Raw genomic sequence first — 138218 nt, 5'->3', positions numbered from 1 at the left:
CTGTCGTTTCCAGAGCTGTCTCCTTGAACGCTAATGACCCACTGCTTTGAAATGGCACAGCATCCTCACTAGATAGCACAGCCCCTCCTAGAGATGTGGCAATCTCACGGTAGCTTCCTCCTGTCCCATTGTGCCAAAGAACATCTCCCTTACCTGGCTGGTTGTTTCCGAAGGGAAGGGGGCTTAATTTGTGGTGAGGGAAAATGCCTGTTTTGTAATAGAGCCACCTGCCCCGCCCCCAGGCTCTAGGAGAGGGCGTGCTACTTTGTAATGTGGCCTGACTGTTTGTGTTTCTGGAGTTTAGGGAAAGACTGCTCCTAATTAAAGGCGTAAATGCTTTAATCCCTGGCCTGGGGGCTTCCCATGGCGTACTAACCCTGTTAGGAAGGAAGCGGATTGTAATCCCTTTAATAGAAGCCTGGAGGAATCAGGGCTTCTTGACTTGGGAGAATTTCCTCCTGTGATCTAACAATACTAACAAACTGAATTTGCATTGAAATTTGGGGGCCAGGCTCTCCCTTCAGGGTACAGGACCTGAAATGTGATTTACACTAAGAAGGGTTTTGGGGGCATTGTGCAGTAATAATTAAAGCCCTACTGTATACATACTAGACCCGGAATGAAGAAGCTAAATGTACATCACCCCCTTTGCTTTTCACAGTCAACCTGTAAGTGTGTGTTTGGACAAGTGTTTTGTCAACGAAGAGGTGGTTATTCTCACTGGAGGAGGGAGGGGAGGACTGCAGAACAAAAGATGTTCCTAGGAGCCTTGGTTGTTCCCATGATCCTGGTTATTGGATTCTGTCCACATAGTCTCCCTGCTCCCCCCCCCCCCCAGCTTTTTGCAATCTTTTAAATATTGTTTAATTTAGCACAACCAGGCTTCTGCAGTACTATTGGTTACTAAATTTTTATTTAATACGTCTTACCCTACACTACACAATGTGTCCCCACACACATCCACGGTGAAGTATGGGGAAGCAGAGGTGGGAGGACCCTTGAGGTCAGGATCAAGTTGCACAATTACAGGGAAAGCTATACAAAGCAAAACAAGACAAAGTTTACATTCCAGCTTATTTCCCTTCCCTTACAAATGTAGAAAACATATGTTTGCATGTTAGTAAAGGAAATACTTGAGAGGTATATAACTCTAGATGGTGGTGGTGCAAGTCTTTAATCCCAGCAAATGGAAGGCAGGGGCAGGTGGATGTCTGTGAGTTGGAGACCAGCTTGGTCTGTAGAGTGAATTCCAGGATAGCCAGGGCTACAAAGAGAAACCCTGTCTCTAAAACACAAGAGAGAGAGAGAGAGAGAGAGAGAGAGAGAGAGAGAAGTGAGGACTGTGGAGATGGCTCAGTTAGTTGGTACAGTATGTATGTATGTATGTATGTATGTATGTATTTATTTATTTATTTGGTGTCAGGAGTGGGATTCGAACCCACGCCTCCAGGTACAGTATTTACTACACTAGCATGAGGACCTGAGTTCAGATCCCCCCACCCACATGGCAGAACATATCTGCACTCTCAATGCTGTGGACGGAGAGAGGAGGATCCCTCCAGCTCACTGGCCAACTAGTCTACCTGTTATGAAACTGCATGAGGGGGACCCTAGTGGGGGAGCCCAAGATGGGTGAGGCACAAAGATGGCCAGGGAGATAGAACTTAAGTAGAAAGCTTTATTGGGGGAAGGGAAGGGAGAGAGGGGAAGAAGAGAGAGGAGAGAAAGGAAAGAGAGAGAGAGAGAGAGAGAGAGAGAGAGAGAGAGAGAGAGAAGGCAGGAAAAGTCCTGCATGCCCCTTCAGAAGAGCATCAGGAAGGAGAGAGTTGGAGTAGCAGAGCTTGTCTCTTAAAGGGACCTTTGCACCTGCAGAGTGGCATAGCAGCCATAGGACCCTGGACTGGCTAGGATAATGCCTGAATCCTAGCACTACCCAAATTAGGTGACATCCTGTCTCCAAAGCTAAGGTGGGAAGTGATGCACACATATGCACACACACACACACACACACACACACACACGTACACACAGATACATAAATACCACACATACACAAAGGAGCATGTTGTATTGTATTGTAAAAAGTTAAATTTAGGATGATGTGAAAATCTGGGTTGTAGTCTGTGGTGAGGAAGACTGGACTGGGAACAACACAGGATTTCAGTCTCCAGCAAAGGACTCTCTGGAGTAAAGTTACCCAATATTCAGGCTGCTCTGTCAAGTGCCAAGTAAAGAAATAAACTTACGTTCTGTCTCTATGCACTTGGCAATCTCATTTGCCTTTTTGTGACTAGTTTTTGAACTGAGATTAATGCTTTCAAGTTTCATCCCCTGTAGCATGGGTCAGAACTTTCTGAGTCATAGGCGCAGTGAGTCTGCACCACATTTGGGTGAGCCAGTCAACTGCTGGTGGCCTTTTAGGCATCATTTATTCTGCTGCTCTGGGAGTGGCATCCATTGTCTCTGATTCCCTGCTTTTAATTCCTTTTGATTTATGACTAGAAGTGAAATTTCCAGATCACATGGTTCTTTTCTGCGTTTTTGTTTTGTTTTGCTTTGTTTTTGTTCGTTTGTTTTTAGAGACGGGGTTTCTCTGTGTATAATACTGGCTATTTTGGAACTTGCTCTGTAGACCAGATTGGCCTCAAACTCACAGAGATCCACCTGCCTCTTCCTTCTGAGTGCTGGGATTAAAGGCATGCACCACCACCACTCGGCCTCCATGTGCTTTTTAAACATTTATTTATATTTCCATGTGCATGTGGTGGTCAGAGGGCAACTTTCAGGAGTTGGTTCTCTCTCTACACCTTGTAAATGCCAGGTTCAAACACAGGTAGTACCACTTGGTGGCAAGAATCTTTCCCGGCTGAGCCAGCCATCTTGTAGGCCCCTGTGCTTAACTTTTGAGAAACTTCCAACCTATTTTCACTAGATAAACCATTTTACATCACCACCAACAGCGTATGAGAGCTTTACTCTCTGAATCCTCAGAAATACTTGGTACTTTCTGCTTTGGGTTGTTTGTTTTTCTGAGAATACTTTTGTTTGATAACTATATATACTCTAAGGTAGGGATATCTTTTTTATATTTATATATTTGTTTGTTTATTATGTATACAGTATTCTTCCTACAGGCCTCATTACAGATGGTTGTGAGCCACCCTGTGGTTGCTGGGAATTGAACTCAGGACCTTTGGAAGAGCAGGCAATGCTCTTAACCGCTGAGCCATCTCTCCAGCCCCCGGGTTGTTTGTTTTTTATTGATTGATTGATGATTATTTTCAGGACAGGGTTTCTCTGTGTAGCTTTTTGGAGCCTGACCTGAAACTCGCTTTGGTCTAAGTTGCTCTGTAGACCAAGCTGGCCTCGAACTCACAGAGAATCCGTCTGCCTCTGCCTCCCAAGTGCTGGGATTAAAGGCCTGTGTCACCACCTACAGCTGGTTGGTTGTTTTTAAATAGCCTTACTAATATTTGCAAAAGAGAGTAAGACAAAGGCTGATGTCATCAACCAATTACTTCTCCTTGCAATAGCCTGATCTGTAGAGTATTGAAAAGCATCTCCCCTCCAGTACCATCCAATCAGGTTTATTCTGGCCCAGTGGGTCCAGATGTACTGAGACTCCAGAAGTGGTAAGCCAGGGACAGGGGAACTGACATTCAAGAGGGGTGGCTGGCTACCCATGTCACAATGACCGGGGCCAATGACCAAAGCAGGTTTAATTGTGTAGGTCAGGGCTGATCTCAGGGGCGGGTGTGTCAGTGAGACAGTGCCAACGGGACTCTCCATACAGCAGGGACACCTGGGGTTGGAAGGACAGGAACACTGAGTCTTGTCAAAAGGTAAGGTAGACTCTGAACTAAAAGAGACCCTCTCCCAGGGTAGAAGCTGTCTGCATTCAGGAAGGCGGAAACGTGGAGCATCAGCTCAGGTCTGTCTGGCCAGTAGCTGGCCAGGTCACAAATGCCTGATCAGCTTGGAGCTCTGGTCAGAGAGTTGCTGCGGGTGAAATGCAGGAGTGGTTGCTGGGGATGTGCTCAGTTGGTGGCTTATCTAGTATACATGGGGCTCTAAGTTTGGTTCCTAGCACCACATGAACCAGGCATGGTGGTGCACTCTTGCTTTTTGGTTTCTTCTTTCCTTCCTTTTTTCTTTCTTTCTTTCTTTCTTTCTTTCTTCCTTTCTTTGTCTTTGAGATAAGGTCTCTCTATGTAGCCCTAGCCCTGGCTGGACTATAACTCACTATGTAGACCAGGCTAGTCTTGGACACCCAGAGATCCACCTGCCTCTGCCTCCTGTGTACTGAGACTAAAGGTGTGTGGTATATACTTGTAATACCTGGAACTTGAGGTTGACATAGGAAGATCAGGAGTTTGAGGTAATTCTCAACTACACAGAGGTTTGAGGCCAACCTGGGCTGCATGAAACCCTGTCAGAAAGGTGTGAGAGACAGAGAGAGAAAAACAGACAGACAGGCAGAGACACAGACAGACAGAGACACTGAAACACAGAAACCCACAACATGGCTTCCCTTAAGACTTCAGGACTGGGCACAAGGATTGGACCTTCATGCTTATCCTTCACGTGCGAATGCCTCACAACTTTCTTCACCTTGGACATCCTGCTTTTGACCTGGGGAGCTGGAGCCCCAGGCCTGGGCTTTGCCTCCTCCGGGTAGGATGGCGGGATGGTAGGTTCACACTGGATGGAAAGATCCCACTCTGTGTGTGTCTTTGCAACACAGAATCAGTGATTAATGTGTTAGAAGCTCAGAACGGCCATGCTGGGAGATTCACAGCCTGGGGATTGGTGGATGCTGTAAAGTCATGGCTTTTGTTCTTTCATAAACTGGTTATCAAACTTGTCTTGCTGTTTGATGAAACTTTTGGCGAGGCAGAGCTGATATTTTGAGTGAATTCTAATTCCTCTGAATCCTGCATTATAGCCCCTTTGTCACAGGGCACCATACACCCATCCCTAGGGCCTCCACTGGCTCCAGGGAATATGTAAGGCAGAATCTTAGGGAAGGTGGAGAGGGATGGACTAAGGGGACCCGAGCAGTCCTGCCTGCTTGCATAGCTGTGGAAATAGTGGGATACTGCCCCTGCTTGAAGCAGAGCAGGGCTAACTGATATGTCTTTCTAGGTCCTTGGCCATGGCACGTGTGGTGAATCCCAAAAAGGTGAGCAATGTAGGTTTTTGTCCCCTCTAACATGTTGGAGGGGGGCCGCTTGTTTCATTCCTGGCCACTTAGTCCCCAAATAATCACACAGAAACCATATTATTTAAATCACTGCTTGGCCCATTAGCTCTAACTTCTTATTGGCTAACTCTTACATATTAGTTTAACCCATCTCCATTAATCTGTGTATCGCCACGTGGCAGTGGCTTACCTGGTGAAGTTCCCAGCGTCTGTCTCTGGCTGCCGTTTCTCTCTGACTCCGCCCTTCTTTCTCCCAGCATTCTGTTTCGTTTTCCCTGCCTAGCTCTGTCCCCTATAGCTCTGCTATAGGCCCAAAGCCGTTCCTAAATTAATCAATGTATTCACAACATACAGAGGGGGAACCCCACATCACTCAAACTCACAGAGATCCACCTGTTTCCACTTCCTCAATTAAATCACCACACTTGGCTAAATTCTTTTTGTTTACCTTAAGAAGAAAGATTTGCTTACTTTTATTTATTTATTTTTTTGTGTGTATGTGTTTTGCATTTATCCATGTGTATGTGTGTGCCTGGCACTCACAGAAGCCAGAAGGCGGCATTGAATATCCTGGAACTGAAGTTATGTCTGGCTGTGAGCCTCTATATGGGTGCTGGGAACTGAACCCAGGTTCTCTACAAGATCAGCAAGTGCTCTTAACAGCTGACCCATCTTTCCGTCACAGTTTGCTCGTTCTTTGGTGGTTTTTGTTCTTTTTGTTTTGTTTGTTTTTGTTTTTGAGACAAGGTCTCTTTCCTTAGTCCTGGCTGTCTTGGAACTCACTCTGTAGATTAGGCTGGCCTTGAACTCACAGAGATCACTTGCCTCTGTCTCCCAAATGCTGGGATTAGAGGTGTGCACCACCACGCCTGACTAGCAGCCAGTGTCTTCTGTGGTCCCTGTGCCTTGTAATCTTGAACTTCCTGCTTCTACCTCCCAAGTGCTGTTTTATAAGTGTGTACCACCATACCCAGCTACTTCATTAAATTATTTTTTTAGGATTTATTTGTGTGTGTGTGTGTGTGTGTGCAGATGCCCTCAGAGGTCAGATTGTGATCTCCTGGAGGAACACCTGCCAGGCATATTACTGAAGCAGAGGGGAAAGGAGGAAGGTTTTTGTTTTTGAAAGCTGGGGCATTAGGAGGTGGGAGTCTGACTGGGGAAAGTGACATTTGATCTGGGTCTTAGAATATGCATAGAAGTTTGCCCACTGGCAAAGAGAACAGTTTTGTTTTTATCAGGCAGCAAGCATGTGTCAGGCTCCTGTGACCATGGAAGGATGCCAGGCCCCAAAGCTGGCAGTTATTTTATAGCCAATGAATCTTGAAAGAGCTTTAGGCTGTAGAACGACAGGGCCAGGCTCTTGTTTCATTTTCTCTCTTCTAGAACTACGTGGACCTAGACATATACCAAAGTTCGTACATGGTCGACTATAAGCCCTTCGGAAAGCACAAATACTCCAGTGTCACACCACAAGAGGTAGGGAGAGTTGCAGGTCTCTTATCCAATCTATGATTCCTTGGGATGATCTTTATTATTTTATTTTGTATGTGTTTCCCCTGATGTGTGTGTGTGCGTGCTACAAGCATACAGTGTCTTAAGAAGTCAGAAGAAAGTGTTGGACCCTCTGGAACCAGAATGCTGGATGATTGTGAGCCACCAAGCCAGTGCTGGCAACTGAACCCTGGTCCTCAACAGGTGCAACAAATGCTCTTAACCACTGAACCATTTCTCCAGGCCCATGATTTTTACTTTAGTGTGGACATTGTGGCTTTTAAAATAGCCAGTGGCAGGGGACTTCACTTAGAGGTTTTGCACATTTGTATATGTGTACACATGCATGCATGTGATATGCCAAAATATATAGCACACGTAAAACTGGAAGCATTATACATTTATAGTTTAAATATAAACTATATTTATATATAATATATAATACTACTGAGAGACTCAGCAGGTAGAGGTACTTGCCACCAAGCCTGAGTTCAATTCCTAGAACCCACATGGTAGAGGCAGTGAACTAACTCTCACAGTTGTTTTCTGAATTCCACATATACCATGGCATGTGTGTATGCCTCCACATAGACCGTGGTGTGTATACATGCATATGCAATAAATAATTAAATGCAGCAAAAATTTAACACTGATAGAACCAGCACTAACGTACCCATTATTAACCAGCTTAAGCATGGCATATGTAAAAGCACTCCTTTGCTTACTTCCATATTCTGAATGTTAGCTTAATGTGTTTGTAGAATTCCTTTAATTTTTCATGTTGTTTATTTTGAAATAAGGTCTCATGTGGTCTAACCTTAAGCTTGCTATATAGCCAAGGGTGCACTTGAACTTGAATTTCTGATACTTCTGCTTCCTCCTCTTGAGTACTGGGAAGACAGGCATGTGCACAAGATAGCACGGGGTGCTGGGGACTGAACTCAGAATGGCAGGCACTCTATCAATGAGCTATACACCAGACCTAGCCCCCTCCTCTTTCTCTTCTCTTCTGCCTCTCCTATTCTTTCCTTTTAAAGATGGAATTAATTGAGCTGGGGAGATTACTCACTTGGTAAACTATTCTCTGTACAAGTACGAGGATCTGAGTTTGATCCCTAAAATCCACTTAAAAAGCCAGGCAGAGTAGTGTGTGCTTATAATCCCAGTCCTAGGGAGGCTGAGACAAGCAGATCCCTGGAGCTCATTGGTTATGTAGTCTACCCAGATGGTGGCTGGTCCCTGAGAAACAACATATGAGGTTGATCTCTGGCTTCCACATGTGCTCGTACAGATGTGTATACAACCCCACCCCATCCCTGTGTGTCTCAAGAGTGCACGTGCATGCACACACACACACACACACACACACACACACACAAATAAAATGTACTATGTAGTGAAAACCGATTCATGTGTAGTTGGCCTGCATACATATATGTGCATCATATGTATGCCTGGATTCTACGAAGGCCAGAGGAGGGCGTCAGAACTTTTGGTATTGTAGTTAACTATTTTTAAGCTGCCATGTAAGTACTGGGAACCAAACTTCAACCCTTTGCAAGAGCAGCAAGTGCTAATAACCAGTGAGCCATCTCTCCAGTCCCATATTCATGCGAATTATTCATACCCTTCTGTAGCTTTCCCTCTTGCTAAGCATCATGGGTATCACTTATTCTCTGTGTAGTTTTACGCTTTACAAACTCTTCACGATGTGGGTGTCCTTTCCCTTTGGGGACATTTGGGCTGTTTTTGCCCCACTTGGATGTTTCTGTGAAGAGGAAGCGCATCCTAACGTGCCAGAGCTTCTCCTGCCAGAAGTGGGGTTGCTAATTCTCAAGTGTCAGGGCAATGCAGTTTCCCCTAAAAGCTTACTCTGGTTCATACCATTCCTAGTGGTGGGTGGCCATGGTGACACCGCTGTCTTGCACAGCTTGAAAGGTCTCACAAATTTGGTGAGTATGGAATCATATGGTGTGCAGCCATAATTTTCTTTTTGTTTTGATTTTTGAGACAAGGTTTTGTGGTTACTGGCTTTATAGCCCAGGCTGGCCTAGAATTCAGAGTTCCACCTGCTTCTACCTCCCAAGTGCTGGGATTAGAAGTGTGTGCCCCATTGCCTGCCTTTTTCCTTTTTAAATTTTATATTTATGTCTGTATTGTGTGAAGTACATGTGTGCTAGGATGCCCACACAATATATACCCAGGCAATATATGTCCGTGCATTCCTAAAGTCCACAGAGGCCACAGGAGTGTCAGATCCTTGGGAACTGGAGTTAGAGATGGTTGTGAGCCACCGCATGGGTTCTGGGAATGGCGCCTCGGTTGTTTGCAAGAGCAGCCGGTGCTCTCGCTAGTCAAGTCTTCTCTCCAGCCCTGAACTTCACATTTTTTTTATAGCAGTGTGCATTTTGTCTGGCGTGCTTTGAGGGACACTGCCGTGGTGGCCTTTCTCAGTCTTCTCTTTGTTTCTACAGCAGGCCAAGCTTGACACTCAGCTCCGGAACAAAGAGTTTTACCGGCCCATGCCCAACCCCAACCCCAAGTTGGAAGATGGGTACCCCGCCTTCAAAAGACCCTACATGACTGCAAAAGACTTGGGAGTCCCTGGCTTCTTCCCACCACAGAAACGGGCAACCCCTGTGAAGGATGAGGGCAGGTTCACCAGCACCTGCCGTTTTGCATACCCAGCTTCCCTGGCTCTGTATCTGGCCCAGTATGAGCCCTACTTGCTTCACCAGAGGACAGACTTCCCGTGCCTCATGGAGCCTGAGCGGCAGCCTGCTCCGGAACTGGGCAAAGGCTACCTTCTACTCCCTGGCTGTCCCTGTTTTTCTCAGCAGAGAGTCAAGGTCCCCATCTTGAATAGGTGGGGCCCCTTGATGCCATTTTACCAGTAGAAGTGTGATACACCTGTTATTTCAATGCATGAAGAAATTCCATGCCGGGGCTCACAGAGAAGGCACCAAAAAATAAATCCGGGAAGATATTCCTTATGACGAGCGGTGGTGTGTCGTCATAATAACCCCAGTGCAGGGGGAGGGAGGGAAGGGAATTAGGAGGGGAAAATCAGTGTGTGTGTGTGTGTGCTCAACTGGAATTAATGTCATTTTTATTTTTTATAGTTCTTTGGGGGTGTGTATGTCGAATGCATGTATATGTGTGGGGGCGTTGGCACCTGAATGCTACGGTACACAGGTGGAGGTCAGAGGACAATCTCAGGTGTCAGTTTGTTGCTTGTTACTGCTTACCCTAGGCTGGCTGGTCACGAGCTTCTAGGGTACACATGTGTCCTGTCCCTGCTTCCCATTTGGTCGTGGAAGCGCTGGGATCAAAGATGTGCTATTGCACCTGGCTTCACATGGGTTCTGGGGATTCAAACTCGTGCTTGAGCCATCTCCCCAGCCCATCCTTTTTTTTTTTTTTTTTTAGTGGGAGTGGGTTTTTTTCTTTCCTTTTTAAAAAATTTATTTTGGTGGAGGGCAGGGACAGAAGGGCTGTACACTGTGTGTTTGTGGAGGTCAGAAAACAATTTGTTTTGTTATTTTGTTTTTTTTTGGTTTTTCAAGACAGGGTTTCTCTGTGGCTTTGGAGCCTGTCCTGGAACTAGCTCTTGTAGACCAGGCTGGTCTCGAACTCACAGAGATCCACCTGCCTCTGCCTCCCGAGTGCTGGGATTAAAGGCGTGCACCACCACTGCCTGGCCAAAGGACAATTTGTGAGAGTCAGGTCTCTGCGGCCATTACAGGAGCCCTGGGGGGAGGCTTTGAACTCAGGTTCTCAGGCTTGGCAGCAAGTGCCCTTACCTGCTGAGCATCTCACTGGCCCTTGGTGATGAGTTTTGAAACAGGGTCTCATTCTATAGTCCAGCTGGCCTTGAATCTTATGGGATGTTCCATTTTAGCTTTCCACACTCTGGAATGACAGGCAGGAGACACTAGGTCATATTCTTTTACACTGAAGTCTTTCTTCTAATGAATTGAGCTCCCCTTCTGTCCTATGCCACAGGTTTAACAATCTCTAAGTGCAATTACGTGAGGATTGCACTTTTTTTTTATTAATTTTACATATCAATCCCAGTTCTCCCTCTCTGTCCTCATCCCACCCCCATCCACCTTCCACTCACCTCATTCCCATCTGCTCCTCAGGGAGGGTATGGCCTCTTGGAGTTAACAAAGAACGTCCCATCATTGCATTGAGGCCTCCCCACTGTGTCTAGGCTGAGCAAGGTATCTCTCCATAGGAAATGGGATCCAAAAAGCCAGTGCATGTACTAGGGATAGATCCTGGACCCACGGCCAGTGGCCTCATAAACTACCCAAGCCACCTAGGCTCACACGTTTAACTGGGACCATGGAAGTCAACTTGCAATTAGCTGAAAAGAGCCACAGAAGCAGCCCTGCTGTGAAGTCCTACTGTTTTAGGCATTTTCTAACAGATATGATTAGAATGTCTTTCTAGAGCGCTTGGGTGCTGGATATTGACTTCCGAGGACGTAGGACGCTGGTATTTGGAAGTGAGGTGTTTGGGAGATAATTAGAATTGGAGGAGGTAATGAGGAAGGGTGACCATAATGATTTTGTGTCTTTATTATTTTGATATGTGAATGGATGTTTTGCTTGCTTATCTGTGGACCGTGTGCATACCTGGTTCCCTCAGAGGCCATAAAAGCATGTCAGATCCTGGAGTTACAGATGGTTGTGAACCTTCATGTGGGTGCTGAGAATCAAACTTGAGTCCTCTGGAAGAGCAGCCAGGGATCCATCAATAACCACTGAACCATCTTTCCAGCCACATTTGTTGCAGAAGAAGAAAAAGAAGAAGGAAGAAGAGGAAAAGAAGAAGAGAAGAATGAAGGAAAAGGGGAGGAGGATAAGAAGAAGAAAGAAGAAGAAATAGCCAGGCAATGGTGGCATATGCCTTTAATTCCAGCGCTCAGGAGACAGAGACAGGAGGATCTCTGTGACTTTGAGGCTAGCTTGGTCTATAAAGCATGTTCCAGGACAGCCCCCAAAGCAACTAAAAAAAGAAGAGGAGGAGGAGCAAGAGGAGGAGGAGCAAGAGGAGTACAGAGAGACCTGAGCTGGCACCCTTCCCCCTGTCCCCACAGAATGCCCTCCACCATGCTATCACAAACCATACAGGCTGTCATTCCTTGTCACGTTTTCGCCCTGGGAGAGCTGCCATGACAGTAGCAGTATACACAGATGACAATTAGTGTTCAACAGGTTGGCCCATCAGACACATGATTCCCTGGCAGGGAGCCCTTGGAAAAGCTGTGGGGTCACTAGCTGTGCAAACCAATTGCTCCTGTTTGTAACTTCTCTGACTCACTAAGAACTTCATTTCTTCCCTAAGAACAGCTTTGGGTGTGTTCCCACTAGTGTGTTTATCTCACGCATACACTTCATCTAGTGGGCACACATATAGCTATGGATGATCTAGAGGATGATTCGGTTTGTTATATAATACCGATGAACAGAAATAATACGAGGATATTTTTCATAACTCAAACTGACATAGATTTCTCAGCTACTAAAGTAGCCTTTTACACATTTAGCCAAGACCTCAGCAGAGTGCAAGCAGGCTGATTGCCCCTACAGACATCATCTGGTTACCCCTGGAGACTAAAACACAAGGCCATGCTCCCAGGTGTTGCTTTGTTGTTTGAAACAATCTTAGTCAGCACGTAGTCCCAGTCTCAGGCTCAAGGTCCAGCTAACCGTTATTAAGTCATTTTCTGTCTGGGAACTCTCACTAACTTAGATCTACGTGCACAGGTGATTGTGGCAATCCTAGCCTGAGAGAAACTACGTGACTTAACGTACGTTTGCAGTTTGGGTAGAGCCCTGTAAAACAACCTATAATTGTCTAGACTTTGTAAGAAGAGAGAGAGCAGGGAAGAGAAGGCAGACGCAGCAGAGGGCAGAGATGCAGGGAGGCAGAGAGCGAAGGGCAAGAGGCAGCAGAGCAGAGAAAGAGGAGTCGGGGCGGCAGAGGGGAGCAGAGGTGCTGGGAGAAGACGGCCGTGGGAGACTGGAGTGGGAGAGATGAAGAAGCAGCAGGAGAGAAGGAGTGAGTGACTGATGGAGAAGTACGTGTGTGTGGATGGGCGGGAGAAAGAGCTGTGTGAAAGCTGCTGCACAGAGGAGCTGTGCCTAGGAATTATGGGAAGTACCGAATGGTAAGAGGGTATGAAAATGAGATGGATAGCGTGGCTGGGTGGAGATTTGAGCTGTGTGGGGACAGGGAAAATGAGCTGTATAGAAAAGAGCTATAGAGGAGAAACGGATGCAAAAGGAAGACGGGTAGTTATGTGAGAAGAGATATAACTGAGTAATGAAACATGTAACGGGGCAGGAGAGAAACGTTTGCACGTAATGAGAGATTGTCAAGACAACAGGACTAAGTTAAAGGAAAGGAGAAGGTTACCATCACTTTCCTAAGTGAGTTTGCCCCCCCCCCCCGCCCCACCTTTTTAGGTTACCAGCAGAAAGCGTGTTTCCTTATTTACCCCTCAGATAGAAAAGTAGCCCCGCCTCATTCATGGATTTTCTTTGCATATCCTAGTGCTGACGGGGCTGGTCCCACTGTAGACAGCAATAGGGAAGGACCCTCGCTGAGGACCCAAACAGCTGCAGAAACAGGGCTGGACTTGGAGGTAAGGCCAACAGTCCTTGAATATGAATATTCCTCAAGCTTTACCAAGTATAGCCACGGGTACTAACTTTCTTCGTGCTTATTTTCCCCCAGGCTTGGGAGTTTTCATGCCCATTTCATAGAAAGGACAAGGGACCAAGTAGCTGCACAGGGATTCAGGCTTCGGTGGCGGCAAGGCTTCTGGTGACCATTAACACACCCTGTCCACGGTGAGCACTTCTGAGAGTGCCTGCCTAAGGAGGACCCCTGGGCTCCTTGAGAAAATGTGGACACCGGGTCCAGATGGACACTGTAGGGTCTGGAGCCGTTTGTGGGGCTCATGTGTGTATCTAGTTCAGAGGAGGCTGAGTGGCTGGCGCTGTATGGAAGAAGGAGCAGAATTAGGCACTGTACTCCTAGGAAAAGGGAACAGCAGTCAAGCTCTCCTGGAGACAAATATAATGGTGTGATGGGCTGGATGAATAGATATGGGTTTGGAGGTCTGTGTGGAAATATGTGAGACCATTCAGGTGGAGCCGCATTCCAGAATGTGCCCATTAATCTCCAAATGTGTGTGTAATCTAAATTATATATATATACATATATAGTATATATGTAATGTATACACACATTTTCTCATTATTTTGGTGGAGAGGTTGTACACAGACACACACACACACACACACACACTATATGTATGTGTGGTGATTTGAAAGAAAATGACCCCCAAAGGGAGTGGCACTATTAGGAAATGTGGCCTTATTGGAGTAGGTATTGGAGGAAGTGTGCCACTGTGGAGGTGGGCTTTGAGGTCTCACACATGCTCAAAATACTGCCCAGTGTCTCAGACTACTTCCTGTTGCCTACAAGATGTAGGACTCTCAGATCCTTCGCCAGTACCATGTCTGCTTACATACAGTCATGTCCTACCATGATGATAATGGACTGAACCTCTGAACTGTAACCCAGCTACCCCAATTAAATGTTTTCTTCTAGGGGGCTGGAGAGATGGCTCAGAGGTTAAGAGCATTGCATGCTCTTCCAAAGGTCCTGAGTTCAATTCCCAGCAACCACATGGTGGCTCATAACCATCTGGCCTGCAGGCATACACACACAGACAGAATGTTGTATACATAATAAATAAATAAATATTTTAAAAAAATTAAAAAAAAAGCAAAATGTTTTCTTCTATAAGAGTTGCCATGGTTATTGGTCTCTTCAATAAAGATAGAAACCCAAAGAAGGTATGTATATTTCACTTATGGTACCTAAGAAGTCAAACTCCCCAGGTGATGGGGCCGCACCCTTTAATCCCAGCATTTGGGACGCAGAGGAAGGTGAATTTCTGTGAGTTCGAGGCCAGACTGGTTTACAGAGCAAGTTCCATAGCCACTGGGAAACCCTGTCTTGGGAAAAAAAAAAAAAAAGAGGTCAAACTCAGGGCTGAGAAATGGCACACTGACTCTTCTACAGGATCCAAGTTCAAGTCCTAGCACCCACAGGGTGACTCACAACCATCTCTAACTCCAGTTCCAGGGGATCTAATAATTTCTTCTAGCCTCCAATGGCACTGTGTGCATGTGGTGAACAGATATACATGCAGTCAAAATCATAAATCAATCTAAAGAAGAGTCAGTTTCACAGAAAATATGAAGGCTACCATGTGTTGAGGGAGGGAAGAATTGTTAGCATTCAGGCATTTACACTGGCTCGCTCTCAGGGTCCTGAGAGAATATGTCCTCAAATGCAACCTCTCCCTGTGCGCAAGAGCTATATCCCCGCATAAAAGTTAAGCCCCTCCCACCCCTCATTCTCTCTCTCCTCCACTCACTGCCCCCAGGGACCATCTCTTCATCAACCCCCACCCCCAATAAACCTTCCACTTGAGTTCTGTTGCATGTTGTGACTTTCCTTCCCTTCCTCTGCCCATTAAACTACGACATTGGTGCCAAGACTGGCAGGCTCTCCTGGTGGTGGCTTCTGCCCACAGACAGTCTGAGGCATGCCGGGATCCTGTTCCCAGTCTACCTGCAACAGGCTCACTTTCCACCTAACGGATCGATGGGTCCTCCACGCAACACATTTATGATTGGAAAGTTTCCCTTCTTCCTGTGGTGTAAACACTTCCCTAAATCCCCAGGATTAGCAGTTGAGCATCCGGCACCGCGCGGTGCTCTGGTATTCTTGGAGGCAGAGGAATCCCCAACCATAGCCTTATAAGGCTATGGTTGATCCTCTTCGCCGATACTCACCTTTGGCCATTTTCCAAAATGGAGTGAGGCTTACTCTCTCTTGAGCGTGGTTTCTCGCCTTTTGGTCCCGCCCACAAGGCCTGATATCAGGCAATGACATCTCTTTCAGAGCCCTCATTTCTTCTGTGATGACTTACTGAACAGCTTGTGCCTACTCAGCCCTTGGCTTCTATTCTTTGCATGATGACTTACTGAGTAGTTTGTGCCTACTCAATCCAACCCTTCCTGGATTCCTGGGAAGCTAGGAATTTTAGGCCTTTGGATTTTATTTCTCTGCCTCACTCATGGGAACTGCATCTTCCAACATACCTCCAAGCTCCCCTCTGGGATGTCTCTTGGAAAAACCTTAGACATCTATACTTAGCATAGACTTAAGGGATTCTAAGTTTATCTGCCTTTGCAGTCAAGTCTGACCCCAATAACCCTTAGATCAAAGTGGCCACTTACCAGCAACCTGGATCCCAATATTATACAGGACCTTTGCAACTTTTGCCAGAGATTGGGTAAGAGGAAGGAAGTGCCCTTATATCCAAACTTTCTCTTACCTTAGCTCCAAAACTTCCCTCTGTCCTTCCTGTCCCCCCACTTCCAGCTATGAAGTCTGGGCTAGAGGAACCCTCCACTGCCCTCCAGCCGCTTCAACCTCCCCAGTAACAGGCCATTCTAACTGTCCAACTCCAGCACCCACTTCAACTCCCCTGTTATTGGTTCCCACTCCGCTATGAGACCCTCTCCATCTCTGTCTACCCAGCCCAACCCCGGCCACAGTTCTCCCTTTGTGAGAAGTGGCCAGTGTGGATGGACTGGTTTAAGGTACATGCCTCCTTTTCTTTTTCTTCTTGTTTAAAAAAGATTTATTTATGTATACAGTGTTCTGTTTGCGTGTATGCCTGCAGGCCAGAAGAGGGCAAGATAGCATTACAGATGGTTGTGAGCCACCTTGCCGTTCCTGGGAATTGAACTCAGGACCCCTGGAAAAGCAGCCAGTGCTCTTCTTAACCACTGAGCCATCTCTCCAGTCCACATGTCCCCTTTTCGTCAAATGAACTCTCTCAAATAGAAAACAAAGAAAAAACCTGGGGTCTTATACATCTAACTCTGCTTCTTTCATTAAAGAATTCCAGTGCATCACCCAATTGTTTAGCCTCACCTTCATATATATATATTTCTAGCTAATAACCTACTCCCTGAGGAACACAGGTGAGTTTGAGAGCAGGCTAGAGCACATGCAGATGAAATCCACCAAACTAATGCAGCACACCTGGCTGGGGCTGAGGCTGTTCCCACTGGTATCCCGGATGGGACTATAATACCTCAGGTGGCATTCTAGCTAGAGATTAGTTTACAGCCTGTCTCCTGGCTGGTTTCCATAAGGCTGCCTTTAAACCAGTTAACTATGAAAAACTCCAAGAAGTTGTCCGGGACAAACAGGAAAATCTGTCTCAGTTCCTAGAACTCCTCACAAAGACTCTCTTACAGTAAACCAATCTAGACCCTGAAAATTCAGAGGGCAGACAACCCCTTATGGCCTATTTCTTTTCCCAGAGCTTCCCCAACAGTAGGGTCAAGATTTAATGTTTGAAGAGAGGATGCCTAACCCCACTGGTAGAAATCTTAGCTCTGCCCTTTAAGGTGGACCGTGGGAGAGAAGAAAAAGCCTGTAAACAGAAATACCAAACGCTGGCCATGGTCATTCAACCAGCTTTGGGGACTGCCTGGGCGCCTTTGCCTTCTAGAGCTCAAGCACCACTGGGTTCCTGCTTCAGATGTGGTCAGGAGGGTCACTGGGTCCAGGCCTGTCCTAATCCCTGCAGGCTACCTAGACCACGTCCAAGGTGTCACCAAGAGGGATTTGGAGCAGCTGGGAAGAAAACAATAAAAATGGTGGTACAGAGTGGAATTTTATGCTTCTCCAGAGAAAAATAAAACGGCATTTGCAGAATACACATTGAAATTATGTGTGTAGTTTATATGTATGAGACCACAAAGAGCACCACGAGAGGGAAACGATTTTCAAAGCAGTGAGTAAATCTTTAAAACTTCTGCTGTGTAATCGTAGGAAAATAGGATTTCATTGTTCTTTTCATCTGTTTCTTTGTGAATGAGTGTGAGTGCACCACACACACACATGCATGCACACACACACACACACACACACACACACACACGCACACACATTTGGAGGATAGGCTGGGCTGCAGACTGGACTGCTGGGAGGCCCTGATGACGGGATGTGGGCATTTTGCCCTCACCTGGCCAGAATCATGCCTCACAAGGCTGGCTATGGACTGGAGCCAGGGCCAGGGGCATTGTATTCCGGGAATTTACAGTTGCCATTCCCCCTATATGTGTGGTCAAATGTTCCAGACCCTGGGATACTCTGTCATCCCAGAATGTACCTTGCTAAGGGGGATCTTGAGATATTCTGAGCTCCCTGTATTCTGCTGCCTGATGCCCTTTGCTGGTTTTCTGTTTCCCCATCTGAGGGGAATAAAAAACCAAACTTGCTGGCTTGGGTCATCAGCCCTAGCAGCCCTCTTGACCCCTGTGTTTGAATGTTCCTTTTTATTATCCCTTTTATTATTATTATTATTATTATTAATTTTTCCTTTCCTGGTCCTCCCCCTTGGGACCCTGTCCGGTTCTTCTTTGAGTATGCCCATTGTGGGTACATTCTTGGATGTGATAAACCTGTGTGCTGCTTTTTAACGGGAGACATAGACGTTGTCAGGGAGACTAGACATTGATTTGGCAAATGTTACCTATCTATTATCTGTCTCTGCCTGTCTGGTCCGTCGGCTGGTCCATCCAGCCACCTTATATCTTAGGATGGGATTTGGAATGCAGACAGAAACCCACCCAGGAGCCCACCCACTGGCCGCGCCGCAGGTGTGCGCCTGGGATAGAGTCATTCAACCCAAGCAGGGTGGTAATTAATGGAAGGAGCTGCCTGCTGCATTCACTACCTGCTCGCCACGTCCCCCTCCCAGGCTATCACACCACATTTGGCCACCCTCTGGCATCTGTTTCTCCAATGGTCACATTGCGCTCCTGTTGGTCAGAGTGAGTGTTCTCTAACCGACGGCGCCCCAACTCGCATTGTTCCAGCCTTTCCCCTGAATCTGCCGTCCCTAGGGTGCCAGTCTGAGTCCGTCCTTTTCCTGCGTTGTTGGAGTCATAACACCAACAATTCCTGGCGCCACTCCTGGCTGAGCTGGAGCCAGATTCCCAACACAACTGGGAGAATCGATATAGCATCCCTGTATTTTAGATTTTTGCAAACTCTGCTGTTCCCCCACCCCCACTCCAGGCATAGTCAGATGGACGGGGTGTCCCTGGGGTGGTGGTGCTCCTCAAGGTCCTGGAAGGAAGGAGGCACTCCCAGTCCTTTCTCCCATCCTCCCATCCCAACCCCTACCTGGTGCATCTATCTAATAGGAACTGAAGGGAAGGCTCAATTCCTCTCCCTCTCCCTTTCCCTCTTCCTCTCTCCCACTCCCTCACCCTCTCCCCCACCTTTCTTCAAGGGTAGTTCTCTACTACTTCAATAACAATCACACCTGTAACAGGTTGTCTTCACCTAATCCTAATGCCCATCTGTGCTCATCAAGTGCATGCGTTCCTGCGTTCCAACTAACTCACCTGGTTTTCTGTGTGGCAGGTTTAAGCAGGCTGGGTTTTGTTTGTTTGTTTGTTTGTTTGTTTGTTGAGACAGGGTCTCACTGTGTAGCTCTAGCTGGCTGGGAACTCACTATATAGACAGACTGGCCTGGAATTTATAGAGATTGCCTGGACCCTGCTTCCTGAGTGCTGGGATTAAAGCCTTGCCCACAAAAGTCATCTGGCCTTTCCAGGTTTGTATGCTTCCCTTTTCCTCCCTTCAGTTGTCATTTTTGTCCTTTCCACCTGAGAATAACCAAAGGGGAAAGACAGGGGTTCATTTGCTACCTTTCTTTCCAACAAGACAGGAGCTGACATAGTTCTGCATGTGTGTGTGCAGTTTGTTGTCGTTTGGATCTACGGTTTAGCCATCCAATCTCCACACAGCATTTCCGACGGAGGGACGTGAACTCTGACTTCACTCTGAGTCCCCACTGAACCCCGGGTCTTTATCAGATCCTGCAGTAAAAGTCAGAGTTTTCTTTTTCATCCTCGCTGTTGTTTGCAGTAACGGAAGTAGATTAGAGACCTGAAGGGCAACAGTAAACAAGAAGCCAGAGGCTGTCATTCCTAGAGACTGGTGTCCCCGGGGGTTTCAGAGAAGCAAGAAGGGGAATTGTTATGCAAATATAGATGGAACATTGTCAAGAGGGTTATTACAAGCTACAGTTGCTGCTGCAGCTATGTTAGCTATGTGGTTCCCCCTGGCATGTAAAACAAGGACCTAGTAAAATTAGAGGTCATGCCAAATTCTACAAAACAGCACAAATCCAAGATTACTTAAGATATTATACATGTTTCCTCCCTCCTTTCCTCCTCTTCCTTCCCTCCTTTCTTTTCTGTTTGTGTTATTTTCAGACAGTCTCAGGTAACTCTGACTGGCCTCAAAATTTTCTATAGACCCAAAACTGGCTTTACATTTTTGAGCCAATATCTCAGGCAGAGAAGGGGATCTATGAGTTTGAGGTCAGCCCCATCTACATATTGACTTCCAGGAGAGCCAAGAAGACTTAGGAGATTAGGAGAACTAAAAATCCCATAAATAAATAAATAAATAAATAAATCTTCTGAAAAATTCCTGCCTCCACTTCCCAAATGCTCAGATGGTTCTGGTTTTGTCATTTTATTTATTTGACATGGTTGGCTGTGGTGGAACACAAAACTGTCATATCCTTGAAGAAGGTCGCCCCAAGCTGATGTTTGTGCATGGCTCTATAAACACTTTATACCCACAAAAACAGTTTTGTCTGTAGGGAACTATTTTGGGTGGTTGCTACCATAATTTCTATCTCTCTGCAATTTGCCGTTTGTTTCTCAAAAGACCATCTACCAATTCCAGTTCTGCTGTTGACTCACTGAGCACAATATCCACAGTGAGAATGGATCTCCCTTTAGTTGAAGCGATGACCGCCTCTTCTTCTTCACACATATCTCAGGGTCGCCTCTCACCTGCTCAGCCCACAATTCTGAGCAGTGAACACTGTCTAGGGTTCCTGCTGGGAGGCCCTAGAGCTGTGCCTGTCTACCTTGCATAGCTGCAGTTCCTATCTGTGCTCCTGAGAAGTTGCTGTCATCTCTCATGAGAGTGTCTCATGATACAGTTTTTTTTTTTTAAGATTTAATTATTATATGTACAGTATTCTCAGTATTCTGTCTGCAGGCCAGAAGAGGGCACCAGACCTCATTACAGATGGCTGTGAGCCACCATGTGGTTGCTGGGAATTGAACTCAGGACCTTCAGAAGAGCAGGGAGTGCTCTTAACCGCTGAGCCATCTCTCCAGCCCTCATGATACAGTTTAAAAGCTAACTTTGGGCAGATCTTTGAGCCTGTGATGAGTGCTTGCTGCTAGCTTGATGATGGCAGGAGGAGAGAGCTGCTGCATGTCCGCCGTGCCGTCCACTCGTCCCTACACGTACACATACGCACACACAAAATACATATATGTAAGGTATTTTAAAATTATTTAAAAATTGTATTTATTTTGGGGTGGGCACATGCCCCAGGGAGTGTTGGAGGTCAGAAGAAAGCTAGGTGGAAGTAGATTTCCCCTTCTTTGGGCCCAGGGATCAAACTTCCAAAATGGCAAGCCATTCACCCCAGCCACCATAGCATCCCATGAAGTCGCTCCCTCACAGCTGAAGAGTGGAAAGTGGTAACGGGGCCCAGCTTAGGGATACTGGGTGTCACTGTCTTAGCTCTTGGACAGCAATGTCTTTCAGCTCCTGCTCCCTGGTTTAGGCTCCCCTGCCTTAGGCTCGCTGAGCAGTTTAAGGTTGTGGCCTCTGCCTTCCTGTCCCCAGCTCGTTCTCCTTTCTTCATCCACCATCGTGACCTTAAAACTGCCCCTCCTGCAGTCTCCAGCCCAGAAACGTCAGACAGCTTCTCGTGTGCTGATGACATCCCAACCTGCCCCCGGAGAATCTGAGTCTGTCTCTTACTACAAGGTTGTCTGGTCAGGCCTGACATGCGTACCTGTAATCCTGGTATTTTGGAAGCCGAGAGAGGAAGACTGAAAGTTCGAGGCCAGCCGGGCTGTAGGGAAGACTCTGCCTCAAAACAATTACTATTCTTTCTGCCCACAAGCAGTCACTGGTATTTTTAGTATAGAAGCCTGGAGCAGTTCCAGGAGGTTGGAACTCAGACCACAATCCCAGTATGTCAATTAAAGAGATAGTAATGGGCAGGTAAATGCGCTTGCCACCAAGCCCAATAATCGAATTTGATTTTTGGGAGCCACATGGTAGAAGGAGAAAACTGATTACTGCAAGTTGTCTTCTGGCCTCCAAATGTGCTCTGTGGCATGTGTGCACCCCTGCCTCAACATCAAAACAACAACAACAACAACAACAACAAAAACAGTGACGCAAGAAGTGGAGAAAGGAGACTTATTCACGGTAGCAACGTTGGGAGGAGACCCCAAGTCTGTGAGGTTTAAGTTTTAGACAATGTCTCACTATTTTCCTCAGGTGTGGGGTACACTGGAAGAGCTGTCCTTTCTAGAATTCAAAGGGACCCAAAGGCAAGGCTAAGGATGGTGATATGATGGCGATTTATTTCTGTGCCTTCAGCCAAAGTATGTAGAATGAAGGCAGAGGAAGAAGCCTGGCTTTTTAGTGACCGTGCAAGCCCATGGGAGGAGTCAGTGATGTCTATTTCAAAACGACACCCTCCTCGGGAAAATCTTATGCTGGAAATTAGGGGCCCACGCTCTCCGCACGTGTGGTCATATGTAGTGTGCAGACCTCAGTGGTCTTTCTCACGTCATTCTGCTTCTCTCTAGCCTTTCCACAGAAAGGTGCATTTCATACCCCACCCCTTCTCATGCCTTTGCCTTTCCCCAGCTTTTATTTTTCTTTCTTTTTAGATCTGTCTTTATTTTTATGTACATATGTGTGTCTGTCTGTCACTTGTCTGGTGCCCACAGGCAGAAAAGGGCACCTGATCACTTGGAGCTGGCGTTACTGGTGTTTGTGAACCAACCAGTGTGGGTGTTGGCAGCTGAACTTGGGTCCTCTTGAAGAGCAGCAAGCATTCTTAAACCCTGAACCATCTCTCCAGTCCTTCCTTAACTCTTTTCTTTTTTTCCTATCTTTTGTTTTGTTTGAGGCAGAGTTTCTCTGCATAGCTCTGGCTGTCCTGGAACTGGGTTTGGACTTCAAGTCCCTCCCACTATTGCTTCCCAAGTGCTGGGGTTAAATGTGTCGACCACCATGCTGGTTATCCACAATTTTTCTTGTTCTCTCCAGAGCAGATAGAACCAGGGAAGCTAGCTGGGTATTTTACCATCCCTAAGAGGGAGGTGCTGAGGAAGGGACTGGGGACTTGAGTTTCTGGAAGTGGCTGACTCCCTCCTGTGTTCCCATCACTGTTATTTTAAGTTACCACACCCGAGGAGTTAATCGACTGATTGGTTGACTTTTTTGAAACTGGCTGTCATGTGGCCCAGGTTGGTCTGAAACTTTCTGTGTAACTGAGAGTAACTTTGAAGTCCTGATTTTCATGCATCTATCTCCAGAGTGCAGTGGTGACAGCGATGTGCTTGGTTTCCACGTGAAGGATTTAAAGGGTCATGGCAAACATGCTCTTGAACTTGGTGTGGGTGGATTTTTACAAAATGTGGCCTGTCGAATTTGGTTACCTGTTGAGGAAGTTTGGACCTTCGGCTATACAGGCGTCCTTGATGGGAATGAGCTACCTGTTGGCCTTTACTGTGTTGCAGGAATGGATATCCAGGGAAAGCCTCCACAAGACTTGCTTGAGGATGTGGTTATAGGGGACAGCAGGTGCTCTTCGGGTGGGCCAGAGGGCATGCAGAGTCCCTCTGAGACCTTTTCCGGGAGGAGGACTGAGTGACTGCGGCTGCTGGCAGAACTGGGGATTTTCTTCTTTCCCTCAGAGAAGAAAGCAAAGCAATGAAACAGTTCCTGTGGTAAATATATCCCCAGAAAAAGTAGACAGAAGGGAGGGGAGGTGGGGGTGTGAGGGCAATTCCATTCTAGCACCAGAAAGAGGGAAGATACGTAGTTGATTGAAAACTTTGTGCTAGGCTCCTTGACCCCAGCGGCACTCAGTTCTGGACCTTTCACTCAGGGAAGTGAACGTGGAATGTGGAGATTTTAACTAGGCAAAGATGCATGGCATTGATTACGCTGCAGAATATTACTTTACCTGTGCTGCATCTGTTCCTGCTGCATTTGTGTGATGAGGTAAGGAGGTGTGGTTAGTCATGTACAGTTGTGTAGCATCTGCTTCTCCCTGCCTGCCTAGGCACCTGCTTGGTGCATTAAAGAGCTGAATGGCCAAGAGCTAGGTACAGAAAGGATAGGTGAGGCTGGCAGGGAGAGAGAATAAATAGAGAAATCTAAAAGGAAGAATGAGAGGACAAAATGAGGGACATGCCTGGGACAATAAGTCAGGCAGATGCCAGGCAGACACGGATAAGCAGCGAAAGGAAGATATGCAGAAGTAAGAAAGGTAGTAAGCCCCGAGGCAAAAGGTAGATAAAGAGAAACAGGCTAATTTAAGTTAAAAGAGTTAACCAGAAATGTCCCTAAACTAGGTCGTGCATTCAAAACTAATAAATCTGTGTCATGATTTGGGAGCTAGTTGGTGGCCCAAAAGAAAAAGCCTGCTACATAGAGATGTCGCTCTTGTGGTATAGGGCCCACGGGTGTATATGACTCTTTGGTATGTCATGTCACGTGGGTCAACAAGTAGACCAGGCCATTTCTCTAATGACAGTACATTAGGTCTTAATATACGCCCCCCCACCACTAGTGGGCAGGCATGTGCTGCTACACCCAGCCTTCCCTTCGTATTTGAGACAGGGTTCTGTTATACAGCTTAGGCTAGCCTCAAACCTATAATCCCTTCCCTCAGCCTCCTGAGTGTGGTAATTATAGGTATAGCTGCATGCCCAGTTTCTCTGCTACTTTTCTGTGATGGTCTTTTTAGTAAGCTTCTCCTAAACAGGTGTCTTGGGGCATTGATTTGCTATGTAGTTATTCCCAGTTGGACACAATAATCTAACCTTCCCATAGTTTCTTTAGCTATGATCACTGAGTTTGGACATAGTAAACACATACAATATCAGTCAAAGATGTGATTGTCCTCTTTATTACCAAAAGGATGGTCTCTCATAGTTATTGATTTAAAGGATTGTTTTTTCACTATACCTTTGCAAAAAGAAGATAGAGAAAAATTTGCCTTCACAGTGCCTACTTATAACAATTCTCAACCTTCAAGGAGGTACCACTGGACCGTCCTCCCCCAGGGTATGTTAAATAGCCCCTCCCTGTGCCAATATTTTGTGAACCAACCATTGCAAATAATACGCAAGAAATTTCCCAAATCTATAGTATACCATTACATGGATGACATTTTGTTATCCGATTCAAACATGGATACCTTGAACAGACTGTTTGAAGAAATAAAGATACTTTTACCTAAATGGGGATTGCAAATCGCTCCTGAAAAGATTCAGAAGGGAGATTCTGTTAATTATTTAGGTTATAAAATAGATTTGCAAAAAATTAAGACACAAAAAGCACAAATTAGGAGAGATCGCCTACAGACTCTTAATGACTTTCAAAGACTGTTAGGAGACATTTCCAGTCTACGACCAGCTATTGGAATAACACCTGATCTAATAATTCATTTTAACAAAACCTTGGATGGTGATAAAGATTTAAACAGTCCCAGAGAATTAACAGCTGAAGCAGAAAAGGAACTGACAATGATTGAGGAAAAATTACAACAGGCACATGTGGACAGGGTGAATCCAGAGCTCGATTGTATTCTTGTCATACTAACATCAAAAATTTCTCCTACAGGAATTTTAATGCAGAGAGATGATATTATTTTAGAATGGATCTTTTTACCACATAAACCAAGTAAGACACTGAAAACTTATGTGGAAAAAGTCTCTGAGTTAATTATAAAAGGCAAGCTGAGACTTCGTCAACTAGCAGGCATAGACCCAGCAGAAATTATAGTGCCTTTCACTGCTGATGAACTAAAGAAATAATGGGAAGATACTGAACCATGGCAAAGAGCTTGTGCTAATTTTTTGGGAGACATTAATAACAACTATCCAAAAAGCAAGAGGCTTAACTTCATAAAGAGAACTTCTTGGATTCTTCCTTGAATCGTTCGTGACGCTCCAATAACTGGAGCCCATACATTCTATACTGATGCCAATAAATCAGGGAAGGCAGGTTACAAATCAGAAGACTTGGGTAAGGTGGAACAAAGTCCGTATAATTCTGTCCAGAAGGCGGAATTATATGCCATTCTTATGGTGCTAAGGGATTTTAAAGAACCTATTTATATAGGCTCTGATTCTCAATATGCAGAAAGAGTTATTTTACATATTGAAACTGCTGAATTTATACCTGATGATACAGAACTAACCTCATTGTTCCTCCAGGTTCAAGATTTGATCAGGAACAGGCTTTGCCCTATGTCCATAACACACATCCGATCCCATACGGGTCTGCCAGGTCCTCTAGCACAAGGTAATGCAGAAATTGATCAATTATTAATTGGTAGTGTGCTACAAGCCTCTGAATTTCATAAAAAACATCATGTTAATAGCAAAGGTTTGAAGAAAGAGTTTTCAATTACATGGCAACAAGCTAAGGAGATTGTAAAGAAATGCCCTACTTGCTCTTTCTATAACCAAATGCCACTGCCTGCAGGGACTAATCCAAAGGGCACCCAAAGGAATGAAATCTGGCAGATGGATGTGTTCCACTTTGCAGAATTTGGCAAATTAAAATACGTTCATCACACCATTGACACTTATTCAGGCTTTCAGTGGGCAACTGCTTTAAGTTCAGAAAAAGCTGATTCAGTAATCACTCATTTATTAGAAGTCATGACTATCATGGGTATACCTACACAAATAAAGACAGATAATGGTCCTGCTTATGTCTCTAGGAAAATGAAACGGTTTTTTGATTATTACAATATCAAGCATGTTACAGGTATACCATACAATCCTACAGGTCAAGCAGTCATAGAAAGATCAAATTGAACTATAAAGGATATGTTGAACAAACAGAAAGGGGTGGAAAACACCCCCAGAAATAGGTTACATAATGCTTTGTTAACCTTGAATTTTCTCAACGCTAATGAGAAGGGAACAACGGCTGCAGAAAGACATTGGATAATGGAAAAGTCTACTGAACTAAATCAACCAGTTTATTTCAAGGATGTGCTGACCTCACAATGGAAGCCAGGAGATGTGCTACGTTGGGGAAGGGGTTTTGCTCTTATCTCCACAGGTGAGGAAAAATTGTGGATACCGTCAAAATTAATAAAGGTTCGGTTTGAAGAAGAGAAGCCACTTGGAAAAGATAAATAGCAATTCATTCACAATGATGGTGAGCATACTGATGGTAAGAAATACAGATAGGTTGGGGGCAGGGTTCTTTTCTTATCTCCGTAGGAAAATACTCATCTTCAAAGAAATTAAGGAACCCTGAATATTTAATTACTGATGGATGGATACATTTTTGTAAGTATTAATTATATATATATATGTTTTATTAAACATTTCTTTTTTTTTTATTAAACATTTCTTTATAAATACGTAGAGCTGGATTTGAAGTTGGACTCTGGCTCAGTCCCTCTCCAATTCCAAGCCTGTTAATAAGAGAAAAACCCAGAGTTTCTGTCTCATGTCAAGAGCCATGATATGGGACAGAAAGAAATATGAGTTTAGAAAACATCTTTGCTTTTCTCCATATCTATCATACTTTTCATTGAATATATCTATCATGCCTTTCTTTGAAAATATATATGTATGTCTATATGATTAATGTTTAAGTTTTTCACAATGAACAATGAGTTTTTCCTGAAGTGACATTTGAAGTTTCCAGGAAGAAGATGGGGCCCCACAACAACAACACTACCTGGTTGATATGACGTCATGATACTGATAGCGCTACTACAAGACCTGTTTTGGATACCAGCTGCACAAGACGATCCCAACTTGGTTAGCTGAAATGGTGCACATCTTGTGCAACATTCTGGCCAGACCTCCACAAAATACTCAGAGACTATTTGCAATTTTAAAAGACATTGATCTTGAAATTTAACCATCATTTTACTTTCACAGGATCCCCCAGAAAGAACGTCGCCCCCATGACAGCTGGAAGTAATTCTAGAGGACGACGTCCCCTCTCCCAGTAAAGTTTACCCCTGGGTTTAGGGACATCATTTAGGGGTTGGGAGGTTGGGGGAGGAATTTTATAAGCTCAGGGATCATTTTGAAAAAAAAAAAAGAGGGAAAATGATGCGATAATAGATTTATAATTGTGAGTTACTGCTTTTAGACAAATATATTGGTATCGATTCTTGTATATTGATACAAAGTTAAATTATATTGACTATTGTATGCATGCATGTTTTTATCTCTGTTTAAAACATTTTTTATGTTTTGGCATATATTGTATTGATAAATATATATTGTATATATTTACCATATTGCAGTGTACATTTCTACCTCTGATTAAGATACTTATATAATGTTTGTGTATTGATATATATTTACCATATTGCAATGTATATTTGTACAGTGTTTATATTTGGAGGTCATTATCCTCATTTGTTACACAGTTGTTTATTGTCTTAGTCTTTAAGTTAGATAGATATTGAGAATTACATAGATAAACAGTCATCTAAGTTTGTCATTTATAATCAGACTAATCAGGTTCTCTAGACATATAGAGATTATACTCAATTTAGATAGATAATCTTCAACCTCTTCAAAGAGCTGTAGAAAATGGCCTTTAATCTAACTCAGAGTTTCGTGATAGCGAGACACAATTGCTCCTGGCAACACTGCTCTATTCCCGAGAGAATGTTGAGCACCAAAGACACTCTACCTGGAGCCTTTCTTTTTGGCAGAACTGGCCTTTGGGCAAAGAAATGCCCATACCTTAACCACTGACAGAGATACAGAGCATGCATCAATGGATAAAACAGGACTGTCATATCCTGCCAAGACAGGGTAAGATAGTTTTGAAAAGTTCCTTGCCTTTAATAATGGTATGTCAGTTATGTTAGGCCTTAGCCAAAGTTGGTTGACTCAACATTGCAAACGAGACTTTGGGTGATTACCCAAGTAGTCAGTTGTCTCTGTCAATTGTTGCACATTTTGGATATATCTCGTTTGTTAAGTAATATTTATTCCCTTCTCAGATCTTTGATGGAGTTGAAGATTATATAATTGTAGTTACTCTCTACATTATTTAGACTCGAGATAGAATGTTTAGCAAAACTTTTGTTCTCAATATTGTTATATTTATTGTTATTATTGTATATAGTTTTATTTGTTTTAGTTCTGTCTTATTTAGACAAAAAGGGGAGATGTAGGGATAAGTCCCGCCCCTAAGGGGGCGTGTTCACCTCGGGCTAATGTTTGCCTATAAATTTGGCGAGCGTGCTCCCAGCTGTCACTTCTGCTTTCCTGGTCTCCTCGGGAACGGTGGTTCTGTAAGTCTATTTCTACATTAAAGATATATATATATATATATATATATATATATATATTTACAATCTGTCTGCATTTGTTTACGCCGTTACACTGTGTGTGTGTGTGTGTGTGTGTGTAAAGCAACTGTGCTTGAAGTGAGAGGGGATCTAGAGTCAGAGGGCCCCAGTGATAGACTAGTTCTGACCATTATTGTGAACCTGTTATGTGTTGCTGGTCTGTTTCCTCAACCTCTGCACTCCTGGGTCTATGTTTCTGATGGAGTCCCCAAGGCATATCCAGGACTAATATGACGGAAGGCCCGATTATAACATGTAAGAATTTATATAAATTTATAAAACCATAGAGGTCAGAGCAAGGGAGTAGACAAATCACTGACTGGGAATCAAAATGTCTGTCTGGTTTGATCCAGACCTGCTCTTGCTTGCTTGGTGATCTTGGGTAAACCAAGTCACCTTTCTGCACTGAAGTGTGCCCATAAACAGTGTGGGTCACTGTGTTTTCCAAGGTTAGTTCCCAGCTGTTGGGGGGACCGAGGACATTAGCCAGGTATGTGCCAGGAAGAAACCAACTAGTTCCCTGACTGCCATAAAAATGGAGTAGGAAGGCCGGGCGATGGTGGCACACGCCTTTAATCCCAGCACTCGGGAGGCAGAGGCAGGCAGATCTCTGTGAGTTCAAGGCCAGCCTGGTCTACAAAGCTAGTTCCAGGACAGGCTCCAAAGCCACAGAGAAACCCTGTCTCGAAAAACCAAAAAAAAAAAAAAAAAATAAAAAAAAATGGAGTAGGAAGCAGCAATTAGACCAATCTGCCTAGAAGACAGGAAAACAGGGCTGGCAGGGAGCCAAGCAGAACCATGAACAGCCATTAGGTGTGAATCTAATATAATCCGGACACCTTGGAAGCACTTTCTCTTGTTACAAGCTGCTGCTAACTGTGGTAGATGGAACTATTTGTAAGATGGAGATACATTAGCTTTTCTTCAATGTGACAAAGTATCTGAGAAACATAAAAGAGGCAAGATTTATTTTGCCTAGTGATTTTGGTCCATAGTCACTTAGCCCCATTGCTGTGGACAGACCACTAGTACATGGCAGTGTGCTCACTTGATGGTGGCTGGGAGTCCAGAGACAAAGATGCCAGAGATACAATGTACCCTTCAAATGTATACCTGTAAACCCACTTCCTCTAATCAGGTCTCACTTCCCAACAGCCCATTAAAAAGTAGAATATGTGTGTGTGTGAGAATGTGTATGTGTGCCGCATGTGTGCAGGAGCCCAAGGAGGTCAGAAGAGGGCATCGGATCCCCTGGCATTGCAGTTAGTCTGAGCCACTATGTGTTTTTAGAAACCAAGTTTAAGTTCAGCATTTTTTTTTTTTTTTAAGGTTTTTCAAGACAGGGTTTTTCTGTAGCTTTGGAGCCTGTCCTGGAACTAGCTCTTGTAGACCAGGCTGGCCTCAAACTCACAGAGATCCGCCTGCTTCTGCCTCCTGAGTGCTGGGATTAAAGGTGTGCCTCGCCACCGGCTGGCATAGGTTAAACATTCTTAATCACTAACTTGTTTCTATAGGCTCCAGCTCATCTAATTATGAGTTAGCCCATTGGTCAGACTCATGCCCTCTGAGCCAATCACTTTTCCAAGTCTCCAAAGTTCTGCTTCTGAATGTCTGAGACTGAGCCTTCAACAAGCCCTTGGGTGTAGATACATCATGTGGGTTTATGACTCATCTTAATTCAGGCAGAAGTATTCCCACAGTAGGGGATTCTGGACTGTAATAAAATAGGGATAGCAAGCTGGGCACCAGCATTCATGTATTGTTCTCTCCTTTCTGATGTAAATGTGCTGTGACTAGCTACCTCACACTCCTGATGAACTGACTTCCCTCCTATGATGGATTGTACCTCGGGACTGAGGGCCAGTTTTTCCTTGAGTGCTTTTATCTCAGCAACAGGAAAAGACAGGCACAGTTGGGAATTAGGACCACACCAATGGGCATAACTACTAATACCACCTTCCTTTCCTCTTTGAGCTCTCATGCTGGGGGCGTGGACCTCTATATTCCAGTCCTTGGCATGGAGTGGGGCACAGAACCTATCTTTGATTATGAGTGTTGTGAACTCGGGAAGTAACAGAAAAGACACTTGTCTTGAAGAGTTTAAGAATAAGTTTTTGCCAGGTGGTGGTGCACGCTTTTAATCCCAGCATTTGGGAGGCAGAGGCAGGCGGATCTGTGAGTTTGAGGCCAGCCTGGTCACAAGGAAGGAAGGAAGGAAGGGAGGGAGGGAGGGAGGGAGGGAGGGAGGGAAGAAAAACAGACAGACAAATTTTCATAGAGTTGGAGACAGCTCAGCTCTTAAGAGCATTTGCTACTCTTCCAGAGGTCCTGAGTCGGTACCCAGAACCACATCAGATGTCTCAGAACCAGCTCAGGGGATCTGACATCCTCTTCCAGCCTCTGCTGGCATCTGGGCACCTGGGGCAGATATATACTCATACATTAATAAAAATAAAAAATTAAAAGAAATAAATTTTCTTGGAGTAAGGAGTATAACATTCCAGAGCCCTTTGATGCCATTCTGCAAGTTAGAAAATCATCTGCAAACTCTCTAAAAAAAGAGTCAACTGTAAATATAATTTAAAAAAGTTTTATTAAATCATTTAGACTTGAAAGAAGTCATAATAGTTAACACACTCACGTGTGTTCTGTACACCACCAACCCAAATGGATTGATTTCAGAATTTTTATAAATAAAAATAAACATATTTACAGGAAAAATAAAAACATGTTAGCAAGCTGAGATGATTAAACTTATCTATAATCAGTTTTGGGGATGTACCCACTTGTAGTATTACAGAGAAGATAGTCTCTATTAGGATAAAATACATAATTGAAGAAGTTAGTCGTAATAGATGATCCATTTCTTATCATAGCTTCTTTTTTAAAAACCCCAAATCAGAGCCTTAGACTAATACATAGAAAGCTTCATTTCCCCACTATTGGAGGTAAAAAGTACAAAAAGCTCATGGCACTCCCTGTAACCACCTAAGGGATGAAGTTACTCAAAACTGCGGGACAAACTATGACACTACTGACATGAACCTTGACCCAGCTTGTGCTATGTGCCTTCCAAATAGTGCAGACGTGCCAAGTGCCCACCAGGGACAAAAATGGAGTCAGCTTTGTAACAATCAGTTCCCAAGCCACCCTTGTATCTCTAGAAAGCGTATTTCTAGAGCGGGTAGTCACCAAGTGGGAGGGGCTTTTATTCTTTTGTGCTACAGATACTTATAGTTCGGATCATTTCCGGGATTATTTCTACTTCCTGGCAAAAAGTGAGGGTTCTAAACCTTGATCTAGTTTTGGGACACCAACAAGAAACAAGTCCACATGTCATTTACATAGCCCTTTCCTTGAAGTTCAGTTAAGAGGAAACTGGATTAGGACCATAATCCAGTCTGATTTAGAAAAATTGGTACCAATTCAAACTGATCAAAGCATAAACTCTGAGTTCACCGCTGTAGAGAGCCACATTCCTCAAGGGGTCTGCTCCTTGCCACCTGTGAGGGCTGCTGGCACAGCTGAAGGCTAGTTGCCAGGCAGCGGGCTATGTGAGCAGCTGGGCTGTCTGGAATGCTTTGTTCCAGATGAGCTCATGGAGCGGGACCGTTGTCTCAGAACCGTTTTCCCGGGAAACTCCAAGTCCTCAAACACAGCATTTTCAATGATGTTTGTGGCTTCAGGCCGCTCCGTGGGGGATGGAGATAGCATGTCTTGAACCATCATATGCTGAAACATAAAAATGGCTTTGTGTTAAAAGTTCTGGATTTAGATTATTAAGCAGTCTTTTAAGTTATGGAAAATAACAAACATAAATAAATACACATATACTCACAGATATGCATACAAAGACACAGACACACACAGACACTGTCCTAGATCTGCAGTACAGGAGCTGGAGCCCTGCAGGTAGTAGGTAAACGGTCTTTATTTAGCTATAGCCTCAGCTTCAGGAAAACTACTCTGTTTTAAGTGTGTGAACCTCATCTAATTAGTCATCTGTCACAGAAGCCCCAAAGTTGTCATAGAGAATATGTAAAGAGCGTGGCCGGGTTCCATCACTGTGTGCACACCTGTGTGTAGGTGGTATGTGCACTTGAGCCCCTGCAGACACAGGGGAGGACGTCAGGATCCTGCTCTACTCTCCACCTTTATCCCTTCAAACAGTGTTTCTCGCTGAACCTGGAGCTAGGATGGCAACCAGCAAGCCCCAGAGGCCTCTGCCTCTGCAATGCTAGGGTAAAAATGTGTGTGTAGGCAGGTCCAACTTTTATGTGGTTGCTGGGGATTCCAATTGGGTCCTCAATAAGCACTCTTACCCACTGAGCCATTTCCACGGCCCTTGCTGCCAAGCCTGATGACCTGAGTTGGCTACTTAGGACCCACGTGGTAGAGAACTAAACCCCAAAAGTTGTTCTCTAACTTCCATAGTTGTGCACATGTACACACACACACACACACACACACACACACACTACAAATAGGCAGCAGGCTGGATTTAGCTTATCAGCCCCGCTGCAGATGTACAGAGGCTATCTGGGTGTAAATGGTGTTTTACAACAAAAGGAAAGGTTTTAGAATTACAACCTTGAGGAACAGATGTCACCTGATTTAAAAAAAAATTCATCTTATGAATACACAACAATCTACAATAATTTTAATAAAGTATTTTAAAAGTCAAGATTTATCAATGTGTAAATATTAAAGCAATAAGCTTGTGGACCCAAACGCACTATGGAAAAAAAGTTACAAAAAGAAAAAGACAACTTTAGAGCTTATTTTTAATTTGAGGATTAGCTTAATCTTCCCCTAATCTTCCAAACAGCTTCCTGTGTGGTCTGACTAGCTCCCATGCCGAATCAATAGTAACTGGGGACTTATGTTTAAGAGAAGCCATTCTAAAATTATTTACTTTTAAAAAATATTTATTTATTATGCATACAATATTCTATCTGTGTGTATGTCTGCAGGCCAGAAGAGGGCACCAGACCTCATTACAGATGGCTGTGAGCCACCATGTGGTTGCCGGGAATTGAACTCAGGACCTCTGGAAGAGCAGGCAATGCTCTTGACCACTGAGCCATCCTCAAGTCCCAATTATTATTATTATTTTTTTTATGTGTACTGGTGTTTGCTTTACCTGTGGAAGGATGTTGAGTCCCCTAGAATTGTAGTTACAGTCAGTCGGGAGCTGCCATGTGAGTGCTAGGAATTGAACCTGGGTTCCTCTACAAGAGCAGTCAGTGCTCTCAATGGCTGAGCCATCTCTCCAGCCCCCAAGATAAGCCATTTTTAGAGATCGCTTGCCAAGTCACCAACAGAAAGAGTTAATGTAACTCTGCTCCTGTGAGGGTTCTTTATGAAGTCAGCCTCAGGCATGACCCCTGCAGGTCACTGAGTTGAGGGCAGTCCTACAAACTGGCCCTCTAACACAGTGGTTCTCAACCTTCCTAATGCTGTGACCCTTTGACATAATCCCTCATGTTGTGGTGACCCCAACCATAAAATTACCTTTGTTGCCACTTTATAACTCTAATTTTGCTATTGTTATGGATCATAATGTAAATATCTATGTTTTCTGGTGGTCTTAGGCAACCACTGTGAAAGGGGCCTTTGACTTCAAAGAACCTTGCTCTAGAAGGTCAACTGTCTCATCTGAAAAGGGAAGCTGACCAGTGACTAAGGACCCTTTATGGTTAAGGGTGAATTTAAGAACACAATTTCAGAGAAAGACGCTGAGAACTATACATACCTCTCGAGGATATTTCTGAGTAAACAGCGATGGAAACTTCAGATTTCTTACATCAGTTAAGGTCTAAAAAGAAAGAAAAAATACTGTTTAATCTTTTAACATACTCCCCACTGATAACACGCCAGACTGTCTTTTCACTTTTTATTTTTATTAATGTATGTGTCTATATGCACTGTGTGTGCACATGTCTGTCTGTCTGTGAAAGGCTTTCAACCACTGAGCCCACACTCCCCACTTCCTCAATAGTGCCTTTGATGGACTGATAACTCTTGATTCTTTATTTAGTTGGGTATCTTTGCTTTGTTTAGACAGAACTCACTAGGTAGCTAGTGTAGTAGCCCTGATTGTCCTGAAATTTTACTATGTAGATCTTGCCAACCTCAAACAACCAGAGATCTCCCAGTCTCTGCCTCCCAAGTGCTGGGTGGGATTAAAGGTGTGCACTACCACACCCATTTAGTACCATGTGCCTGAAAACCCATGGTCATGATTTGTTCTGAGAAGGAAAAACCTAGCCATGTGTCATTTGTCATTTGCCATCATTGAAGTCTATGAGTCCATGGCCACTTGTCCTTTGTACCAGTGTCCTCCAGTCAACTGTCACCACCAGTTCCTTCTCCCACTCATGTTACCCTTGTCACCCCCTCTGGCTCTCACTGATCACAAAGGTACCAAATGCAAAATACTGTGACGATTGTGATGAATTCATGCAAAAGGAACATCTAAGAACAGCCCTGTTGTTCACATGATCCCTTCTGCTCCCAGGTAACACACACACACACCACACACACACAGTTTAAAACATTAAACATAATAAAAACATAACTCTTGTTAAGTTTTAAATAATTTTCTCTTTCTAACCTTATCCTTTGGGGAGCAAGATGTACTTACCCTGACTCGTTCCATCTGAGTGCTGAATGGGTAAATCAATTCAAACAGAATCAAGCCCAAAGAGAAGATGTCCACTTTATGGGAGTAGTTGTTTCCATGAATCTGAAATAACATACAACTATGTAAGAAATCACCCCAGAGAGAGCACATCCTCACGTCATCAACACAGATGGTCCAGTTGCTATGACAGCATCTGTGAACCCCAGAGTTGACCTAGTACCTCTGGGTAGAAGTGTCTGTGTAAAAGTGTTAGCAAAGAGTTAACTGCTAAGGCTCTCTCCCCGCCCTCTTCCACTGTGGGCAGGTGTAATTACACCACTCAGCATTACAGAGGGAAAGCCCAGGTAAGGCTGAGATATGCATCAGCAGAATCGGCAGAAACCTGGAGCCTTGTGTGCCCAGTCTGTAAGGGTTGCTCTGGCCCCCCTGAGGTGAAGCTTTTCAAAGCGACACTATCTCAAGCCAATCTCATTTCTAATCACCGTAGTCCTGCAGACTCCTGAAGATGGTCATTACTCCAAGCCACTAATCAACCCGGGAGCCTTCATTATGCACTTAATTGCAGACTGCTTTGTATGCATAGCTCCATTTTTCATGTGCATATTTCTTGTTCTTTCCCAGTCCTGGCAGGGAAGAGATCTGCTGCTTTTGTGTTCCTTTCCCATCATTCAGCACTGGGCTAAGTACAGAGCAGGCCCTCAATAAATTCCTGATACCGTGAAGCAATGCATCACAACTGATCTGCTCTACTAAGGAAAAGCCCCATTCAAATGCAAAGCGAACTCCTGGTGCCTCAGGAGAGCCCTTTTATTTCTGAACAGTTCCTTAGGCCAGTCACTAAACTCCAGGTAAACAGCTCTGGACCTGGCTCACCTCCCTGCTGGACGAGGGGAGGGAGAGGGGAAAGGTGGGTGAGGCCATCACCTCCTCTACACGGCTCTAGGTACCTGCCTCCCTGGTTCCTTCTATGCAGGTGGCAGAGGCTCGCTTCTGCTCATAAAACAGCAGGAGGAAAGTTCCAGTGGCTGTATCAGCTGTGTCACCATCCTTCCTTCTAAAGTGACTACAGCAATCTATCTGCACTGTCCCTTACCTGCCCCTCACTACCACCTCAGAAAGGTTCAAAGAAAATGTGTTCAAGGACATTGCCCACAGCGGTACAGGGAAGAAAGATACCTGCAGACAGTCTTTGGATGGTGTAAACCTGGACAGCTGGTGCTTGATCCCATCCAATTCAGTTCATGACATGTGACAGAGATGTTGGGGCATTATCCAGCGACAAGCCTAACAGCAAAACTGTCACTAAACATGGAGCAATCTGGACTGAGTGAATGCTTCACAGACAAGAGTGTTGTTTAAGTGGCCAGAAATACACGAATGCCATATTTTAGAAATAGAATTCCAATTTTGGTTTCCAATAAAACATGTTATTTGTTTTATATAAGGTAAGTGTATGTGCACATAGCTGGAAATGACAATATTATATTATATACATACTTTTAGTAAATGCCCTTTATTATATCTTTCTTTCTCTATTTTCCATATTCCCTACATAGAAGACAGATGAATATATAAAGAGAAAAAAGCATTATTAACCCATTACTGGATTATGAAGTTTTTAAGACTTAAATTTTTTTGTATATATTTATTTGGATTATATGAATTTGTGGAGCATGAACTATTGTTTGAAAAGCTCTTTGAAGAACAGTTAATTGAGTATATACCACAAGAGGGCAGCAGGTTGGGCAACAACTAAGTATTGCCTGATAGTATATTTGAAGAAGAGAATCAAGACAATTCCCAGTCAGCAAATTTTCTTTTGAAGGCTTGCAGAGCTGAACTTTTTAAAAAAGCAATCATAAGCGAGAACCCAGACTCTGAGGTTGAGATGAGGCCCGGGAGACTGGGAATCCTGGTTGCATTTTAATTGCTGTGCACTGCATAATAGAGACAGCTAACCTAAATTTGTACTTTCATCTTCTTAGTCCCCTCCCTCTCCTGTCTTTGTGACATATTCCTGTTATGTCACCCAGGCTGGCCTGAACTTGCTAGGTAACCTAGGCTAGACTTGAATTCGCAACCCTGCTTCAGTGTCCTGAGTTTTGGGATTACATGCATATATTACCACACCTGTCTGTCTGTCCTCTTCCCCACACTCCATCTCACCTGTCTGTCTGTCCTCTTCTCCACACTCCTGCTCTTTCTCTTTGGGTTTTTGAGACAGGTCTCATTCTGTAACCTAGGCTGGATTTGAACTCATGGCAATCATCCTGCTCCAGCCTCCTGACTGCTTGGATTACTGCCATGAGCCACCATGCCTGGCTCTCTAAATCTCTCGCCAACTTCTTGTTCAGAGGTGAAAATGTGTCTGTCATTTCTCACTCTTGGGCCCCTTTTAGGCTGTGTATTACTGGGCACTGTCTGGAGGACATGGAGAAGACCCATTAGGCACAGCTATCCCACTGCCTGGCTAACCGCAAGACTCACCTGCTCAGGGCTCATGTAGAGCTTGGTCCCCACTTGTCCTGTGTGTGTGGCATAGGCTGGCATTGGAGTCAGAACAGTCTGCTCTTCTTCATCCTGGTCCATGGCAGTCACTAGTCCAAAGTCCCCAACTTTGACCACATCATCCATAGTGAAGAATATGTTGGAAGGCTGGGGAAAATAAGGAAAAGAAAAAAATCACAGAGTATATACAGAGAAGGAAAAGAAGTCAAAAGAATTTTATGATTTCAGAAAAGAAATCAAAGAGATACATATTCTAAAGTATATGACCCTTTAAAATGAGTCACTGTCCCCGTGAAGAGGAGCACCTGGCCAACACAAATCAGATTCCATGTTTTTTGAGATTTGTTTTGCTATTAAGAGAAAGACCGGTTGGTGGTGGCTCATGCCTTCAATTCCAATGCAGATGTTTAGCTCCAATGCAGACACAGGCAGATCTGGCAGATCTCTGAGTTCAAGGCAGAGAACCTTGTCTCTAAAAACAAACCAAACCAAGTTGAGTGGGTAGGAAGGTGGAGAGGCTCCCGGAGGAGCTGGGGGAGGGGGACGAATATGATCAAACTATATGTTAAAAAGAGGAAGAAAATGAAGTGCTGGTCCGGTCAGTTCACTACTAACTCATAATACAACCCTCTGAAAGTCACTGCCCCCCACTTTCTAGATATGGAAACCAAAGCCCCAGTCGGCACGTGATAGGGCCAGGAACTGAACTCAGGCAGCCTGGCGGTGGCTCTGCTGCTGTGTCCTGCATGCCCTCCTCTATGGCAGATGATCATCATCCGACCATCTAACAAATGTCACATGCCTATCATCTGTCTGTGTCCGAGGGGGAATCAGAATTCGCGACTGAAGTTATAGCGTTTTCTAAATCCCACACGCTCCTAATGCCAGAGCCACACTTAGGCCTCTGCCCTGAGTTCTAAATTCCCACTTGAATTTGCATATTAAATGCAGCAAACCAAATGTCACATGAGCTCCTCCAGGTCCCCTACATGAAATCCACCACTTTCCCCAAGACAGCAGTGAGACCGCTGAGAGCTGCTGAGGCAGCAAACGAAGAGCCACTTCACCCAGGAAATCATCAAGCCTTTTAGTGCAACATGCCCAACACGCCAGGAAATACACTTCCTTTGACTCAGGAGCCATTACAAAATTCTGACCATGAAGCAATGAGGTTACTGTAACTGACATCTATACTAATAAGCCAGAACGTTCCCACCAACGGCCCCATATCAGAAGCAATAAATGACACGGTCTTTCTTCCTCTCTTTCTCCTCCTTCTCCCTGCTGGGCTACAGATCCAACCCCAGGCTCATGACTCTGTAAGAGCTACTATAAAGCAGTCCTGTGTTGGAACTCAACCTCACTATACAGCTGAAGATGACCCTAACATTCTGGTGTTCTCCTCACCCGTGCTACAACAAGTGCTACAACAACCAAGCTTCATTCCCAGCGTCCCACTCCCATTTTCCAACAGCAACTACTGACTGAACCCCTAAAAGACAGTGTTTGTCTCTCTAGCATCTATCTCCGGTGCTTCCTCCTGAAGTATCCCGACTTCCTGGGTTTGTGGCAGCCCCATGCTGGCCTCATCTCTCTTTTTTTTTTTTTAACATTTATTTATTTATTTATTTATTTATTATGTATACAATATTCTGTCTGTGTATATGCCTACAGGCCAGAAGAGGGCACCAGACCCCATTGCAGATGGTTGTGAGCCACCATGTGGTTGCTGGGAATTGAACTCAGGACCTCTAGGAAGAGAGGCAATGCTCTTAACCTCTGAGCCATCTCTCCAGCCCCCCTCATCTCTTTTCTGCCAAGGAGTCCGGTGGAGCGACAGGCTATGGTCCTTAGATTACTGAGAACAAGCCCTAGGATTTCTAGCCAACTTGGGAAAGAAAAACTTTTCCTACCACCTCCTACCAAAAGCCTCCAGAAAACTTAAAAGGCAAACATGTCCAAGAGCCACTGGTTGCTGTCTTGATTCTGTGACAGGAGAGCCTGGCCAAAGTAGAAAGAAGAGATAAGGAGAAGATTTGCTCACCAAATGTCTGACCCTGGCTGAATCCCCAAGAGTTTTGTTGAATGGCTGACAGAGCTCCTGAGGGCTCAGTCGGTACTAAAGCTTTTCATGGCAAGCACAAGGAAATCCAAAATAAAACGAAGCAAAAGTTCAGAACATGTCGGGCGTTCCTCTGAGGCTGGGATGGGCGGACAAGGAGGGCAAGGCTTGGGCCACCATGGAAACCAGAGAACAAACGACCTAGGTGTGATGAGGCTGACAAAGGAGAAACAGGTTCTCTGTGGAAACACTGAGAAAAGCTCAAAGGCAAACAGAAAGGCTGGAGAGACAGTGTCAGCAGTGCTGATGACAGACGCGTGACCAAACCTGTGAGAAAGGAAAGCCTAGGAGATTTAACATTGATCTAGAAGCCTTGGGTCAGAACACGGCTAAAGGTCCAGGCTTTCAGCTAGGGGAAAACTCATGGTGGTATTTCTGTCAGCACACTAGACATCTTTGAAATGACTGCCTTTCCAAAGGAATAAATTGTTTCATATTCTTAGAAAAACGAAAGGGAAAATTAACTTTCGTTTGGGAATTTTTCTGGTCCATATATAAACAGAGAAGAATCTTTACACGACAGTGTAGTGTTGAGCAGCCTTTCACCTATGTCTTGCTCACATTATAAAAGCAGGAGATTAGTACTGTAGCGAAGGCACTGGCTTTGCCTTTCACCATCTTGTTGCTTCTGTATGACAGGCGGAAGCCCATGGGGAACGTGCACACGCATGAGGAAGGTTGGCCGTAATCACACCTCAACAGCTGGTATCACCCATCTCAAGCTTTGGGTCTCTCTGTTGTAGGACATCCTCTCCATTCCAACCAAAGGAATCACCTCTAAACTTTTCATTTTTGTGTGGAACAATCTCTGGCACCCGGTTTGGACCCACTCCAAACTTCCGATGCACAGAGAACATTTATAACAAGTGGTAGTTACATCAGAGCATGGGGGTCTTTCCAGTTCCTATTCCTATTTTCTCCCCAAACTCTAAATTTAAAAAATTTAAAAATATTTTGATGATTTTAGAAGAAAGTAACTTTTTTTTTTAAAATTTTGGTCATGGTATTTTTTTTTTTAAGATTTATTTATTTATTACATATGCAGTGTTTTGCCTGCAGGCCAGAAGAGGGCACAAGAACTCATTATAGATGGCTGTGAACCACCATGTGGTTGGTGGAATTGAACTCAGGACCTCTGGAAGAGCAGCCAGTGCTCTTAACCTCTGAGCAATCCTTAAAGCCCTGAAAGTAACTTTTTATTTTAAAGATAATGGTCTTATGTCGTCCAGGCTAGCCTGAAAGATCAATGACCAACTGTAGGAATTGAACCCAGGGCCTCACTGCATGCTAGGCAAGCACTCTGCCAAAGAAGATACACTCTTAGACCCAGACACCAGCTCCTGTTATAGCTACTTCAGTAACTGGAGCACAAGTTTGTGGTTACATAAAATAAGACTTAAAATATTTAAAACAAAGCCAAATCTGCCCAACATTTAAGTTACTTCTCTCAGAAAATGTTTATAGGTTCCATACACACCTACTGGGGGCTATCAGGAGCATGTGGATCATGGCAAAAAAAACGGTTAAAAGTTCAACAGAATCAGCAAACTATTTACAGTCCTGTACACTTGGTTTTAGAAGTGTACACTATGGAAACTCTGTGCATATGTATTCATTACTTAGATAGGCTCTCTCTCACTTTTCTGTGGCCCAGGCTAGCCTTGAACTCACATCAATCCTCCTGTCTCAGCCTCCTAAGTGCTGGGATTCCAGGAGTGCACTACCACTTGGATTTGAAATTTTATGCAATTTAGCGCATGGTACTGCCGCACAGCTCAGCACTGCAAACTCTGAGAACAGGGTTGAAGCTTCACAGCTGCAGCCACTATGTTATGCACCTGCCCCCTTTCTCCAGCTGACTTCTCCCTCAAAGCCCACACAGTGAGCAAGGGGGGACTCCGCTGTCCCAAATCAGAGCTAAGTAGTGAGCAGACTCATCTCCCTTTCCACTCAGGCTCTCTCATCATGTGCTGTAGAGACCCAGGGGCACCTGTGTCAGGCTATTCAAAGCCATCACAAGTTTGAGGCTAGCAAGATGGCTTAGTGGATAAAGGTGCTTGCTGACAAGACTGACAACTTGAGTTCAATTCCTGGTGTCCACACAATGAAAGAAGAGAACTGACTCACAAATTCTCCTTTAGCCTTCACAGATATACCAAGCATACATAAGAATGTGCACTCTAAATTACTGTAATTAATTAAAAACATAATAATGATCTATCTATCTATCTATCTATCTATCTATCTATCTATCTATCTATCTAGTTTTTTTCTTGACAGGATTTCTCTGTGTAGCCTTGGCTGTCCCGGAACTCACTCTGTAGACCAGGCTGGCCTCCAACTCAAGAGATCCACCTGCCTCTGCCTCACAAGTACTGGTATTAAAGGTGTGTGCCACCACTGCCAGGCAATGTAGAAGTATTATCTCCTTTTTTTTTTAAATAAATCTTTATTTATTATGTATACAGTGTTATGCCTGCATGTATGCTTGGATGCCAGAGAGGGCACCAAATCTCATACAGATGGTTGTGAGTTACCATGTGGTTGCTGGTAATTGAACTTAGGACTTCTGGAAGAGCAGCCAGTGCTCTTAACCTCTGAGCCATCTCTCTAGCCCCATAAAAATATTTTTAAAGCATAGGAATTATGTAGCATAACTGCTCATAGTGGACTTTAGAGACTCTTTTCCCCATGAAGACTACTGGAAACACAGAAATGAACGGGCTATAGGGGAAAATGCAGTCTGTCTAAACCTTCCAAACATGAGACCTCTTCCTCTCTCGTTTCCTTCCTGGACTGCTGTTCTCTGAAGCCTTTACGTTACTCCACTCTGCCAGCGCTTTGGTTAAAGACTGACAATTGTAATCCTGCTCTGAACCATAGATGTCACACCTCAGACCTGGCGTAACGTTCTCTTGACTACACACCTTGAGGTCCCTGTGCATGAGTCCCTTGCTGTGCAGAAACTCCACGGCCTCTGCAATCTGCAGAAAGATGTGCAGGCACACGCTGTGGCCCCTCTCCTCCATGCTGCAGCGTCGGTTCATCCAGTCTTTAAGGTTCTCCTTTCTGCAGAGCTGCATCTGAATGTACAGGTACACCTTCGGGGAGCTGGGCTGGAGCTGGTCCACAGTGTTCTTGGTGAAGTCTAAACTCAGAGTGGTTGGTCTGGTAGGAGAGGTAGATAAGGTGGCTTCGGAAGAGGATCTGCTGCCAGAGCACTTGAACTCAGTTAGCTTATTAACATAGTGGCTGCCATTGTGCGGCCGGGTTCTGTGGTCTTCCTTACTGGATGCATTGTCACAACCAGAGTCTTCAAACACTATGGAAGAGGATGTTCCCTCCCTTGACCTTGTGTAGGGAGAAGCTTCAGAAGGACAAAGTTCAAAGGAGTGCCCCTCATCATTGCCATCCACAGTACCATCTTCCACGTCACACTCTGTCAGGCAGCTGTCCTGGAGGTGGTGGGCAGCATCCACGGACTCGCTGTTGTCTCCACAGTCACAATCTGTTCCTGAGAACTCCAGTGGGGAGAACTGGCTCTCAGAGGAACTTGTCTGGCCACAGGAAATGCCCACTGAGAAAGACCGACTTCTTTGAGGTGAAGGAGCTATGACTTCAATATGTTCTTTTGTAGAGAAGGGATCCATTCTGCGGATCTTAACGGATGGTGCATCCATTGGGCTAGGAGAGCTGAACGGCCAGTCTGCGCTAAAAGTGGGAGAAAGACAAAGAACTGAATGAATATACCTTAAGTTATGTGATCTGTACATTGGTGTTAAACATTTTAAGTATTAATAATATACTTACCAAAACACATAGGGGAAATAAAACCTGCCATGTATGACAAAGAACATCTTACCCCATCTATTTCTTTACAAAACTTTTATTTGAAAGCTTAATTTTGTTTTAAATTTGTGTATTTGTGAGTGTACCTTCATGTCTGCATGTTCAACTCATGTGTGCAGTGCCTGCAAAGGCCAGAAGAGAACACTGGATTCCTTTGAACTGGAGTTATAGGCAGTTGTGAGCCTTCTGATGTGGATGCTGGGAACTGAACCAAAGTCCCCTGCAAGAGCAGCAAGTGCTCTTAACTGCTGAGCCATCTCTCCAGCCCTCAGAGCTTAATTATATACTTGAAATAGTTGTCTGTGTGTCAGTCTTTTGTACAAAAATGTAAAATAGCAGAGCAACACCATCACAGTTTCCTGATGGCCACAATTCTGAAGCCCCTGGCAACCTACAGCAGCTCACATGCTTTGATAAGAGGCCACTTCCCTTCATCCTGGATATAACAGCTGTTATGGAACAAGACACCTCCAGGGACTGAATGCTCTACAGGCGTGTTGCTTTGGTATACTTCACCGTGGCTTTTGAGGGGTTTCCTTCCTACAACACATCATACATGGGGGTATTTGCAGGCTACCTAAGCATATAAACTCAAAAACTGAAACAGCCACCCAGGCAGTGGTTGTGCAGGGCTTTAATCCCAGCCCTTAGGAGGCAGAGGCAGGTGGATCTCTGAGTTGGAGGCCTGTCTGGTCTACAGAGACTTTCAGGACAGCCAGAATAACATAGACAAACCATATGTTGAAAAACAACAAACTAAAATCAAAAACTCTGAAATCGAGAGGAGCAGAGGCCAGAGCAGGCCTGAGATAACAGCAAGATCCACAGAGTGGGACCAGGGACATTTGCAGAGGCAGGACTGAGCCAGTGGCCTGGGATGGAGCAAACCTGAAACAACGAACTTTACAGAAGCAGATACAGGGGAGCAACTGCTGAGCAAATGGGCCTGAGCGAGAGATCGCAGCGTGTCTGGGAGTGAATCTGGACCTTCCAGGGAATAGACCTGAGCCAGGACCTCTGCGGGTCTGGGTGTAAGTCTGGGACCTCTAAGGAACTAGGCCTAGGCCAGGACTTCTGCAGGCCTGGGCATGAGTCTGGGATCTCTGAGGGAGTAGGTCTGAGCCAGGACCTCTGTAGGTCTGGGCTTCTGTCTGGGTCCTCCAACGGGGTAGGCAGGAATCAGAACCCTCTGTGGGTCGAGGTATGAGTCTGGGACATCTGAGGGAGTAGACCTGAGCCGTGCCCTCTATGGGACCGGGAGCACCCGAGTCTGAGACCTCTGAGGGAGAAGATAGAGCCAGAGACCTTTGCAGGACCGGCCCCAAGTCAGGGACCTGCGCAAGAGCAGATTTAGGCCAGGGACATTTATTTATAGAAACAAGTCTGAGGCGGCAATCTAAACCAGAGCAGGCCTGAGACAGCAAACTCCTTAGGAGCAGAGCAAACCCTGGGAGTAATGAGCCATCTCCAGGAACATGGAGTGAACGGTGGGGTAAGTGGAACCGTGGCACTGACTGCACCACGAGGAACAACCACCTGAGCCGTGGATCCACTGGCACCTAGAAGATTAATCACCAGAGTCACAGACAGCCCCAACCACACCAATTAGAGGAAAAGATGAGTAGATAAGGTAAAAACACACACAACACCACAAAGAATGACACGACACCAGTAAAATCTAGAGACCCTACAACAGTAAGACTTGAACAACCAAATATGGATGAGCCAGAAGAAAATGACCTAAAAAATAACTTCAGGAGAATGTCTGAGACTCTTAAAGAAGAAATGAGAAATTCCCTCAAAGAAATGGAGGAAAGATAAACAAAAAATTGGAAGACATCACCAAATCCCTTAAAGAAATCCAAGAAAGGGCTGGAGAGATGGCTCTGCAGTTAAGAGCATTGCCTGCTCTTCCAAAGGTCCTGAGTTCAATTCCCAGCAACCACATGGTAGCTCACAACCATCTGTAATGAGATCTGGTGCCCTCTTCTGGCCTTCAGGTATACACACAGAAAGAATATTGTATACATAATAAATAAATAAATATTAAAAAAAAGAAATCCAAGAAAAAACAATCAAACATGAAAGAAACTATTCAAGACTTGAAAACTGAAATAAAGACAATAAAGAAAACACAAGCCGAGGGAATTGTAGAAACGGAAGTCATGAGAAAATGATCAGGAACCATAAACAGCAGAATACAAGAGATGGAAGAGAGAATATCAAGCGCTGAAGATCCAATAGAGAAAATAGACTCATCAATCAAAGAAAACATTAACTCTAACAAAATATCCAGGAAATATGGGACACCATGAAAAGACCAAACCTAAGAATAATAGGTATAGAAGAAGGAGAATAAGTTCAACTCAAAAGTACAGAAAATATATTTAACAAAATCAGAGAAGAAAACTTTCCCAATCTAATGAAAGATATGCCTATGAAGATACAAGAAGCTTACAGAACACCAAATAGACTGGATCCCCCAAAAAAGTCCCCTTGCCACATAATAATCAAAACACTAAACATAAAGAATAAAGAAAGAATATCAAGAACTGCAAAGGAAAAAGGCCAAGTAACATATAAAGGCAGACTTATCAGAATTACACCTGACTTCTCATTGGAGACAATGAAAGCCAGAAGGTCATAGTCAAGCATTATGCAGACATTAAGAGACCACGGATGCCAGCCACAGCAGTAGCTATGGGACAATGGTTTGTACTCTGTCAATTGTATTTTAATAAAATGCTGATTGGCTGGTAGCCAGGCAGGAAGTATAGGCGGGGCAACAAGAACAGGAGAATTCTGGGAAGAGGAAAGATCTTTCTGCAGTCCTGACCCAGCCACAGAAGAAGCAAGATGTGACTGCCTTGCCGAATGAGGTACCGAGCTATGTGGCTAACATAGACCAGTGGTGTAGGAGGTCCTTCTGTATTTGTGTTGCTTTCATTGGTTACTAAAGAAACTGCCTTGGCCTAGTTGATAGGGCAGAACTCAGGTAGGTGGGGAAGATAGAACAGAATTCTGGGAGGAAGAAAGCAGAGACAGGCAGATGCCATGGCTCTCTTGCCCAAGATGGACACTGGTTAGACTCATGCCGGTAAGCCAGAGTCAACTGGCGATACACATTAATGGAGATGGGTTAATCAGATGTGAGAGTTAGCCAATAAGAGGCTAAAGCTAATGGCCAGGCAGTGATTTAATTAATACATTGTCTGTGTGATTATTTCAGGGGCTAAGCTAGCTGGGCGGCAGGATGCAGCCTGCTCTCCATACAGCAGACAATAATGGGTTAATATAAGTCATAAGAGTTAATAAGAAGTCTGAGCTAATAGGCCAATCAGTTTATAACTAATGTAGAACTCTGTGTGATCTCTTTGGGACTTAACAACTGCAGGAACCAGGCGAGACAGAAACTCCGACAACACAGACTATTATACCCAGAAAAACTTTCAATTACCATAGAAGGACAAAAAAGATATTCCATGGGGCTGGAGAGATGGCTGTTCTGGAGGTCCTGAGTTCAATTCCCTGCAGCCACATGATGGCTCACCAACCTATAATGAGATCTGGTACCCAGAACACTATATACATAATAAATAAATTAAAAAAAGATATTCCATGACAAAACCAGATCTAACCAATACCTAGCCACAAACTCAGCCCTACACAAAATATTAGAAGAAAAACTCCAATCCAAGGAAGTTAGCTATACAAAAACACAGACAATTGATGATCTCATAGCAGCAAATCCCAAAGAAGGGAAAAACACACAAATTAACATCATCAACAATGAAAACTAAATTAACAGGATTTAGCAATCACTGGTCATTAATATCCCTTAATGTAAATGGACTCAACTCACCTATAAAAAAGGCATAGGCTAACAGATTGGATATGAAAACAGAATCCATCTTCTTCATATAAGAAACATCTCAACCTCAAAGATGACATCATCTCAGAATAAAGGGTTAGGAAAAATATACCAATCAAATGGACCTAAGAAACAAGCAGGTGTAGCCATCCTAATATCTAACAAAACAGACGTCAAGCTAAAAATCAGTGAAAAGAGACAAGGTCATTTCCTATTAGTCACAGGAAAAATCCATCAAGAGAAAATCTCAATACTTGCCAGGTGATGGTGGTGCACGCCTTTAATCCCAGCACTCGGGAGGCAGAGGCAGGCGGATCTCTGTGAGTTCGAGGCCAGCCTGGTCTACAAGAGCTATTGCCAGGACAGGCTCCAAAGCTACAGAGAAACCCTGTCTTGAAAAACTAAATAAAAAAAAGAAAAGAAAAGAAAAGAAAATCTCAATACTGAACATCTATGCCCCAAATACAAGGGCACTCCCATGTAAAAGAAACACTTCTAAAGCTTAAATCATACATTAAACCCCATACACTAATAGTGGGAGACTTCAACACTCCCCTCGCATCACTGGATGGGTCAGACAAAAAATTAACAAAGAAATAAGGAAACTAACAGATGCTATGACTCAAATGGACTTAAGAGACATCTGTAGACTATCCCATGCAAACATAAAAGAATATACTTTCTTCTCAGCACCTTATGGAACCTTCTCAAAAATTGACCACATACTCGGTAACAAAACAAACCTCAACAGATATAAAAAAATTGGAATAACCCAATGTACCTTACCAGATCACCATGGCTTAAAACTAGTTTTCAACAGCAATACTAATTCCAGAAAGCCCAGAAACATATGGAAATTAAAAAATGCTCACCTGAATCATCAAAGGGTCAACGAAGAAATAAAGGGAGAAATTAAAGACTTTCTAAAATTCAATGAAAATGACTACACAAAATACTCAAATTTATGGAACACAACAAAAGCACTGTTAAGAGAAAAGTTCATAGCACTAAATGCCAACATAAAGAAGCTGGGGGGAAAAAAAAGAAGCTGGAAAAATCCCACACTAGTGAATAAACAAAACATTTAAAAACTTTAGAACAAAAGAAGCAAACTCATCCAAGAGAACTAGACAGCAGGAAATAATCAAACTGAGAGCTGAAATCAACAAAATAGAAGCAAAGAAAACAATACAAAGAATCAATGAGACAAAAAGTTGGTTCTTTGAGAAAAATCAACAAAATAGACATACCTTTATTGAAACTAATCAAAAGGCAAAGAGAGAACATCTAAATTAACAAAATCAGAAATGAAAAGGGGGACACAACAACAGACACGGAGGAAATACAGAGAATCATCAGGTCATATTTCAAAAACCTATACTCCACAAAATTCATAAACTTAAAGGAAATGGACAACTTTCTGGATAAATATCACTTACCAAAATTAAATCAAGACCAGATAAGCAAATTAAACAGACTTATAAGCCAGGCGGTGGTGGCGCACGCCTTAAATCCCAGCACTCGGGAGGCAGAGGCAGGTGGATCTCTGTGAGTTCGAGACCAGAAACCACAGAGAAACCCTGTCTCGAAACCCCCCCCCCAAAAAAAAAAACCAAAAAAGAAAAAAAAAAACAGACTTATAATTGCTGAAGAAATAGAAACAGTCATCAAAAGTCTCCCAACCATAAAAAGCTCAGGACCAGATGGATTCAGCTCAGAATTCTACAAGATTTTCAAAGAAGAACGAATACCAATACTCCTCAAATTGTTCCACACAATATAAACAGAAGGAACATTGCCAAACTCTTTTTATGAGGCTACAATTACCCTGATACCCAAACCACAGAAAGACATTACTAAGAAAGAGAATTACAGACCAATCTCACTCATGAACATTGATGTAAAAATACTAAATAAAATACTGGCAAATTGAATACAAGAACACATCAGAACCATCATTCACCATGATCAAGTAGGCTTCATTCCAGAGATGCAGGGATGGTTCAACATACGAAAATCTGTCAATGTAATCCACCATATAAACAAACTGAAAAATAAAAACCACATGATCATCTAATTAGATGCCAAAAAAGCTTTTGACAAAATACAACATCCCTTCATGATAAAGGTCTTGGAGAGAGCAGGGATACAAGGAACATACCTAATCATAATAAAGGCAATATACAACAAGCCAATAGCCAACATCAAACTAAATGGAAACTCCCAGCGATTCCACTGAAATCAGGAACAAGACAAGGCTGTCCACTCTTTCCATATCTGTTCAATATAGTTCTTGAGGTTCTAGCTACAGTAATAAGACAATAAAAAGAGATCAAGGGGATACAAATCGGAAAAGAAGTCAAACTCTCACTATTTGCTGATGATATGATAGTTTACATAAGTGATCCCCAAAATTCTACCAAGGAACTTCTACAACTCACAAACACTTTCAGTAATGTAGCAGGATACAAAATCAACTCAAAAAAATCAGTATCCCTCAGATGATAAATGGGCTGAGAAAGAAATGAGAGAAATATCACCCTTTACAGTTGCCATAAATAGCATAAAATATCTCAGAGTGGAAGACTTGTATGACAAGAATTTTAAATCTTTGAAGAAAGAAATTAAAGAAGACACCAGAAAGTGGAAAGATCTCCCATGCTCTCGGGTAGGCAGAATTAACACAGTAAAAATGGCAATCTTACAAAAAAAAAAATAATCTACAAATTCAATGCAATGCCCATCAAAATCCCAGCAAAATTCTTCACAGAACTTGAAAGAATGGTACTCAACTTCAATGGAAAAGCAAAAAACCTAGGATAGCCAAAACAATCCTGTACAGTGAAAGAATTTCTGGAGGCATCACAATCCCTGACTTCAAACTTTACTACAGAGCTACAGAACTGAAAACAGTCTGGTATTGGGATAAAAACAGACAGGAGGACCAATTAAACTGAACTGAAGGCCTGGATATTAATACACACACTTCGAACAAGTGATTTTTTTTTTAATTTTTTAGTTTTTTGAGACAGGGTTTCTCTGTGGCTCTGGAGCCTGTCCTGGAACTAGCTCTATAGACCAGGCTGGTCTCGAACTCACAGAGATTCGCCTGCCTCTGCCTCCCGAGTGCTGGGATTAAAGGCATGCGCCACCATCGCCCGGCCGAATAACTGATTTTTGACAAAGAAGCAAAAAATATCAAATGGAAAAAAAGAAAGCATGTTTAACAAATGGTGCTGGCATAACTGGATATCAACATGTAGAAGAATGAAAATAGATCCATATCTATCACCATGTATTAAACTCAAGTCCAAATGGATCAATGACCACAACATAAAGCCAGCCACACTGAACCTTATAGAAAAGAAAGTGGGATGTATACTTGAATGCATTGTAACAGGAGACCACTTCCTAAATAACACCCCAGCAGCACAGACACTTTGAGAAACAATTAATAAATGGGATCTCCTGAAACTGAAAAGCTCTGTAAAGCGAAGGACATGGTCAACAAGACAAAACGACAGCCTACAGAATGGGAAAAGATCTTCACCAACCCCACATCAGACAGAGATATGATCTCCAAAATATACAAAGAACTCAAGAAACTGGTAATCAAAAGAAATAATCCAATAAAAAAAAATGAAGTACAGATCTAAACAGAGAACTCTCAACAGAGGAATCTAAAATGGCTGAAAGACACTTAAGGAAATGTTCAACATCCTTTTTCTTTAGAGAAATGCAAATCAAAACAACTCCGAGATTCCATCTTACACCTGTAATGGCCAAGATCAAAAACACTGATGACAACTTATGCTGGAGAGGTTGTGGGATAAAGGTAACACTTCTGCATTGTTGGTGGGAATGCAAGCTGGTATAGCCCATTTTGATGTCTGTGCAGCAATTTCTCAGAAAATTAGGAAACAACCTTCCTCAAGACCCAGTAATACGACTCTTGGGTATATATCCAAAGGATGCTCAATCGTGCCACAAGGACATGTGCTCAACTATGTTCATAGCAGCTTTGTTTGTCATAGCCAGAACCTGGAAACAACCTAAATGTCCCTCGATAAGGAAAATGAGGTACATTTACACAATGGAGTACTACACAGCAGAAAAAAATAACGACATCTTGAATTCTGCAGGCAAATGGACAGAGCCAGAAAACATCATTTTGAGTGAGGTAACCCAGACACAGAAAGACAATTATTACACATACTCACTCATAGGTAGTTTTTAATCATAAAACAAAGAAAACCAGCCTACAAATCAAAATCCCAGAGAACCTAGACAACAATGAGGACCCTAAAAGAGATGTACTTGGATCTAATCTACCTGGGAAGTATAAAAAGAGAAGATCTACTAAGTAAATTGGGAGCATGGGGACCTTGGGAGAGTGTTGAAGGGGAGTGGAGAGGCAGGGAGGGGAGCAGAGAAAAATGTTAAGCTCAATAAAAATCAATAATAAAAATACCCTGAAATTGCCTAAGCCTACTTAAGATGGAGTTATAAACTGTCAACTGCCAAAAGAAAAACCTCATTTTAAAAAAAGGCAAAAATAGATAAACACAGAAGCATTTTATATTGAGAAAAGTCATTGTGGGTCCCTTGAATATTATTCATACTAAGAAAAAGCATATTGAGAAAGCCGAAACCAAATCTCAGGCACTTAACAAGAGGCAAGAAATAACCTGATGACATAGGACAGATGCTACCACACTTTCTTTTCCAGGCTACCAAATGACACCATGTGGTGTATTGTCTGTATTCTGTCAATCATGTTTTAAATAAACGCTGATTGGCCAGACAGGAAGTATAGGCGGGAAAACCAGACAAGAAGTAGAAATGATGCAATGAGAACAGGAGAATTCTGGGAAGGAGGAAGCTGATTCCTCCCAGTACTACGCAGACCACCAAAGAAGCAACATGTGAGCTGCCCCTCTGAGAAAGGTATTGAGCCATGTGGCTAGCATAGATAAGACAATGGGTTAATATAAGTTACAAGAGCTTATATGTAGCCTGAGTTAATGGGCCAATCAGTTTTATAACTTACGGAGATCTCTGTGTGATTTTCTTTGGGGCTTGCCAGCTATGGGGTACCAGGTGGGACAGAAACCCCAACAAGCCGGCCCTCATGTTACAACCATGTTCACAGCAAAGCACCAGCCTTGAAGGAGACACATTATAAGTCTAACGGAGTTACCTTTCGTCTTTTAGCCAGATTTCATCCATCTTCTCTTGCCACTTCTCTGGCGGTGTTTCCAGCCAGGCATTGAAGTACCTCACAATGCCTGGGTGTTCCAGCTTAGCCAGGGCCTTGACTTCACGCATCACCTTCTCCCTTGCCAATTCCCTGAAACACAGACAATGGGATGGTTATTTGATGTCCAAAGGTGATTACCAGAGTATACAATAGAAGTCAGTGAATATAAAATCAAGAACATGACTTAGTCTTAGGTACATATTAAGTACTAAATTACAAACAAAACAAAAGTGGATTTTAGTGTTTTGTTTTGTTTTTTGGCCTTTCTGGAAATAATGGCTACAGACAAACCTACTTCCTCATGTAAATAAATTTTCTTAGCCAAATGAAAATGACTAGTGACTCTTAAATGTCTGTTGGTTCATGAGAGCAGAGAGTCATCTAGGAGATGCAAGTCACTGGACATGCAGTGAGGGATGATCTATGTAGATAGACAGACAGACCTGTCAACTGTCAGACAAAAAAAAAGGATGGAAGTTGAGCAGCAGCGTCCATCTCCCCGTGCTCCCCGACTGCAGCAGCAGCGTCCATCTCCCTGTGCTCCCCGACTGCAGCAGCAGCAGCGTCCATCTCCCCGTGCTCCCCGACTGCAGCAGCAGCAGCGTCCATCTCCCCGTGCTCCCCAACTGCAGCAGCGTCCATCTCCCCGTGCTCCCCAACTGCAGCAGCGTCCATCTCCCCGTGCTCCCCGACTGCAGCAGCAGCATCCATCTCCCCGTGCTCCCCGACTGCAGCAGCAGCAGCGTCCATCTCCCTGTGCTCCCCAACTGCAGCAGCGTCCATCTCCCCGTGCTCCCCGACTGCAGCAGCAGCGTCCATCTCCCTGTGCTCCCCGACTGCAGCAGCAGCAGCATCCATCTCCCCGTGCTCCCCGAGTGCAGCAGCGTCCATCTCCCCGACTGCAGCAGCAGCAGCGTCCATCTCCCTGTGCTCCCCGACTGCAGCAGCAGCAGCGTCCATCTCCCCGTGCTCCCCGACTGCAGCAGCGTCCATCTCCCTGTGCTCCCCGACTGCAGCAGCAGCAGCGTCCATCTCCCTGTGCTCCCCGACTGCAGCAGCAGCAGCGTCCATCTCCCCGTGCTCCCCGACTGCAGCAGCGTCCATCTCCCCGACTGCAGCAGCGTCCATCTCCCTGTGCTCCCCGACTGCAGCAGCAGCAGCGTCCATCTCCCTGTGCTCCCCAACTGCAGCAGCGTCCATCTCCCCGTGCTCCCCGACTGCAGCAGCGTCCATCTCCCCGACTGCAGCAGCAGCAGCGTCCATCTCCCCGTGCTCCCCAACTGCAGCAGCGTCCATCTCCCCGTGCTCCCCAACTGCAGCAGCGTCCATCTCCCCGACTGCAGCAGCAGCAGCGTCCATCTCCCCGTGCTCCCCGACTGCAGCAGCGTCCATCTCCCCGTGCTCCCCGACTGCAGCAGCGTCCATCTCCCTGTGCTCCTTGACTGAGGCAAAACAAACCCTCCCTTCTTAAGCTGCCTTGCCAGGCATTTGTTACAGCAGTGAGAAACAGGACCCTCCCACCTCAGCCTCCTGAGTACTGGGATTATAGGCATGCACCGCCAGGTCCAGGACAGCTCTTGTTTTAATAGTGGTAAGCCACAAGCTGTAGTTTGGATATGGAACATCCCTGGAGCCCTTGAAGGGGATCTGCTGAGTTCGAGTCTCCTCCTTTCTCCCTAGTCATGAGGTGAACTGTAAGCTGTTTTCTCCACCACATGTTCTCTCCCTTGCCACAGGCCAACTCATCATCAACTGATACCTCGGGAAGAACGATCCCAAACAAGCAGCTCTAAGGTGAATTATATGGTCTCTTGTTACGTTAGTGAAAAGCCAACTAATATAGTATAGCAAAAATATTCTGAAATGCTGTGACTACAGTTCTTACACTTGCCTGTGGGGAAATCTTAAGAATTCACATATATGTCTGTGTACGTATGTTGTGTGATGGCGGTAAGAGGAAGGCGCTGGGCACCCTCCCTTATCCCTCTCCATCATATTCCTGTTAAGGCAGGGTCTTTCTGAACCTCGAGCTTGCTTTTTCTTTTCTTTTCTTTTTTCTTTTCTTTTTCTTCTTCTTTCTTAAACCTAGGTTAGAAACCAGGAAGCCTCAAAACCCTCCTGTGTCCATCCCATTTGGCATTGGTGTTGCAGGTGTGTGCAGGATTCCCAGCTCTTTATTTGGGTGGTGGGATCTGAACTCTGTCTTCATGCTTATGCAGCAAGTGTGTCAACCTCCAAGTCATCTCTCTCAGTCTAAAGACCAGACTTTAAAACAATCTACAGAATCTACAGCTCACAGCTTTAAGACCACTGCGACTTGGCAGCATTCAGAACCACAAAGTTGGAAGAAGAAGATACATTGTAACTATGGAGCATAAGGAAGACATTTTGCCTATGAGATGAGCTCCAATTTACTAAATGCATCGTCCATTACCTATTGGGGAGACGGATCCTCTTGATAGCATAATTGCAATCATCTACTTTGTTTTTAGCTTCAAAGACAACTCCAAAGCCACCACGACCCAAGCACTGAATTGGCTCAAAATCTGTTAGATATCTTTAAAGAAATACATACAAAATTTTAAAAGTTTGAAGTAGTCTTAAATGTTATAATATTTCAGTATGAAACAGAAACACTTCAACATTGTATCATCATACATAAATGCGAGAACTCTGTAAACTCTCAGAATGTATTTCACAAAAAGCACAGCTTGAATTTTACTAGCAATATTCTAAGTTCACCTGTGTGCATAAATAAGCAAACATGCATACATACTTATAAATTCCACATGCATAAGTAATAAATGCCTTGCTTAGTTGGCCATCACTTGTCCTTACAGTAACTGTACCAGGGATCTGTTCGATACAGAACTTTCCATCAGCGATCACACTACCACCTTCTCCATTCTCTAAGCTTTTGTTTTCTTCAGCATTTCTGACTCTGTTAAAGATGCTCTTTCACGCTATTTCATTGCTTTTAAATTTTCTCTTAGGAAAGTTAATCTTATTACATTTAAGTACACTGTTAGCTGGAACTCTGAGTAGGGTGGCCTCACCAGTCAGGACACCCACCACAGTGTCCAGGGCAGCTCAGCTCCCCACTGTCAGTCACCTGTGCGTGTCACTGTCACCTGCAGCCTCCCTGTGGTGCCTCATGACAGTCCTCCTGCTCTGGCCTCCCTGTTTGAATTACTGCCATGAGCTACCACGACTGGCTCTCTTCAGTTTCTTGTCAGGTTCAGAGGGGAAAGTGTGTCTCATGATTGTATTTCTCACTCTAAAACCAGTTCACATTTGAGTTGTGTTCCCCACGCTGGAATTAATGTCATAAATTCTAAGCTGTGTATTCTGGGTACTGTAATGAGAACACAGAAGACGGGTCCGGCCTATGCTGTGCATCGTGCCCTCTCAGGCTCAGGCTTCTTGTTACTACCATGCGCTCTCCTGGATGGCTGCTTCTTTGCATTTAATGAAACCTCACCCTTCTTCGTTCTGATCTTGGCTATTTAACTGTTCCATTGCACTGTCCACATAGTGTACAGAATACTTTCTTTTGCAGTTACAATGAAGCTCATGTGTCTCAGCACGACTGCATCATGGGGACCATAAATGTGGGCAAAACATTTTTGTTTCTTTTTGTCTTTCTAGAATCTGGACACTAGCTGGCAAATCAAAGGTCTCTCAGATGTCTGTGGAGTTACTGTGAGGATTAATGCATCCCACAGATGGAGGCTCAGCTGTTCTGAGGAGTCGTTCTTATGAAGTAAGCTATGACTTGCACACACATGTTAATTTAGTAGCTGCCTCAGCTGTTCAGAGAACAGCTAAGGAGGAGACATAATCGATGCCAACCCTCCCTGGGCCAATTACCTTCACAGAGAAGGAAGAGCGATCATCTGAATTCCCAAAAATAGCGAGTCAAAGGCCTCACAGTACAAATCCGCCTCCTCAAATGCAAAAGTCCTCAACAGTTCCAGGACCAATGGTACCACCTTCCTAGCTTCTAAAAAGAGTGACATCTCATACGTGATGTAAGACATAACTAAGTCTCATTTTGCTAACATCTGGAGGATGGCAAAACTGGGATTTGAACTCACAGCTGAACACACCAGAGACTGTTTGTATGCATCATTTCCCAAGACACCTACCGGGACACGTAGCCTGAGTGTTTAACGTCGTTCCAGCTGCTGTCACTGGCATCAGCACTCGCAGAATCGTATTTATTTTCAGTCTGACACTGAGTTTCAGACTCCTTCCTTTGCTGAGAAAGTAGAAAGCAGTTACTTACTGTTAGTACAAAGCCGAACAGAAGTCAGCTGACCATCTTAGTTCAACAGGTAACATTGAAAAACAGCCCTGGGAAAATGAAAAGCATACACACAAGAAGAGCGATTCCCTTTACTGTATCTCAACAGGCTTAATTCCAATTGCCAGCCCTATTGTCAGTAAATGAATTTTTGTTCTTTACTCTTTTAAAAATATTTTATGTATATGCCTTCATGTATGTGATGCACCCTAATGTATATATGTGTGTAAGTGCCTACCATGGCCAGAAGAACATGTCAGATCCCCTAGAATACAATCACAGATGGCTGTGAGATGCGCTGTGGGTACTGGGGACTGAACCTGGGTCCTCTTCAAGAGAAGTGATCAAACCTCTGAGCCATCTCTCCACCCCTTGTAAATGCTTTTAAAAATATTCTGACTACAGGAAATTCAACTTGGCAATGTCTCTTTACCAACCTCAGAAGGACTTTCTAGAGAATATTAAATATTAGCAGAGGTAATCATGGCTCATCTATTCTATAACTAATTCTTGTCTTGCTAGGTGTTATGTAAGGGACTGGAGAGCTGGACAAGTGACTAACTTGTTCCAGAACATCATCTGTAAGCAGAGAGAAACAAGACAGTCCCTATTAAATGTATTAGCAAGGGGAAGAGGGTTTATTTATTATTAATTATGTAAATGTATTATGTCTGCATGTACGCCTGCATGCCAGAAGGAGGTAATCAGATCACGTTATAGATGGTTGTGAGCCACCATGTGGCTGGTTGCTGGGAAGTGAACTCAGGATCTCTGGAAGAGCAGCCAGTGAGTGCCCTTAACTTCTGAGCCATCTCTCCAGCCTGAGGGTGTTTCTGACATAACTCAGGAATCTAAGGACCCAGGTGTGGGGAAAGTTGAGTACAGAACAGGCAGGGCACGACTCACAGGGAACCCTTGCGTTTTTGAAGGACGAACTTATTCTATCAAAAACGTGAAGTCAGTTATTAGAGTTTTAATGTTAGGAAATGAGTTAAAATGGAGTAGGGATGGAGACTGGCTTGTAGACAGGAAGTGGACAAGAGGCATGAGCCCAGTTAGAGGATACTTCAGCGATCAGAAGATGAGCAAGTGATGGTTATCTGTACCGAGGAAATGAAAACTGACAATATTTAGGAAGAAGACCTTGACAGAACTGGTGACTGGTGCAGGAGAGAACAGAGAGCAGGTAAGAACAGTGTGGTCTGAGACAGAAAAAGCCAGCGAGACAGGCTGGGGATGGGATGGGATGGATGAGCACAGTGTGAGCTATGGCTCATCTGAGCTAATTGTATAGTTCTAACTAGACAGTTGCTCCAGAGAAATGATTTGGATCTGGGAGCAAACCAGGAAGTTGATGCAGGCCAACTGCTGTCAGTTCTGGTCAACATGGGCTTACAGGGTAAGCCCCTTTCTATAAAAACAAAAAACAAAAATAGAGAGAGGTAGGTGGGATTTGGGGGGGTCTCTAAGATGCTTGGTGCTAAGAAGAAGAGAACACGTGAGAAGACTGTGGAGCCCTGAGGTGCAGGGTGGGGCTGGGAGGAGCAGAGAAGGGTGAAGTCCTGAAGGATGCAGTAACTTCCACGAAGACTGGGAGGGCCTGGGTCAGGAAGTCAGACAAAAACAGTCAAAGAGAAGCATCCAACAGTGTCATCACAGAGGCTCAGCTGGGGGACAGGAAAACTGTCCACTGTGTCAACAAAGGATCCTCTAGAGCTCTGGTCAAGGTCAGCTTTGTTAGCAGCAGGAATGAAAGCCAGAGTGCAAAGGCCAGGGGACCAAGTGCAGACAAGGAAGCAGACATGGGGTGCAGCCATGCCTCGCACCACAGCCATTCAGGCCTCCACAGCACACGAACAACAGTGTGCTCTACACATATTATTATAATAACTGAAAGATACCTTATTTTTATATGTGTGTATGTGTGTGCATGACTCTCTGTCAGAATATGGAGAACAGAAGAGGCTGTCAGATCCCCTGTCATTGGAGTTACAGGCAGTTAAGAGCTGTCTGATGTGGGCACATAAGAGCAGCAAGTGCTCCTAACCACGGAACCACCACTCCAGCCCTCCTGTAACATGGAATAGAGTTAAAAACCAACTGTGGCTAGTATTCTTTATTATTGGGCTTTATCTATTTCAGATACCCAGACACTTAACACTGTGCTGTAAGCACATACTGTGTAAGACTGCAGCCTTGCAGTAGCAGGCTGTGTTATAATGTCTAGCATGCAACAGTCTTGGCCATTTAGAGTGGAAGTACACTCCAGGACCTTTTCACAGTAATAAAATTGCCTGGTGACACATTTCCCAGAACGTTACCTTCTTGGCTAAGTGATGGACGACTATATAAGCATAAGTGACCTGTGGTAAAATCAGAACACATTAACCTCTCCTACCGTGAGCTTTCTATACAGCAGATACTTTGAAGCACATCGGGTTGAAAGAGCATCTTACCCTGTGGGGCTGAGGATGGAAAAGCCTGCGCACGATAAAGGTTGTAGCTACGATGCAAAGCAATATCGTTGCAAATATTTCCTTCCACCAGTGCAGGAGGAGGACGGGGTCCTTCTTGCGGATGCTCTTGCCATAGTGTGGGCTCTCCAGGAATCTGACTGTGATCTGTGTGCTCCGTTTATTCCTCTCTCTCTTGTAATATGGCAGATAGTAACCATTGTCTGAGAAAGCAATCAAAAGGGTTTTCCTGTTAAGACAAGTATAATAGTCCTACCCACCTTTTTTTTCAAGGCAGGGTTTCTCTGTGTAGCCCTGACTGTCCTGAAACCCTTACAGTCTAGCTGTGAAGCTTGTACTGCTCACTGCCTCCCAAATTTATTTTTTTATTCTTCTATGTGTCAATCAGCTTACCTTCATCTGAATTCTATTAATTAATTTCAAGTAACTGAATGAGACGATTGTGTAACTTCCACTTAGGAGTGACGACACTTACCATATGGGTACTGGAGGATTGAAAGTGCCCCATTGCTGTATTCCTCATGGGAAAACTTATCATTACTTAGGCATTTGTCAAATTCATCAGACCCGACCAAGACGGGAGTCCTGGAAGGAGAATCTAAAAGGAATGCAAATGATTAATCACGTGACTTTAGTGGAAGGCTAGGCTCATTGGCTCACTTAGCTGATGTTCACCTACAGCTCAGTTCAAGAACGCAGGTCAAAGAGCCCAACACCTTTGCTGCTAAGACTCGAACAGTCTTACATAGAGGACAAGACCAGGGAGATGGCCCACACCTGCAGTGCAAGCTCAGGAGTTGGAGATGAACCGTGGCAACGCAGGTCATATCTCAAAACAACAGATGCAGAAAGTCATACAAAAAAAAAAAATCACTGAATCAGCAGGGCAGTTAACTGGGTAAAGGCATTTGCAATAGAAGCCTCAAACCTGAGTCTGATCTTGGAACCCATATGAAAGTGGAAGGAGCGAATTACTCCACAGCTGTCCTTAGACTGACTCACGTGCCCAGGGCATGCACTTCCCATAATAAAGTTAAACTAAAAGTTTTTTAAAAAGTAGTTCAAATACAACATTTACAATAAAAAACAAACAAAAGGTGTGGAAAAATAACTAAAGGATTATCCTGGTACTTCAATTAATTTATTCTTCACAAAAAAATGTGATAATCATGCAACTTTTTCACTTATTCTTTTTTTTTTTTTAGGACAGGGTGTTACGGCGTAGCCCTGGCTGTCCTCAGATTTGCTCTGTAAACTAGGCTGATCTCAAACTCAGAGATCTGCCTACCTCTGCATCACCACCACCTGGTATATACTTTTCTTTCTTTCTTTCTCTTTTTAAAAGCTATTATTGTTTGTTTTGGAGACAGGGGTCTTACTGTGTAGCCCTGATAGGCTGGAACTCACTGTGCAGACCAGGCTGGCCTCAAACTCAGAGCTTGAACTGCTTCTGCCCCTCAAGTGCTTGGATTAAAGGTGTGCTTGTTCTTTTCTTGAGATAGGGTCTCTTGTAACCCAGACTGACCTCAGACTCACTTGGCAGCTAAATAGGACCCTGAACTCCTCTGAACCTCCTGCTTCCACCTTCCAAATGCTGGGAGGTTGCAGGTGTGTGCTACCACACATGGCTTACCTAGACACTTCAGTGGTATTTGTAAAGTTTCTAGGTGACTTACGGATTAAGGGCTTCCATTTGATCGTCGGCAGAGGAATAATTGCATTTTCGCTATTGACAGACTCCAAGGCCTTTGGGCTTGTAGGGAACTTTTCTGAGACTCTGACGGACGACTGCAGGTAAAGCTGGCCTCTGTACATCCCTGGGTCAACCACAAAAACACATCAGCCATGAGACGGTGTTCTTAAAAGTTCACTCTGACTTACGGCACTTAGATGAATTCTACTTACTTCTTTGCCTACTACACAGTTCTTTCCAGAGAAGAAAGATGTTCAAAGCATTTACATATGACTCAACAAAAACCAAGATACATAAGGCCTCTACATTGTTAGGTTGTGGATGATCTTTCTGTACGCTGGGAAGATGTCTTTGCCAGGGCACCTTCTGATTGGTTTAATAAAGAGCTGAATGGCCAACAGTCAGGAGGGAGAGGATAGATGGAACTTCCAGGAGAAAGAACTCTGGGAGAAATATGAGGTGTAAGAGATTCGCCAGCCAGACACAGAGGAAATGGGATGGACAATGTAGAGGAGAGGTAATAAACCACATGCCAGAACATACAATAATATAAATGGGTTAATTTAAGTTTCAAAAGCTAGTTGGGAACAAGCCTAAGCTAGGACCAAGCTTTCATAGTTAATAAGAAGTCCTGTGTCATTATGTGGGAGCTGGCCATTTGAAGTTCGACTACACCGTTTTACAAATATGGCTACTATAAGGTCTCTATAATGTTGCTCACTAAATAAACAGACCTTTTCAATAACAGAAAACCATTCCAACGAAAATATTAAAACAAACCAAACAAACAAAACTCCCTGTGTTTCAAAGAGATGAAATGACTGTCTCTGTAAGGGAAGTTTATGCAAACAGCTGTAATTCCTGGGCCATGACTAGCAGATTGGCCAATTGCTATTGCAACACATGTGTTATTTTATTTTACAAAAAGGAGGGCATTCTTTACTTACATGAATATATTATTTAAATATATATTTGACTTATTCATGTTGCCAAAGACATTCAGGTTACAGTTTTTCATGGAGACTGGGTTGAGGTACGGGTGGCATATAGTTTATATGATTTTGTGACAACTTAAAACTCAAATTAGCCCAAACATATGCAAAAAACTTCAAAATGTATTTATATGACAAGCTCAGGAGTCCAGAAGCAAAGAAGAAACTTTGCTTCTGTTTCTCAGGAAAGTTATAAAGATGCCATGAAATAAGCAAACTACAGTCTGGAAGGGGACAGCAAACCTATACAGATGGGAGGGGAGGATTTTGTGTCTAATAGTAGAGCATTTCCACGCATTTCTAAACGTTAGTCTCAGAATACACTGTACTAATTAGACTGCAGACTGGACAGCTGGAAAGACTGCAGGAATACAAATCAACGCAGAGATGTTAGGGAAGGCTCAGCAACGAAGTGCTCCGGGCATCAGTGGACCGTTCACCAGCCACATCTACCCACCTAAGTACACGCTGTTCTCTGTGGCTCCTCGAGCAGCCTCTACAATGTCTTCGTCATCTCCCAAAACTTCTTCATTAGTCGTGTAACTTGTGTCATCAAACAGACTGATGGGGATGACTTTGCCATCCCTGACCAACCAGGCAGACGCGATCGGAGTGCAGAACTAGACAAGAGGGGAAAACATTCAGTAACTTAAGCGGTATGTAAGAGGTTCCAACTTTAAATGTTAGTTACTTATTTATTATTTCTTTCTGTATGTGTGGAGTGAGTACGCACATGCATGTGGAAACTAGATGTTGATGCTGGCTGTCTTCTTCAGTCGCTTTTATTTATTTATTCTTATTTTATGAATATGGGTGTTGTGAGTGCATGAATGTTTGTGCACCACATGCACGCGTGGGATCTGTGGTTGGATTTGGGCCAGAAGTGTTGGAGCTACTGCAAATGGAGTTATAGGCAGTTGTGAGTAGCCACATGGGTGCTAGAAATCTCACGTGTGTCCTCTGTAAGAGCAGCAACCGCTATTATCCACTGAGCCTTCTACTTCTCAGTTCCCTTATCTTACTTTGATACAGGGTCTCTCACCAACTCCAGCAACTAACTGTTTAGGCTAGGATGGCTGGTTAGCGAGCTCCAGTGAGCTCCATCCATCTGCCCCTTTTCTGCCTTCCCAGAGCTGGTTGTTGACCTGGATCCACTGGCCTGGCTTCTCATGTTGGTGCTAAGGATGTGAACGGGTTCTCACGCTTGAACCACCTCGCCAGCTCCACAAAATGTCTCTTAAAGTCACAGTTTTAAAGCAGAGAAGAGTTGAGGATCCAAAGTTACCTCCCTTAGCAAAGTGTTTGATCAAACAGGGACTGGGGGTCACAGTCACCGAGTCCGGGGTCTCAATACCTGATACTCCCATTCCAGGTGGCCTCCCTTCTTATTAAACGCAATGACCTTCCAATCAGCAACGGAGACCTTTATCACCGTGTCCAGCATGGAACCTTCCTGTTCTTCCACATCTGAAATAATTTTAGAGTCTTCTTTGTTTCCACTGGGTTTAAAGGTGCTCTCAATAAATCCGGCTCTAGTTTCCATGTCTGGAATATACCGAAGTTCAAAGTGGCCAACACTGAAATTCCACCTTAAATTTACAAAGGTGTGTTTTAGAATCTTATATTTAAACAAAGGGACCAAATAATACGCACTGTTTTTAGACTGAAGAAGAAAACAGAACAATTTTGTGTTGAGAGAAAAAGTCACCATAACTTTCTGGAAAGGCACGCAATGCTGATTTCCACCACAAGAGGGCATGAAAGAACCACGGCTGATCCTTTGTAAACAACCATTCTGAGGTTGTGGACTGGAACCACCTAAGGCCAGATGTTCTCTCAAAAATTAACATATCTCATAGAGCACAACAAAATAAACTTAAAATGAAGTAGCATGCAGCCTGACTTAATTTCTTAATCACCGGAGCACATTTCCTTCAAGTGCAATAAAACCAACAAACCAATATAAAGGGCAAGGTACATGCATCAATTTTAGATTCTAATGGAAAGATAACCTTGCTGAACAACTTCAACTTTTTCAGTCACCTAAACTCTACTGTCAGATCTCTATTAACCAAGATATGGTGGATCATTCAGTCTGTCCTAGGTGTCCATATTCTTATCCATAAAGCAGCAATGTTCCTCTACAGTTACGAAACAGGAAAGCTACTTAACTATTGACTTAACTATCATGTCACTTAAAAAGAAAATGGTCTAAACAAGAATTCTGAAGTTTAGTAATGCACACACATATGAATACATATATGTATAAGTACATACACATATATGTTCATGTCTAAGGAACGTGGAGCTTAGAAGACACACACTCTTAAGGAATCCAGAGTTTAGAACCCCACATCTTCCAGTTCTGGTAACTCACAAATCTGCTAAGCTGCACTTCTGCTCCCGGGTGGCTGAGCTCCCACTGAGCTCTCAGACTTAACAGTCTCAGCAGGATAAAGAACAGCAGGTAAATGCAAAGCTCTAGTCACAGGCCATAAAAACAGAAAGAAGAAATGCATTCTTAAATCAGGCTTGAAAAAACACATTTCAGGACAGACACCTGAATTCTATTTCATCAGATGACAAAATCTGCAAGTCTGGTTCAGCTTCACAGATTAATATGGGATCTAAAATAATTGGGTTTTTTTTGTTTTTTTTTTTTTAACTATACATACACTCAGACCTTAGTATATCAGGCTGAAAAAGTCTGGGCATGACAGAGGATCAGCATAGATAACAATTGAATCATATATTTAAGTGGAGAAATTACATAAGGGGTTCATTATTTGGAAAAAAAAAAGTATGACATCAAATGAACAGCTAGTAGTTTTAAAGAAAGCAGAGTAAATGATTCTTCTAAAACTAGGAGCTGGGACTGCAGCTCAGGGATGGAACATTGCCAAGCATGTGCAAAGAGCTGGGTTTGATTCTCTGCATTACAAAAATGAAGATAAGTAAAATAAAATAGGGCTAACGAGATAAACTATGAAACTACCCACTAGACACTCAAATAGTACCACACCTTGAAGCACACAATGTGAAGCCGCTTGATATCATATGTCAACATAAGCAATAAAACTAGCCTGCCTCCATCTTAGGCTCAAAAGCCATCTTATAGTAAAAACAAACTAGGTTCATTCCTGTTTATGATTAAATCTGTGTCTCAAGGATTGGGCTATCCCCTACCTGTAACCTCAACTATAAATGGTTCTGTAGTGCCTCTTCCAGGAAATGGCAACCATGTCTTTGTTTCTAACGTTTCTATATCCATCTTGCAACCCTACCTTTGTTTCAAAGTTGTTATGACTACCTTGTTATGATGACCTGTTGTTATGGCTACCTTGTTATTACCACTTTGCAATCATGTCTTTGTTTCAGGAGGTCATTATGACTAACTTGTTATGTTTATGTTCTGCTCCTGTAACCCCACCTATTTTGTACACCAAATCCACCATTTGGAAACCCCCTTACCCCTGAGCTATAAAAATCTTGTCTTTCTTAAGTCCAATGCAGACTTCTTGAACTCAACTTTAGGAGGAGACAGTCTGTATATACAAATAAAAAAGCTTGCTTTATTTAACTGCTTGCTTTAATTAATTGTGCCACGATGATTTGGGTTGGTGGTCTTTCTCCTCCCATCTTTGGGATTAACACAGGAAGGCATTTATTTCTCTTAAAAGTACTTTGTCCTTTTAGGTTAACAAATATTTCACAGAAACTCTACAAAGGAAAGTCTGTGAGAAATCTTGACTTTAAAGAAGTCTTCCTTCCAGACATCCCTCAGGGTTTCCCTGCATAGCTGGAACTCAGAGATCTACCTGTCTCTGTTGGGATTAAAGGTGTGTGCTACCATGCCCAGCTACCAAACTTATAAATAATGCCATTACTGATATTCTGATACCCACTTCTCACTGCCACTGCGCGGCCCAACAGCTCGCACGGTCTTCTGTGTGCGTTGCAGAAGTAAGATGTCTTCCTCTTCTTCCATATCATCGCTATCCCATCGGCGACACCCCAAGGCAGAACAGATATACCTCAGCTGAAAACACAGATATAAAACGAATCAAGGAAGCAACATACATGCACACCTCTATATAGCCCTGGCTGGCCTAGAACTTGCTCATGTAGATAAAGCTGGTTTTGAACTCACAGAGATCCACCTGCCCCTGCCTCATAGATACTGGGATTAAGGTGTGTGTCACTACGCCCTGAACAAGATCTTTTTCTGGTTTTTGTTTGTTTGTTTGTTTGTTTGTTTGTTTTGAGACAGGGTTTCTCCGTGTACTAGCCCTGGCTATTCTAGAACTTGCTTTGTAGTCTGGCCTTAAACTCAGAGATTGCCTGCCTCTGCCTCCCTAACACTGGGACTAAAGGCAATCACCACCATGTTTATAATTTTTAAAAGGTAATTTAAAAGAGCATAAAAAGTACTTAAGTAATGAGCATCAGTTAGATCACTAAATTCTGAAACGAGTATTTTAGAAACATGAAAGTTCCAACAGTATTTATTTCAGGGAGTGATTTTAGGATTTATGTAATTGGAGCCCTATTTTGGGGGAATTCCATGAATAACAAATGGTATCTTTGCAAAAATGTCATTACGAAAATTCCAGATGAGCTGAAAAAAAATCAATCAGTCTCAATATTTCCATCCAGCGTTATGTATACAGATTTGAAAAATCTGAACCTTTTCTAATACCTTTAGGCTTAAGAAAAAAGGAGGATCCTTAGTTTGACCCAAACTAAAATCCACACAAAAGGTTGAAGACATGCTGGAATCCCAGACTTTTGTAGCAGTACATCCAGCCAGAGGACCAGGTGACTGGGTCCCAACCCTGCTGTTTCACAGGAGAACCTCGCATAAAAGAAGACTGAAGACTAGAGCTACCGTGGCCAGCCTGGATAGCACGGACTCCTCAGCTCCACGCAGAAGCATGTCCAAGACGTGAGTGCCGGGCCCAGCACCTGGATGAGGAACTGCTGAGCTGTGGGGACCTAAAAAGTCACATCCTCATCCTTCCTTTTCTGAGTGTAAATCTACACAGAAAATGTTTATATACCCAGGGCTTAAGGTGGGTTGTAAAAATGATGGTTTAAATTAATTACTTCTAACGATGGATTTACCTTACATACCTGACCTCAGAGGCAGGCTGATTCTGAACTTATGCTAGAACTCTTGCTGGAGAGAATCTAGGTCATTAAAGACTCTGACATCAGTCTGATCCAAGGCAACTCTGACCTTGGAGCTTAGCTTTTTATTAAACCAATCACAGTGACATATCTTCACACAGTGTAAAGAAATAGTCCACAACAATCCTCAGGGGAAATTACAATAAAGCTCAACTGCCAACTGGAAATCTTGGTGAGTTCGAGGCCAGCCTGCTGTACACAGCAAGCTGTAGGCCAGTTAGCCTCTCAGTGAAACTCTGATTAAAAGCCCTGTTTCTTCCAACACCCCACACACATTGTCACTCACCTTTCCACTATATGCGCTGAGTCCATATGTAGTAAGAGATTTTCCTCCAACCAAAACGACATCGTCTCCAAACTTATATGACGACTCAAGAAGGGACTCCACAGTGAAAGGAACGGTCTCCATGCTCTCTCGGTCACGGTCCCACTGGAAGAGGTCTCCGTCCAGGGAAGGAATTATCATCTTATTCCCAAACACCTAAAACAAAAGCTGACTCTTAAAAGCCTCAAATCTGAAGAGTAGCAACTAAGGTCCAGGGTTCTGAGCAACACATAAAACACAATCTATCAACCAGAAGTAACGGGAAAGAACCGCCCATCACTTCACGGGCCTACAGTCTCCTGGCCTGACAGTCCAGTAAGGTTTTTTTTCTCAAACTCTGCTACAGGTCAAGAAAGTTTCATACTGACAAGTAAGTTGCCAAAAGAGAGCCTGGGGATCCAGTGAAGTTAAAAAAAAAAAAAGGGTGTGTGTGTGTGTGTTTATTTTTATAGGCATTAATATGGAATGGTATGATTTTCTAGTAGAACATGTATTATTTTTAAACCTATGTTCTTACAGTCCGATCAGGGGAACATAGGGTAAGAGATGCTAATCAACCAGGGTCCATTCTCCTCATTTACCTTCTCAAATCTGCTGAGTTGGATGGCTCATAACTAGGCCTCCTAAATGTTTTATATGTGCAGCCATCCTTCCTTCTTTAAACAAAATCTATTATTTTGTTTGTTTTTTGAGACAGGGTTTATCCTTGTAGCCCTGGCTGTCCTGGAACTCTCTTTGCAGACCGGGCTGGCCTCGTACTCTTGAGATCCACCTGCCTCTGTCTCCTGAAAGTGTTGGGATTAAAGGTGTTGGCCACCACACCCAGCTAAACAAAATCTTGATGAATGACCCAGAAAGGCAAGCAGACAAAAATCACTGCCATATGGAGCTTGAATTCTGGTGTCTAGGGACAAAAACGTCATAAGTAAATGATATATAGTATGTTGGTAACAGAGATCATTACGGGGAATGTAGAATTAAAGATAAAGGGCAGAGGAAAATGTGGGTTGAGTGAGAAGGAAATGTCAATAAAGAACTCATGGCAGATCCTGCTGGGAACGTTACTAACAGCAGGGCAAAGCTCTCAACATGAGATAGTGGACCATGTTGACATCTGGCGAACAAGCTTGCAAAAGTCTCTGGGTAGAAATGACCTGGTCACTAGTGAGGCACCAGGAAGAAAGTGGACAGGCTGGGGACAACAGTGGAGGCACAACTAGCAGGCACAAGACAAAGACTACTTAGCACTGAAGGAAGTGAGGAAGTTGTCAGAACAGTGGAAACTGGGAGGTTTCAGTGGTGGCTTCGCTGGACTGCGTGAGCAAAAGAAAGGAAATCGGGGCATGATCCACGGTCTCTGGCCACGAATGTCTTAGGAATTTTAGTACAGATTCTCATGGCATTCACCTGCTGGCACTAAAAATAAAATGTCACCAACTCCAATTAATGACACAATTCCTATCTCGATCAATCAGGCTTAAAACTTTGGGAAGAGAGAATATGAAAGAGTTACAGACAGCAAACAAACCCTTCAAACAAACGTCAGCCTCACTGCTTTAACACAGAATTCTCCTGGATGCCCTTGTTTCTGAAGCAGCAGGCTCGCTTTCAGTAGTTCTAGGTTGGCATTAACTCACTCTCTATGCTTCCCAAATCTCTGCCTTAAACTTTGGGGGTCTGGAAGACCGGTGGAGACACTGTCCTAATTCACTGCTTTCATACTGTAGTTCAGATCCTTACTGCATCTGACCTGAGCTATTATAATACACTTTCATTCAGACTAAGCTGATGTATCTTTTAGATTAATCACTCTGGCCCCATTAAGCTTGTTATGACAATATTGAAAAATCTTCAATGGCTCTTTACTATCTTCTTACTAAAGACCCTAAATCCTAAGGTCTTGAAGTACAGTAGAGGACATTCAAAGTCCCGTGTGACCTCTAGCAACCTTTCTGTCACTTTGTCTCTTTCCCTTTTCCCTGTGGTGGGCAGAAATCTGGCATGGTTACTTAACCAAACAATTACCAATCCTCTTACCACTCATCAGTTCATTGACAATGTGTTTCTTCTCCCCAGAACACCTTATACACCTGCCCACTAAAACCTTACCCGGCCTTCTACTTGGTATCACTGATCTGTTTCAAAATCTAAGAAAATACCGGCAGTGAACACTTACAGACAATTTTCCATCCTATAGATTGTGCTTTTTTTTTTTTTTTAAGCTGTTAGGGACTGAAGCAAAGGTCTCAGGCACCCAGGCAATGGGCTAGTGCCCTACTGTCCAGCTCCTCTGCTTTTATATCTGTTTTCTTCAGATTTATTCATTTTATGTGTTTTACCTGTGTGTGTGTGTGTGTGTGTGTATACCATGTATATTCAGTGGCATGGTGGTCAGAAGAGAGTATTGGACCCTTTGGAGCTGGAGTTACAGATGGTTTTGAGTTTCCATGGGGCACCAGAACCTGAACTCAGGCCTTTTGCAAGAGCAGTCAGTGATTTATTTATTTGTTTGTTTGTTTGTTTATTTATTTATTTTTGAGACAGAGTTTTACAGTATAGCCCTGGCTGTCCAGGTTGGCCTTGAACTCACAGAGACCCACCTGCCTCTGTTTCCCGAGTGCTGGGATCAAAGGCATACGCCATCACCACCTACAACAGCCAGTGCTCTTAACCACTGAGTTCTCTCTAGCTCCCTCTGTATCCACTTTTGCTGGGATAGGAGTGGAACCCGGGGCCTCCGACACAATAGGTGAGTGCTCTGCCACTGGACTGTGCTTCACTTCCTGTGGGAACTAAAGTTGAGACTCTATTATGTTCTCAAAACTGTTTACCAGGCATAGAATGTTTACAATTTGTCTGTACCGAGTGACTATTATAAAAGTAAATGCTACTAAAAAAAATAAAAAGAGGAATTCCTGAATTCAGACCAATAAAAAAAATAAGTACCAATGAAAAATAAAAACAGAAAGGTTGGAATTTGGAAACAATATCATTTTGTAATCATGAAAGTAAAGTTTAGATCAGATAAGAATTATCAATGTTAATTCTAGGCAGAAATTTTGACAAGGATATTTACATGGTTTTTCTGTTGTAGTTTTGAAACAGTTTTCATATTGTAGCCCAGGCTGGCCTCAAACTCAGAGCAACCCTTCTGCATGTTTTCCAAGTGCTGTGATTACCAGGCATGTGCCACCATAGCTAGCTAATACCCTACCTTTTAAATAAGCTCTCCAAAAATATTGGAATATGCCACCTGATATTACTTAGTTTAAAATTACTATTTATTCTCTGCTTCCTTGTATCTCTCTTAAACTTTATTTATTTTATGTGTATTGGCTTCTTGCCTGCGTTTGTATCTGTGCATTACCTGTGTGAATTACAGGCAGCTGTGAGCTGCCGAGAATTGAGCCCAGGTCCTCTAGAAGAGCACTCAGTGCTCTTAACCACTGAGCCATTTCTCCAGCCTTTTTCCTTATATTTCTTGATAACATCATATTGCATTTAAAACAATTAACTTTATATTTGTAGAATGTCTGACTTAAAGTTGTCATTAAAACAAATTTTTGCTGTGATAAAGATGCAACGCAATACAGTATGTAGATGCTATGCCATTTTAAGATACAAATTAAGTATTTACTGCTGTTTACCTTCCATCGTATGTTAGGAATTTGACATTCTACACAACAGAATGGAAGATTCAAATTACAGTAAATGCAAAGGGGTTGGGGTATCACTGGCACCAAAGGAAGAATCGCTGGGTCTGCCACCAGCAGTGAGCATCTCCTTTGGCATGTTTCTCCCACTAGCAACTCTTTTTCCTACAGTAGCAGCTGGTTCTTAGGGAATGAAAGCACGGGCTCCTAACCGCAAAAGGCAGCTGACAAACTAATGCGAACTGAAATTCAAGAACGACCTATGCATCTCCAAAGCAACAGAAAATTAATCTCCAGTTAAAACAAATGTTTTAAACAACCAAGATGGTTTGAGATGACTGACCACAGTGGTAACTCAGCAAACACAAACCTAAGACAGAGGAATTGGGATTCAGTATTGAGTCATTCTGTCACACTTCTGGATTATGATTTTAGAAGTTTATTTTTCAGTAGCTGCTCTTCTCTGATTGGCTGCTGATGAGTCATACTTGAGGCTGGTGACCTTTGCACCAATCTCTTCAAAGCCTTTCAGGCTGTGGATATGAAAGCAGATGGTGCTTTTCCTGGAGAGCCTGAGCAGATCTATATGCATGCAGTTCAGGTAGAGATGACATCACCCCTCACAATAGCATTACCTCATCCTCTAAGCAAAGGAATGAGTCACTCCGACAGTCAGCTCTGAACCTCTTGATAGAAAAAAATGTAGGTTGCGGTGCCGGCTGATGCCCCAGCACATTCCACCCATCTGTCACCGTGAGCAGCTATCTGTTCCGATCCGCCGCTCTGCAGATGAGGCTAATTATGGGACCTGCGTTTCCCTTTGGTCATTTAAAAAAGTATAAATTCTTGCTGTTTTGTATTTATTTCCTCTATTTGTTTTCCCCTGTTCGTAATCTTAAAACAAAAGATCTGTCACATTGGCTAGCAAGCTCAGAACAGATCTAGAGCCTTTTTCTATGCAATTACCAAGAATTAACAGCTGAGCAAAGTAATCTGACTTCTGTTACTGAACATAAAGCTAAGCGCACACAGGTACACGTGTAACCAGAACTGTTGTCTAAAAGACTACAGTGGAAATAAGAACTTTGATTGTCCCTGGGAAAAGGAACCTCAATTGAATAAGAGAAAAAAAAAACATTAAAATGAACACCAGAAAAAAAAAAAAATCCAGCTGCCTGGGACTGTTTCTTACTTAGTTCTTCCTTGCTTTCTATGTGGCCAAGTATTCAATGAGAACTTACTGTGAAATATTTCAACCATGAAATGCATCGAGGCCGATACAGCAGCCCACACGCATCGGTTTCCAGTAACTACTGGAGGTTCACATTTCCCAGACTGTCCCAAAGATAAACTTTACCATGAGGAATCCCACATTTTCACATCCTACCTGATTCCCCACACTCCAGTAAAAGCCTCTTTCATTCCTCTTTTTCTGAAATTTTTTAAAAATTATTTTCCATTTTACTCTACATATATGGGCATTTTACCTGAACATGTGTCTTGGTGGCTGATGACGTAGAAGAGGGCATTGGAACCCCTGGCCCCGGAGTTACAGACAGTTGTGTGGCACTAGGTGAGTGCTGGGGACTGAACCTAGACCCTCTGCAAGAGCAGCTCCTGAGCCCTCTCTAGCCCCATTGCTCCCTTTTTCGAGAAAGCATTCCATGTACTTTAGAAGGTCCCACAGTCAGAACTTTCCACATTCTTTAGCTTCTTCTTTTAACCTACGTACTTCCTGGAACATGTATATCTTAACTGGTGTTATTTCCTATAATGTTAGGAGTCTGTGAACTGTGCAAGCTGAGTCTTGCCCAATCAGTTTCATTAAGAAAAGTCTTATCATAAAGCAGTTATACATTTTTTAATTTGCATATCATCCGTGGTCACTCCTGAGCTCCACCTGCATTCACTACACTTACAGTAATCATCCTAACAGCAACAGAGGCCATGTGTTCCCCGTGCCTACGGTATTTACCATCTGGACCTTCACATAAAAAACGCAGTGACTCCTGGGTTATGCCATGATATAGGGGGAACAGCATTTGCATGCTCCACTTTTAGTAAAGTTGTTACCAACCAGTGAGTTCTAGGGAGTCAGCTAACTTTCCCCATTTAAAAACGACCCATCAGTTTTTCATTCTAGTACTGGCTGATGATTCTATTATTCATCTAAACAAAATAAAATAGTGATTTCTAATTCTATCGCTTATTCTGTACTTATCAGCTATTTTTTTTTTCTATAATGAATTTCCACTCGTCCTGCTTTGGAAGCCAGATGTGTATACACATCTAATTGTCAGTAAGTGACTGAGACATTAACCATCACCAAATCTCCAAAGTAGTATCCAGTAGTAATTCATGCACAGCGGGACTAAAAATTGAAGATGGCTCCTGGGACTTACTGCTGCCAGTCTGCTCTGGAACCCAAAAGGAAACACACTGACTGGGCAGTTACAGAAGTCAGGTTCCAGATGCAGGCTGGGAGAGAAAGAATGAAGAAGGAAAAGGTAAAGAGGAAGTGGGGTAAGGATGAAAACTATCACATGCTGTTTCAACAAGGAGGAACCAACAGAGAGAGCAATGGAAACAGCTGGAAAAGACCATTACCTTGGAGCACCTACCACAGGGAACACACTCCTGCCCACCCCCATCACGACAGGGGCATCTATAGCACTCTACAGTAACAACAAAGACTGGGAACTCATTATACTGGAAGGGGAAGACTGGTGGGCGGCACTCATCCAAAGCACCAAGCCGGACACTCTGCTTTACCGCACACCGCTTGCTTCATCTGAAGCCAGGGCTCACGACAGAATGTTCTGCACCTCACCCAGTCTCACTCCTCAAGTCCCTCCATCACTACACATTCACTGGGAGACCACGGGTAAAAACTGACACTTCGATGCTTTACATTCCTTACACTGACTTATTTCAGGTGATTTCTTTAATTACTCCACAACTACTTTATTTATCTAAAAATCAAAGTTTAGTTGGGGGAGGGCACATGCGCCACCATGAGTGAGGTCAGAAGACAACCTGCAGGAACCAGGTCTCTTCTTCCACTATGCGGACTCCAGGAATCAAGCTCAGGGCGTCAGGCTTGGTGTCAGGTCTCTTTACCAGCTGAGCCATCCTACCAGCCCTTTCACAACTATTTTAGAAAGATAGACCTCTTCTGGTCTGTAAATTACTGATGAATGTTTCGCTTTGGCTATCTAATAAACAGGCTTGCTCACGTCTCCTCTTCAAGCTTTCCCAAATCCTCTACAATCAAAATGGAAAGGATTTTTGACATTCTCTTTGCTGTGAGAATTCTGGAGACTCATGAATCAGGGGCTGTCTACAAAAGAGGCATCTGGCAATGATTCGCCAACTATTTCTAGTTGTGAAATATTTATATTTAAAGTATTTAAAGTAGGGGATGAGAATGTAGTTCAATTGGTAGAATGCTTGCCTAGCATGGGTTCTGTTCCCAGGACTGCAGAAAACTGGGTAATCCCACCATTCAGGAAGTAGAGACAGCAGGACCAGGTGTTCAAGGCTCTCCTTATCAGCACACTGAGTTCAAGACTAGCCTGGAATACACGAGACCAGTTAAAAAAATACATAAAAATAAAGTTTAAAAAAATATGTACTAGCACCAAGTAGCAGTAGAGAAATTGGAAGGAATGCAGAAAAATCTGTAAAACCATAAAACCAGCCTATCTCTAAAATATTGTTATCTCTGCTCATCTCCATCTCAATTTTAAGAAACTGGATTCTAAAGTCTGGTCTTCAGTTGCTGGTGTCCTTTTTCTCCTCAACGCAACCAATGCTCTTGGTTCCCAGGACACTAACACTGCTCTGTGTGCAGCTCCGAGCTCACCCCTGGGAGTGCAAGACCTGTACAGTCAAACACTTCCTTAGCATCTTATAAGGAGAGGGCCCTGCAAGTGAACCACGTATCTCAGTCCTTTCTTCTCTTCCCTTCTCCTGTTCTTCCTTTTAGAGACATGGTTTCACTAGGGTACCCAGCCTAGCCTTGATTCCTAGATTTTCTTACTATTGCCTCTGAAAGGCTAGGACCACAGAAATACACCACACACCCAGCTCTACTTCTCTTCTTAATTCACTACTAAATCCCCTTTAGGCCTGTGCATTCATAAAAGGCCCCTCTTTAAACTTCTCATGAATTCATCACTCAATTTCCACCATTGTCACAGGAGTCCAAATTACCATCCTCATCTAGTGCAACCTCAACTGGTCCAGCTTGCTTCTGAGCTTGGACTGGTCCTTCCTCTCCAATTAAGTTACTTTCTCACCTAAATTCCTTCAGTGGTTCCCGTAAGCTCCAGATGAAACACAAAGGCCTAACAGTCTACATGCACACAACTTTGAATACCAAGATCTCATCTGATCTCCGAAGCTAAGCAGGTCCAGGCCGGTTAGTACTAGGGTAACAGATGCCTCACGTAATTTGCTAGACCTAGCATATCCACCCCACTCATCAACTCATCTCTGCTGCTCTCCCTTACTGTTACTTCACTTCTTTTGGTCTCCTAAGCATGCTACAGCCCTCACCACCATAACCCTCATTCCTCTTCCAGGGCAATCCTTTCCCTCCCCTCTCTACCCTTCTGCTGAGCAGTTTCTCTTCATCATTTAATTCTGAGAAGCCTTCTCTGACCACCAGACCTGGTGAGCAGCCATCCTTGCTCTTTGTCCTCTTACTGCTCTATCTTGTCTTCAGCAGTTACTGCACTCAATATACTATATTCAAACACACAAATATATTTATTCATAACCCTTGGTATATCTTTTTAAAAGGCTACACGATTTTGGAGAGAGGGATAAGAATAAACAAGAAGACTGAAGTATTTTTCATCTAGAGACAAGTTTTTCTTATATAGCCCTGGCTTTCCTTGAACTCACAGCATTCTTCCTGCCTGAGTGCCGCCATGCCCCATGCTGGGATTTCAGGTGCAATGTATTTGAAAACTGTATGGAATATTGAAAAGAAGAAAGGAACTGCAGGAAGCCTTTGGGCTGCGCTGGCTCCACAGCAACAGACAAAGCTCTAAACTTCCTTGAGTTACAGATGGCTGTGACGTTGGTTCTGGGACTCAAACCTAGGTCCTCCAGAAGAGAAGCCCACTGAGCCATCTCTCGGGAACCAAGAAGTTATATTTCTAATAATTTCAATTCTTTTTAAGATTTATTTACTTATTATATACACAGTGTTCAGCCTCCATGTATGCCTGCAGGCCGGAAGAGGGTGCCAGATCTCATTACAGATGGTTGTGAGCCACCATGTGGGTTGCTGGGAATTGAACTCAGGACCTCTGGAAGAGCAGTCAGTGCTCTTAACCTCTGAGCCATCTCTCCAGCCCCATAATTTCAGTTCTTTAAAGATGATGTGCTATGCATAGGACATAAAATGGTAACTTTTAAAAATTTTGAGACAGGGTCTGATGCAGCCTAGGCTGGCCTTGAACCCCCTATGTGGTCAAAGATGATACTGAACTTTGATCCTCCTGCTTCCATTTTTAGACTGCTGGGATCACAGTCCTGTCCACCACAACTGTTTATGCAGAGGTGGTGACTGAAGCCGAGGATTTTTGCACTTTACCAGCTGAGCTATATCCTCAACCAAAAGTGGCAACTCTTACTTAACTAAAACGAACCACTGATGACACTGCCACTTTAGCATCTGTGACTTAGGAGGAAGAAGCCCCAAGAACGCAGTGGGGGCACACACCTTTAATTTCGGCACTTGGGAGCCAGAGGTGAGCAGATCTCTCAGTTCAAGGCCAGCCTGGTCTACAGGGCGAGTTCCAGGACAGCCAGGGCTGTTACACAGAGAAACCCTGTCTCAAAAAAAATCGATAGGTAGGTAGGTAAACAGATAGATAGATGTATTATTATTATGTATTATAGAAATTCTTATTGTATTATAGAAATACTGTCTTTACTTCCCCTTACACGCCAAAATCACTATGATGGGGAAGTAAAAATAAGATTGCTAAGGAATCTCTGGAGATTGTGCCTCCCAGATGATGGAGAGGCTTCACGGCTAACGAGAGCTGGAGTTCCAGCAGGAGGGGTTATGAGAACTTCCGGGCACATCCAGTTATTAGGATACACCCAAACTTACATGCTCAAAAGAAAGGAAAACAACTGCCTGCAAGCCTGGAGCCCACATAAAAGTGAACGGAGAGAACTGCCTCTACCTCCACACCAGTGCTGTGGCCATGTGACCTCCCCACGTCTCACACACACATACACACACACAACCACTAAAAATCAAAAACTAAAATGTAGAGATTAAACACTCTAGAAATGATTTGGTGTTTATTATCTTCAAAATTGTAAATCAATCTCAAGAACAGACCTATAAAATGTCCCAAGGAAAATGACTACAGTATCTATTTAAGCATGCCTGTCTCACTCTTGATGAAAGGACAGTGATTCTAATAACCGACTCTGTCTTCACCCTGACTAATCGACACTTAGAAAAGCAATGCACAGGAAGAGCCCGTTCCCTAAACAATAGCTGGGGGTAATCTCAATTTCTCATTTGGCAGCATGTGTGCTAGAATAAATTAGTTTAGTTCACAGAATTGCTTTCAGCCACACAAGGGCTTAATAAAAATTAAATGAAAACAGTTTCATTTCTATAATTAAAAGCAATTAAGCATTTAGATATTGGCTTGCTGCATAATTGACAGTTAACTCTTCAAAATGAATTTCATAGCTGATGACTTAAGTCATTTGAAAAGCACCTTTTAATGTTCAAATCAAAAGAAATGTGGGTCAGGCACACGGGTGCATGCCTGTAACCCCAAGACTGGGAAGACTGAGAAGAGTAAAGAAGTGGCGGGCAGCCTGGACTACTATGTTCCAGGCCAGCATAGGTTTGGTTCCTAACAGGATACCTGTCACCCTTTCCTGGTTTCCATGGGCAACAGGCACACATACATACATACAAATACTCATACACTTAAAATAAAAATAAACAAATCTTTGAAGATTGTCTAATTCATTCTAAAAGTTGACAAGTTCTTTAAAAAGATTGATTGTGTGTGTGTGTGTATTGAGAGAGAGAAGACAGGCAGACAAAAAGATAGAAGATAGGGAGAGAGAGAGAGAGAGAGAGAGAGAGAGAGAGAGAGAGAACGCACAGATTGTCTTTTTTTCTGAGGGGAAATGGGGTGGGGATTAAGACAGTGTTTCACTTTGCAGTCTGGGTTGGCCTTGAACCCAAATCTGAGGTAACAGACATGCCCCACCCATCCTGAGTTCTAATAAAATAATATTCAGCTTCTATGGATGATTTGTGAACAAATCATAATTAGTAACTATGAAAGATGCACTGTTTATCTGGGTGTATATACACAGTTGCTTTCATGATGTTTGTGACAGGATCTCAATCATGCTGGTTTCAAACTCATTAACCTCCTGCCTCAGCGTCTTAAGAGCTGGGGTTATCAAGTACTTGGAATATAGGTGTGTGCCACCATGCTCAGCTCCAGGTGTGTGCTACCATGCTCATCTCCAGGTGTGCTCAGCTCTAGGTGTGTGCCATCTTTTCAAAGGTATTCCATTTAACCAGTGTGGTGGGGCATGCTTGCAATCCGCTACTGTGATGGCAGCGGCAGGAAGCCCCTGTGCCAGACAGGGTGAAGGAGAGAGTTGGTAAAACACCCTCTCCTCCCCAAGAGCACCATGTCATTGCTGTCTGTTTATGTCTCTGTCTGTTTATGTCTCTGTCTGTTTATGCACCTGTTTGAAGCAGAAAGGCTCATCACCTGGGGAAAATCATGTCTAAAATAAAGTAAAACTCTGAATTCTAACTAAGTGTCGACTAACAATAGAGTTGCTTGCTCTTTTTAGGAGGAAAGGAGGGCACAGTGCAAAAATAGAAAACAATATGATATGTCTAAAGTCTAAGTAAAAAGGTAAAAATCTAAGTAAAGATAAAAATAGCCATCTAAGTAAGTTCAAGTCAATTGAACATATACATATTTGGAACGTTCTTCATAAAGGCATCCTCAATAAACATAAGGACTAACTGGGCAGTTACAGAAGTGCCCCAAGACACAGAGAAATAAGAGCTCAAAAACATCTAGTCTATTGAAATTTATTTGGTTGGTTAATTGATTGATTGAGACAGGGTCTCACTATGTAGCCCTGGCTGGCCTGGAACTCATTATGTAGACCAGGCTAGCTCTGAACTCACAGATTTCTTACTTGCTTCTGTTTCTGTGCTGGGCTTGAAGAAAAGTATGTGCCACCATGCCCAACCCATCAACGGAATTTTTGTTTTTTACTTACATTCACTTAAAGTGTGTGTGTCTGTGTGTGCGTGCACATGCCACGGCATGAGGGTGGTGGAGGACAGAGGGCAACTTGAGGTTCTCTCTTTTCACCATATGGGTTTGGATCAAAGCCAGGTCCTCAGGCTTAGCAGTAAGTCCCTTTACCAACTAAGCCACCTTGACAGTTCTAGTCTATTTAGATTTGTGTGGCCCAAAAGTGCCCACAGACCTCAAAAAAAAAAAAATCTCCTACAGAACAAATTATTATTTATTAAAATAAAATTTTAGGACAGTGAGGAATCATAATTAAATCTCCACACTTTTTAAAGGTTGAGCCTATATTTAAATTACCACAGGAAAAGCAAATCAGATTTCATATCAGGAGGGCCTTCTGAAAAGTTAAAACACGTGTCTTAGCTACTGGCTGTCCAAAATAGTGGGTGTAATCTGCTAAAGCCCCCAGAGTGAATCCAGGCTCCCCAGTCACCCTAATACACACTCAGAGGCACAGTTGTACTTTGGTTTCATACTGACATTCTTCTGAGGAAGTTTTGTAGGTGCCTTGTAAACAGGAAAGAGTGCAAATGAGGTGTGTAACGCATGATACCTCAGCCTTCCTGCCACACGCAATTTCTAAATATAATACAAAATATTTGCTCCTATGGAGCTATCACTCTCCTTTGTACACCAGGAATTTCAATGACATAGTCAAAACACCAATAAAGCAACACACTACACAACAAAACACACTAAACAGTAAAACAACACACTAGTTTATAGACCCCTTTGGAATAGAAAGAGTTCATGTCATCAGAACAAGCCAGGATGCAATGAGTCTGAACCTAGCAGGATAATAAGTAATGAATTTGTACTTTTAATGAAAAAATAGTGTGTGTGCATATGGGTTATGTGCATGTATGTGCCTGGGGTATTTGGGGGGGGGGGGAATATACACATGTGTGCATGTGCAAGTGGAGGCCAGAGGTCAACCTTGAGTAGCTTCTTCAGTCACTGATTCAGCCAGAGTAGCTGACCAGAAAGTCTGGGGTCCTCCAGTCTTCACTTCCCCAGCACTAGGATTACAAGATTTTATCATTACATCCAGCTATCACCTGGGTGCTGGGGGATCCCAAGTCCTCACACTTACACAGCAAGAACTTTACCTTGCCAGCTTATATAAGCTTCTTTTGTCTTTTTTTTTTTTTTTCACAAGGGTTCCTGGAATCCAAGCTGACTTTGAAGTCACTATATAGCCAAGAATGACTTTGAACCCTCATTTCTCCCTAGTCCTGCCAAGTGCTTGGGTTGATGGCATGCACCATGTGCCCAGCTTTATCTGTGTCTTCTGAGACCCACGCTGGTATAGAAATCATTATTCTCCTGCTTCAGTCTTTGGAATACAGAGATTACAGTTGTGTACCAATGTATGGCCATATATGGCAAACAGACAGAGCTGAGAGAAACCAAGCGTCCAACACAGGAGGACCCAGGTGGAGTCACACCTCTATTTACTGTCACTGGGGAGACATGTCCCATATGCCCATGCCGATTCTTCCTGCCCACTTTAACTAGCCCTCCTCTTCCGTGATCGCTGCCCACTAAGCACTGTATTTACAGGAGGATATAATAGCCACTAGGATGACTAGGGTCTCCAGAAAACATTGTTCCACATGGTCTTGGAAGATATTGCCTGCAGTTCAGGGCATTTTTGTAGTAGTATTTTGCCTAACCTCCTTTTTTCCTTTTCTTTTTGGAGATAGAATTTTACTATACATGAAGCCTTGGCTGGCCTGGAACTCAAGACTATGTTGATCTCAAAGAGATCCAACTGCCTCTGCCTTCCCAGTTCCAGGATTAAAGGTGCACACTACCACACCCAGCCCTAGTCCACCTTCTAAACATAACTTGTAAATTCTGGGTAGTATGAGCGACAGATGGATCCAACTCACAGTGCTTCCTGTCTCCTAGAAAATATGTTTATCATCTCAAATGTCCTTATAATATTTCTATCATCGATTAGGTTAGCAGTCCTTAAATTATGGTCTGTAATTTTTTTGCAGAAGGTCAAGCAGCTTTCAGAACATGGTTTGACTGCTCCTGCCACTCCTGCTACATGCTCTGAATGTGTAAGGGCAACACGTGCTGACACGCTAGTGCCTAACAGATCTGTGTTCCTCCCTGCTGCACACTCTCCGCAACAGAAATTGTATTTTTGTTTTTCTCTAAATTTTTGAGGCAGGGTCTTCCTATATAGCCCTGGTTGGCCTCAAGACTACATTAGCCTTGAACCTGTAGTGATCCTCCTGCCTCTGCTTCTTAAATTGCACAATCACAGGAAGGTGACACAATGTCCAGATTAAGAGTGTTCTTGGCAGAGGCAAATAAATCTCTGTATGTTCAGGGCCATCCTGGTTTGCAAAGTGAGACCCTGTTTAAAAAAAAAAAAACCAAAACCAAACAAATAAACAAACTGTTCTTGATGGGCCTGGGGATAAAACCCAGTTGGCAGAGCACATGCCAGGCATGTGCAAGACCTCACATTTAATCCTTAGCACTAAAATGCTAGCGGGGCACTGTGTTGAATACCCGTAAACCCAACCCTCAGGAGGCTGAAGCGGGAGGACTGTGATTTCTAGGAGAGCCTGGGCTCTCCAAGACTCTGTTAAAAGAAGGCTGGTTGCGGGGGGGGGGGGGGGGGGGGGGGAGCAAGGGAGAACAGGAAGGAAAGAGAATGGGGGGAGGACACAACACAGAGGCAGACAGAGAAGTCAGAGAGAGAGAGACAAAGAAAGAGAAAGACAGAGAGCCACACACAGAGAAATAAAACATTTGAAGCAACAAACATGATAAATTTTATTGACTCTTGACCCTCAGGACTATCTTCTTGTCACTAACAGGAAGTGTGTCAACACTTGTGAGCATCTTAAGTGTACCTGAAGCGCATCTCAGGAGCAGCACTTGTGTGTACTGAATTATTTGCTCTGTTCGAATGGCTTCATTTTGTTCAACAATCAACTGAAACCAACAATAGCGATGACACTCAGTATATTCCAGACATTTTCTCAAAAAGAACAAAGTAGGCTTTTTGCTTCAAAGACAACAACTGGCAGTATTTGTGATAAAATTTGAGTTTTCAAGTAAAAATCAGAAAGCTAGGTAGGCTGTGTCTACAGAAGACAACCTACAGTTTTCTAGTTCTTAGGAAGACGGTTAAGGGCTGGGTGGGTAGCACAGTGGCAGGTGAGCTTAGTGTGCAGGAGGCCTCAATTCCCAACACCAAAACCCCAAACCCAACCAGACCAAGCTTCTGATTAAATCAGTGATGTTAGTAACAAACTGAATTTTTTCCAATGTATTATGTATTAATAACTCAGTAAGCCTGTTTTTCCTAGTGAAGTCAGAAAACTATGGTGCTATAGAAAAGGTGAGATGGTAAGTGGATGTTAATGCAATAGAGTATAATATGTTCATTGAAGGAGCTGGTGAGATGGCTCAGCCATAAAGAGCACTTGCTGTTCTAGCAGAGGACTGGGTTGGGTTCCCAGCATCCAGACTGAATGGCCCCCAACCACTCCAGTTCCAAGGGATCCAACACCCTCTTCTGGTCTCTATGAGAACTGTGCAAATGAGGAATACAAGCAGGCACACACATATACACATAAATTAAAATAAGGTCAGAGTGGGGCACACCTTTAATCCGAGCACTTGGGAGGCAAAGGCAGGCAGATCTCTGTGAGTTCGAGGCCAGCCTGGTCTACACTGCAAGTTGTAGGACACCCAGAGCCCCATGGTGAGACCCTGACATAAACAAAACAAAACAAAAACCCCAGTAATAAATAAAAACACTTTTAAAATGTTAATTGCTTTGGTTTCAGATCCTTTCAGAAACTTTTGGTGGCAGTGTCAAAACAAAGCCAAAGGTCACTAAAATATTCCTCCCTTTTCCAATGACCTATGTATGGGATTGAATTGTCTTCATATAGTTGAACCAAAAACTGCAGTATAATTTTTGTTTTTCTGAGACAGGTCTCATATATTTCAAGCTGGCCTTGAAGTCATGATGTACCCAAGGCTGATCTCTAGCTCCCCATGCTGGGACTATAGTCATTGGCTACCATGTCTGACAACAATGCAATATATTTAAGAAAGAAGTAAATATAAAAATCTAGTTGTCTTCTACTAAACTGCAAATTAAAGAGATTTGCAGATATGTAAAAAGGGTGCCTCTTTTATCTTGATAACACATCATGCTATCATGTACTGGGTTTATTATTAACTAGTAAGACTTGTGGAACAACTTATTTTAACTTTTAAAAAAGATTTATTTATTATGTATATAGTGTTCTGCCTGCATGTATGCCTGCATGCCAGAGGAGAGCGCCAGATCTCATTACAGATCGTTGTAAGCCACCATATGGTTGCTGGGAATTGAACTCAGGACCTCTGAAGAGTAGCCAGTGCTCTTATCTGCTGAGCTATTTTTTTTTTATTTGAACTTTTATTTTTTTTTTCTTTTTTTCTTTTGGTTTTTTGAGACAGGGTTTCTCTGTGGCTTTGGAGCCTGTCCTGGAACACCCTTTGTAGACCAGGCTGGACTCAAACTCACAGAGATCCGCCTGCCTCTGCCTCCTCCCGAGTGCTGGGATTAAAGGCGTTCGCCACCACCGCCTGGCCTGCTGAGCTATTTTTATTTTAATTTTTAGTGTCATAAATATAGATATATAGCTGGGTGTGGTGGTACATGCCTACAATTCCAGCACTCAGAAGGCTGAGGCAGAAGGCTAATGCATACAAGGTTATCCTGGACTACATAGTAAGACTCTGTTTCAGATAGACAGACAGACAGATAGATATATAGATAGGGTCGTGATTTGAATAGGAATGGCATAATAAACACTACTTGCTCAAAGACTAGCCTGGGCTTAGCATATAAGAAATGCAGAGGTTCTGCAAGACTATTTCCCTAAATCTCAGTGCAGCAAAAATGATTAGGCTGCGTTTACTGGAAGACACAGGGAAGTGTGATTACAGAAAGGAGGGTGGTAGCAAGTTCCCATCACAAAGCTCCACCAATGTTAGTAGGGTCATTCTTAAGACCCTCATGTCAGTTTCTGTCTCTTCTCAACTTGATACCAGCTAGGAAGCTTTTGAAAGGAAAGATTACCGTGGGGGTGTCCACAGTCAGTGGACTCGATGTGGGAGGAGACTGAGAGCATTCAACAGGCAACGGACTGCATGTCAGCCGCCACGACTCTAAAGACGGACTTACTTAAAATGACTTAAACAACAGAAGGAGACAACCCAGAGTCAAGATTAAATACTGGAAAATAAGCTTCTCTCCTCTAATCCTCCCCATGGCACCACCCCGAAATGGGCAGTTCCTCACTGATGGGGAACTAACCTGCTAAGGGGTGGAGCTGGAGTAGTTTTGGAAGCATAATCTAAATCTGTTTGTTGCTCTCTATATTACAGAGCTCAGAACTAGGAAGTACACATTTTCTGCTACTAATAAAATTAGATGAAATGTAGTGCATTTCGGGCTGGCTCAGTGGGTAGAAGTGTTGGCCATACAGGAACCCACAGTGGAAGGAGAGAACTGATCACACAACCTCCATGTGTGCAATATGGCATATGCGTGCCTGTGTGCCTGGGTCCTCTCTCTCCATCCACCTCCTCCACTATAATTATATATATATTTAAGTGACCTGATTTGGAGCATATGAAAAACAAAAAGAATTAGGATGTACAACACTTAAGAAAAAAAATGTAGAAAGTAACAAAGCACAGGGTTCTGCAGCATGGATTTCTAACTAGAAAATCTCAATTATTGTTCCTCCTTGGGGATCCTATGATGACAACAAGAAAAGATGATCATGTGACCAACCAGGTAACACACTATATGGATATAGCAGACACAGTTCCTTGGCTACTTATAAGACTAACACATTGAACGCCTGCAGCAATCCTAAGAAGTGGGCGCTATCATCCACACCATTTTCCAGAAAGGTGCAGTGACTGCTTGATGTCTCTAACCCAGGCAAAGGCTCCGAACTCAAGCGTCACAAGGAGACACACCAGTGATTCTCAGCACAACTTGAGTTTCTTACCTCTGGCTTGCTGAGGCTAGATGAAACCAAGGAACCAGAGCCCACGTCCAAATCCCACTGCTTTTTACCATGATTCTCAGCATCCAGGGCAGCAATTCTTCCATCTAAAGTGCTGATAATTACTAAGGATCTGTAAATGAAAAAATAAAGAGAACAAACTTAGGAAAGCAATCTAAGACAATGTGCACTTACCCTCTCAAGTGAAAGGAAAGTAGTCCCATCAGTAAGAAGAGGGGACACCACTGCCCCTCAGTCTCTAAGGTCTTGTCACCTATCTGTCTCTGCAACAAGACACCAACTTCAGCACGCCCTCTATCTGCTCAAGTCTCCCAAGAAAAGCCCTCAATTCCTAGGTCTCCCCTCCACCATGAAGATCTCAACATCCCTGGCTGTCCTCTCCTCCTCTCTTTCCCCACCTCCGGAGATCCATTTGCAACACATTCCTCCCCAAACTTTCATGTATGGTGTATGTATGTATGCGTGCGCAAGTGTGTGTGTGTGTGTGTGTGTGTGTGTGTGTGTGAATCCCAGGGGTCTTCCTGTATCTGCTTACCCAGGGCTGGGATTACAGTAGTGTGCCAAGACACCCAGTTTTTGCCTGGGCCCTCATGCTTATGCAGCAAGCACTTACCCAAATGAGCTCTGACCCAGGCTCTCTTCCCAAATTTTCACTCTGCTGCTTGCTTTTCTAGAACTTTCCCTAAGAACACTGCTTCCCTATTGAAGAGAAGACATCCTCCTATCACGACTCTTGACTACCAGGTTTTTATCTCCTTGCTACTTCTAGCTCATTTCCTCCTTCTCCCTCAGAATTCTTGGGATCAGACTGTTCCATTCATCACCCCTCCTATGGTCCTGCACTGACCCTTATTCCTTCAAGAGTTTAGCTGCTGGGGACTCACCATCCCACATTTCTTCTGCTCAGTTCTCTGGGTTTTTACTGTGTCTACCTTGCATCGGCCTCTCCTGTCAGATCCCTGAGTCTGTCAGGACCACATTTCAGGCATCTCACCCCAAGCCCAGGTCTTCTCTTTACCATTCACTTCCTCTTCTTTGACTCCAACAAACCTCTGACCCCACCAGGAGGTGTAAGTCACTGACCCTACAACCCTTACTACCTTCTTGCCCTCACCTCTCTCTCTTATTCACAACTGTGAGAAAAACATTTCTGTTGTTTCTAGCCTCCCAGTCTAAGGCAACTTGAATACACAAGAATAGGATTCCAATCTCCTATAATGCCCAATGTAAAATCAGAACCAGCTAGTCCTGGTAGATGTTCTCAGCATCTGGGACGTTGAGGCAGAAAAATTAAGACCTTCAGGCCAACTTGGACTACACAGAAAGACCCTGTCTCATAGGCCCCTCTTGAAAAACCCCGAAAGTCTAAATACTAAACACTCTTACTTCTAGTCTCTAACCCCTCTCTTGGGTCTTTCTAATAACAAAACTCCCATGTACCAAAGCAGTTCTCTCTGGAGTCACTACTGACCTTCATGATGACAAATTCTCAGGGCTAAGTAGACTCTTGCACTTTGGGAAACATACGGAAACCAAGTTTCTCTATAGCTTTGGAACCTGTCTTGGAACTAGCTCTTGCAGACCAGAACTCACAGAGATCTGCCTGCCTCTGCCTCCCGAGTACAGTGCTGGGATTAAAAGAGTGTGCCACCACCACCTGGCTGGGAAACATACTCTTTATGTAGCTTCTAAGATACCGTATTTTCCTGATTTATGCACATATTTATTTTTCCAGAGGCCAGGCCCCCCATCTATCTATCTATCTATCTATCTATCTATCTATCTACCTACCTACCTATCTACACACACAAAGAGAGAGAGAGAGAGAGAGAGAGAGAGAGAGAGAGAGAGAGCGCGCGCGCAAGCACCCTGGCTGTCCAGGATGTCATTATATAGACTAGGCTCAAACACCATTCCTAGATATTTTTCTAATATTCTTTTCCCTGAAACAGACAGAGACTACTGCAAAAGGCCACAACCAATTAAATGCAGAAGACAAGAGATTATGAGATAATGTGGTACCCAGTCTTAACTACTACATATACAGCATAACTTCTAAGGAAAGTTTGTAAGAATCAGAGGAACAGGAAGTTTGCTGTGAGACTGTGTCTCCTAGAAATGTCAGAGAAGCTACATCCCTGAATTTTCATTAAGATGGCTGTCGAAACAAGACCTGAACAATAACAACACCAATGGACATGGTAACTTTGGAAGGGCCAAAGCTCATAGGGCCTCAACCCTAAACAAAAAACTAGCAGCACTAGGGAATGCTGAGAGTGGGAGAAAGTCTTCCTCAGGGAAAGGGGCTCCCTCATCCCTCACAATTGATTATCTAATATCAAGTGGTCAGTCCCGAAACATAGAAGTAACTCTATATGGAATGGACAGGTTGTATTTATATATTTAAGAAGGAGAGACAGAGAACAATTAAAGAAAAAAAAGGCCATGAATTTGAGAGAAGGGAGGAAAGTGAGAATGATTGGAGGGAGGAAAGGGAATAGGGAGATTATGTAATTATATTTTAATTTTGAAAATAAATATTATAACAATTATTTTTTCACTCAATTCTATGATCTTCTTTCTCAGTTCCATTTTCTGGTTCCTCTTCATCTTTCTTGCCTCTTAAAATAGTCTCTCTTATGTTTAACTATCTTGGTGATCTCAGCCAGTCTCATAGCTTTAAACATACCTCTGTGCTGGAAGTTCCAAAACTTCTGTCTCTGGCTCTAGGCCTCTCCCCTGAGGTCTGGACACACATGTCTGAATACTATCATAAAGTTCCCTAGCAGGCTTCTTGGCATATCAAAGTTGACATGTCCAAAGTCAAGACTACCCTGAGGATTTCTCAAACAGTATAATTTTTCTTACTGTTATTATCTTTCTTTGCATGGGACATACACCCCAGAAACACAGCAGACTGTAAATTTCACACTGGATGAAAGAAAGAGTTGAACACCGGTTTCAAATGAACTGGTTTCAACTCCTAGTTAAACACTAGGAATTTCCTGGGCTTGTTTTCCTGCTTTAAAGACCACACAGGAGTCAGGGGTGAGAACTCAGCTGGTAAAGGTGCTTAATGCTGAGCACAACAGCCTGAGTTTGATTCCTTGGTAGACATGGAAAGTTAACTCCTGAAGGTTGTCCACTGACCTTCAAATGTGTGTGCTGAAGCACACACATAGCAGGAGCACAAACATACACACAAAACAAACAGTAAGTAAAAACTCACATCTTTTTAAAAGACCACACAGGCCAAGCAGTGGTGGCATATGCCTTTAATCCCAGCACTCAGGCAGAGGCAGGAGAATCTCTGTGAGTTCGAGGACAGCCTGGTCTATGAGAGCTAGTTTCAGGACAGGCTCTAAAGCTACAGAGAAACCCTGTCTCAAAGGAAAAAAATAAAAGACCACACAGATTCCAACTATGCATCGTTATGTTCCTGGTTAGGATTAGAAGGCACAATTACGCTCCTTGCATTGCATTTGATGTACAATATGCACAAAGTAAAGCTATAAGTTAATCAAGGAAATAAGTTCATATAAATTAATTTGAAGTCTCTCAAAGCACAATTTGTGAGGTGTTGTGATAAACCCCATGATCCCAGCCCTCAGGAGACAGAAGGATCTCCAGCAAGCCAGCCTGGGCAACACAGCAAATTTAAGAATAGCCTGGACTACATAGTAAAATCCTGTCTTAAAAACACACACACACACACACACACACAATATAAATTGCCAAATTATGCATTACTTTTCTTGTTTGGGGCTTTAAAGTAGTAACCCTTTATCTTATTTGTGAAAATAAAAACTTTGTCATATAACTTTAGTTGACAAGCCAAAGAAAAAGACCAGCCCAATTCCTTTTAAACTTTCTACCCGTTGCTGGAGCTGGCCTGAGGTCAAGAGATTCTCACCCCTAGTTATGCCGAGTGTTAAAAAAAAATAAAAGAAAACAAATGCTACGAAATCCTCTAGCTCTCGTGTTATAGGCCAGGGTGTCTGACAAGTTGGCAGTAACAGACTAGGAGTGTTCACTTTGGCTCCTTCCTATAGCATCTCAAGGGAGGGGTCCCTCGTGCCATAGCCGGAATCAGCAGCACAAGCAGGACAATGCAGACCCGAGGTTCTGCAGCTCACCTAATGACTGACAGAGAAGGATGCTCACGGCCACTGACTGGGAAAGCAGCATGAAGCCAGACTCTGCTGAAAACCAAAACGGTCCAGCTGACTACAGGAATAACAGAAGGACAGAGGTGCCACAGACACCAGAACAGAGAGATGAAAAGAGGGCCAGCAAAAAGGCATTTATCTCCCCGTGAATGCACTATTTCAAACAAGATGAAAACCCTGAACTTATTCAAGGATCAAAGAATTCACAGGTAGGGCCTGGAAGTCAGACCTGGTACACATCTCCATGGCTCTGCCCTGAATCTCCTCAAAGTTCACTCAGTTGGGGTTTTTATAATTTTTTATTTATGTATTTATTTTGCAATGTATATGTATTTCATGGCTAAAAAGGACAGCTGATGTCTTCCTCAGTTTCACTCAATTTTATTTAAAGATTTTGTTTTTGTTTTTGTTTTTTAAACAAGATTTATTTTTAGCTGGACTTGGTGGTGGACGCCTTTAATCCTAGCACTTGGGAGGCAGGCAGACTTCTGTTGAGTTCCAGGTCAGCCTGATCTACATCATGAATTCCAGGCCAGCCAAGGCTATATAGAGACCCAGATTTCCTCCCCCTCTTTCTGGCTCCCACAAACCTTTTATTTTCATTTATATGTTGTATGTGCATCTGTACATTTTGCATATGCAGGTCATGTTTGCAGGTGCTTGTGGAGTCAAAAGAAGATGTTGGATCCCCTGTAGCTGGAGGGGCTGCCTGACATAGGTGCTGGGAACCAAATTTGGGTCCTCTGGAAGAGCAGCAAGTACTCTTGAATGCTGAGCCATTTTTCCTGCAGCTCTACTTTATTTATTGAGACAGAATCTCTTTTGGAACCCAGAGCTTGCCAATTCCCTCTAGTCTAGTTAGTTTGCTGAGGGGGGTTGAAGGGGAGGAGTTTCGAGGAGCAAGTACCTTATCCACTGGGCCATTTCCTTGTTTTTAATAGATGAAATAGAGCTATTTCACTTAGCTCAATATAACCCAAATTGTCTGATCATAAAATTATTACAAACTATTAAAGGCTCACAAGACAATGAATCATGACATCCTGGGTGAATTTCATGCTAAGCTCGACTGTGCCAACTGATTTGCAACAGAGGAGGCATAGAGATGTAGGACTCCCCTCTGTATGCTATGAATATATTTTATTACCATTGGTTAATAAAGAAGCTGCTTTGGTCTATGGCAGGGCAGAATATAGGTAGGAGGAAAAACTAAACTGAATGCAGAGAGAAAGAAGGCAGAGTTAGGGAGACACCATGTAGCTGCTGAAGGAGAAAGATGCCAGAACCTTACCGGCAAACCACAAACATTATGGCAAAATATAAAATAATACAAATATGTAAGAGCTAGCTAGGAATGTGCCTAAGCCATTGGCCAAACGGTATTGTAATTAATACAGTTTCTATGTGATTATTTGGGTCTGGACAGCTGAGAACGAAAAAGCAGCCTCCATTTATAGTAAAGAATTCACGACTCATTAGAACATGATCTGCAACCACTTCTGCAAGCCCTAGGTCCTTAGCGTAGCGGAGCATCTGTTCGGGTTCCCAGTAAGCACCACTCCAACCCTTTCCAATTACTGCAGGAAGGGTTTCAGTGATCTACTCCCTTTACAAGTGTCCCACAGGGGCCTCTGCTTCCCACAGACTCTCCTCTGCCATTCCCACATCTCTTCCCAGCAGGCACTTTCTCTGTTTGCACTGCATGCTCTTCCTTGAACAAACCTATGTGGTATTTGCGGTTCACCATCCCTTTTACGACAACTCAGCAGGTAGGTTCTACCCCTTATCAGGATGTCACTGTCACATACAGAAAGTTAAACCTCTCACCAGTTTTCCCTCCCTCTTCTTCCTCTCTTTACACTGTACCCTAACATGCAATATATACCTCACTCCTATTGGTCTTGACATTAAGATCATTTTCATCAAAACATTGTAAAAACCTGACATATTTTCTGCCTTCAGGACCATTTCTTCCCTTTTCTGATGAGTCTGAGTTCACAGTAGAGCTCGGACTAACTTCTGCTGTGCCCACTGCTTTACACTTTCACAAATTAGCTCCTTTGTACTTTGCCAACCTCATTTTCTGTCTCTGCTGCCGAGCTAATCCCTTTTCCTCACACCTCTCAACCATGACAACCCCTCCAGGGGTTTCCAGCCTTCTCAACAAGGTTCCTTAGTTCATTCAATTATCACCCTGTCTTCAAACATTTCATTTGCCAAGTGCTTAATTCTCCAATAATGTTTTTACATTTTTTTTGTATGGGGGGAGCACACATGTGCCACAACCTGAATTGTGGATGTCTGAGGACAACAGAGGAGTTGGTTCTCTCATTTCCCAAGTGGGTCCTAGGGATGGAGATCATGTTACTGGGGTTGGTGGCAAGCTCCTTTACCTGCTGACCCATCTTGGTAGCCTGCATTGCCCAGCTTTAAAGAAAATATTTAAAACTAGCCTAAACAGGCATGGTTTCTGGAAAGAAAGAAGTATTATTGAAGGGTTGACATAATTTGAGCTCAAAGCACAAAGTTCACTCTTTTGTGTTTGTTTGTTGAGATGGGATATTTTATAGCCTCAGATACACTGTATATAGCAGAGGATGGCCCTGAAGACCTCAGATACACTGTGTATAACAGAGGATGGCCCTGAAGGCCTCAGATACACTGTGTATAGCAGAGGATGGCCCTGAAGACCTCAGATACACTGTGTATGTAGCAGAGGATGGCTCTGAAGACCTCAGATACACTGTGTATAACAGAGGATGGCCCTGAAGGCCTCAGATACACTGTGTATAGCAGAGGATGGCCCTGAAGACCTCAGATACACTGTTGTATGTAGCAGAGGATGGCCCCGAAGACCTCAGATATACTGTGTATGTAGCAGAGGATGGCCCCGAAGACCTCAGATACACTGTGTATAGCAGAGGATGGCCCCGAAGACCTCAGATACACTGTGTATGTAGCAGAGGATGGCCCCAAAGACCTCAGATACACTGTGTATGTAGCAGAGGATGGCCCTGAAGACCTCAGATATACTGTGTATGTAGCAGAGGATGGCTCTGAAGACCTCAGATACACTGTGCATAGCAGAGGATGGCCCTGAAGACCTCAGATACACTGTGTATAGCAGAGGATGGCCCTGAAGACCTGGCCCTTCTGCCTCTGAGTGCTGCTGGGATTACAGGTATGTGTCACCACACCTGGCTTGACTTTTTAATTAGTGTATTCCTTATGAAATATTTCATTTCATTCCATTATTTAAAAAATCTATAGTCCATGGATTTACACTGATCACAAAGATCCCCTATATAGATTAACAGTGATCTGGGAACTCAGGCTTAGAAGTCCTTCTAAATTCACTGTAAAACCCCCACTGTGTCCTAGCTTGTGATTCCACTGCCTATTCTGACCAAGAGAATTTCTTTTTTAAATTAAAATTTTATTTATTATTATTTGGATGTGTATATGCATGTGTGTGTGTGTGTGTGTGTGTGTGTGTATACACATGCATGTATATGGATATCACAGCTTTGGGGAGTCGGGTCTTTCCTTCCCTCTTACTTTTGGAGCAGGGTCTGCCGGGACACTGTGTATCCCAGACTAGATGACCTGCAAGTCTCTAATGATTCTCCTGTCTCTGCCTCCCATCTTGACATAGGAGTGTTGGGATTATAGATATGCCAGTCACATGGATTCCGGCAATCAAATGAAGTCATCGGGCTTCATGGAAACCATTTTGTCCACTGAACTCTTTCTCTGGCCTTTGACATTTCTTTGAAAGACGTATGTTATTTTATATGTATGAGTGTTTTACTTGCAAGTATGTATGTGTACCATGTGTGTGCCTGGTGCCTGTGGAGCTCAAAAGAGGATACAAGATCACCTGTAACTGGAGTAATGGATGGTTGTGAGCCACTATATAGGTGCTGGAACCAAACCTGGTCCTCTGCAAGAGCAGCAAGTGTTCTTAACCAGAGACACCTCTCCAGCTCCTGCCCTGACACTTCTTATATTCAAGGATTTGATAATATGATAGTGACATTCCCATTCTCTTCAGTTTCATGCCATTATGAGGATGCCTATCTACTACAATTTAGTTAATTCTGTAAACAAAGTTACTTCTGCCAGACTCTGAGCTCTCTCCACTCTCAGTGCCTGGCAGTGCCTAGCCTAGTAAAATAAGGAAATGTTTATTACACAAATCAATTACATGATGTAAAGACATTATCCACATCAAAAAGGCAGAGAGGCTGAGAAAGATGCAGAGAAATGGAACTTGCCTAGGACCACTCACAATTAAGTTTAGGACAGGACTGGGGAATACAGTCTTCCCAGCTGTTAGTCTATCAACTCCAAGTCTGCCCAAATGACTATTATGTTACTATAATATGCACTTTTTCCCCTTCCTTCCTTCCTGCTTCAGAAAATGTCATCAAAGTGTCATTTATCTTGTAACCATTCTGATTACGTCCTCAATTTAGAAGAAATTACTTCAGGCCAAATGAATACACAGACTGTGTTGGGTCTGACTTAATTTTAAAGAACCTTTGACTCTGGCTTAAGCTGCTCAGAACATCTGTCTACTGACAGTTAAATTTGCTGGATTCTGGTAGATGCTAAACTCCTTCATAAAGTCATTTCAAAGGAGTCTTAACTCCTATGGACTTCCCAAGCAGGTGACAGAAACCATTATCTGGATTAAATAATTTACATATTAGCAATTGTTTACTTTCTGCCCAGTGGTGTGTGTGGTACCTGCCTTTAATCTCCGCACTTGGGAGGCAGAGGCAAGCAGATCTCTGTGAGTTCGAGGCCAGCCTGGTCTACAGAGTGAGTTCCAGGATAGTCAGTACTGTTACACAGAGAAACCCTGTCTAGAAAACAAACACCCTGCTTACTTTAATATTTTCTATTTCTCTTCTTCTAATGAATATACTTTACAAACCTGATAATATGATTCGACTGGAAAAATATATACACATACATGTATATTTTCTGATAGGGCCAGGAATCTTCCACCAACACATACATTCAGTAAAAGAAACATGTGTTTTCATACAAAAAAATTAATACTGACTAGACTTGACTCCTTAGTACTCCTCTACTAAGTAAATCTTCCAATCAAGCTTCCTATATTTAATCATATCTTAAGAAGAGCTAGGCTTCTAATGAAAAAAATGTAATAGCTAAAACAACTATACTTAAATGTTTTTATATATCAGCTAGACCTTGAGGAAGCTTCAGCAAATCTACATGTAACACAAGAGTAACAGAGAGTCCTTTTTAAGACAGAAACTTTTTCTAGGCAAGATATGATGCCTCATGCCTATAATCCTAGCACAAGGGAATCTGGAGGATCATGAACTTGAGGCCAGCCTGGGCTATATTATAACACTCTGTCTAAACATCAACAACAACGAAACAACCCAGTATTTAGGTGGTAGAGGCCAGAGGATCATGAGTTCAAAATCAGCCTGGGCTACATGATGAAAAAAAAAAAGTATCTCTAATTTATACAATTAAGCAATTTTACTCAAAATGGCCACTCACAAATAGAACAGGGATTTAAAAACACTACATACCTAATTTCCTCCTCTTACATTTACCCCGTAAACTTGTTTGTTTGCCCTCTTGCTTTTGATGTTCCCAATTAAAGCCCTGGACATCACTGATGGTAAGTATTTGTCTATCACAGAGCTACACCCAGTGTCCCTCAGAGTGTTTTAGAACAAATTATATAAACAGCAGCTTTCACTAAAAAGAAAAGGAAAGAGGCAGGTGGGGACCTCAGGTAACTGGTGCTGAAGAGCCAAGTTCTAACTACTGTTCACAGCAACTGACAGACAGGTCCCTTTTGTAAAATAAACACACAGAGCTGGGTTCAAATGAAGACTAGCCTAATACCTGTCACAGAGTCCTAGGCATCAATGAAGTTGAAGGCAACTGTAGAGAGAAAAAACAGTCCATGTATCGGCCCAAAGCATGTTTAGTTTGGCTTACAACTTGTTTGGCAAGTTACATGTAAATTCCTCTTTAAATGTGATTTTGGTTAACCTCCAGAGTCTGGAGTGGGAAAAGTGAACACTGACAGGCCTATATGATTGACAATATTCTCTTTCAACACAACAGTCAGAGATACTATTTATTAATGACCTAAAGGGGATTTAAAACAACAAACAAAATACTATGATGATGAATTTGAAAATCTAGCGAAGGCCAGATTTCTGCACCTTTGCTTCCTATCCAGTCAGTCTGGGAAAAGACAGAGTCAAAAGAGAAATAAAGAGGAATTAAATCATCTTACATTTGCAAAATATTTGATGTTATCTCATTTAATCCAAAAACTTCCCTTAGCAGATGAACAGTGTACAGAGACACCAGGAAGAAATGTTAAGTTCAGTAATACTTGTGTTAGGAAGTAGGGAGAACAAGCAACGCAAAAGGAAATAAACTTTGCAATGAGTGTGACAATCAAGATTAAATTAGTTCCTTATAACTTCAGACCGTCTTTGGTGTAAAATGGCCAACCCCCTGCGGGAACCAAGTAACTCTCTGCAGGCCCAACCCACCGCAGGAACCAAGTAACAGTGTAGGCCCAACCCACTGCAGGGACCAACTAACACTTGGCAATTCGTTACAGGTTAGAATTAGAGCTGGTAATATAAACTCTGCCAGTATCCTTAAAGCCCAACAGTTAAGTGTGTGATTGGGATGATCTTCCCAATTCTCTCTTCTCTCCTCTCCTCTCCTCTTCTCTCTCTCTCTCTCTCTCTCTCTCTCTCTCTTTGGGGTGGGGGGGAGGACAGGACTGTGGGAGACCGCTACTAGAAAAACAAGTTTACATTTTTGGGAAACAAGAATATTTATCCAGTCAGTCACACGGTCTGAGATGCAGAGTGAACATGTCAAGTGCCAAGGGTAAAGACGAATGCCTATCTAAGGAGAAAATGAATCTCAATAGGTCTTGTCTTGCTATGCATCAAAAGACAAGACACAAAAACACAGCCCTTGATTCCCCACCTCCCCCTGTTCTGCAAGTGCCAGAGTTCTTCACAGCTGTCTGCAATCAACGCTTGGTTAACTTAGCTCTGTCCCTCCAGCCCTCCCCTTGAAACAAACAGGATATCATTCTATTGTTATGGAACTGATGTCTTCAGACTTTTTTTTAAACTTGTAAATAGCACTTAGAAAAAACCTTTTCTTTAACTTTGAATAAGTATCTCCAGCTGACCCAACTCACCCGTGGCTTCTCACTCATTTACACTATGCTAACTTCACACTACCGTGCAGTCCTATCCAGAGATCACATGCTCTCCACCAGGCGGATTTCTTCTAGTTTCACTCTTGTTTCTGAGTAAGGAAGAAAGTGGTCCTGCATTCTGTAATCCAGAACTCACAGCAATCCTCCCACCTCTGCCTCCCAGGTGCTGCAATTATAAGCAAGAGCCACCTCAAATAAAGAGCCACCTTTATTCCTTTCATTTTCTTTTTTAATTAATTAATTTTTATTTTTATTAAAAAAACAATCTTTTCTCATTTTACATGCCTATCCCAGTTCCCATTCCCTCCTTTCTTCCCGCTCCCCCAACCTTTCCCTCCCTCCAGCCCCCATCCACTCCTCAGAGAAGGTAAGGCTTCCCATAGGGAGTCAACATAATCAGACACATCACTTTGAGGCATTACCAAGGCCCTCGCCCCTATATTTAGGCTGAGTAAGGTACCCTCCAAAGAGAATGGGCTCCAAAAAGCCAGTTCAAGTACTAGGGATAAATCCCAGTACCACTGTCTATGGGTTCCACAGTCTGCTCCGGCCAAACAACTGTCACCCACATTCAGAGAGGGCCTAGTTGGTCCTATGCAGGTGTTCCCTCGCCCCCATCTGCCCACCCACTATAAAATTGGGAGGGGGAAAGGAAAGTAGAAGGAGGAGGGAGGACAGAAGGGGAGGGAGGAGGAGAACATGAGGGAATGGGATGGTCCAGATGGGGAAAGGACAGAGAGGGAGAACAAGGAAAGACATAGCTTGATTGTGGGAGCCATTATGGGGCTAGCAAGGATGTTCTTTTAGTATCCTTACCTTGGGTTTCAGTAAACCCTGTTGTTAGAGAAAGATTTCAGCATAACTTTTGCTCAGGCCTGACATTCAAGATAATATTTCTCAAACTAATGTGTATTTAATCATAGGTGATCTATTACAATATAGAGCTTAGTCAGTAGGTTGGGTGGTGCCTGACTCTGGAGGTCTAACATGTTTCCAAGCAATGACGTTGTTAGGGTAGGCACAGGCACACACGCACACATGTATGACAAAGGTTCTCAGCGTAATTTCCAGCCCCCGTGCCTCTTGCTGTCTGAAGTGCACTACTGTCTGCATTAACCCATTTCCAACTCTGTCCCAGCAATTTCTTGCCTGCGAACCTACCTCACCCCTTCTCCGAACACAGTGAAAACCACAAAAGCCTTGGATCACCCTGACGCTTCATTTGCACCGCTTCTCCCTGACCACTGACTGGACACTCCTACCAAGGGCTACCTGCTCAACCTCGGGACCCCCAGTGAATCTTGAGCTCTGAGGAGTTTAGTAAGGACCTGTTAGTGTGGGTGTGTGTTCTCAGGAAAACAAAATATTTCACTCTACTTCTTGCAATTTATTCTGGTAAATTACCACTTGTAACTTACAGCAGCTCCAAGATGTTTATCCAAATGTTTATGGATAATCTTAGGACTCAGGTTATTTCTAGTAGTCACTGGGTACATAGATCAAGGTTCGGATACTTGCTAGAACTTAGTAAATACTACGTTATAAACTTAAAATACTTTCTAATTTAATGGTTCTCTCTGTGTTGCTTTACCTAATGCTTTTATCACCCCTTTTGTTAAATAGTGCCACTTTCTCCACATGGGCTGTCTGAAAATACTTTATCATTATATTCCATGCAGACTTTGAAAATTGCTTCAAAATTTGTCTCTTGAATTTGCATGCTTATAAGGCTAAGAAACCCAGCTGAAATAAACTATGGTAACCCTCTTTAACTATCAAAGAACTGCCGGTATACAAGAACCTAACCAGAGCACTTCAACTTTAGTGTGTTCAAGAGCCGTCGGGGGAGCTTGTTCAACACGCAGTTTTCAGGTTTTTACCCAGAAAAGGTCTGGTTCAGTAAAACGGGGGCGGAGCCTAGAAAACTGTCCTTTAAACCAGCATCCCCCAGGCAATTCTGATGCAGGTGTTCCAGCAGATCTCAATTAGAGAAACGAAAAATCAAAACTCTTGACTAGGAGCCAGAAGGTATTTGTATTTGAAGGATACACGTAGACATCTCTTTTCAAAGTCCTTTCTCTAAACAGCTGTCGCGACGGCGCTGGAATAGAACGGGTCACATATTTGGGAGTAAGAGTGTAGAAAGGACCAGGAGGATGGCCAAGCCCGGAAACAACGAAAGCGAGGAAGTGGGCTTTCATCTCTAAGCCGGGTGCCGGGTTCTCCAAGCATCCCTCATACTCCTTTGAGGATGCTGTTGCCCTCCCACAGCCAGGACCAGACAAGCACTCTGAACGACGCAGGAAGGTGTCGCGGCTTTCTGCTTATCCGCAGTCACTCGCATCCCTGCGAGGGGCACCCGGATCCCGGTCCGCAACCTCTCACCTGCCGCGCGGCCGCAGGTCCACGTCGTCGTCCGGCTCGGTCGTGCGTGACTCATGTTCGCCAGCGGCGGCCGGCAGCGCCTCGGCGTCCTCCACGGTCACTTCGGCCGTAGCCACCGCAGGCACCCGCGCGGCAGAAGTCGGGGCGGCCGCTGCCCCCAAGCCGAAAGCCGCGTCCGCCGTGGGCGCGGGCAGGCTGCGGGCGCGCGTGGCCGCCGAGATCCCCGCCGCGCAGCCCAGCAGCAGCAGCAGCAATAGCGCGCGCGGCCCGGCCCGGGTGGCGCGCTCCATCAGCGGCCCGCCCCACGCGCGGGCATGGAGTCCCGGCCGTCGGCGCCCGCCCGTCCCGCCGCTCGGAGCCTCGGAGCACCACGAGCGCGCGCCACGGACCCCGCCGCTTCCCGACTTCGCGCCGCAGCAGCAGGGCTGCCCAGCCACGTCTCAGCCACCGCCACCTGAGTGACAGCCTAGTGCGGACATCGCCCATTGAGCGAGCGGTCCGCGCTTCTGCTCTGCGATTGGCTGCGCGCCCTGCCACTCCGAGCCAGGCGGGCGCATTCCCAGTTGTCAACATCATGCCTACCAATCAAATTGTAGTTTTGCGTGTGGAAGCCTTGCCCTTTTCCGGAAGCTATGACCAATGAGAAATATCCCTCCCCTGAGTCCTCTTTACTGATTGGTGAGCCTTTCCGGTTCCCGAATGCCTTTTCTGGAACAGATTGGCCCGTTCTGCGATTGGACTCGCCTCCCAAAGTGAGGCGCTGGAGAAGGCTTGGAACTCATTGGTGCAAGTGCATGCCCCTCAAAGGCGCGAGATAACTGCGTCTTGATTGGTTGGAAGCGGCACTTAGTACGTGGCCGATTCTGACTGTGAAGAGGACAGTCCCCAGGGAAAGGGAGAGTGGGAGTGAGTCCCAGGTGGCCGGGAGGCGGCCGACCTTAAAGGGACAGATGCTTTTGCTCTTCCCAAGCCGAATCTGTTTTGAAAGAAGAGGGGTGGGGAAAATGACCACACAGGTCGGGTGCCTTAGGAGTGGATAGAAGAGCAGAGAGTTCAGGAGTTGTCCAATTAGTGGCCGGCACAGTACTAAGAATTACAACCACAGCTTTGAGAGAGATGACAGTGACCCGTAGAACAGATAACCCAGTGCACCGTAAACGCCTCCTACCTCGTTATGATTGAGGGACCCAGGCTTGGCGCACTTAAGTGATCTGCCCAAGGTCACATAGTCAAAGAAACGTGACTTTATTTCTGATTGGTCTGGCATACTTTACACTGCCCTCAGGAGAAATAGAACTACGAACGGCCAAAGTGGGAAAGGTCTGAACGTTTAACTAAAGCAACTAAAATTCTCTTAAGGCAGTTGAGAACACCCTGCGGATTTCTGAGCAAGTGTATGGGATAGTAAGAAGTTGCATCCTTCAGCGGTGTATTCAGAACAGCAACCAAAGCGCCGGGAAGAAGATTTTAAAGATGCTGTCAGCTTGTGTACGCTGGTGTCCACCTGCACACAAACATACTCAGATTCCTCTCAGCCCCGATTCATATAAGCTCACTTCTCCTCTTAGTTCTTACCGCATTCCTTTGCTTGTCTGGGCAACCAATCTCTAAATGTTCTGTCTTTCCTCTCCCATCTCACACACACTGCCTGGCTAGTACTCCTCAGCTCCACCCAAATCGCTCAGGCTGGGTCTGTTTTTGCTGGATCTGAAGGAGAGTCTTGTTTTCATCCCAACTGTCTTTGACTCTGGAACTCACTCTTTCCTCTCTGAAATACTTTGCCACTTTGTTGGGCCTAAAATCCACCTCAAACATGGTTGGCCACTCCCATAACATTTGTGGCTCTATGCACATATGGAGTCACAGAGACTGACAGCATGCAAAAGACCTGCACAGGCTCAAACCAGACGACTTCCCAGGACTAACAAGGGGAAGTGGACACAAAGTCCCACCCCTAGCTAGAAGCTCTTTCCTGCTTGGGAAAGGAAGGGCATTTTCTCAGTGGAGTATCACTGGGAATATCAACGACACTCCAGGGCAGGTTAGTTGGTTAGGCAAAACACATGTTGCTTTGTTTTGTTTTGGTGATTTTTGTCTTTTTCTTTTTCAGCTTGCTTGTCTGCTTTGATTTCTGGTTGCCTCTGCCCACTCGTTTTTGTTTTTGTGTTATGAAGAAAGATCATGAAGTTGGGTGAGTAGGGAGGTGAGTGAAGTGGAAAAATACTATAAAACTATATATTGTCTGAAAAAAATAATTTTAATGAAATTTTTTTACTTTAATTATTTTTAATTATGTGTATATGTGGGTCTCTGAGTATAGGTTTGTATGTGTGAATGCAGTGCCTGTAGAGGCCAGAAGAAGGCATGGGATCCCTTGGAGCTGGAATTACAGGGGGTTCTGAGCTGATTGATGTGAATGCTGAGAACCAGATTACTGCCCAATGCAGAGCAATACATGGTTTTAATTTATTTATTTATTAAAGATTTCTATCTCTTCCCCGCCACCGCCTCCCATTTCCCTCTCCCTCCCCCAATTAAGTCCCCCTCCCTTGTCAGCCCAAAGAGCAACCAGGGTTCCCTGACCTGTGGAAAGTCCAAGGACCACCCACCTCCATCCAGGTTTAGTAAGGTGAGCATCCAAACTGCCTAGGCTCCCACAAAGCCAGTACGTGCAGTAGGATCAAAAACCCATTGCCATTGTTCTTGAGTTCTCAGTAGTCCTCATTGTCCGCTATGTTCAGCGAGTCCGGTTTTGTCCCAGGCTTTTTCAGACCCAGGCCAGCTGGCCTTGGTGAGTTCCATAGAACATCCCCATTGTCTCAGTGCGTGGGTGCACCCCTCGCGGTCCTGAGTTCCTTGCTCGTGCTCCTTCTCCTTCTGCTCCTGATTTGGACCCAATACATGGTTTTAAACACTTAGAAATTTCTCCAGGCCTTCTTTTTATTCTTGGAAGGACTTTAGCCATGCTGGATTAGAATTCCACACTAGGGCTTCATTTTAACTAACCACCTCCTGGAAGATTTTATCTCCAAATTATATTCTGGGATTCTATGGGCTAGGATTACAACATACAGATTGGGGGTGGGGCACAGTTCAGTACGTAACATCTGGATACCAGCAGATGTGTTCTTTCACTTTCTTCAGAGTTTTATTAGCTTCCCAATTAGGCATCACCTATCCACCTTATTTAAAACAGAAGCCCTTATGACCTTCCTTCCTGTTTTTTCTGCTTTATTTCTCTCAGACTTTAAATGCTACAATACTATTTTTCATCTGTGTTGCCTGTGTAACTCTACTTGCATGCAAGGTCTTTGGTCATTTGCTCATGGATGCATTTTGACGTGCCTAACAAAGCTCAGCTGGCTAGTAAGCATTTAATAAATATTTATTGGATGGATAAATTGGTTGGAAAGGAAAGAAACAAGCGGCTAGAAAGAGAGTGCTGTTGCTACGGATGGAGGAAGCTGGAAGCAATATTCTAGATGTCTGAGGACACCCGAACAGCCCTGCTTTCCGTTTTGAATTCAGAGATTAGGAGGCATCCCTGGAGAATAAATTATTCTGAAACATACAGAAAGGAAAAAAAAAAAAAAGCTCAAACAAGTTGAGTAGTTATTCACTCAGAAACCACAAGTGATAGATTAGAATACATGATATGAGGAAATTGCCAGAAAATTTGCATCATATAAAAAATGATTCTTAGCAACTTATAGCAGCCTATTTTAAATTAGCTGCTGCATATATATTTGAAAAGAGTCTTAAGGATTTTGTAAATTTTTCACAAAGTGATAATGGCATAGAAAAGGCTACTAAGGTAAGCTAATTAATTGGGAGTCTGCTTGCTATCTGTAAATTATGTAAATGTTTTGTTCATAAATTTGTTTCTTGAGAAGTTATGGAGTATCTCATGGCTCCTGCAAGCAGTAATTAATAAGAATGTGACTAAAATAGTTGTAGTCCTTGTTCTTCTGAAGCTTAACAACTATCCAGGTAGGGAGACAGACACTAATGACTATGCTTTATGTATTTATAAAAACAAGGATAAGTGCTCAGATGGATTTTTTAAAAAGCCATGAAAGAACAGTGATGGAAAAGGCTCATTTCCTTTACTCGGGAAAATGACAAGCAAATCTTTCCACTTTGGAAAAAGAAAACAGTCATGACTCAGAAGCAGCTGACTGGACTAATAACTTGAAGGGCAGAAGAGGAAGCCTGCCAGCTTTCGGACAGGACAGCACATCATAGTGATAGATAGAGGCATTGAACCTGAGTCTGAGTATCTTGGGGAAGTGAAAGGAAGTGGGGACTAGGCGTGACAGCTGGTCAGGGAGTCCAGGCCAGGAAAAGGCACCTGGCACTGAAGTGGCCTGAGCCAGGGCTGCTCTGAACAATTAAGATCGGAAACAAGCTTGGTCTAGAGAGTCTGTGAGATGGATCTGAGATTTAGAAACTGCGGACTCAGTCCTTTAAAAGAGGGAGAGGAGTCAGAGTCTTTGACATCATGTCTGGGTATAAATAACAAGAGCCTTTCAAGCAGAGACTAAGTAGGGGGGTTATTGTTCTCCACAACGATATGGACCTACGTAATCTTTCTTTCCCCTCCTTCCTGCATGACATCCTGCTTGCCACCTCACCATCTCTGGGTGGCAACTCCAGCACCAATTCTTTACTTCTGGTAAGGAAAAGGGAAAGGCCAAGAGCACATGGATAACTAAATTTGCTCTTTTCCAGGAATAGAAGCCCAGTGAGGGAATTTGTATTTGCATGGCACAGATCAGACCATTTCCAACAGTCACCCCAAGCTGCAAGGGAAGCACACTGCCACTCCAAATAAACACAGGGTTCTTCCGCTGAGAGTGGAGGGGAATCTGTTACCGGTGCTGCTAAAGTCAACGCAGTACATTATACTGTAACTGTTGAAAGTAAACACTTGGGTGAATTTCAGTAGCACACACTGCAGTCAAGATGGTGACACATGCCTTTAATCCCAGCACTCGGAAGGCAAAGGCAGACGGATCTCTGTGAGTTTGAGGCCAGCCTGATCTACAGAGCGAATTCCAGGACAGGTGTCAAAGCTACAGAGAAACCTTGTCTTGAACCCCCACCCCCCACCCAAAAAAAAGATACAGAGAATTTGGGGTTGATAAAATGGCTCAGCAGGTAAGGGCCAAGCCTGAATTTGGTTCATGTGGCAGAAAACAAACAAACAAACAAACAAACAAAAAAAAACAGATTTCTGCAAGTTTTCCTCTGAGCTCCATATGCATGGCTCGGCACTTGTACATACATACAATACAATACATACACACATGCACACAAACACATGCATTAAATAAGTAAAAAAAATGTAATAAAATGTTTTAAATGATACACAGCAATCCCAAGTGTGTATTTAAATGTATACACAGCAATCCCAATTCAGGCACCCTGTGGTCAACCTCTTTCTTTTCTTTGAGATGAAGTCTTTACTATGTAGACCAGCAGGCTAGCCTTAAACTTGGAGAGTTTCACTTACCTCTGCCTACCTCTGCCTCCTGAGTGCTGGGATTAAAAGCATGCAGGGCTGGGTAAAGTCCTTTTGGTCAGATTTACTTCTACCCTCCGCCCAGGTAATCAATGACGGTTTCCTGTCACAACTGACTAGTGTAAAATTTCTAGAATCTTTAATAAATTAATCACAGAGCATATACTTTACTATGTAGCTTCTTTTGCTCAATTTTTTGAACCCATGTGTGTTATATGTAGTAATACTTCATTTCTTTCTACTCTTAGGTGGCATTCCATTACAGATGAGTCATGTTTATTTTTCCATTAACTTATCGATGCAGATTTGTGATATAGCTATTATAAATATTCACATACTAGGATTTGTAGAGAAATACATTTGCATTTCTCTTTGTTAAGTACCCAGATAGAATACTGTTTCATATGTAAATGTGTGTTTATGTTTGTGATAATCTGGCAATCATTTTTCTAAAGTGGCTATACCATGTACCATGTCCCTAGTGGTGTGTGACTGTTCCAGTAGTTCTTATCCTTACCAGTGTTTGGTCATTGTTCATCTTTTTAATTTGAGTCATTGTAGTGTATATGACATAGTATCTCACTATGTTTTTTTTTCGAAGGCAAGTTAACCTTGACAACTGCTATATACATGGCAACTTAGGGACCACACTGGACAGGGACTCAGAAGCACTCCTTACAAGGCCAGCCACACCCACTGCACCTTCCTAAGATCCAGAGAGAGCAACAGACACCAAGGAGTGGAACATGTACCCTACAAAAACAAGGCCAGATACCAACACTTCGAATCACCTCAATTATTCTTACCCTGAATGCCTAGACACGACCACCAAAATGCAATAATTAACAGCCAAGACAATATGCCTCCACCAGAACCCATTAACCCTACCACAATAGGCCCTGAGAAATGCAGTAGAGTGGAAACACGAGACGATGACTTCAAGATATGTTCAAGAACATTAGTATGTTTCAGGACCTTAAACAGGATATGGATGGATAAATCCCTTAATGAAGTCTGTGAAAATACAAATAATGGAATGAAATAATGAAAACAACTCAAGACATAAAAGTATAAGTAGAATCATAAAAGAAAACCCAAACTGAGATAAAACTGAAAATGAAAAAGGAAGCCAAACAAAAACCTCAGAGAGAAACCTCACCAACAAAATACAAGACACAGGAGAGAGAATCTCAGGCATTCAAACAAGGTAGAAGAATTGAATCCCTCAGTCAAAGAAAACCAATCTAAAAGAAAAAATCTGAATCACAAAACAGCCAGGAAGTCTGGGACATTATAAAAATACCAAATTTACAAATAATTATTTATAGAGAAAGGAGAAACATCTCAGGCCAAAGGCACAGACAATAAGTTTAACAAAATCATAGAAGAAAATTTCCTAACCTAAAGAAGAAGGAGTCTGTGAAGATACGAGAAGTGTACAGAATACCAAATAGTCTGGACCAGAAAAAAAAAATTCAACAACACATACTAATCAAAACAGTAAGGTACGGAACAAAGAAAGACTGTTAAAAGCTGCAAGGGGTAAAGATCAAGTAACACATAAAGGCAGACCCATTAGTATAACACCTGGCTTCTCAATGGAGACTCTAAAAGCAAGAAGTGCCAGGACAGATGGTCTCAGATGCCAGACCAGACTAGAAAAACTTTTCATCTCAATAGATGAATAAAACCAAATTTAAGCAATATCTATGTACCAACCTAGCTCTACAGAAGGCTCTAGAAGGAACCACATCCAAAAAAACAAGGAATAAATAATACTAGACCAGCAAATCAAAATGTAGGGGAAAACCCACACCATAACAACAAAAAAAAAATAACAGGAACCAATAGAAATGGCTAATTGATAACTCTATATTAATGGACTCAGTTCCCTAATGAAAAGACAAAGGCTAACAGACTAGATTAAAAAACAGGATCCATCCTCCTGTTGCATCCAAGGATAGACATCACCTCAAGGTAAAAGGAAGGAAAAGATATTCCAAACAAATAAACTCAAGAAACAAGCCAGTGTAGCCATCTTAATATCTGACAAAATGGATTTCTCACCAACACTAGTCAGAGGAGACAGGGAAGGATACTACATACTCATCAAAGGAAAAATCCACCAAGAGGATATTACAGTTTTTAACATTTATACATCAAGCACAAGGGCATCTACTTTCATTAAAGAAACACTATTACAGCTAAATTCACATATAGATAGATGCCCACACAGTGATAGTGAATTACTTCAATATTTCCCTCTTCCCATTACACAGATCATCCATACAAAAACTGAACAGAGAAATGTTGGTGATAAATAACATCATAAAACCCAACAGACCTAGCATGTATGTATATATATGTATATATATTACACACACACACACACACACACACACACACACACACACACACACATATATATATAAAACAGTTTGCCCAAACACAAAAGAATATATTTTCTCAGCAGCTCATGGGACTTTCTCCCAAACTGGTCACATACTTGGACACAAAGAAAGTCTCAAAAGATATAAGAAAACTGAGGTAAAATGCTGCACCCTATCTGATCACCATGGATTAAAATAGTTTTATTCTTGTTTGTTTTATTTACCTGTTTGTTTTCTAAAGAGAGAGAGAGAGAGAAGGTATAGAAAGGGTGAGGAGGTGGGGGAGGATCTAGGAGGAGAAGAAAGGAAACCATGATCAGAATACACTGCAAAAAAAAAAAAAAGACTTATTTTCAATTATGTTTATGTGAATGGGTGTTTTGACTACCTGTATTTCTATGCATCATGTGTGTACCTGGTACCCTTGGAGGCCAAAGAGGACAAAGGAACACTGAAGTTAGAGTTACAGACAGTTGTGAACTATCATATAGGTGTTGAGAATTGAACCTGGTTCTCTGGAAGAGCAGCAAGTGCTTAACCAAAGAGTCATCTCTTCAGCCCCCCTCACTGTGGGTTTGACCTGCATTTCTTCAGTGATAATAATTTTGAGCACCTTTTAGTATATTTGTTGGACATTGCATATGTTTTGTAAAATGGTACTTCAAAGAGTTCATCAAGGATACAAATCTTTTTTTTTTTTTTTTTTTTGGTTTTTTTGAGACAGGGTTTCTCTGTGGTTTCGGAGCCTGTCCTGGAACTAGCTCTTGTAGACCAGGCTGGTCTCGAACTCACAGAGATCCGCCTGCCTCTGCCTCCCGAGTGCTGGGATTAAAGGCGTGCGCCACCACCGCCCGGCTATTTTTAATTTTTTAAGACAGGTTCCTACTACATAGCCCTGACTGTACTGGAACTGACTATACAGATCAAGCTGGCCTCAAACTCACAGAGATCCTTTTGCCTCTGCTTCTTGAGTGCTGTGTGGTCCCAGCAACCCAGTCAGAATAACCCAGCAGCCACAGACATAAATCCAGATCACTCCCCAACATCTACTCCTGCTGGTGCATGTGAAGAAACTGGTTTTATAGAACATAGCTGCAGGCTCTCCATTACTCAGGACAACTATAGGGTGTCTGAGAGGAGTTTCAGTGAGGGCCCAGTATGGATGGGGTACTAGAAACCAAAGGCCTTCATCCTCACCAACCACATATTAAACAACGAACATTTGCAAGTAAAGCTGTGTGACCAAAAAGGTATACTGCATGATACACCAAAGCTCTCAGTGTCACCAAGATGAATGAAGAGGTAATAGAGAGACAGGGAAAGATGGGGGAAATAAAGTGCTTCTTTTTTCTTGTTTGCTTTTTGTTGTGTTTTGTTTGTTTTTAAATTAGTATTCTTATTTTTATTTTTATCTTTTTTTTTACTATTTCTTTTTTAGTTTTCCTTTTGGGGGTACACTATAAGGGTGAAGGGCAGATACAGAGGGACTGGGAAATGAGTGGGATTGGGGTGCATAATGTGAAATTCCCAAAGAATCAATTTAAAAAATGCATGTGCCACTATGTCTTTTTTTTTTTTGAGAAATATTGTAGATGGTGGAGTAGCATGAATTCCTTAGGAGCAATAGACACACCTGGGCATGGAGCCTGGTCCACACAGTGAGTTCCAGGACAGTCAGAGCTATGGCTGTGAGACCCTGGGAGAGGAGAAAGAAAGGGATGAGGAGGAAGAGGAGAAGAAGGAGAAGAAAAAATACATAATGAGATTACACTCCACATTTGTGTGAATAGTTACTTTAAAATTTAAAAAAAAAAAGAAGTATCAAGTGAAAAGGGGAGGGAAGTGGGGGTGGGGACATGCTCAAAGTACATCATATACTTGCATGAAAACTTCCCTAAATAAGAAAGAAGAAAATACAATAGTAAGAGCTGGTGAGGTATGAAACAATTAGAGGTCTTCTACAGTGCCAGTGTGAGGTGCAAAGTGTACAGCAGTTTACAGTGTAACAGACACAAAGTCATCCAACCTTGGTGTGGGATTCCCTCTGTATGCTGTGAATACCATCGGTTAATAAAGAAACTGTGCTGGGAAAAGGGAGGCTGAGTAGAGAGAAGCCATGTAGCCCCATTGGAGACAGAAACGGGGACTTTATCTGGTAAGCCACAGCCACATGACAATACACAGATTAATGGAGAAGGGTTAATTTAAGATATGAGTTAGCCAGAAATATGCTTAAGTTATTGACCAAACAGTATTGCAAATAATATGGTTTCTGAGTGATTATTTTGGAAGTCTGGGAACAGACTAGCGGCCTCCTACAATACATCCTCACTCCTAAGTCTTTTAAGAGTATTGATTTATTTATACATATGTGTGACTGCCTACATAAGTTTATGTGTACCACATGCACGCAAGAGTCTGTAGGGACCAGAAGAGGGTATTGGGTCCCCTGGAGTAGACTTAAGAAAGAGGCAGGAGTAGCCTAGTCCTCCCTTGGCAACTTTGATAGCTCTTTCCAGTACTTTGCAAGCTAGCATTCAGAAAGGAGGCTTTGGATCAAATTTGGCTTGAATCCTCCCCATCCTGGGTCTCAAGTACGTGACATCTTCAGCCGGGCAGTGGTGGTGCTTGCCTTTCATCCCAGAAGGCGGATCTCTGTGAGTTCAAGGACAGCCTGGTCTACAAAGTGAGCTCCTGGACAAGCCCCAAAGCTACAGATAAACCCTATCTCGAAAAACAAAAACAAAAAAGCATGAGAAGTTCTTTGGATGATGAAGTTGCAAACCGTAATTCAGGAGGTTCAAATTTAGTAGAGTCTATTTTGGGGTGAGTTGTCTCAACCCTCAAATGGATACTTGGTAGCTGGGTGTGGTAGTCTGCTCGTATCCTAGCACCTGAGAAGCTGAGGTAAGACGATTTTAAGCTCAAGACTGGTCTTTAAAAATGGGCACCATGGTGTGTGAGTGCATGTGTGAGTGTGTGTGTGTGTGAGTGTGTGTACGTACATTTAGAGCCTGTGGAAGAGGAGCCGGCCTTTCTAATAACAAAGCACTTTATCAATGTGTTGTCCTAGCCTGACTTACTCAAAAGTGCAGAATGCATTCTAAGGATGTCTCCTGCAGCCCAGGGTGGCTTCAAACTTGAAGATGAACTTGAACTCCTGGTCCTCTTGCCTCCACATCCATAAAGCTTGGAATATAGGTGTGCACCACCACACCCAGCTGGAATGTGTGCTTTTGCACATTCCGTGGAATACATTAATGCATACTAAAGTTGCGGAGATGTGTAGTTTGGAATTAATAGTGTGGGTTCTGTGTAATTCTTTTTTGATGTATTTAAAATTTATTTAAGTGTGTGGCTTTAACCAGAGATCCTTCCCATTAAAGTGTTACTAGTATCCCCACTGACACCCTCCCCAATGTCTAAGTTTTCATTTTATGTTGTACTAGAGAATTATTCCTGATGTCAGAAGTTCATCTCAGCTGCTTGTGGCTTGATTGTGGGCTGCAAGCCTTTACTGTGGGCATTAGCCAGAACCCCTGGACACCAGCCACAGGAAGGCGGTAGCTCGCCACCCACAACTTTCAGTGTAGGCAAGGCTCTACGTGCAGATCAAGTGCTCTCAGAAGGTTGGTGTAATTAAGGAGAAAAGACCCTCCCCCAAGTTAAACTCACCATCAGAGAGTGACTCAGATGCCCACCCCCGACTCTTGCCTGCCCATGTGACGCATGCTCCTCTATTTGAGCATGGCCGCTTCTTCTTACCTTCCTACTAACATGGATTAGTTTTACCCCAGGACTCACTGTCTTTGCTTTTGTCACAACTGTCACAATAATTTCATTGATTTGATCTGACTCTCTACCCTGGAACTCTGTGGCTTACCAGTAAAGTGTATCCTTCCTTGTGTTCCGCATGTCAGCTGGGTCTGTGTTCCACAGCAAATGGGTCTAGGTCTACCTGCTCGTCTCTCATCCTCAAAAGAGTGGGCTTCCTCCAGCATGTTCTCACAAAAACTGACATGCAATCGGACACTCCTGCCAAACATGCAAAGCCACACAGGCATAGTTCAAATTTCTGCTTTTTGATTGCACCTTAGCCGCGAATTAAGCATCTCACACAAGTCCTAGCATTACTAGGAGAGCACCTTCCACACACCATGATGCCTCACTGCTGCGTGATGCACACTTTTACAACGAGTGTTATTACAGCCAGGGAGAGGACTGTGACACTCATGCAATCTACTACATCCATCATGAGTAGTTATGCCCCGCACTTCAGAGTGCTGGTTGTCACCTCTCGTCACTCTGGAAACGAGAATTCTGGCACAGTTAGCAATCGTTTGTGACCTCTCTCCCTCCCCAGCTATAAACTTCAATGTTCTAGGCATCCCACCAGAAAACCCATTAACTGGAAAACGCCATGCCATAAACCCCGTGTACAATGCTAGTGCTTCCTGGTTTCATGTTATCAGACTGTAATCTCATCCAAGGCACCTCTGGTACTGCCCTATAATCTCAGTTATGGAAAAGGGGGAACAAAGGTAGAGAAGGGACATGTCCCTCAGAGACTCATTGAGCTCTGATATCCCAGTAAGTTCCAAGAATTCTCTAAGCAGTCACCATGAGGACACCTAAAACACAACTCTTCATTGAGAACCCCAATTCTGCTTTCCACCGCTGGTTCCAAAGTTCTTTCCTGTGTTAAAGTCATGAATCCTGTGTTTGCCTGGGTTGAGGTCTGGAAAAGATTAAGGGAGTTACTCACTGAAGGTGACAGTATAGAACTCTGTCTCTTGTCACTGACAACAGAAGAATAACTCAACTCTCAACTCCTGAATTTACACAGTCCAGTTAAGTCCTGGGTCAAAATGTGCTATCCACTCTTCTCCTCTTAAAAAGCTCTTTAGATGGGAGGTTTGTAGGTTTGTATATATAAGAAAAAAACACTACACACAGGAGCAACAACAAGATTGCAGCCAGGTGCTGGGTCTCCTTGAAATGTCACAAGTACTGAAATGTGCACAGCTCTGAGTGTGTCCTAGAAAACTGCCCAGATCTTCATCGCTTTCATTTTTCATCTGAAGAGATGAAGGGGTAATTCATTCCTTCAAGAAGAAATGGAGGTAATATGGAGAGTACCAGCCCTGGAACTGCCAAGTGACTTGCTGTGCACTCAAAGACCATCTGCCTCTCCTCTTTGACCCTCACAGTGTATTGCTGGTGTCTTACTAGACACCTTTCTGATCCCTTACACTAGGATTCTGAGAGTTCTCTTCCATTAGATGTACGCTGAGGCCACTTCTTCTTGGCTGTCTCAGTGGTCTCTTGTATCAGGGATGTTTTCCTCTTCCATATTTCTACAGTGTTTCTTCTTTTTTCTCTATAAGGAAGGTTTACACAATTTTATTATCAGAAAAATCAAAACAACTAGGTAGTAATAAGCAACACCGAGTTGTTAAGAGTGCTTGTTGCTCTTGCAGAGGACCTGGGTGATGTGGGAGTGTCATATATCAATCTGTTGATTTCATTGGTTAAGTAATAAACAAACTGCTTGGGCTCATAGCTTAGAACGTAGGTGGGTGGAGTAAACAGAACAGAATGCTGGGAGGAAGAGGAAGTGAGGTAAGACGCCTCAGACAGAGACGCCATGCTCCGCTCTCCCAGGCAGACGCAATTCAGCTCCGACCCAGGATGGATGTAGGATAGAATCTTCCTGGTAAGCCAGCTCGTGGGCTACAGCAGATTATTAGAAATGGGCTAGTCCAGGTGCGAGAGCTAGCCTAGAAGAGGTTAGATAGAAATGGGCCAAGCGGTGTTTAAAAGAATACAGTTTCCATGTAATTATTTCGGGTAAAGCTAGCCGTGGGGGCGGCCGGGTGCTGGGGACGCAGCCCGCTGCTCCTACTACTACAGATGGCGCCCAGACGTGATGGACTAAATCCACTTAAAAACCTGAGAAGGCTTAAAAATAAGGAAGAGAGAGTTTAACACAGATTTTTGCTATTTGTGAGTGGCGTGCTGTAGAGAGATTTCCTGATTCGGCATCAGCAGCAGAAAAAACGCTGCATCATTTTAAAGCGTGGCTTCCTGGGGCTGTGCTGCCAGCGTGAACTCTGGCTTTAAAGCATTTCAATGGATTTTATGGGACTGGCTGTTTGTGTTCCCACTTGGGATCGGAAGGAGAGTGCTCTGAGACCATGCCAATAGCTCAGCACTCCCTGCCTGCACCTGGGCAGAATCAGGCTTAGGCAGGCGGAAGAACATGGCGGATTCCTGCGACATATAGAGAGATGTTTTCAGACTGCTCAGTGCTCTGCGTGTCAGATTTGGCTGTAACTTGGATGAATGAAAAGAGTTTCTGTGCTGCACGCTCAGTCTCAGAGTTAAACTGCTGACTGCGGTGCCAATGTGAACTTGCTGTGTGCCTGGAACTGTGCTCAGCTCAGGGGCACCAAATGGATCTGAGGCAGGAGTGGCTGCTCCCTGCTGAACTGTGCTGACCTCAGGCAGGAACTGCCATAATTACCATAATAATAACGGAGTTAAGGTTTAGACTTGGCAGTAAACAGGCAGTACCATATTACCCCTACATGGTGCAACTTAAGTTTTTAAGAACTGCTTAACATTTTAAGAAATGCTTCTGGATAGTAAAAAAATGTTACAGATTCACAATAAAACAGATTCAGACATAAAAGACCACACTGTTGGATGAATGTACGTAGGCTTGAGAGAGAGAATAAAAAAAAATATAGAGAATAAAGTTAATGGTTTAAAATAAAAAGGGCAAAGTCTTTAAAGAGACAGAATACACATAGTTAAGAGATTAAAAGAAATAAAGAAAAATAAGCCATGTAAAAATGGAAAATTCACAGAGAAGCTGGATTATGTACATTGTGTTTTCTTTAAAATTTTTGACTGTAAAGGAGCTAAGTACAGAGAGACATTTCATTACATGGGCTGCCAAGCTAAACCAGAATGGATATAAGGGTATTATGATTTCAAAAATTGGGTCTAAGGATATGATGCTTTGGAAAGGGACTTCTTTTGTTTTCACAGAGGACCAGACCCTGTGGATTTCTTCTATTCCAATTTGGTATGATAGACCACGCCCTCCTGAAAGGTTGCTGTAACACCCTCAAAAAATTACTTCATTCAACTGCCAACTGAGATGACCCTGGCACACAGGTTATACCATGAAAGACCTAATTAACGACGCCCCCATTCAGCAGGAAGCAGTTTGGAGTGAAAAAACTGCACCCATGTTCCCAATATATTGTTTATAAATGTTCTTTTACATTTAAAGGGGGAAATGATATAGGTATGAATAATTTGCATTGGTATGAATTTTACAGTCAATTTTGTTACATGTATATGTATTTCTGATCTTGAATAAGGTGTTGTGATTGTGTAGTTCATTTTTAAAATGTAATGTATAATGGGAAATAGAGGTTGCTAATGGATAATCATCGATGTTAGTAAAGTTTGTAGTCATGTTACTTAGATTTTCTAGATATATAGAGATATATTTCAGATAGGCATTCTTCATATCTCTCAAAGGCTACAGAATATGGCATTTAAAATATTTTAATAACTTAGGACTTTTCATGACAATGAGACATATCTGCTCCTGGCGGCACCAATCTACTTCGAGAGGAAGATGGGCATCGAAGAGGATCCTTATGGAGTTTGATAGCCATTTGGGCAAGAAACTGCTCTTGCCTGGACTGTTGCATAAAATGGACACAGAGAACCCACAGAGAGAGGACTGCTGAACTTGCCTAAAGGTGAGATGGTCTTTTGGGGTTCATGACTCATGAAAGAGTCTGCGAGACATTCTGCAGGACACAGCAGATAGGGACTGAACTGTCTTTGGAATTTCCTGCTTCATGGAAATGTCTGCTGGATACTTTGGGCCTGAAGGCTGAAGATGGATACCCCAACGGTACAAAAGAACTTTGGGTGACTGTCCAGGCAGCGAGATGTCTCTGTCATTTCTAGAGTTTTCTTATTTCTTGTTTACTTAGGTAGTATTATATCCTTCTGGAGTCTTTGATGGAGTTGAAGAATGAATAGATAGTTATAGTTTTCCTTAGATATGATAAAAGATAAAATAGATATAAATATTGTAACTGTAATTCTTACTTGATAACTGTTTTGCTATATGTAATTTTGCTATGTTAAAGTTAAAGCCTTTTTTTTGTTTAAACAGAAAAAGGGGAAGTGATGTGGGAGTATCATAATATCAATCTGTTGATTTCATTGGTTAAGTAATAAACAAACTGCTTGGGCTCATAGCTTAGAACGTAGGTGGGTGGAGTAAACAGAACAGAATGCTGGGAGGAAGAGGAAGTGAGGTAAGACGCCTCAGACAGAGACGCCATGCTCCGCTCTCCCAGGCAGACGCAATTCAGCTCCGACCCAGGATGGATGTAGGATAGAATCTTCCTGGTAAGCCAGCTCGTGGGCTACAGCAGATTATTAGAAATGGGCTAGTCCAGGTGCGAGAGCTAGCCTAGAAGAGGCTAGATAGAAATGGGCCAAGTGGTGTTTAAAAGAATACAGTTTCCGTGTAATTATTTCGGGTAAAGCTAGCCGTGGGGGTGCCGGGGACGCAGCCCGCCGCTCCTACTACTACACCTGGGTTCAGTTCTTGGCACCTACATTGGGCAATGTACAGGTACCTTATAACCCCAGCTCCAGGAAACCCAGTGCCCTCTTCTGTCTTACGGACACCTGGACATATATGGCTCACAGATACAGACAAACACATAATTTTTTAATTCTTAAAACAAGTTAAGTAATATAAATGCCAAGCATCACTTTATATGCCAAATACTGTATAGATAGAGTATTTCTCAAACAAGGGTCATCAATACAGCCAGTGTTACTGCTCTATAAGAATGGAATGAGATGATCAGGGCTTTGCTGTTTTCGTTTACATGATAACCTTTGAAAGTATCATAGGATCATTTGATTAACTCTCTTTTTGGCATCTGAGAGTCCATCCTCAAGTTTTGTGTCTAAAGCACTGACAATGAGGTAATACTATTTGAACCATCAGAGGCAACTTAGGAGAAAGAGCTATGTTCTTACACTAAAAAGATTTATTCCATCTAAATAAATATCAAATTGGCAACCTCCAAGAGCAAGCACTCCACAGTGGTTCAAAACAAGACAAAGATGCTGAGAGAATCAAATCCTCTCACAGCATGTGGTTCTGTAAGCGAGCCAGGCAGAAAGGGCCACCTCTCTGCTGATGGCATTGTGTATGCTCTCAGCATAGCACCGGAGCTTCGTTAAATCAGCACATGTCGGGCATCTGCTTGCAGCTCTGACAGAGTAGCTGGCTCTAGAGCAAACCTCTACTGACTGTGACCATCCAATTATACTCAGACAGCTGCAACAACAATTCTTTGAAGTCAACAGGCAAAAGTCAAGGCATCCAGGACTTGATGGGATAAAAATGAAGAAAAAGAAAGTTGTTACATCAAGGTAACCATCTCTATTATGTTCCTCCTCAGGACACTTGATGAATTAGGAGGGAGAATCTAGGGGCCACAGGAAACTGTACTTCAGAGAGATTTTTAGAGTCTCAAGAGGCAACAGAAACACAAAGCTGAGGGCTAGTCTGGGAGCCAGGACTGGAAGGCTAAGAGAGCACCAAAATGACAAGCCCTGAGAAGCAAGGCGGATGGTGAGCCCTACCAGTGCCCAAGTGTGTACTGATTCCTAAGCCAGCAAGGCGGATGGTGAGCCCTACCAGTGCCCAAGTGTGTACTGATTCCTAAGCCAGCAAGGCGGATGGTGAGCCCTACCAGTACCCAAGTGTGTACTGATTCCTAAGCCAGCAAGGCGGATGGTGAGCCCTACCAGTGCCCAAGTGTGTACTGATTCCTAAGCCAGCAAGGCGGATGGTGAGCCCTACCAGTACCCAAATTGTGTACTGATTCCTAAGCCAGCAAGGCGGATGGTGAGCCCTACCAGTGCCCAAGTGTGTACTGATTCCTAAGCCAGCAAGGCGGATGGTGAGCCCTACCAGTACCCAAGTGTGTACTGATTCCTAAGCCAGCAAGTCTGAGAGCAAAACTCCAAGCAGAGGCAAGAAAAACACTAAAAGAGCACTAGATCTCATTGCTCTGAGGAGCTGGAAGTGCGGGTCATGTCCAGGATTGCAGCTCTGATGAGTAGCTCAGCTTTGCTGAGACCGCTGTGGACTTCAGATAGCAGTAAGGGCAAGGGGGAGCTAAATTGGCCTCAGAATCTCAAATAGCCTCAGAGAACCAAATTCCCTAGCTGGATCAAACTAACAAACATCTCCTAGAAAAAGAAACATCACACAGAATGTTCACAATTTCCATAGACTGTTGCTAATATGTGAACCAAAATTGTCATATTGATCATACAGATATCAGAACAAATTAGAAAATCAAAAATGACAAACAAAACTCAGCTCCTTATACACAGCTGAAAACGCGAAATTGTGCACTTTGGGAAACACTTTGATTACTTCTCAAAAATGTTAAATATAGAATTATCGTATAATCCAATCATTCTTTTGCTATGTAAATACCCCAGAAGTATAAATATTTATCTACACAAATATTTATAACAATATTATTTTGAGTTTCGGTGGTTTCTGTTGCTGTTGATTTAGAGTTTTCATTTTTTAATAAACAGAAGACATTGTTATTTAATTTCCTTATATTCATCATAACTTGTTTTGTGTACTAAAATGTCATCTATCTTAGAGAAACCAATGGGCTGCTGAGAAGAATGTATGTCCTGTTGAGCCGATTTTGTCTATAATGTCATGTAACCTTGATATTTTCTTGTTGATTTTTGTCTGAATGGCCTGTCCATTAACATAATCAGGATGGTGAAGTTACTTATTATTGTTGTGTTGAGTTCAGTATGTGCATTTATTTCCAGTGTATTTACTCTGGTAGTATTGATGCTTGGCTCACGTGTTTATTATTATAATATATTCTTGATGGGATGGCCTCTTAATCAATGTTTAGCAATTTTCCTTCTCCTGGCGAATTTTGACTTGATGCCCATCTTGTCAGACATGCGAGCAGCTGTGCCTGTTTACCCCTCATTTTCATTTGCTTGACTGCTTCTGTCCTTTCACCCTGAAGACTAGTTCATCTCTGATGTGGATGTGTGTTTCTTATAGGCATTTTTTTTTTTAAAAAAAGGTCCTTTTTAGCTAGACAGTGATGGCACATGCCTTTAATCTGAGCACTCAAGGAGAAAGAGGCAGGCAGATCTCTGTGAGTTCGAAGCTAGTCTGGTCTATAGAGCTAGTTCTAGGACAGCCAAGGTCAGACAAAGAAACCCTATCTAAAAACTTTTTTAACAAAAAAAAATAACCAAAAATCAAAACAAAACGCTTTGTTTTAAATCCAATCTGTTATGAATTTTTATTGGAGAACTGAGACCTCTGATGCTCAGAAGTGTCATCAGAAGCTGTCTTAGCTCTAGCATTTTGCTGTGTCTGTGATGTTCATCACTCTCCTATTCCTCGTTTCCTTATTTACCATTCTGGAGAGTTCATTATTTCTTTTGGCCTTGTGGCTGTGCTTATCTTCTTCTTTAGTGTGTAATATTCCTTCAAGTACCATCTGTAGCGCTGGCTTAAGGGTCACAAAGTCCTTTAGTTTGTATTTATCATGGGAAGTTTTTAATTTATTTCCCCTTCAATTATAAAGGGTAGTACTTCTGGAGAAGGTAATTTGGGTCAGCAGTTACTATCTTTTAGAGACTGAAATACACTTTTCCTACCATTCCTTGCTCTCCTGGATTTTACATTGTTTTGTTGCTCTTTGTTTTGTTTTGTTTCATTTTTTTAGCAATCTACTATTTTTTTTTCTGGATTTGTCTGTATATGTGACTTGATGCTCTCTCTTGAAGTTCTTAATATTCTTTATGTGTTTACTATTTTAACTGTAGTATGACATGGGCATTCTTTTCTGGTTTTGTCTGTTTCAGTGTTCAACATTCCTCCTATGTTTGGATAGCCATCACTTTCCCTAGACTCAGAAAATTTTTATTGAAATTGTTTTCTTTGCTTTTTAGGTTAGATTTCTCATTCTTTTATGCCAATGATTTATAAAATGAGTCCCCCAGAGCCAGGTTGTGGTGGTGCATGCCTTTGATCCCAGCACTTGGGAGGCAGAGGGAGACGGATCTCTTTGAATTCAAGGCCAACCTGGTCTACAAAACAAGCTCCAGGACAGCCAGGGCTGTTACACAGAGAAACCCTGTCTCGAAAAACCAAACCAAACCAACCAACCAACCAACCAACCAACCAAAACAAACCCCCAAAAAACAAAAATAAAAACAAAACAAAAGCGTCCTGGAACAGGAGTTACAGGGGTTGGGAGCTCCCTGACGTGGGTGTTGGGTGCCATGCCAGTGTCCTCTGGAAGAAGAGCAAGCACCCTTAGCCTGTCAACCACATTTCCAGTCACTGTTCATGCTTTCTTATTACTACACAGTCTACCTGTACTTCTCTTGAACTGTTCTATAAGGTTTTCCATTGAGTTTAGATTATTTTTATTTCAATTTTTTGTGACATATTGAGGTTTGTGTTCTAAAGTCTGTTTGATTTTTTTTTTCATTATTTCTCATCTCTTTATTGAAATTCTCTTTCATATCCTGTTCTGGTTTCCTTATTTCACTTATATTTTTATTTATAATCCCTTTGAATCCATTCAGGAATTAATTCATTTCCCTTTTGTTCTTTTCTTTTTGTGGGGATTTTTTTTTTTTTTTGAGACAAGGTTTCTCTGGAACTCACTTTGTAGACTAGGCTGGCCTCGAACTCACAGAGCTCCTCCTGCCTAATGTCTCCCAAGTGCTGGAATTAAAGACATTTGCCACCATGGCCCGTCAATTTGTTCCCTCATTGTGTTGAAATTTCCTATAATCATTCTTTTTCAATCTTAAGGATTCTATCTATTCAGTCTCATAGCCATGGAGCTCCTCATTTTTTGAGGAATCATATTGCTTTAAGTTTCAGCTTTCTTGCGTTTCTGCAATGAGACATGCACATCTGGCTGCGTGGTTTTGGTTGAAATTTTTGGTCATCTGCATCCTCTCAGTTAAAGTAATTTCACTGTTCAAGTGGGATTAGGTTGAGGTAGGACTGAAGTATAAACTTTCCTTACTGAACTGAAAATGTAGCTCAGTTGCTAAGCCCGGAGATCACGAGCTCAGGCATCAGGCACACTCTCCTGCACCACTCCGAGAACAGAAAAAACTAACTTCAGAAGCAGCCATAACTAGTGGGTAGGCCTACTATGAACCTTTAATCCCAGCACTCAGGAGGCGGAGGAAGTTCTGTGAGTTCAGGGTAAACCCGATCTACATAATAAGCTCCAGGACTGTGTAGAGAGACCCCATCTCCAAAATAAATAAAAATAAATAAACAAACAAACAAACAAATAAATGAATAGATTGTTGCTAAGTGTAGAAATCAGAAAAAAATATCTGAGTAATACTATCCATTAGTATTAGATCAGCAGATAAAAATAAATAAATAAATAAATAAGGAAACGTAAATAGAAAAAAAGGAACAGTAAAAGCAACAGGAGAAAAGGCAGTTCAGGATGAAGAGAAAGAAGTAAAGAAATGTAATCATACAAACTAAGACAAGCCCAACACTCAAGAGGCCATCAGAGAAATGCCCAGCCCCAAGTCCAGCCTCTGAGAGAAACATCATAAAGAGAAACAGAGAGAGCGGTGCAGGACAAAATAGTTGACACATTAAATTAGATATTGAATAATGTCTGTCTCTATGCTGGCAGCCACCTGAGCACAGGTAAAGATCCTGTCTCTGTGTCATCTTGCCTTTTCTTCTCTTTCTGTTTGTGTTGGTGGCTTCTGACCAGCGCAAAACCTTTGTGGTATTTCATTTCCTGTGCTGACCTTTGTTCAACCATAGGGTATTGTTTGTGTGCTGGGCCTTAGGAACTGTAACCAGAAATGTCTTTCAGTCTCCTGGTACTAGGAAGGGCTGCCAGAAAGCTCTCCATTGAACTATGCTGGACACCAGCAGCTTTAAATACTCGGAACTGCCCTTTCCTCTTCTGGGAAACTAGTAAGTCTAAATCTATAGTTCAGCCAGACAGTCTGTGTGCCAGCACGCAGTGAACTGTCTGTCCCTTGACACAGGCCCCGTCACAGCGTAGTCAAAGGAGGCGCCTTTGCCTCTAGAGCCACCTAGCCAATTACTCATCAACGGTCTTTTAAAAACAGCTTCTAGAGGTTGCCCTGGTCAGAGGCTGAGGAGATGATTTCCTGATATGTGTATTGTGTATTGACCCACAGATTACTGTCTGGAAGGACTAAAATCTACTCAGTGATATGTCTAGTGTAGGGGGTAAATTTTGAATCTCTGTTTTGTTTTTGTTTTGCTTTTGGGCTCTGCCAGCATATGCAGCTGCCACGGGGCTCTTCGGGTCTGTCTGTCTGTCTCTCCCTCCCTTCTTCCCTTCCTTCCTCCCTCCCTCCCTCCCTCTTTTTTTCCTATCTCCCTCCCTTTGTTCCCTGCCCTACCCCACCCCCACCTTTGTTCTGCTCTGTAAATCTGGTACTGAAAGTAGAATACAAATGTTCAAGTTTTCTATCTTAAACTTGTACTCACTTTGCACAAGGAACTGAGCCCTCTCCAAAGGACTCTGGATGGTTTCTCTCTACTTTTTGAAGTTCCCTTTCTTTCTTTCTTTCTTTCTTTCTTTCTTTCTTTCTTTCCTACAAACACTAGTGTTTTCCCACAGTCCCCTAGCTCATAGCATAGTTTCTCTCAGCTTGCTCCTCAGAGGTTCTAGCAGGCAGTGTTTGGTGTCATCTGCCAACCTCAGGTCTCCCTTTCCTGCGTGCGTGTGTGTGTGTGTGTGTGTGTGTGTGTGTGTGTGTGGTGCGTGTGTTTGTGCTTGTGCATATTGCTAGACACCAAAGTCAGAACTGCATCCATAGCCCTTGTTTCATACATTCATTCTTTAACAATATTTATATGCTTACACTGCAGCTGACCGGTTAGGGACTGGGATTTCAACTCAGAAAATATTCTCATCCTTGGCGGCATAAAACAGAGACATTGATACTGATGGAGGAAGGTCATTGGTTAAATAAAAAGAAACTGCTTGGCCCTCACTGGTTAGAAGATAGGTGGGAGGAGTAAACAGAACAGAATGCTGGGAGGAAGAGGAAGTGAGCTCAGACTCCACAGCTCTCCTCTCCGGAGCAGACGCCTGAGAGAGACGCCATGCCCCACTTCCGGGCAGACACACGCCATGAAGCTCCGACCCAGGATGGACTAGGCTAGAATCTTCCCGGTAAGACCGGTGCTCACAAATTATTAGAGATGGGTTGATTGGGATATCAGAATTAGCCAGTAAGGGCTAGAGCTAAAGGGCCAAGCAGTGTTTAAATGAATACAGTTTGTGTGTTGTTATTTCGGGTAAAGCTAGCTGTGCGGGCGGCTGGGGTGCTGGGGACGCAGCCCCGCCGCCCGTATTACTACATTGATACTTGAAGGAAAACCCCACCATGTATTTCCTTAGGTATTCTGTGCCCCTTATACAATGTTTATAAAAAGATATGATGAAGAAAAATAGGGTGCAAAGGCACACCCCAACAGGAGGATCTTTCAAGGTTTTCAATGTTCTAGTAACTTGTCAATTACCTGAGGGGTCAAAGCCAGCTCCTCTAAAGACAAGGGCCTTGGATCCGCTTGTTCCTGTGTTCTTTGCAGAGTGTGACTTCAGCATAACTCTCTTTCAGTATTTTCAGGCAAATCCAGGATAGCTCTGAATACAAGGGAGTCGTTACACGTTTGATTGCTTTCCTAACTCCCTCCAATTTGGCAAAAGGTGAAACGCTTTCTGTAGGTGTTTTTATTTACTTTCAGCATCTTTTCTTAACTCATTCTGACTTTTACACTGAACCCACATTTCCCATATATTTTTAGGTAAAAATAAAGCAGAGCCCTCACGGCATCTTTCTAGAAGGCTTCCTTGCCTCAGGCCCCACAAACCAGTGGTATCTCCTTTCTTAGCTTTCAGACAACCCTGCTCATCTCTAGCAAGCACTTACCATAAGGCATTGGCTCACCTGTTTAATTACCTGCTTCCTCTAAGACTGTGATTTCCTTAAGGCAGGTGCTGTGCCTTCATAATTGGGGGGGGGGGGGGGGCGGGCGGTATTGCAGGAGGCCAAGGAGCTTTGATCTGCTCATCTCCCCCTGAGTCTTCTGCCTTTAATGCTGTCTCACTCAGTCAGCAGCTAACCCTATGGCATCCCATCTATTCTCAGAGAACCAAAGAAAGCTTCTTCCCTGCAATCAACTGGCATACCCTACGAAGCCATGTACAACACCGCACAACAGTGTGAGAAAGAAAATAAGGGCTCCCACAAGACATGATTGCACTTCGTCTCAGGAAGGCTGACGGTCAAGGTGGTGGCTGAAGTGTTTTAGAGCTGTAGTCTCCGGGAATAGCAAGTAAGGAAAGTGAGGAGAGATCAGAACTGGATGCAGGGCTTGAGAGCAGCATGTAAACAGAACTTACAATGCAACTGCATGCATGTGTAGAAAGGAAGGAGAGGGGGAGGGGAATATGAAATTGGGCTGAAGGAAGTACATTTGAGAAAATAATTCAAACTTTTATATTTTTATTAATGCACAGGTGATTCTATGCAGTGTTATACTCAGTGTCAGTCCTGATGACCTTGATGAGGGAGAAATGATGTCCTCTTTAATCTTTCATGGGGTGAGATTCAGTCTTGTCTGTACTTGGATTTCCAAGGGGGCTTGGAAAAATCCCAATAAAATCCCATTGCTTGGATCCCACTCCTAGGGAGTCTGATGTAATTATTTTCTTATGAATTCTTCCTGAGCCTCCTTACAAAAATTCAGCTAAGGCAAATACATATGATTTTTCCACAAATTTGTACAATGTTAAAACATCATTTTTATTACCATTCCCTTACAAAAATTAATATTAAGTGCTTTTATTTATTTATTTATTATTTTGAGACAGGGTTTTTTCTATGTAGCCCTGGTTGTCCCATAACCCACTCTGTAGATCAGTCTGACCTCAAACTCACAGAGATCTGCCTGCCTTTGCCTCTCAAGCACTGGGATTAAAGGTGTGTGCCACCACTGCCTGGCTAAGATTAAGTGCTTTAAAACCCATGTTATAAATGCTAAATATCAATTTTCTCTTAAAGTAAGAAAGATTTCTTGGAGAAACCACTTGTTCTAGGTATGAACAAGAAATACACAAGGGGTCTCAGAATAACTTGCCTTAAAAGAAACGTGTAGTAATGAAGAGCTGTGGGCAGGCCTGCTTTTCATCCTACCTGGCTCCTGCACGGCTAGCTTAGCCCCAGAAATAATAACATGGAAACTGTATTCTTTTAAACGCTGCCTGGCCTGTTAGTTTCAGCCTATTATTGGCTAACTCTCACATCTTGATTAACCCATTTCTAATAATCTGTGTAGCACCATGAGGTGGTGGCTTACCGGGAAAGATTTAGCATGTCTGACCTGGCGGCTGGCTCCATGGCAACTGACCAACTATGCTTTCTTTCTCCCAGCATTCTGTTCTGTCTATTCTACCTATCTAAATTCTGACCTATCAAAAAGCCAAGGCAGTTTCTTTATTAACCAATGAGAGTAACACATAGACAGATGACCCTCCTCCATCAGAAAGGTTAAAAAAAAAACAAAGAAAGTGAGTTAATGGGTGTTGGAGAGATGCCTCAAAGGTTAAGGGCATCTCTTAACTCTTCCAGAGGACCAGGGTTCAATTCCCAGCACCCACATGGCAGCTCACAGCTGTCTATACTTCCAGTTTCAGGGGATCTGGACCCTTACACAGTCATACATGTAGGAAGAACACCAATGCACATAAAAACAAATAAAAGAGAAACAAACAAAAGAAAAGAGAAAGAAAGAGTTGGTTTACAAAGACTAGAAGAATCACATATAAAGAGCTCAGGTTCTGAAACTGTAGACAAGGTTCAGCACTTGTGGTGTTTTGAAAGAAAATGGTCCCAAAAGGCAGTGACACTATTAGGAGGTGTGGTCTTCTCATTGGAGGAAGTGTGCCATTGTGGAGGCAGGCTTTGAGGTCTCATATGTGCTCAAATCACACTCAGTGAGACAGTTCACTTCCTGTTGCCTGTGTAGGATGTAGGGCTTTCAATTACCTTTCCAGCACCATGTCTGCCTGCCCTGCACCTCTGAACTGTAGGTCACCTAATTAAATGTTTTCGTTTATGAGAGTTGCTGTGGTCATGGTGTCTCTTCACAGCAATAGAAACCCTAACTATGACAACAATTAAGAGTGTTTTCTGCTGTTACAAAGGCCCGTGTTTGACTCCCAACGCCCTCTTCAGGCACCTTACAGCCTTTAACTCCAGTTCCAGGGAATCTGATATCTGATGCCCTCTTCTGGCCTCCACAGCCACTGCATTAATACACACATGCACACGAGCACACGCATACACTCCTAAAAATAAAATAATAATAATTAAAAACATTTGGGTCTAAACTGCAGAGACTTACTGTAGGCAACAATGGGAATAGGTTAGCAAAACTTGTAATTGTGTAATGATATTCCAAAAGTATGAACATTTAGAGGTATCTAGAGGACTTCATTAGTTTTTAAACTCGGGATAGGGGGAAGAAGTGTGAATCACTATCACTGAGCAGTCAAATATAATGAGAGAAGAGTCTATAGACTATTATAGCAAATATATAAGAAAGGATAGGATATTGCCACTCTGTACCACTCATGCATGAGAGGATGGGGAGTTAGTGCTGAGGCAGTGGAATAATAGTAAAGAAACAGCACAGTGTGGCAAATCTCAAGGTACATAGCATTACTTATGAAGTCATCTTTTTACCAGGAAGAACAATGACAGCAAATATAGCCACCACTCAAGCTACCTATAATTGGAACTTTCAACTCATGGGAAATAAAGAGAAGTATATTGTAGTGTTTGTTCTAATGTGCTGCCTGTTGCTGAGATAACATTCTGACAAAAAGGAACTTGGGGCTGTGCTAATTTGAGTATCTGTTGCTGTGAAGAAATACCATGACCACGGCAATTCTTATAAAAGAAAACATTTAATTGAGGCTGGTTTACAGTTTCGGAGGTTTGTTATTAATGTAACAGCAAGAAGCATGGTAGAATGCAAGCAGGCATGGTGCTGGAGAAAAACCTGAGAGTTGTACATCTTTATCCACAGGCAGGAGGAGAAATCGTACTGGGCATAGCTTGAGCATATATGAGACCTCAAAGCCCACCCTCACAGTGACACACTTCCTTCAACAAGGCCACACTTACTTCAACAAGGTCATGCCTCCTAATAGTGTCACTCTCTATGGGCCAAGCAATCAAACACATGAGGCTACGGGGGCCATTCCTATGCAAGCCATCACAGGGAGGAAAGGATCTATTTCATTTTACACTTTATAGTCCATCATGGAGGGAAGCCAAGGCAGGAACTCAAGGCAGAAACCTGGAGGCAGGAACAGAAGCAGGGGCCACAGAGGAAAGAGGAACACTACTTACTGGCTTGCTTTCTATGCCTTGCTCAGCATGCCTTCTTAGAAAACCCAGGACCATTTTCCCAGAGGTGGCACTGCCCATGCTGGACATAATCTTCCTACATCATTCACCAACCAAGACAAATCCCCGTAGACATCCCCACAGGTAAATCTAATGTAGGCACTCCTTCAATTGAGTATTCCCAGGTGACTCCAGTTTTTGTTTGTTTGTTTGTTTTTTGTTGTTGTCATTTTTTCAAGACAGGGTTTCTCTGTTAAGCCTTGGCTGTCCTGGAGCTTGCTCTTGTAGACCAGGCTGGCCTTTAACTCATAGAGATCTGTCTGTCTCTACCTCCCGAGTACCGGGATTAAAGGTGGGTACCACCAACATCAGGTCACTCTAGTTTGTTTTAAATTGACAAAAACTATCCAGTATACCATTCTCCAGGGATGGCTAAGCAAAACCCAGTCCATAGGAAACAAATAATTGTAAGGGCAAAAGGGAGACAGAGCATTCATCTGTGAAAAAGTGTTGGCACACCAGGCCTTGCAAAGGCTTTCTTTCAAAGTTGGTCCTTGGTTAATTTTAAGTAAGTTCCCTCCAAAACTCCTTAACTGTTGAGAATGTTCTCAGTGGTTAAGGTGCTGTGCAATGCAGTTCACGGTGACATCTGCTTTCATTCTGGAAACCTTAAGTTGTGTTATGTGCAGACAGTTGGTACCTATAGGACCAGCTTCCAATAAATACTTTAGACACTGAGTTTTTGATGAGATTCCCTACATGACAACATTCCATACTTTGTCATAGTCTGATGCTGGAGTAATTTGGTGTATAGTGTGTCCTGTGTGGCCTTTTTGGGAGAGGGCTTACTCTGGCCAGAACCCCCAGGCACCCCACAGGCTCATATAGCTGAATGCTTGGTAGAACTGTTTGGAAAGGATTAGAAGGTGTGGCCTTGTTGGATGATATGTTATTGGGGCAGGCATTGAGTTTTCAAAAGCCCATGTCATTTCTAGTGTTTCTGCTCCTTGCTTGTGGGTCAAGATGGAAGCTCTCAGCTCCTGCTGCAGTGCTATGCCTGCTTGCCCAGCGACTTGCTTCCTGCCATGATGGTAAGGTACTCTAGCTCTCAGAAGCTATAAGCCCCACATAAACTTTCTTCTATAAGTTGCCTTGGGTTTTTTTGTTTGTTTGTTTTTGTTTTTGTTTAAATCAAAGAACAGCAACTAAGTCACACTTATTTATTTTTTTAGCCTTCGTGTATATGTGTGTGGGCGTACAGAGGTCAGAGGATATCTGGTGTCCTGCTCTATCCCATTCCATCTTATTTTCCCTTGAGTCTCTCACTGAACCTGGAGCTAGGATAGCAACCAAGAAGCCTCAGTGGTTCTCCTGTTTCTCTTCCCTGCGATGCTAGGACCACAGGTGTGCATGTAGCTACATAAGCTATTTTCTGTGGGTTCTGGGACCCAAACTCTGGTGTCACACTTGCCCAGTGAGTGTTCCTACCAACTGAGCGATCTCCTCAAATGCCCACAAGGAGTCTAAGAGAGGAAAGATGTGGTCCATCATGGCAGGGAGGGCAGAGCAGATCCCATCCTGGTGGCAGGCAGCAGCCAGATGATGCATACACCACTGACTTTTCTGTTTTCCTCTTTTTTTTTCAGTCATGAACCCAGTTTGTAAGGTGGTACCACCCACATTCACAGAGAGATTTCCCCTTTTGAGATTTATTTCTGGAAACACCAGGGAGTGCACTCACTAATCTAGATGCTTCTTAATCCTTTCAATCTTACACAGCACTATCTTGTCAGGGTCCCCTTGTCTTCTAGCAAGCTGGAGGAGGTGATTGCAAACAGGGAACTATAGGACTTTCTTTCGGGTGGGGGGGGGTACCTAGTTCTGTGGCTAGTGATAGTTATGGTATTCTGTGTAATTTTCTGTAAGGCTTCATGTTAGTCAAGACTCTCCTGTGGTGAGCCACATAAACCAACTCATACCATTTTTAGACCAAGAATTTTCAAAGGCTGTTGCAAGGATCTGGAGCCCTCACAGAATTAAAGGGAAAGCACCATAGCTTGGCTGTAACATGCTTTCTCCAGAACTCCTGGGTTGGAAGGCCAGCTCCCAGTGTGGTGTTACCGAAATGATGGTGTTACCATTCATAAGTATGTAGAGAGTTTGGGTACAGAGTTTATTTAGTGGGTTATGGAGGGGGAAAGGAAAGGGGGAGGAGGAAAAAGAAAAGGGGAGAGAACAGAGAGAGAGAGGTGCAGAGAGAGAAAGAGAGAAGGTGAGGGTGGGGGGGGAGAGGCAGTAGTTACCATTTCCTTCCTGAGGAGAGTCAGAAAGAGAGAGAGCAAAGGAAGAGAGGAGGCAGGAAATCTGCTTGCCTGGTGGGGGGAGTGGGGGAGTGGGAGGGACTTGTCTCTTAAAGGGACAGGATTCCCAGGTGACAGGTCAAGCCAGCAGATTATAACAGGTGGGATATTTATTATTTATTTATTTATTTATTTATTTTTAAACTTTTTTTTAATGGTTTATTTAATGTGCATTGGTGTAAAGGTGTCAGATCCCCTGAAACTGGGTCTTCAGACAGTTGTGAGCTGCCATGTGGGTGCTGGGAATTGAACCCAGGTCCTTTGGAAGAGCAGTCAGTGCTCTTAACCACTGAGCCATCTCTCCAGCCCCAGGTGGGACCTTTAAATGTCCTCTAAAAACATTTCATTTATTTACTTTTATTTATGTGTGTGCCTGGGTGTAGGTTATTGTAGGAGGCCTCTTGTTGGTTCCCAGCTGCTCAACCCCAAAATAATCACAAAGAAACTATATTATTGAAATCACTGCTTGGCCCATTAGCTCTAGCTTCTTATTTGCTAACTCTTACATCTTAATTTAACCCATCTCCATTAATCTGTGCATCACCATGAGGTCGTGGCCTACCAGCAAAGCTTCAGCATGTCTATCTCTGGCAGCGGCTCCATGGCTTCTCTTCAACTCTGCCTCCTTTCTCCCAGCATTCCATTTAGTTTTCTTCACCTAATTCCGTTCCCCTATAGTTCTGCTATAGACTTAAAGCAGTTCCTTTATTAACCAATGATATTCACAACATATAGAGGGGACTCTCACATCAGTAGGTCTATGTACTGTCTACATGCAGTACCCGAGGAGGCCAGAAGAAGACATCAGATCCCCTAGAAATGGAGTTATAGGTGGTTGTGGGCCTCCATGTGGGTGCCTGGAATTGAACCCAAGATTCTCTTCTCTTGAAAAACAGCCAGGGCTCTTAACTGATGAGCCATCTCTTCAGCTCCAAGTAGTAAGAGGATTTTAAGTTGTCATTGGCATTGCTCTCAGACAAGAGTAAGGTAGTTATTTCCCGTAAGAGTGATTTGCTATAGAAGTCTCAGCCTGACCCTTGAGATACTGTCTGGTTTCTGTCTGACATCATGACATCACTGTCTTGCATGCTCTCCTACCAGCACAATGACCTCAAAGGAACTGAGCAGACACTGGTGCCATGCTCCTGAACTTTCAGAACTGTGAGCTTAGCATACCATTTTCCTTTATAAATTATTTCATTGCAAACAATTACTATAGTAACAGGAAAAAAAAGAGATACCAATGCTAAACAGGAAGTACAGGAAGCAGGTCAGGTTTGTGGAACTCTAGGAAGCAGGAACTAGTGGGCAATCTCTTCAGAGATTCCACAGAGAGGGAAATAGACCTAGCCTGGGCTATGTGTGTATTTTGAACGAGGGAAGGGGAGGGCCCATTGATCCCAGCCCTCTCATGACCACATACAGAGGGTGAAGGAGAGGCGTGCTCCTATAGAGAGATCGTGAGACGAGGACTATGACAGATGTGACAGGGCTGGAGAGATGGCTCAGTGGTTAAGAGCACTGGCTGCTCTTCCAGAGGTCTGGGACTCAATTTTCAGCACCCACCTGGAAGCTCACAGCCACCTGTAACTCCAGTTTCAGAGGAACAGATGTCCTCTTCTGGCCTCTGTGGGTACCAGGCAGGCATGTGGTGCACAGACATACATGCAGGCAAAACACTCATGTATACAAAATAAAATAACATTTTTTAAAGGCAAATGGTAGATGTCTATCACTGAGAACTTTCAGGAACTCTGGTGGGGATAACCTGTACCACTGATTTTTCTCCTGGTTGGTGTAGTTTGGGAAACCAGGGCTATGCTAGAGAAATTCATGACATATGATTGTCCTCTCTTTCCTGCCTACAGGTGATTTAAAACTCCCTGGATAATGTGTGTGTGTGTGTGTCTGTCTGTCTGTCTGTGTGTGTTGTGTGTGTGTCTGTCTGTGTGTTGTGTGTGTGTGTCTGTGTGTGTGTTGTGTGTGTGTGTCTGTCTGTGTGTGTGTTGTGTGTGTGTCTGTCTGTGTGTGTGTTGTGTGTGTGCCTCTCTCTCATACACACACACACACACACACACACACACATTATTAGAGTCTCATTCATGTACTCAGGCTGACCTTGAATTCACTATATAGCTGCTGATTACCTTGAACTTCAGATCTTTCTGCTTCTCCTTCCAGAGCTAGGATTGCACCCTGCACCACCTGGTTTATGTGATACTGGGGATCAAACCTCCCTTTGCGTCAGAGTTGTTCTGTTGTATGGCCCACATCCTGTTCCAGCAAGATAAAGGAGTAGATGACATGGAGGTTCCAGGTTTTCATCCACCACCTGTCACTTAGTAGGCGCTCATTAAATATTTGATGATATAAATGCATGACTAGCGCGAAGGATATTGGCTGGACTTGCTCTGGAATGAGAATCTGGGGCCTCCACCCTTCTGTAACACTGAGTATTGAGAGTGTCCAGGAAGAGAAAGAGTTCAGTAAAGGTCAGTTGTGTCCCCATGCTCAGCACCTCAGTACCAGCCACATTCAGAGGGAAGTGGCCAACGGAAGGTTGAGCAGACACGGACGGCCTCTGGTCTGTAGAGAGAAACACAGACCATACTTAGCGCTGATCTTGTACACACAGCCCCACCCCTTGCTGTCCTTAGCAGTCTGCAGCTCCTCGACTCCCCTAGTTGCCTGGAAGACAGCTTTCTTTCTGCTCAGAAGCAGGAACTGTGTGCGGCTCATCCACTCTCCTGATTGGCTTAGGAGCTGTCACGTGACCCTCAGCACCACTTTGGCTCCTTTCCTCTAACAGAGCCTGGAACGCATTTTTTTTTTTTCCTGGAATGCCTGAGGGTGGGGCTGTGACCACGGCTCCTAGGTGGAGCTAGAGGACCCTGCACCTTCCTAGGAGGACAGGCAGAGCTGGGGAAGTGAGACCAGAGAGAGGCTGAGGGTGGTATCCTTTGGCCCCTTCCTGCATAGTCACCGCTCTTGGCTAGTTTGGAGGCTGGAAACTGCTGTTTAATAGGAAAACTCTACTTTTAGAACTGAAAAGAAGGGTATTTTCACCCACAGCGCTGGCCTCCCACATCCCTGAGAACTATGAAAACCCCCCTGCCCGACCAGGAGGGCAGATATCAAAGGCTGCTGAGGGCTCTTTAGGGAGAAAACCTCTCTGGGAGGAAAGTGTGAAGTACAGTAACTCATGGCAAGTGGAGGAATGTCTGCTGGTATTCACAGCCGATCGAAACGCCTCATCAGCTTTGGCCAGGGCACACCAGTCTGCACCGGCATCTGGGCGTTTCTCAGTGTGTGTTGGGGACTGAGCGGGGGCTTCTATTTTTCTGTTTGGTTCTTTCCCACCTCCACATCTATAGTCCTAGAATTACAGGTGTGTGCCACCGTGCCTGGTTAATGCCAGGCTGGGCCTTGAACCCAAAGTTCAGGCCTGTCAATCGTTAGGCAATCACTCTGTCAACTCGGCTCCATCCTTAGCCCCAGATGTTGGTTGTTGCCATTTGTTTTATATTTCTCTTTGGTTGCTAAAGGAGGAATCTGTATTTGATCTTTTGTATAACCAAAGTATATAATGGACTGAACCAGAAGAGGAAAACTTGAGGAAAAGCCCTTGAAATGTAAAACCCCAGCCCTATATCTGCATCTTGGTGTAGAAGAAGCTTCTAGTGCTGTAAGGCTCTCACAGAACCAACAGCCCTTTGTCATACACACCAAAGCGGATATCTGAACAGGTGTTCAGAGCCACAGCCACTAAAGCTTCCTGTTCGCGAAAGGCAGCCCTGGTCTCCAGACACGGCAAACTTGCTGCAGAAGCAGAGCAACTGAACAGAGCTTGTGGGAGATCCAGCTGCAGAGAGAGGGACAGGTCACAAAAGGGACTCTCAGACTAGGGGACTGGTTCTCTAAGCAAAAGAAGCAGAAAGAGGCAGAACAGGAGGATAACAAGAAAAGAATCTTTTTTTAAAAACATTTTGTGTGTGTGTGTGTGTGTGTGTGTGTGTGTATTTGCGTGCACACTTCATGTTGGTGTGAATGCCACAGCATGCATGTGGAAGTCAGAGGACAGCTTTCAGAAGTCAGTCCTTCCTGGTGAATCTCAAGGACCATAATCCAGCCATATACTCAAACCGTAAAGTTCAGCGGCAAACTCTTTCACCAGCTGAGCCATCTTGCCAGCCCAGGAAAACTGTATTTGAAACTGTATTGCCATTAGTTCATGTGTTACATGAAATATGAATTCACAAAACCACTTCCTTCTACAACTCCCATGGACGAATTGGCTTGAGAAACCCTGTCTGTTTTAGTCTTGGAGTCTCTCGGTTATCCATAAAACACAGTTGTCTTCAAGTCTCTGAGAAACCACAAGGAAAAAAAAAATTTAGTTTGATACACCCCCCCCCCACACACACACACATGGGGGTGGAGAAAGAGAGAGAAACAGGGAGAGAGAGAGAGAGAGAGAATTTAATTCTAGACTACTAGTCAACTTCACAAGCTCTTCTTCAACAACACAGACAGCTTTGAGATACACTTGTAGGTAGCTTGGTTTTCTGCAGCAGTACTGGTCTCAGTTTAAGGGCAGACGAATCTAACCACATACCCAAGTACTGCTAGAAAGTAGCATAAGCATTCCATGACATGGCCTCCGTGACATGGCCATTACACATATAAGCTTACAGCCACTGTGGCTATCTGCACAAGATCAACCCAGTCAAAATTTCAGATGGGAGGGGGAAGGACTCCTGAGGTCCCACCCTTAGCAGGGAGCGAATGGTAGCTGATGGAGGTTGAGGAAGGCAGTCCCATTTCTTTGGTGGCTGTGGCCGTCAGGTTTTCATGCCCCAGTGATGAGCACACATGGATGAGCTTATGGGCAATACTGAGGACTTGTGGATTATAAAAAGAAAGAGATGAAGTTGGGAGGGAGATAGGAGATGTTCGAGGAGGTGGGAGGAGCTGGAGTGGGGTATGAGTCAATGAATACGACCAGGATACATTATACACATGTAAGAATCTTTACACAAGTGAAAAAAAAGAAAGCCCCACTAACAGGATATTATGGATACTAATATGAATATTAATATATAGTGCGTTTGACAGTGTTGTGCTTCTAAGCACTTCCTGTGACCCTGAAGATAGAGTCAATCCTGTTTGTGGTTTATACACATTTATTTATGTATATATTTCTTTGCTTAGGGCACAGAGGCACCGAGAGGGCAGTTGTCCCTGAAGCTACAGTTCACACAGTCTGCCCTGCAGGCTTCTGCTGTACCTCACTGCCTGTTCTCATGCATGGGCTCCTTCCAGGTGACTGCACCAGGTTGTCTCCTCTCTGGCCGGAAGGGGACTCGGTTCAGAGTATTGCCCCCAGGAGGGTGAGAGGGCACAGCTCATGCAGCATGGCTCCCCTTCTTACTACATTCCTCATGGGCACATTGAGTATGGGTGCTGGAGAGTGCTGGATTCGTGGGTAATGACGGTGTGAGTGTGTGTGTGTGCCCGCGCGTGTGTGTGTGGTTTTAGATAATTGTTTCCGAAGATTATTATTTTTTAGTATTTATTTTAGATTAGCATATAATGAGTTTGATATCATTATGACATTTTTGAACAAAATTATAGTAGTTCTCCTTCCCCCTTCTCCCGATGGGCCCTTTTAGCTTCCTGTTTGTCCCTGGCCTCTTTCCCTTTTCCTTGTCCTCTGTATCCTTGTGCCTACCCCATCCTTTCTCATCACCTGTTACTACCTTCTCTTAGTTTCCTGTCTAGAATTTTAAACTTCATTTACATTTACCTCTGTTTATGTATATACACTATAGGATAGGTTTTACATAGAAAGAGAATATGAGTTTGTTGTTTATTTTTTTGAGTTAGGGTCACCTTGCTTATATTATACTTTCTAGATTTATCCATCTTCCTGAAATTTTCATTTTTCTTTCCAGCTGAATAAAATCCCATTGTGATGTATGCTACATTTTTATTATCCGTTCCTCTGTTTATGGACATCTAGGCTGGTTCCATTTTATACGTGCACATATGCGCATGAATGTGGACACACGAGTACCATGGTCTGTGGTCAGAGGGCAGCACTCAGGAGTAGATGTTAACCCTCCACCTTATTAAGGCAGGGCCTCTCTTTGTCTCTTCTCATATACATCATGTTACAGAATAACTGGCCTATGAACTGGCCTACAAGCTTGTGGGTGAATCTCTTTTTCCTGCCTCCCATATCTCCTTAGGAGAGCTAGAATTCTAGATGTGCCCCCACCTCATTTGGCTTTTTATATCATTTCTGGGGATTGAATTCAGGTTGTCGGGCTTTTGTGGCTATCCTCTTGTCTGGTGACTCACACACACACCCTCTGCTCCCACCCACTTGCATGTTTAAGGCTAACAAGTCTGCAGGGTGCAGAATGAGATGGAACTTGAGGAGTTGATGTTGGCGTCAAATTGAGGCTTTCCTTTAGGAGCCTCAGTTCTTCAGGACCGTCCACTGCATGGAGCTTAAACATATCATAGTTAGGGGCTGGAGAGATGGCTCAGAGGTTAAGAGCATTGCTTGCTCTTCCGAAGGTCCTGAGTTCAATTCCCAGCAACCACATGGTGGCTCACAACCATCTGTAATGGGGTCTGGTGCCCTCTTCTGGCCTGCAGGCATACACACAGATAGAATATTGTATACCTAATAAATAAATAAATATTTTTAAAAAAAACATATCATAGTTAATCTGGTTTGCCTAACATTTTCTGCTATAAACACTAATCTCATTGAAAATATATTTTCACAGTGACACTCAGGCTAGTGCCTGACACCAAATGACTATAATGGCGTAAGCCAACTTCACTGTCTCCTTAGGTGTTTGTGGAGTTGGGCCTGTCCCACAAGACTCCTGGGTCTTGTGAAGCGACTTTCTTCTTGGGTCACTGTCCCCCTTGGAAGCCTGACTTTCATGAAGGTCAAACCCCAACTAACCTTACTTCTGGTCCAGTCAAGATGACGTGTAAAGTGAACAGTCATGGTCCTAAACACATCAAACAGCCTCGGTTTGCAAGAAACTTAATTTTTTTCTCTCAAAAGTTCCATACCTGAAGAGATTCTTCATAATCAAAAATCAGAAGTTCTAAGTTTAATTATTAAAAGCGCATAGAAGGCCAACAGAGAAATTAAAGATTAGGAGCTGGCTACCAGTCAGTAGCAGGAAGGTAGCCAAATAACCAGCATTCAGTGTTTGACTGGAAACAGGGTATCATTATGTACTGGACAAGGAGGGTAGGGCAGGTGACCAGACCTCTTTAGGTACAGATAGGACAGGAATATGTCTTTAACATGTAAAATGCCTTCACAGGACTTGGGACATAGCTCAGTGGGTAAGACCTTATTTAGCATGCTCAAGTCCCCCAGTTAGATTCCTAGAATAATATAGATTGGACCTAGTGGCCCATGCCTATAACTGTAGCACTTAGGAGGGTCAGAAGCTCAAGGCTATCCTTAGCTATGTAGCAAGATCAAAGTCAGCTTGGCTTATAAGGAACTATGTATTTGTCTTATTTTTATGCATCAAGTTTTGCTCATCAAGGTCATAATAACTGTACATACAGAGGATACAGTGTGATGTTTCCATACCTACAAACAGGGTATGATCTGATCCAGGTAGCTGGTATGCCTTCCACTTAAAAACACTTAGCATTTCTTTGTGTTAGGAAGGTTTAATTCCTGCTTATTGAATTGCAAAATCATAGCATGTTTTGAAATAACACAAATAGTTGTCAATCATAGTTACCCTTCTGGGCTTTATAACCGTGGAAGTTATTCCTCCCAGCTGGGTGTGGTGGCGAACTCCTATCATTCTAGCATGTGGAAGACTGAAGCACAAGACAACTCTTTCTATATAGTGAACTCTGTCTCAGACACCAAA

At 43.4% G+C, this 138218-nt stretch overlaps 2 protein-coding genes across 3 annotated transcripts; one reads left to right on the top strand and one right to left on the bottom strand.

Moving 5' to 3' along the window:
* Positions 1–5155: 5155 nt before the first annotated feature.
* On the top strand, positions 5156–9594 carry Tex37 (testis expressed 37). 2 transcript variants are annotated; one of them, XM_041679330.1, is made up of 3 exons: positions 5156–5182; positions 6590–6682; positions 9175–9594. In XM_041679330.1, the coding sequence occupies exons 1-3, from the start codon at positions 5156–5158 to the stop codon at positions 9592–9594; spliced, it is 540 nt and encodes a 179-aa protein (XP_041535264.1). The 2 variants fall into 2 exon arrangements, with proteins under 2 accessions (XP_041535264.1, XP_041535256.1); XM_041679322.1 differs by having other exon boundaries at positions 9172–9594.
* Positions 9595–31880: 22286 nt separating this feature from the next.
* Eif2ak3 (eukaryotic translation initiation factor 2 alpha kinase 3) lies at positions 31881–100900 on the bottom strand. The gene is made up of 17 exons (XM_041636932.1): positions 100430–100900; positions 86600–86729; positions 68504–68698; positions 66933–67066; positions 64382–64616; positions 63485–63647; positions 62019–62159; positions 60818–60940; positions 60325–60545; positions 57711–57823; positions 55997–56119; positions 53503–53652; positions 43510–44293; positions 38440–38607; positions 35953–36054; positions 35062–35124; positions 31881–33038 (listed from the first exon to the last, which is right to left on the bottom strand). Exons 1-17 carry the CDS (start codon positions 100717–100719, stop codon positions 32838–32840), a joined length of 3336 nt encoding a protein of 1111 aa, XP_041492866.1. The 5' UTR covers positions 100720–100900; the 3' UTR covers positions 31881–32837.
* Positions 100901–138218: the final 37318 nt, after the last annotated feature.

Source organism: Microtus oregoni, unplaced genomic scaffold, assembly GCF_018167655.1.
Source record: "Microtus oregoni isolate MIOR12 unplaced genomic scaffold, Mior012 000002F_ref0000024, whole genome shotgun sequence".
NCBI lineage: Eukaryota > Metazoa > Chordata > Mammalia > Rodentia > Cricetidae > Microtus > Microtus oregoni.
Note: the sequence above shows the minus strand (reverse complement) of the source record. Positions and strands in the feature narration are given on the sequence as shown.

Excerpts from the sequence above, each read along its gene's own strand:
- Tex37 (XM_041679322.1), top strand. The coding sequence starts at position 5,156 with ATGGCACGTGTGGTGAATCCCAAAAAG. Across the intron at positions 5,183-6,589 it reads GTGTGGTGAATCCCAAAAAG|AACTACGTGGACCTAGACAT; the intron begins GTGAGCAATGTA and ends TCTCTCTTCTAG. Across the intron at positions 6,683-9,171 it reads CCAGTGTCACACCACAAGAG|CAGGCCAAGCTTGACACTCA; the intron begins GTAGGGAGAGTT and ends TTGTTTCTACAG.
- Eif2ak3 (XM_041636932.1), bottom strand. The coding sequence starts at position 100,719 with ATGGAGCGCGCCACCCGGGCCGGGCCGCGCGCGCTATTGCTGCTGCTG. Across the intron at positions 53,653-55,996 it reads AGGATCCGTCTCCCCAATAG|GGAATTGGCAAGGGAGAAGG; the intron begins GTAATGGACGAT and ends TCTGTGTTTCAG. Across the intron at positions 33,039-35,061 it reads CTCAGAAATATCCTCGAGAG|CATATGATGGTTCAAGACAT; the intron begins GTATGTATAGTT and ends TTTATGTTTCAG.